The sequence below is a fragment of the Mobula hypostoma genome, chromosome 26, assembly GCF_963921235.1.
Source record: "Mobula hypostoma chromosome 26, sMobHyp1.1, whole genome shotgun sequence".
Taxonomy (NCBI): Eukaryota; Metazoa; Chordata; class Chondrichthyes; order Myliobatiformes; family Myliobatidae; genus Mobula; species Mobula hypostoma.
In genome coordinates this window covers 34,772,769-34,894,923 of record NC_086122.1, presented here as the reverse complement: position 1 = coordinate 34,894,923, position 122,155 = coordinate 34,772,769, and the positions used below count along the sequence as shown (strand labels likewise).

The window sequence follows — 122,155 nt, the reverse complement described above, 5'->3', positions numbered from 1 at the left end:
TAAATTGTCCTGTGATTAGGTTAGGATTAATTCAGGGGTAGCTGGGTTGCGCAGCTCGAAGGGCCTATTTTGCGCTGTGTCTCTAAATAAAACAATAAATAAATAAAACTGCAAGTCAAAAGAACCACATTAACATCACTTGGGGTTTCAAGTTAATGGGAATCATGTTCCTTTATATCATAAGCACTCACAGGTAGAGAAAAAAATAATATAGCAACAAGAAACAGACAAAACACTATCCATTTTTAATTCAATTTCCATTTCAAGTCATGAAGCACTTCTTGAAAATGTGTTTGTTACATTCGGAATTGTTCCCTGGCACTCAGTGGCCGTCACACAGCCACCCTGTATATCAACTATAACAGCAGTTATAATCCACAGGGGGGCTGCATCGCTTTGGTTATTAGCAGTAAATAATGCTACATTCTCCCGTCATTTCTTCCTGTACAATCTCAATTACATCCTTTGGTATATCCATCAATCTGTAAACAGTGTCTTTAAAAATGTGTTTCTTCAAAAAAAAAGGTAAACACAACATATAAATATCACATTTTTTAGGAGATTAAGTAACAAATTCTAATCTAGACTACTATACTGTTAACATACAAGACAAGCACAGTAAAAAATGTGTTCACATCTGTCTTATTCACAGGAGCAACTAGAAAGAGACTGGGGGAACCCCGCGGAAATTGCATATTCCTTGTGCAAGTTCCACTCTTTAGTCACGGTAATGTAAACTATCCTGAGGTAGTTCTGTATAGTTATTTAAATTGAAGTGTACACACACTGTGTATACACATTCGACTTCACTACATAACTGGCATGAACCATCCACTTTCTGAAGCACAGCCTGTGACTTGGGAAGACAAAAGAACACTAAATGAGTTCAAATGATTCATGCCTTTCTATCAAATCTATTCTAAAATGATTCTACCTGTTGCATAATATTGCAGTGTTTACATTCTCGCAATGGACACTGTAGACAATCACATAAAGGGGAGTGCAACAGTGATCGGACTAGTCAATATTCATCAAAAACAAAACAGTGATGATCTTTTTGTGCCAGGCACCTACAGTGCGTTCCACTGACGGCTCAGCAGTACAGATTGCCTTCATCAGGACAAGCTGACCTGAAGCAGTAATTCTGTTTTTTATTCCACGGATTCTGCCTGGCCTGCTCATAATTTCCAGCGTAATTCTTTTTTGGACACTTCAGATTTCCAGTATTTGCAATTTTTCCACCTTTTGTGGATCGTAGATTAGGGTCTACCACATAATCTCAGCCTCTTCCTAATCCTCTATATCAAGTGGCTACAAGTGTCTCAGGATTGTTAGCTGTATCTTGTGCTTACTTAGAAAAGAAAAGCTTGGACCACAACTCTTGAGAAACTGATCAGTTCTACATCCTACTTTCTAACTGATTTCTTATTCCACAGGCCTTAGCTTTTATCTGATACATCACGGTAAATTCTACCTTCTGTAGCTAGATTCCCAACAGGATTTGAACCTATCTGTGTGTTACCTCCTCCAAGAGGACCACAACCTTGTCGTAGGGTTTGGAGGTTGGTGTGTCTCAATGACCCAGAGAGCTACATTGGCTTTATGCTTTGGTTCTTGGTAGGGTCACCCACGCCAAACAGGTCAACGGGTAGAAGCCAGACTAAAAGTGGTCCACCAGTCCTCCAGGTCAGAGGCTCAGCTCGGGGCTAACAAACTCTGTCTGGTCAAACAAACCCATTATGGAAACAGCAATGAAGAACCCTTCTACATCTGAGTGTGCCAGTAATTCTGAGTCTCCACCCGGGGATTTGCATGACTGACGGGAGTGAAAACCGAGAGGAAGTTACTGACGTGATGAAGAAAGTCCTGAACACCACCAGCGTAATGGGCAGTAGGTGTGTGTTACCTAGATCCTATTTGGCCTTCTACGTCCACTCATGCTCATGGCCAATAATGCAAGCTGCCCAAAGTTATTTCACCTCGAATCTTTAAAAGCAATAAAAACCCTATCAAACCATCTTAGCCACATTCAACCCATCATATGTTGAAATAAGAGGGAATACATTTGTAGGGGGTTCTACTATGAATGGATACTTAGAGACTGCTTTGCCTGGTAGAATATTAGAAGGGGAAAATATTAGTCCACTGCGAATTCAACATTGAGGTTCCTTCCCTTACAGCAGTAGTTCCCATACTTTTTTTAGGCCATGATCCAATATCACTGTGGACTCCAGGGTAGGAACCCCTGACTTAGAGCAATGTCACCATCTACAACTCTCTGCCTGAGCACTATGGATCATTGAGGCCAGCCAGGTCAGATCAGATCTATGAAGTTTCTGTTCACTTAGATAATCTATGAATAAGGGGAAATGGAATTGAGGTAAAGGCTCAGCAATTGGCTTGATCAGTAGGCCACAGTCACCCAACAAGCCAAATATCAAACAAAGAATCATGGGATTGTACAGTGGGATCCTCAACGCTTTGACTCTTTAAGGAGCAACAGAATTGAATATTTCAAATCTAAAATATATGCAGAAGCTATTATTTCCTCCTAATAGGCAACAATTGAGAAGATTAAGGAATTTTAAACATGAGGCAATCAACTAATGAAATACAGTCCCAACTTGATTTTATACTCTTATTGCTTTTCAAATTTGGTATTTAGCTAAACTTTCACTTGAAACTTAAAATCAGTCAGCTTGCAGGAGACTGGAAATCTGATGAATTGTGTTTGATACAGAAGTTGGGGGGTGGGGATTGACTATAAATCATTTCCCATTTACTCCCCATTCATTAACATCGGACATCCCAAGCTGTTGCACTCCCTGTAAAAGCCACTGGACACAGTGAGATCAACATTATTATTAAACATGGTCATTAATCACTTCTTATAAATCACCAGACAGGCATAGAAAAATGTCTGGTCTGAAAGACTATCAAAAAACTACCATCATACAAAAAAAATACTGAGAGGTAGATCAAAGGTAATATCAGAATTGTACCATTGCAGTTTGATTATGCATCAAAACACTACACTACCAAAATGAAATAGCTTCATACAGTCCCTGAGTAGAGCTTTTCATCCTGAGTTAGTTGATTGCAGTTATACATTACAATATATAAAAATACAGAAATAATATATTAAAACACAGCCTGCAAGCACTGTATGAGAACATACTGTTATCTGCATTCAGACCTTACACATTACTTAAAAAAAGAAATCAATTTCAGCAGAGCTAGTTAATTTGGATCAAAGAAATTTTCCAGTTATCACAGTGTTGGCTCCATACTCCCCAGCCTTTCTCAGCCTCAACTAACCGGCCTGTCCGTGATAGTCTGCAGAATTTCAGATGCTGAGAATCAGGGTCTTCGATTATGAGTTTGTGCTGTTCCATGTTTTCTTTTGCCTTGCTTAGCACTGATGTTGTCAGCAGTTTGGAAAGTAGGAGAGGTAATGCAGCATTCTCAGACCCTCATTCCTTCCCTGGTATCAAACCATAAATCGGAGAAAGGAATCAGCAGGTTTTGACTTCATTACTGATTTTAACAGTTCTGAAGTTTCCATTTGATAGTGTGGCACGGGGTTCCACGGGCACAAAAAAAATCACTGATCTTTCGTATTGTGTTCTATTGCCGCTGGCATTGTATTGTGGAAACATCACCCACTGATATCACATTCCATCGGTACAGTATTGCTATCGTCTTTCATTGGCCAGAGTTCAATAGGGACGCTGGTAAAGCTGGCCACTCCTTCGGTAAGGAGCCTCTTGCTGCTTGAGGTAGCCACGAGGTTGAGATGGTCTGGGTGAGATGGACATTTTATTGGGTTTGGGTAGAATTAATCGAGTGGAAAGGAAGGGTGAGAGTTTGTCACGCTGGGCACTGGCCAGAAATCATTGTTGAGTGTGTCATGATGCACTTTCTGTCCAGCGTGGATCTACATTCATTCTTCTCAACAAATCCCACCTTTAAACTGAAGAGCTCTATACTGTATAGGCAAGATAGAGGGGTGGGGGGGGGGGGAAAGAGTCCATTCATAATTTTGCATTAGGAATCAAGGGAGATTTGAGCAACAAAATGATATGCTGGTTGTGATTCCACTATTCTGTCCAAGTTTAAAGTAGAACTTAACACAGACTGATGATTGGAGTCCTTCATTCATGACTGTTTCCAACCGTCTGTACTTTGTAAACTTTTCTTTGCCAGTGTTACTGAATACTTCCCAGTGATATGCTAAATCTCTTTACTCACAATCGTTTACTTGAAAAAAAATACAAATATCGACCCGGTTCAAAATATCTTGCAACTGAACAACGCTTCCACAGTGCAGATTTCACTCGCAGAAGGGCGTACCTCCGAGTGTCAACACTCCGATGAGCTGTCAGTTGTCTCAGGTGCAGATCGAGCAAGACGTTCTTGAGATTAGACAAACCCGAAAGATGGGTGAAAGCTTCTCAGAGATGGTGTGCAAAGGAATGAGATGCAGACACTATGAGCGATAAAATACTTTTAAGATCAGGAAAAATACCTTGCATCCTCCCAAACATGTCAATGAGCTACTGACCCCTTATCTCTGGAAATGGTACCCTCAGTGTTGCTCTCGTAAGGCCATTTCAAATCTAGTCATTTGCTCAGTGATTGCTAAAAATACCTGAGATCAACATTTCTTTAGTAAAAGTGAGGCAGCATGAAGCTGATTTAAATTGCCCTCCAAATCATAGATGTAGAGATAAAGTTCGAGCGCCTCATTGAAACTTACTCAGAAGAGAGCAAGTAGAATCACAGTGTCAAGGGGAGCTCTCGTGAGATTTAGAAATGGAAATCGCCAAAACTGGGAACAAGATCTGTGGTGTTATCCATGTCTCTAAGAGTATCAGTAAGGTACAGCAATGAATCAAAGGCTGGATGAATCTCTGGCTTGCTGTCAGTCTCTCCTGGATACTCTCCAAAATCAGCAGCTTCCAATGATGGAATCTGTAGGACCATTGGTATCAAAGGAGATGGAAATGTGAGTGGGCAAGAACCTCCCTACTCCAGCAGTTTCTGCAGTCTGATACAGAGCTTGGTGTGTGTTCTGGACCACAAGAAAGCCCAAGTGGCAGAAAAATGAGGTAGAGGGTTGAGCAGGGAAACAGAATTCCACATGATGACTGAGGTCCAAACCGAGAGGAAAGGAATCTCTGAGTAGTGGGACCTAGACTCATCTCCCTTGATATCCCAATGATGTAGAAGCACCTTTGGGACCTCCAATCCTTTGGGACAGAAGCAGACTGGAAACTAACCCCAAAATGCCTTGCATGCTCTAATCTCTATAAACCAATGACCCCACAATCCCCCAAAGGGTCAACAAAGAAGGGTACAACCTCAAGCTGGTTCCTGGAATCTGCAGAGTATTTCTCTTCTTGCGCTATGTTTAAGTAATGATGGGGATCTCACTATCTTGCAAAACTCCAAGAAGCAGAAATCTCCCAAAGAACTAATTCTGTCTGGAATTAAGTGATAGTAGGAATTTCCCCTTCATCATTCAGGCCATCGATTAGTTGAGGCACCAATTATGCTTCGGGCAAGCTGTCCGATCAAATCCCAGTATGAGATTTTGATTTCAATCAAACTTTTTTTTTAAAGCTGCTATTGGAAAAGTGGCCTTGAAGTTGTTGGATTGTCATTTTAAAAAGCAAGGTGGTTCACTAATGTCCATCTCGATGATGGGAAACCACCCATCATCGTACAGTTTTGACCCTGACAACACCCATCATCTTGCCCAATTCAACCACCCTCCGAAACTGCCCCAGATGGTCACCGCCAGGGGAGCTGGAGATAGACGAGAGACGTCAGCCTCGACAGCACTGAGTGAATGGGATAAATAACTAAATGTGAGACATCCGCAATCCTGTCAATTGATGGTTGGAAGTGATCAGCACAGGGTGGGGATTTATTTTACAACTTATGGAGCCATAATATTAAGCACGCTGATTAAATTCATCGTTTGGTCAAAACAATCTGTCATTCACTGCTGGAACCAACAGTAAAAAAAGGAATTCAGTTATTAAAAAAGATACAATAAACAAAACTGAAATAACGCTGCAGTATGGAGAACTGGGCAGTCTTCTCCTGGGTCTGCATGAAAATTCTCTCTCTGCCACTAAACACTCCTAGTAAAAGCCCTGTAACAACACCATCACACATCTCACTGCGTGATAGGAATCAAAGTTTGGGAATATGGAAAAATTGCTTTCTTGTTGCTTACTGGCCAATCAACTGACGACGAGTGAAATTTCAGCCCACACTGCACCACTGACCAACCCAGCAGTGAGCAGCAGGTAAGCGTATCCCTGCTTGCTCTGTAACAGGCCATTCACCAGAGCCCCCTCTGCACTGATCTTCTCATCTCACATAGCCTTGCTTGCTTATGGGGAGCACGAGGAGAGAAGGAGTGAAGTTGAATGCATGCGTGGTGGGGAGGAGAAGAGGAGAGAGAAAGAAAAATGCACAAGGGAGCTCAGTTCATAGCTCAGCCAGTTCAAGGGAGGTTCGATGGGCAAATAGCTTCAAAGTGACATGGGGCAAATACTTCAAAAAGCATTATGCTACTGGTTACAATTACTCGAAAGAATCTCACAGCCTCATCCCCGGCTTTGAGATGTTCTGTATTCCCGTGTAAAGGTAACCCAGCACTGAACGCAGTTGCAGATCCACGGACTCAGAAAACCTGAGAAACATGGATGAGAAATTATCCAAATCCATCATGGTCTGGTCTATAAGCACTGGTATTTCATTACCATCTTCTGGGGGCTTCGCTTTATGTTGTTACCCTGTTCACCTGCCAGTGGTTTAAAGTGAGATCTTCTAGATGTGGAGCACATCATAACTTGCCCACCTAAGAAGAAGGGAAAACTTCCATTTAAATCAAAAATTCACCACTCCAGGCAATGAGGACTGAGAGTCATCTGGGTGTACGTCCTTGTGTATTCAAAGTCCTTACAGGCAGATCAGTTATCTTCATGGTGATTATGTGTTTGGTGAAGCAAAGTCTGATGCTGTGTCGTGGGAGAATGGTTATAGGGCTGGGGTGAAGGAACCATTGCTGGATTGTCAATAGTCAGAATCCTATGCCTGCTGGCCTCAAAAGGGTGAATAAAATGGTCAGCTAGTCTGACCATTATTGATAAAACTTAAGAGAGTGAAAAACTGTAAAATGGATGAAGAAAAAAGAAAATGAGCCTCTCACTCTTGAAAAATGGACATAAAATAAGATCTCAACATAAAGTGAATCTCCAGAAATACCTGTGGTGTGGGATAGCATGAGAGTGGAATTGGTGAGGGGAAGGCGTGGGATGGAATAGGGACTACTGAGGAATGATGTCTAAAAAGGTTTCATTTAGGAGAATATCTATCCAAATCCTATCCATGGTCACAATGAGTAGAAGTTGGATTCATGATCAAGTCTTTAGATTGTTTTGGAGATCTGCTGGGTTTAGGACTCAGCAGAGGAGGTGAACCTGAGGTAGTTTTAAGATCCTGAAGTGGTTCCCAGCACTGACGATATGTCAGGTCTTTTTCCTTTTCTGTAAACATGAGCCTTGCCTGCTCGGCTCCTCGGCAGATTCCTGCAGGGCACTCTCTGCACATTCAGGAAGTAGCTTCTCCAAGTGCTCGCCCGTCTCCTCCAGAAGCAGGGCGGTGCTGTACTCCCCTCCCGTCTCCTGTGGGGTGGGAGGCGAGGGGGAGGATGTTAACGGCCCTGTCATTGGTTTGTTTTCCTGCCTTCCCTGAGAACTGACGGATTGTTGTTGCTGTGCTGCTTTCACTGTGCAATTGGCCACCATGTGGCCAATACTTTGGCAATAATGGCATTTCTTGGGCTGGGGAGCAAGTTTACATTCCTTTGCATGGTGATCCAAACCTCCACAATTGTAGCATCTAAAGAAAATCAAAAAGCACAAGAATTAATAAACTTCATCCAGGGATCACCATTGTTCTACACCACTACACCTCAACACAATTTGTCCAAGATTACCCAAGCAATCAAAGAATTTCAAATTATAACCTTTGTCACCCAAGTTTACATGATCTTTCGTGCAAGTTTACAAACCATGGTGGAGCTCTGCATAAAACCAACCATGTCTCCACCAAACTGGGATTCTTTTTATTGTCCTAGGCAGCAGAACTTAAGAGTAGGCTCTTAAAACTAAACCACAATACTCCTTTTCACCAAGATATACTATAACTAATAAATCAGCTTGTATTGTTTTAGAAGCCAGACTTCTTGCACAGAACTTCTCCTTTCACTTGTGTACAGGAAATGACATTAAACAACTTTGAAGCTTCTTGAGTGAAACCGATTGAGAATCTTTACATAAGTGAGAAGCAAAATTTGAATTGTACCAATCAAACTATATAGTTTTAAATGCCCTGAGGAATATTCTCAAAGCAATTTGTCCATCACGGATAAGCCCTCCCCTCCACTGAGCACATCTACATGTAACACCGTCACAGAAAAATATCCATCCTCAGGGACCGCCAACTCCCAGGGCATGTTCTCTTCTCGCTGCTGCCATCAGCAAAAAGGCACAGGAGCCTCAGGACTCACGCCACCAGGTTCAGGAACAGTTACTACCCCTCAAACATCAGGCCCTTGAACCAAAGAGGATAACTTCACTCAGCATCACTTGACCCATTATTGAAATGTTCCCACAATCAATAATAGACACACTTTCAAGAACTCATCATACCCTGTTCTTAATATTTTTTTTAATTTGCTCGGTTTGTTGTTTTTTACACGCTAGTTGAACGCCCAAGTTGGGCTGTCTTTCATTGATTCTGTTATGGTTATTACTCTATAGAGCTATTGAGTATGCCCACAACAAAATTAATCTCAGGGTTGCATATTGTGACAGATATGTATTTTGATAATAGATTTACTTTGAACTTTAGGATGTGTTGCTGCTTTATGGCAGATTTTCCTATTCTTGGTAATAACGGACATGGTGGGAATGCAGAAGCATCTTGACCTGAGAAGGTAAGTGAGCTTCTGGTTTAACGACAAACAAGAGAAAGTCTGCAGAGGCAGGGAATCAAAGCAACACACACACACACACACAAAATGCTGGAGGAATTCAGCAGGCCAGGCAGCATTAGTGGAAAAGAGTTAAACAGTCGATGTTTCAAGGCTGAGACCTTTCATCAGGACTCTCGGCTTAATATCCCTCTCCAACAGAGCTCACCATCGGCACTGTCCCTTTGCTTAGAATTCCAGCGAGCACAGCCCCATCTGCCTGTTCAGCACCCTCTCAGTAAAGCTGATAGTACAATGACCACAGGTCCCTGGTGCAGGGGCATGATGTTAATGGCCATATCACTGCTTTGTTTTCCTGTCTTCCCCGAGAACTGTCAGGTGACTATTACAGCCACCAGTTTCTAATGAGTTTCCAACAATACTCTCAGTCCTTCATTTAAAACTCTAATTTTTAAAATAAAAGATACTTTACAGCAGGGGTGGACAGCCTTTTGCATTCCATGCATCAATTTTTTCACGCACGAGTTTTATATTAACATAATTTTACAAGAACTGAATGGGGGTACAGGAGTTGTATGGTGCATCTGAACTCGTGAGTGAAAAAATTGATGCATGGAATGTAAAAGGTTGGCCACCCCTGCTTTACTGACATATAAATCTAATTACAAACAAGACATGTTAATTCAGCTGGTGGTGAACGCAGCAGGCCAGGCAGCATCTGTAGGAAGAGGTGCAGTCGACGTTTCAGGCCGAGACCCTTTGTCAGGACTAACTGAAGGAGGAGTGAGTAAGGGATTTGAAAGTTGGAGGGGGAGGGGGAGATCCAAAATGATAGGAGAAGACAGGAGGGGGAGGGATGGAGCCAAGAGCTGGACAGGGGATAGGCAAAAGGGGATACGAGGGGATCATGGGACAGGAGGTCCGGGAAGAAAGACAAGGGGGGGGGGACCCAGAGGATGGGCAAGAGGTATATTCAGAGGGACAGAGGGAGAAAAAGGAGAGTGAGAGAAAGAATGTGTGCATAAAAATAAGTAACAGATGGGGTACGAGGGGGAGGTGGGGCCTTAGCGGAAGTTAGAGAAGTCGATGTTCATGCCATCAGGTTGGAGGCTACCCAGACAGAATATAAGGTGTTGTTCCTCCAACCTGAGTGTGCCTTCATCTTTACAGTAGAGGAGGCCGTGGATAGACATGTCAGAATGGGAATGGGATGTGGAATTAAAATGTGTGGCCACTGGGAGATCCTGCTTTCTCTGGCGGACAGAACGTTGATGTCCTGCAAAGCGGTCTCCCAGTCTGCGTCGGGTCTCGCCAATATATACAAGGCCACATCGGGAGCACCGGACGCAGTATATCACCCCAGCCGACTCACAGGTGAAGTGATGCCTCACCTGGAAGGACTGTCTGGGGCCCTGAATGGTGGTAAGGGAGGAAGTGTAAGGGCATGTGTAGCACTTGTTCCGCTTACACGTATAAGTGCCAGGAGGGAGATCAGTGGCGAGGGATGGGGGGGACGAATGGACAAGGGAGTGATCCCTGCGGAATGCAGAGAGGGGGGAGAGGGAAAGATGTGCTTAGTGGTGGGATCCCGTTGGAGGTGGCGGAAGTTACGGAGAATAATATGTTGGACCCGGAGGCTGGTGGGGTGGTAGGTGAGGACCAGGGGAACCCTATTCCTAGTGGAGTGGCGGGAGGATGGAGTGAGAGCAGATGTACGTGAAATGGGGGAGATGCGTTTAAGAGCAGAGTTGATAGTGGAGGAAGGGAAGCCCCTTTCTTTAAAAAAGGAAGACATCTCCCTTGTCCTAGAATGAAAAGCCTCATCCTGAGAGCAGATGTGGCGGAGACAGAGGAATTGCGAGAAGGGGATGGCGTTTTTGCAAGAGACAGGGTGAGAAGAGGAATAGTCCAGATAGCTGTGAGAGTCAGTAGGCTTATAGTAGACATCAGTGGATAAGCTGTCTCCAGAGACAGAGACAGAAAGATCTAGAAAGGGGAGGGAGGTGTCGGAAATGGACCAGGTAAACTTGAGGGCAGGGTGAAAGTTGGAGGCAAAGTTAATAAAGTCAACGAGTTCTGCATGCGTGCAGGAAGCAGCGCCAATGCAGTCGTCGATGTAGCGAAGGAAAAGTGGGGGACAGATACCAGAATAGGCACGGAACATAGATTGTTCCACAAACCCAACAAAAAGGCAGGCATAGCTAGGACCCATACGGGTGCCCATAGCTACACCTTTAGTTTGGAGGAAGTGGGAGGAGCCAAAGGAGAAATTATTAAGAGTAAGGACTAATTCCTCTAGACGGAGCAGAGTGGTGGTATAGGGGAACTGATTAGGTCTGGAATCCAAAAAGAAGCGTAGAGCTTTGAGACCTTCCTGATGGGGAATGGAAGTATATAAGGACTGGACATCCATGGTGAAAATAAAGCGGTGGGGGCCAGGGAACTTAAAATCATCGAAAAGTTTAAGAGCGTGAGAAGCGTCACGAACATAGGTCGGAAGGGATTGAACAAGGGGTGATAAAACCGTGTCGAGGTATGCAGAAACGAGTTCGGTGGGGCAGGAGCAAGCTGAGACAATAGGTCGGCCAGGACAGGCAGGTTTGTGGATCTTGGGTAGGAGGTAGAAACGGGAAGTGCGGGGTGTGGGAACTATAAGGTTGGTAGCAGTGGATGGGAGATCCCCTGAGCGGATAAAGTCGGTGATAGTGTGGGAGACAATGGCCTGGTGCTCCTTAGTGGGGTCACGATCGAGGGGTAAATAAGAGGAGGTATCCGCGAGTTGTCGCTGTGTTTCGGCAAGGTAGCGGTCAGTACGCCAGACTACAACAGCACCCCCCCTTATCGGCGGGTTTAATAATAAGGTTAGGATTAGTGCGGAGGGAGTGGAGAGCAGAGCGTTCTGAAGGAGTGAGGTTGGAATGGGGACAAGGTGCGGTGAAGTCGAGCATGAATTTCTGCAGATGCTTGAATTTCCAGCATCTGCAGAATTCCTGTTGTTTTAATTCAGCTGGTATTTACGCCAGCTTCTTTGGATACAAACAGTAGGGGGCAGTGTCACACCATTAAAACAGCAGGGCACCATCATGCCATAAAATAGTAAGGTGTTCAAGTTAACATTTGCCCAAAAACCTATCTCATGCATCTACTTGGTCTTAGTACCAATATCTGTGGCTACTTCTCCCACTGACAAGAGTGTTGTAAATAATTTATAACATAAGATTCAAGATTGTTTGTTATTTCCTGTACGTAAGTGTAAGAGTGAAATAATTGTTACTCCGCAAACAACAGGAAGTCTGCAGATGCTGGAAATTCAAGCAACACACATCAAAGTTGCTGGTGAACACAGCAGGCCAGGCAGCATCTCTAGGAAGAGGTACAGTCAACATTTCAGGCCAAGACCCTTCGTCAGGACTAACTGAAGGAAGAGTGAGTAGGGGATTTGAAAGTGGCGGGGGAGAGATCCAAAATGATAGGAGAAGACAGGAGGGGGAGGGATGGAGCCAAGAGCTGGACAGGTGATAGGCAAAAGGGATATGAGAGGATCATGGGACAGGAGGTCCGGGAAGAAAGACAAGGGCGGGGGGAACCCAGAGGATGGGATGAAACACAAAAGATAAAGTAAATTGTCCCGTGATTAGGCGAGGATTGAATCGGGGGGTTGCTGGGTGTCACAGCTCGAAGGGTTGGGAGGACCTATTCTGCCCTGTATCACAATAAATTATTAAACTAATTTCTTATCACTTTACTCCTAGACAAACTAGTCTGTTCTGAAACTGTGTGCCCTAGTCCTAAATTCCTTCCCTGCATCCACCTTGTTGTGCGTGTTTCGGTGGGATCTAGCACCAGGCTACTCAGTACATCAACCCACCATCTCTCACCTAGTAAACTTTTGCTGGCAAGCCTCTGTAGTTGCATCTTGCCTAAGCAGCCTAGAACTTTACTTCGCACCAAGGCCCAATGTGCTCAAGACAGACTTCCTGACACCTGATTTCAAACTGTTTCTTAATAAAGGTTAACACAAAATTTGCCCTCATCACAGGCCCTCAGCAACATCTTGGCCTTGAAGCACACCTCGATAAGTTCGAACATCAACACTATCTAGCAAATACTCCACACCTCGGTTATGTGCACCAAGGTGAATGACTGCATGTTTTTCCATTCCCCATTCTCTTCTTCTCAGCTGCCTATCATCTCCCTCCTCCTTCCCTTTCTCCCATGGTCCACTCTCCTCTCCTATCAGATTCCTTCTTCTTCAGTCCTTTACCTTTTCATCAAGCATCTGACGCACAAAACAAGGGCAAATCGCGCAAACAGCAAAAGCAAACAAATAATACACAGAATATTAAACATCGAACTGCGGAGTCACCGATACAGTCCAGGAGTGACAGCCGTTCAGTCGGTTCAGTTTGTGCTGTGTAGGCCTCAGCCACAGAGACTGTTCCACTCTGAAGCGCCTTGATTGACTTGCACAAATGGCAGAAAAAGAGTAACATGGAACATGAATCACAGAGTCCTCCAAAAAAAAAACCGAGTCCACAAGGAATTCCAGCAGATTCAAACTTATTAATTTATCTGGCATGATTTTTTGACAAACATTTAGTTCTTCAGTTTCTCATTCTCTCTGGACGCTTGATTCTTTAATATGCTCCACAAGTTTTCGATTTGTTTCAATGAAGATGGATCCAACATTTTCATCTATTTTCTCTATAATTTCCTTATTCCAAATCCTGTCAGATCTTGCGTTGTTATCAGAGCACTTTTATCCTCACTAGTCTTTTTCCTTTTAGGTACCTACAAAGGTTCTTAGTCCATTTTTATGTCTTATTGTCATTTTCTATCCTGCCTTTATCAGTTTCTTGTTCCTCCTTTGCCAAGTTCTAATATTGTCCTAGTCTTCATGGCTACTGGAGGCAAGTGCACAGATGGGGCAGGTATAGGTTTATCTACTCTCACAAATCAGAGTCTGTTTCCACATCATGAGATTTGGCTGAGGCATCGTAAATGCAGGTTAATACAGAGGAACAGAAGGCCATTCGTCCCATTGAGCCTGTTCTTCCATTCAAATAGATTACAAGACCATAAGACATAGGAGCAGAATTAGGCCATTTGGCCCATTAAGTCTGCACTGCCATTTCATCATGGCTGATCCATTTTACCCTCTCGGCCCCAATCTCCTGCCTTCTCCCCGTATTGTTTCATGCCCTGTCTAATCAAGAATCTATCAACCTCCTCAATACCCATATACATATCTAATGACTTAGCCTCCACACCCACCTGTGGCAATGAATTCTAGAGATTCACCAAACTCTGGCAAAATAAATCCTTCTTCATCTCTGTTCTAAATGGATGCCCCTCTATTCTGAGGCTGTGTCCTCTAGTCTTAGACTCTTCCACCATAGGAAGCATCCTCTCACATCCACTCTTATCAAGGCCTTTCAACATTCGATCGGTTTCAAAGAGGTCAGCCCTCATCCTTCTGAATTCCAGTGAGTAGAGGCCCAGAGCCAAACACTCCTCATACGATAACCTTTTCAGTCCGGTATCATTTTCGTGAACCTCCTTTGAACCCTCCCCAATGTCAGAACATAAATTTCATTTCATACTTCATTTACCTACCTTTTTTTTTTGCTTATCCCTTAATCCTGTATGCAAAATAAAATCTCATAAACTTATTCTTAACAGATCCCATTGAAACCCAGGATCTACCGTTTTGGAGAGAAATTTCCAGTTTTCCATCTTATAGAAAATTGCTTTCAGATTTCACCTTGAATGGTTTGGTTCTAATTGAGATGATATCTGATCGACCTTTACTTCTCCAATGTAGCTTCTCCATTCTCAACCAAACCTTGGTCATATAAGTATCTCCTTCAGCTCGCCCTTCAAACCTGAGCATAATTTCAAGCCTGGCATTTTGATATTGGGGAGTGCTTCCTAATTTCACCTAAGAACTAACTATAAGGTAAGTTTGCAGGGGATTTAGCAGCACATGATAAAATAGGCCAAAATCAGCATGGTTTCCTTGAGGGGAAATCTAGCCTGATAAGTCTGTTGGAATTCTTTGAGCAAATAATAGGCGAGATGGATGAAGAAAAGACAGTAGAAGTTATTTATTTGGAATTTCAGAAGGCGTTTGACAAGGTGCTGCACGTGAGGCTGCTGAACGAGATAGTGGCCATGGTATTACAGGAAAGATACTAGCATGGACAGAGCATTGGCTGATTGACCAGTGGCAAAGATTGGGAATAAAAGGGCATTTTCTGGTTGGCTGCTGGTGTCTAGTGATGTTACACAGGTTCCACAACTTTGCACGATATATGCTAATGATCTGAATGATAGAATTGATGGCTTTGTAGCCAAGTTTGCAGGTGATGCATAGATAAGTGGAGGGGCAGGTAGTATTGAGAAAGCATAGTGTCTACACATGGACTTGGACAGATTAGGAGGATGAGCAAAGTGTCAAATGGAATATAGTGTCGGGAATTGCATGGTCATGCACTTTGGTAGAAGGAATAATGGTAAAGACTATTTTCTAAATACGAGGTAAATTCAAAGCTGCAATGGGACTTGGGAGTCCTCGTGCAAGATTCCATAAAGCTTAACTTGCAGCTTGAGTCAGTGGTGAGGAAGGTAAATGCAATGTTAGCATTCATTTTGAGAGGACTAGAATATAGAAACAAGAATGCAATGTGAATGTTTTATAGGGCATTGGTTAGACCACATTTGAAACATCGTGAGCAGTTCTGGGCCCCATATTTGAGGAAGGATGTGCTGGTGTTGGAGAGGATCCAGGTGGAGTTTTGAGATTTATCCCAGAATGGAAGGGTTAATGTATGAGGAGCATTTGATAGCTCTGGGCCTGGGCGGGGTTCTCATTGAAAATTACCGAATAGAGTAGATGTGGAGAGGATGTTTCCGTTTGTGGGAGAGTAGGAGAGAATAGGACATCCCTTTAGGACAAAGATTAAGATCTCTTTTAGCCAGAGGGTTGAGAGTTTATACAACTCATTGCAACAGACACAAGTCATTTAAAATGGAGATTGATGGGTTCTTTATTAGTAAGCGCGTCAAAATTTATGAAGAGTAGACAAGAAGAATGGGGTTGAGAGGGAAAATAAATCAGCCGTGATCATACAGCGGAGCAAACTTGATGGGCTAGTTCTACTACTATGTCTTATGGTCTTATGACAACCCATTATTGTTTGTCCAAAGGATCCCAGTGATGACAAATTAACCTGGGCAACGCTACAAGCAAATCAGAATAAGTCATTGGGGCATTTTGATAGTAAAAAATCTTTGGGATATTTCCTATTGCTATTCCAGCCCAGCTTTAAAAAAAGCATCAAGGCAATTATGTTCCCAGTGTGGAGTATTGACCATCAACATACACATTTTGATAAAATTAAATGTAGGACTGAGTAAACTTCTGCAAATCGCTGCTGCCCAACAATGCCTTGGGAATACCCTCACCAAGAAGGACTGCAGAGATTCAAGCAGTCAGCTCACCCTGAGAGCCATTTGCAATAGACAGTCCACCCAGGATGTTCCCTCTTCTCATTGCTATTGTCAGGGAGGAGGTACAGGAGCCTGAAGGCATACACTCAGCGATTCAGAACAGCTCCTTCCCCTCTGCCATCTGATTTCTAAATACACACCAAACCCAAAGCACTTCCCTTCCTCTAATACCCTGATCGTGAACCTCAGTATGATTTGTTTTAAATCTCCAATGTATTACCAAGGAAATGCATCATACTTAGAGATCCATCTGTCAAGCCCCATTCAACTTAGAAGATGGATGTCAAACACATCTGCACTATTTCAGAAAAGATCAGAATCAGGATCAGGTTTAATATCGCTGGCATATGTTGTGAAATTCACTGCCTTTGTGGCAGCAGTACAATGTAATACATAATAATAACTGTAAATTACAGCAAGTATATGTAGAAGTTAAATCAGTAGTGCATAAAAAGAGAAAAAAAAAGTGAGGTTGTGTTCACGGGTTCGTTGTCCATTCAGAAATCTGACGGCAGAGGGGAAGAAGCTGTTTCTGAGTCACTGAGTGAGTGCCTTCAGGCTCCTGGTGGCAGCAATGAGCAGGGGGCATGTCCTGAGTGATGGGGGTCTTCATTGATGGATGCCGCCTTTTTGAGGCATCGCTCCTTGAGTGTCCTGGATGCTGGGGAGGCTGGTGCCCAGGACGGAGAGTTCAAACTTTCTGCAGCTACTTTGATCCTTTGTAGAGCCACCACCCCACTCCCCCACCCCCACCACCCCCATAACAGCCAGTCATGCAGTCGGCCCGAACGCTCTCCACAGCAATGACCCGCTCTCGCCCAAAGTTGATCCGCTAACGAACGTCAGCAGATTATGTGATCATCCTCAGATTATAACTGGCTGCTACGTTTCCTGCTTTACAACAGTGAGTACACTTCAAAGAACCACTCTGGCACTAAAGTGCTTTAGGGTGCCTTGAAATTCCCTTCGCATTTCCACGATGATCGACAGGTCAAGGAGTGTATGCCCTGAGGCAGGGGAGGGCAACTGGAGTGGGAGGTCTCAGTACAGAGTCTCTAATGATGGCTGTTGGTACATCAAGGCCGGAACACCAGGAATTAGCAACTTTCCTGGAAGTGATCGGAAATCAGGCAGGAAAATTTCCTTCTCCATTAAGTTCAGCGATGGCATCACTTCAGTTGCATAAAACTCAGGGAAAATTGGAAATTAGAACGAAGCTCAGAGCAGACCGCAAGGTATTGGAGAGCTGACATCCCCAAATGGGCATCCTACTTTAATCATCGCCTCTTGACCTTTGAAGGCAAATAAATAAGAGATGCAAAATAAATAATTCATGAGATTCAATTGGTAAATAAACACAAAGGAGACTGGGGGCTCAATTAATCAATGACATCAGTCTCAGTCGCCATGGAAATATTAAATGAAAATCAATCACACTGATAAGGGGGGGGATTAAGGTCACGAGGGCACTTCCCAAACAAACTACATACCCTCAGGGAGTTAACCATCCTCACCAGTCCCTACCCTATTTTTCATCCTCTCAAACAATTGAAAGTCCTCCAACTCCAACTGTATGAGTATTACATGGAGTTCTGGTGTCCCCACTATACGATGGATGTTGAGGCTTTGGAGAGGGTGCAGAAGATGTTTACCAGGATGCTGCCTGGTTTAGAGAGTATGTGCTATCACGAGAGGCTGGACAAACTTGGGTTGTTTCCTCTGGAGAGTCAGAAGCTGAGGGGAGATCTGATAGAGGTTTACAAGATTATCAGAGGCATAGATAGAGTAAACAGGGAGTATCTGTTTCCCAGGGTCGAGATATCTAATACCAGAGGGAATGCATTGAAGGTGAGAGGGGGTGGGTTCAAGGGGAACGTGAGGGGTTAAGTTTTTTACTTCAGAGAGTCGTGGATGCCTGGAATGCTCTGCCTGGTGTGGTGGTAGAGGCAAATACATTAAAGGCTTTTAAGAGACATTTGGATAGGCACATGGGTATAAGGAAGATGGAGGGATATGGACATGGTGTAGGTAGGAGGGATTAGTGTTTGGGTGTTTTTGATTTGTTTTTTAGCTGGTTCAGCACAACATTGTGGGCTGAATGGCCTGTTCCTGTGCTATACAGCTCTAGGTTCCATGTTCTATGTTCCGACTAGGCGCCAGAGTAGCGTTGCAGTTAGCGTGACACTATTCCGCCTCGGTGCGGAGTTTCCAGTTCAATTCTGACGTCATCTGCAAGGAGGTCAGTACAAGCTCCCCTTGGAATGCATGGGTTTTCTCCGGGTGTGCCGGTTTCCTCTCACAGTCCAAAGACATACGGGTTGGTAGGTTAATTGGTCATTGTAAGTTACTCCATGATTAGGCTGTGGTTAAATCAGGGGTTGCTGGATGACGCAGCTCAAAGGGCCGCAAGGGCCTATTCTGTGCTGTATCTCAATAAATAAATAAATGACAAACTTTCCCATCACACTCTCTATATCATTTCCCTCTTACTCTCCCTCCTTTTAATCCCCTACCTCTGTCCCATTCTGTACTTCTGTGCCTCATTGTCAAAAGTCATTAGCAGTATGACACCCAGCGCATGAAAACAGGGCTTTTTGAAATCAAAAAATATTTGACTCCAAACTACCAAAAATGATAATAGGCATATTATTGAGGACAGTGGTTTTAAAGTGCATCCTAGAGGTTAAAAGGGAGGTAGAGGGGCATAGGAGGTAAACACTGCTCCTGATGGTGAAACAATTAAACTGGAGACGCACAGGAGGCCTGCATGTAATGCAGGGCTGCAGGGTCGAGAGCGCGTTACACTGGTAGAAATGAATGAGATTTTCTTTTTATTTTAAATTGATGCTCTGTTAAATCAGGGAGCACAGTGGTCAGGGGAGAATGGGATGATGCAAGTTAAGATTCAGGCAACAAAGTAGTTTAATAGTAAAAGATTGGAGACTTACCATTAGTGTGAGGTTACAGCAGTGGTAACAAAAGCAGAGCATAAAGTTTTCTGTAGCAGACGAGCTGGGCCAGGGGACAAGCCCATAAAGGCACTAAGTGGAAATAATCATGGTGAGAATGTGCCAGGGTGCAGGTGATGGCTGGGGATTTTTCTTCAGACAGCAATTACAGAAATTGGATTTAGATTTTCCTATTTTAGAAACATACACAATACAGGCTCCTTCAGCCCACAAAGTTGTGCCAAACATGTCCCTACCTTAGAAGTTACTAGGCTTACCCACAGCCCTCTGTTTTTCTAAGCTCCATATACCTATCCAAAAGTCTCTTAAAAGACCCTGTCGTATCCGCCTCCACCACCGTTGCTGGCAGCCCATTCCACGCACTCACCACCCTGTGCATAAAAAACTTACCCCTGACATCTCCTCTGTACCTACTCCCCAGCACCCTAAACCTGTGTCCTCTTGTGGCAGCCATTTCAGCCCTGGGGAAAAAGCCTCTGACTATCCACACGACCAACGCCTCTCATCATCTTATGCACCTCTATCAGGTCACCTCTTATCCTCCGTCGCTCCAAGGAAAAAAGGCTGAGTTCACTCAACCTATTCTCATAAGGCATGCTCCCCAATCCAGGCAACATCCTCGTAAATCTCCTCTGCACCCTTTCTATGGTTTGCACATCCTTCCTGTAGTAGGGCAACCAGAACTGAGCACAGTACTCCAAGTGGGGTCTGACCAGGGTCCTATATAGCTGCAACATTACCTCTCAGCTCCTAAGTTCAATTCCAAGATTGATGAGGGCCAATACACCGTTTGCCTTCTTAACCACAGCGTCAACCTGCGCAGCTGCTTTGAGCGTCCTGTGGACTCGGACCCCAAAATCCCACCCTTCCTCCACACTGCCAAGAGCCTTACCATTAATACTATATTCTGCCATCATATTTGACCTACCAAAATGAACCACTTCACACTTATCTGGGTTGAACTCCATCTGCCACTTCGCAGCCCAGTTTTGCATCCTATCAATGTCCCGCTGTAACCTCTGACCGCCCTCCACACTATCCACAACACCTCCAACCTCCATGTCTGCCCATTTTTTTTTCTCTCTCTCTCTCTACTGCTATCTCTGTCCCTTTCTGCCTCCGTTGCTGGTTTTCTTCTCTAGTCGTTCCAATTCGCATTTGCCTATCCAGACATTTCTATATAAAGAAGGTGAACATCTGGTTTCACTGCTGAAACAATGGCTGGATCATTGCTGTCAAGCCTGTTCTTCACACTCGCACTCCTCTGCCTCGGCTAGACCCCAAAACCGCACTAACGTCTGGTAACCCCTTAGCGCAGGAGTTCCCAACCTGGGGTCTTCAGACCACTTGCTTAATGTTCTTGGTCCATGATATAAAAAAGGCTGGGACCCCCTGATTTATAGGCTTCCTTCAGCTTGGGCCTCAATCCTATCCCCCGATTTCAGGCAGCAGAACCCCAAAATGCTCAAAAGGTCTCATAAATTAACTCATAAAAATAGTTTTTAAAAAAACTTTTATATATCTTTTCTTACACTTACCTCTCTGACAAGCTCAGCGACCCATGAGATGGAGCAGAAGCAAGTACACCAGTCACGTCCGACGTGAGGGACACGGGCCGGGCAGGCGGCAGATATAAAATGCGACATGTCCCCCCAGCTCAGCTGCTAAGCAGGAGCCCAGACAAAGTGCAGTACAGCAGGGGACAGGCTCCTTGTCCCACAGTGCTGTGCCAGACTAATTAAACTAGTAATTAAATGCCTCGCTACACTCTTCCCTTCTGCCTACCCAGGTTCAGCTCCATTCTCTGCATTCACATGCCCAAGGACCTCTTGGAGGGAAGGAGGATGAGAGGAGACGTGATAGAAGTGTACAAGATAATAAGAGGAATAGATAGAGTGGATAGCCAGCGGCTCTTCCCCAGGGCACCACTGCTCAATACGAGGGGACATGGCTTTAAGGTAAGGGGTGGGAAGTTCAAGGGGGATATTAGAGGAAGGTTTTTTTACTGAGAGAGTGGTTGGTGCGTGGAATACTGAGTCAGTGGTGGAGGCAGATACACTAGTGAGGTTTAAGAGACTACCAGACAGGTATATGGAGGAATTTAAGGTGGGGGATTATATGGGAGGCAGGGTTTGAAGGTCAGCACAACAATGTGGGCCGAAGAGCCTGTACTGTGCTGTACTATTCTATATTCTATGTTTTTAACTACATCTATCGTGCCTGCCTCCACTACCACTTCGCATTCTAGATGGCCACCATCTTGTGAAAAGGACCCACGGGCTGCCCCCAGCACATCCCTAGGTGTGTTGGTTGTTCATGTAAAAGATATACTTTAGCTGCAAGTTTCGATGTAAGAAATTGCAATCTAAACCTGCGCCACACATTTCTTTTCAACTTGCCGCCTCTCATCTTAAATTAGACTCTTTCCTGGGTTAAAGAAACCAGCTGTGAACCAAACCTCTTATAAACTTTTACCAGGTCTCCCCTCAAACTCTGTTGCTCTAGAGAAAACAAGCCAAGTTTGTCCTACTTCTCCTTATAGGTCATACCCTCTAATCCAGGCAGCATGCTGGTAAGCCCCTTCCACGCCCTCTCCAATGGCTCCACTTCCTTCCTATAATGGAGCAACCAGAGCTGAATAAAACACTCCAGAGGTGGTCTAACAACAGTTTTAATAAGCTACAACATACCTTCCTGACTCTAGAACACAATGCCTCAACCAGTAATAACAACCATGCCCCCAAGTGACATTTAGGCGTGTTCTGTACGTCTTGTTTTCCGGTGCGGGCCACGAACCTGCTCGGCACCTCACCAGTGGTTCTCCTCAGGCCGCCAATGAAAGGTTAAGTACATTTCAGCTCATTAACTGCTGCTTCATGAAAGCTCACTGACTCAAACCTGACTAACTGCTTGACATCATTACAGCTCCCCAGTGTCTTAATCGCAAACCTGCCCAATGCTCTGCGTCTAACTCAGTAACACCCTCCCACCCATTTCATTCTGAGTGCAATAGGAACCAAACCTTAGAATACTGTGCTTCTGAACCATTGTTCTCACTTCAGGTGGATTTATTTATTTACTGAGATACAGGGCCTTCCGAGCCCTTTGAGCCACACTGCCTAACAATCCCCTGATTTAACCCTAGCCTAATCACAGTAAAATTTACAATGACCAAATAACCTACCAACCGGTACATCTTTGGACTGTGGCAGGAACCCGGAGGAAACCCACACGATCATGGGGAGAACGTACAAACTCCTGACAGGCAGCAGCGGGAAATGCACCGCGAAGCGTTGCGCTAGCCACTACGCCACCTTGCAGAAGCTTGAAACCACATCACCTCAGGTGAAGCTGGATGACTCCAGCATCCTTGGGAGGTAGAATTTTGCCGTACCGCAGTGATGACAAATTTATCTTCACTTCGCACCTCATCTCCCCTCTCCCTGTTTCCTCCCATTCTGTATTTCGGGATGCAACGATGCACAAGCCGCTGGCTCTGACACAAGGCTTTTCGAGGACTGGGATCGCACGCTGCTCGGACAGCTCTGCCCACCAACCCCCTCACCACCTCACCTGTCCCCCTTGGGTCTTCGCTTTTGCATATTCTTCCCTTTAGGCCTCCTTTCACTCCCGATGCAGGAGGTGCCGCCTGGACCTGTTACCCGTATCGATTCCAAACCCTTGGACGATTTCTTGAATGTAAACTCCACTGGCTCTCCTTCTTTCAGACTGCGGAAGCCTTCCATGTGCAGCTTGCTCTGAAATAAAACAGCACTCAGTGGTAAGGGAATTGATACTGCTGAGAATTGACTCAAAATGTAATAAGTCTTTCCAAAAGAATTTCCCAAATCACCTCGAACGAACGAAATAAGGAAAGCAATTCAGGTCAAAGTGTAACATAGCCATCACGAGCCCAGTGTCACTTGGTCACTAGAATTCAAAGTTTCACCAAAGACTCTAGCAAACTTCCACAGCTGTACTATGGAGAGCTAAGTTCAAAGCTAAATTATCAAAATATTTATATGGCACCATAATCATTCTGTTGCAGGCATTTACAGGAAAGCAGAACATAGAACACAAAATAGTACAGCACATTACAGGCCCTTCGGCCCACAAAGTTGTGCCGACCCTCAAACCCTGCCTCTCATATAAGCCCCCACCTTAAATTTCTCCATATACCTGTCTAGTAGTCTCTTAAACTTCACTAGTGTATCTGCCTCCACCACTGACTCAGGCAGTGTATTCCACGCACCAACCACTCTCTGAGTAAAAAACCTTCCTCTAATATCCCCCTTGAACTTCCCACCCCTTACCTTAAAGCCATGTCCTCTTGTATTGATCAGTGGTGCCCTGGGGAAGAGGCACTGGCTATCCACTCTATCTATTCCTCTTAATATCTTGTACACCTCTATCATGTCTCCTCTCATCCTCCTTCTCTCCAAAGAGTAAAGCCCTAGCTCCCTTAATCTCTGATCATAATGCATACTCTCTAAACCAGGCAGCACCTGGTAAATCTCCTCTGTACCCTTTCCAATGCTTCCACATCCTTCCTATAGTGAGGTGACCAGAACTGGACATGGTACTCAAAATGCAGCCTAACCAGAGTTTTATAGATCTCCCCCTCCCCCTCCCACTTTTAAATCTCTCACTAGCTCTTTCTTCAGTTAGTCTTGACGAAGGGTCTCGGCCTGAAACGTCGACTGTACCTCTTCCTAGAGATGCTGCCTGGGCCTGCTGCGTTCACCAGCAACTTTGATGTGTGTTGCTTGAATTTCCAGCATCTGCAGAATTCCTCGTGTTTGCGTTTTGTAGAGCTGCATCATTACATTGCAACTCTTAAACTCTATCCCTCGACTTATGAAAGCTAACACCCCATAAGCTTTCTTAACTACCCTATGTACCTGTGAGGCAACTTTCAGGGATCTGTGGACATGTACCCCCAGATCCCTCTGCTCCTCCACACTACCAAGTATCCTGCCATTTACTTTGCACTCTGCCTGGAGTTTGTCCTTCCAAAGTGTACCAGCTCACACTTCTCCGGGTTGAACTCCATTTGCCACTTCTCAGCCCACTTCTGCATCCTATCAATGACTCTCTGCAATCTTTGACAATCCTCTACACCATCTACAACACCACTAACCTTTGTGTCGTCTGCAAACTTGCCAACCCACCCTTCTACCCCCACATCCAGGTCGTTAATAAAAATCACGAAATAAAGAAATAAAATATGAAAAACCATGCATAATATTAACAAACACTGTGCAAAAGACAAATAAGCAAACAATAAATATAATTTACTATTACAATGGGATAAGCGTCCTTTGTCTAAGATTAAACAGGATTGGGAAAAGGAACTTAATTTGACTTTTATGACAGAGGATTGGATGCGGATATTGAAGTTGGTTAACTCTTCTTCAATTTGTGCTAGCCATTCATTGATTCAATTTAAAATTGTACATCGTTATCATTTGACAAAGGAGAGACTTTCTAAAATCTTTCCTTATGTTGATAGTCATTGTGATAGATGTAAAACTGAGATAGCTACACTGACACATATGTTTTGGTCTTGTTCTATATTGGAACAGTTCTGGAAGTCGGTTTTCTCAACAATTTCTAAAGCACTTAAAATTAATTTACAACCTAATAAATTAACTGTGCTTTTTGGAATAGTTCCTCAAAATATTCATGGTATTTCTGTGCCTGACCAACATGTTATTGCATTTGTTACATTAATAGCTAGGAGGGCCATTTTGTTGAAGTGGAAGGATACATCAGCTCCCACTTTGTCACAATGGTTCTCTCAAGTGATGCTACGTCTTAGTTTGGAGAAAATTAGAAGTCGAACCTTTGAACCTTTATTTGATTTTGAGAAAAGATGGGGCTCATTTGCTCGATATTATCGTTTGAGTTAATTGATATAATTTTTCCACGATCTAATTGTAAATTCTTTTAGTATATTTTCTTTTCTTGCTGACGGTTTGATGTTTATTTTTAGAAGCTTTTTATATGACGCCTGTCTCCTTGGTTGTACACCTAATGGGTTCTCTTTTTTTTTCTCACTTTTTTGCTCAGTAGGTTTTTTTTGTTATCACAAAATTTTGTTTTCAATCTTTAAGATGATGGGGTTTTTTTTGAGGCATTGTAAGTGTTGTTACTTCGATGTAATCATGTTATTTTTCCTATATATACAACAAAAAGATTTGAAAAGAAAAAAAAGAAAGAATGTCAGAGCAGACTTGATGGGCCAAATGGCCTAATTCTGCTCCTATGATTTATGGTCTAAGTCATCTCTCATCTTTCTCCACTCCAAAGAGAAAAGCCCTAGCTCACTCAACCTTTCCTGATAAGACACGCTCTCTAATCCAGGCAGCATCCTGGTAAATCTCCTCTGCACCCTCTCTAAAGCATCCACATTCTTCCTATTAATGAGTTGACCAGAACTGAACTCCAAGTAAATGGAGCATTTACTGGCTTTATGTACAATTTTAAAACTTATTAATTTATTTATCGAGATACAGAGCGGAATAGGCCCTTCCTGCCCTTTGAGCCACGCCGCCCAGCAATCCCCCGATTTAATCCTAGGGCAATTTACAATGACCAATTAACCTACCCACCGGCGTGTCTTTAGATTGAGAGAGGAAACCGGAGCACCCAGAGGAAACCCACGTGGGGAGAACGGACAAATTCCTTACAGGCAGCGGCGGGAATTGAACCTGGGTCACCTGTGCTGTGAAGCGCTGTGCTAACCTAGTCCTTGTGCATCAGTACAGAAGAGGCTGGAATTCAACCGTCACAACTTTGTCAGGTTAGCCATCATGTACTCAGACTGATACTGAACAATGGAAGGTCAGATAACCTGCTCAGCCAGGCACACCTATGCAGCTAGCATCTGTCCTAGCTACCGAATAACCAAACAGGTCAGCCTAATCACTCTGAAGTGTTCGCCTTTTTCGCAGACCTGCCAAAATACAGGTTTGTTGAAAGGAATTTATCACAACTTTCCCTGCTGGGCATCAGACCCGAGGGATTCCCAGCACAAATTGACTGCTTTAATGTTACGCTTCACCCGAGCTATCGTCCCAACCCCCCACACTCTCTGCCAACGCAGGCAAATCTGGGACATTCCAGAGCCACTGATACTGCAGGAGGTGAGTTAGTGCTGTAAATAATAGGCTGGTAATGATGGTGGGGCCCACTTTGAAAAGTCAGAAGAGGCCAGTGTGTCCGATCCTCTAATCACAGGAGCCTGTTGAAGTGAGGGGCATGCTGGGAAATACAGGACATCCTACCCATACACATTGCACAAGGCCTTCTCGAGCTCCCTACAGGCCTGTCCACTATATTTACCTCTCTCTCTCTCTCTCTCTCTCTTCAAAACAATAAATTAAAAGCAAAGCAATGGTATTCCAAAAGACTGATGAATTTTACAGCAAAAATGCTCTTATCTTGTGTCAAGTGTAAATTGCTCTTCTCTAATCCACCCTGTCTCAGCCTACAACAATCAGCAATCACCGCAGAAGAAAGAATAAACAAAAAAACAAAGGGGCAGCCTCGCGGAGCCACCAGAAGCTGCAACTTCTCAACGTCTTAACCCCTGGGGACATGTCTATTATACAGTGCCTTGAAAAAGTATTCAGCCCCCAACCCTTTGTTCGCATAGGTAAGTATAACAACTGGGGACTTCCATCAATTTAACTGTAAATTTCCATTCGGGAATCGCATGTCCCCAGAGTACAGCCCAAAAAGACAATGAAAATTGAAAAGCCTAGAAAACTAAAAATTCAGAAACTGGAATGCTAGCAGTTTGGAGTATCCAGCCCCCTTCGTTCAGTACTTAGTTGAACCACCTCTCGCAGCTAGTAGCCTTTTTGGATAAGTCTCTATTAGCTCTGCACAATCTGATGGAGCAAGATTTGCCAATTTCTTCTTAGGTATGTTCATTGCCTTTGAGATGGTCTAGTATATTTCCCCAGATATTTGCTTCTCTATAATCATTTCCCTGACTTATCTTGAATGCTTTTTTCGTCTTCATTTGGTTTGGTCTGTTGAAAATCTACCATACTGTTCGACCTTAAAGAGAGGGGGTAATTATTGAAAACAGGTGATCCTCTAATTTTCTACATCCAAAAACTGGGCGAGTTGGTAAAGTAATATACAGTATTGCACCTGAGGAAAGATAGCATAGTATTTACAAAGGCCTATTCAGCCTCACAATTTTGTTTTTTTAAATTTTTAGTAAACTTAACAAATTTAGAATTTTTCTTTTGATTTGACGAGGCACAATATTTTCTAGATTAGCTCAAAAATCCTACTTCAATCCATTTTAAATTTAGAAAATGAGACAGTAAAATGTGAAAATAGTTGTGAGTGCTGAATACTTTTTCAAGGCACTGTATACATATCACATGTCCACACATAGCTCTCCGCCTGCCTACTGCCCACAACAAACCCCACCCTACAAATTCAGGAATTTTTCTGACTTTAACAAAAAAATTGCCAATTCTGTGGGCAATCAGGGTGAGATTCAAAGTATATTTATTACCAAAGAATGTAGGTAATTATACAACCTTGAGATTTGTTTGCTTACAGGCAGCTGCAAAGCAAGGAACCCAAAAAAACATAATTTTAAAAAAATAAGACCAACCCCCAATACGCACAGAGAAAGAGAAGGGAAAAAAAACATGCAAAGAATAGAAGCGAGCAACAACAACAGCGTTCCAAGCCAAATTGAATCTTTAGATCCAAATCCCTGGAACAGCCCGGAATAGGCCTCAAGCCTCGGTATTCAGTCTATATCAGCAGGGCAAATCGCCACAAAGCTCACAGACACGGAGCACAGCAGCCAGGGGCAGTCACACAGCCTTACAGTCGCAGAAAATGGGAGCTCCAGTCTATGTAGGCTAGTGTTTAAATTGTCCGAACAGAGGATCACAACTCACACTAGGACCTGGATTTTGCTGCCAAAGGAGCCATTCTCGACCTCTCCAGATCAGCTTGGCACTTAAGAGTGACCCACTCTCATACCCGGGCCTGCTGGACAGGCACCAAAAAAGCAGCAATCAGGTAACGACTATTGTGGAATAAATATTGCCCTGTACTCCATGATAAAGATTCTGGTCTTGTCCAGTATAAATGTGATTGATCCCACTGCCCCCTCCCAGGGCCATGTGCAGATGTGAGTTCCCTTGTCAGAAGTGACTGACCCTGTGACTTCACCCAGATGTGATTGGCTCCAATGCTGAACACAGATAAGTGACCCTCAGACTCCGTTCAGCTATGATAGAGTCCAGGTCTGATAGGAATGATCACAGGTCTTCATCGTTCACAATCCACACTTAGGAGGGAGGATGATGTGAAAGGGCAGGGGAGGAGTAGATGCAAGAGTAACACACACAAAATGCTGTAGGGACTCAGCAGGACGGGCAGCATCTATGGACGTGAACAAACAGTCGATGTTTCGGGCCGAGAGCCTTCGTCGGGACTGGAAAGGAAGGCGAAAGATGCCAGAATAAAAAGGTGGAGGGAGGGGAGAGGAGGGCAAACCAGAAGGGAAGTCGAGTGGGTGGGATTGGAAAAGGGCTGGAGAAGAAGGAATCTGATAGGATTAGGATGTAATTATGTGGGCTGTGGGAAAATTATCCCTCTTGTGTTTCTTGATCTCGTTACTGGAGATTCAGGGTTGCTCGACCTTGCCAATTTTATCTGCTCCATGCAGACAGAAATTAAATCGGGGGATTGCTGTTTTTTGAAGGGCCAGAAGAGCCTGTTCCTCACTGTATCTTAATGAAATAAACTGGATTCACACAAGGAAACTGAAATTTAGTCATTTCATATCAGCAAGGTTGGCAGCATTAACATTAGCTTACTTCTTATTTAAATAGTTTCAGCACAGCAGCATAGCAGTTCGGACAATGCTACGTTTACAGCACCAAAGGGTCAGCAGTGTCAAGGACCTGTGAGTCAATATCTCTGAGGATCTAACCTGGTCCCAACATATCAATGCAGCTACAAAGGCAGCACGACAGCGGCTATGTTTCATTAGCTTGAGGAGATTTGGTTTGTCACCAAAAACACTCCTAAATTTATGCAGATATCCTGTAGAGAGCATTCTAACTGGCTGCATCACCGTCTGGTGGGTGGGGGGGAGGCAGGCTACCACACAGGATCGAAATAAGCTTCAGAGAGTTGTAAACTCAGTCAGCTCCATCATGGGCACCAGCCTTCATAGTATCCAGGACATCTTCATGGAGCAATGCCTTAAAAAGGTGGTGTGTGCGCATGTGTGTATACATGCACACATATATACACAGACAGTGTATATTTCTATATACAGTGTGTATATAAATACTTAATATAATTCACATTCTTTTCTTCTCATTATATATTGCATTGTACTGCTGCTGCAAACACAACAAATTTCACGACATATGCCGGTGATAATTAAACCTGATTCTGATCTGTAAGGGCTTTGTACGTTCTCCCCGTGACCGCATGGGTTTCCTCGACGTGCTCTAGTTTCCTGCCGCATTCCAAAGACGTGCGGGTTAAGGTTGCGGGCAGTCTCCGTTGATACCAGCATCATGGTGATTTGATTTGACGCACGTGACACATTTCACTGTATGTTTCGATGTACGTGTGACAACTAAAGCTAATCTTTTCTTTAAAAAGCTAGTTTGCTAAGCCATTTGGGGGGTTGGGGGGCGGGGGGGGTTGTTGGCAGTTAAGCCACACCGCTGGATCCAATGTCACATACAGGACAGACTGGGTAATAATGTTCGATTTCCTTCCTGAAGGAAATGGTGGAGCACTAAACCTTTACAATCAGCACTTATGATTACTTCCAATGATACTAGCTTTTTATTCCAGATAAATTACTTGAATTTAAATTTTGTGGCTTAATAAAGACAATATAGTCAGTTTTGGACTACACACCAATTTTAATCATAAAATAGAAACGTGTTGCTCAGCCCACCGCATCCATAAAATCATAAGATAGCAGCGCTGGATCGTTCGGCCCATCGATTGCTCCACCATTCCATCATGGCTGATTTATTTTCCCTCTCAACCCCATTCTCTTGCCTTCTCCCTGTAACCTTTGACACCATTACTAATCAAGAACCTATCAATCTCTGCTTTAAAAATACCCAATGACTTGGCCTCCACAGCCGCCTGTGGCAATGAATTCCTCTAGCTAAAGAGATTTCTCTTCATCCCTATCCTAAAAGGATGTCCTTCTATTCTGAGGCGGTGCCCTCTGGTCCTAGACTCCCCTATTATAGAAAACATCGGCTTCATGTCCACTCTATCCAGGCTTTTCAATATTTGGTAGTTTTAATGAGATTCCCCCCTCATTCTTCTAAACTCCAGTGAGTAAAGGCCCAGTGCCATCAAATAGTCCTCATACATTAACACTTTCATTCCTGGATCATTCTTGTAAACCTCCTCTGGACCCTCTCCAATGCCAGCACATCCTTCCTTAGATAAGGGGCCCAAAACTGCTCGCAACGCTCCAAGCGAGGCCTCATCAGTGCTTTATAAAGCTTCAGCATCACATCTTTGCTTTTATATTCCAGTCCTCTCACTATGAATGCTAACATTGCATCTGCCTTTCTCAGTACCAACTCAACTTGCAAGCTGACCTTTTGGTAATCCTGCACTTCAAATACAAGAGCAACACACACAAAATGCTGGAGGAACTCAGCAGGTCAGGCAGCATTTATGAAAATGAATAAATAGTCGAGGTTTCGTACCAAGATTCTTTTTCAAGGCGGGACTCCCAATTCCCTTTGCACCTCTGATTTCTGAATTCGGTCCTCATTTAGAAGACAGTCAGCACCTTCATTTCTTCTAACGAAGTGCAGGACCATACACTTTCCTGCACCCTTTTCCATCTGCTACCTCATTCCTTATTCTCCCAATGGAAGTCCTTCTGTGGACTCCCAGCTTCCTCAATATTACTGCCCCTCCAGCTATCTTTGTATTATCCACAAGCTTTGCCACAAAGCCATCAATGAACCTATCCAGTAGACATTTCGGACTGTGTGAAGAAACCGGAGGACCCGGAAAAAAACCCACGCATTTCATGGGGAGGACGTACAGGGTCTCCTTACAGAAAGGCATAGGATTTGAACTCCAAACTCTGGAACGCCCTGAGCTGTAAAAGCATTGCGGTAACCACTAGCCTAGCGTTAAAATACTCAGATCTTGCCAGCCATAGTTTTGTAGCCCATAACTGGATTGACAAGCATTGTCATTATAATGTACAGAGGAACCAATTAAATTGTTTAATCAAGTTAACAAAAACTAGAATTGATGACATTAAATAGTAAAGTTTAAAGGGATCAAGGGATCAAGTTTAAAGGATCACAAAGGGATCAAGTAGGAATAGACATAACATTTTTTACAGAGCAGAGCAATCAACATCACATCGGCTTTGTAATATTAAAAACATAATGTATAGGAGCATTGACATACCCACCTTTATAGTGAACCACAGCAAAGAAGTATGAATTTATTATGATATCACCTTGCGCTAGTTTTATACAAAAACAATAAGGGATAGGAGCAGAATTGGGCCATTTGGCCCATCGAATCTGCTCCACCATTTCATCATGGATGATCTACTTCCCCACAGCCCCAGTGTCCTACCTTCTCCCTTCATGCCCTAACTAATCAAAAACCCATCAACCTCTGCCTTAAATATGACTTGGCCTCTACAGCTGCCTGTGGCAATGAATTCCACAGATTCACCACTCTCTGGCTAAAGAAATTCCTCCTAATCTCCTTTCTAAATGGATGCCTCTCTATTCTGAGGCTGTGCCCTCTGGTCCTAGACTCCCCCACCATAGTAAATATCTTCTCCACAACCATTCTATTGAGGGCTTTCAACATTGGATGGGCTCAATAAGATCCACCCTCATTCTTCTGAATTCCAGTGAGTACAGGCCCAGAGCCCTCAACCAGTCTTCATATGGTAACCCTTTCATTCCCGGAACAATTCTTGAGAACCTCCTCCGAACTCTCACACTTCTTTTTCTTCTTTTCTATGCTTTTATATAATGTACAACTTGTCAACATATTTACCATTACACTCACATCGACAGCCCAGTTTTATTGTAAACTGGAAGAACAACACATCACAGGTCCGTAATGTACAGAAGGATCAATATATTCAACCGAGCAACCGGCAGAAGCCTACAAGGGTGCAGGGAGAATGTGCAAACTCCTTGCAGACAGTGGCAGGAATTGAACCCAGGTCTCTGGTGTTGTAATAGCAATACGCTAACATGCTGCCAAATACCAGCCTTAAATTGTACTGGCAATCAACACGCAGTAAGGCTGATCAACACCTCCACCCCTACAACTCACACCACCACCCTCACTACCCTTACTTTATCATGAGTCACCTTATGTACAGATATCCCTGCACCAAGCATCACTTTATGCACAGACTATAGAAGCCAATCATGTATTTGTGGATATTGCTTCTTTAATTGTGTTTTTCACAAGAACATAGGAAATAGGCGCAGGAGTCAGCTATCTGGCCCGTCGAGCCTGCTCCACCATTCAATAAGATCATGGCTGATCTGGCCATGGACTCATCTCTACCTACCTGTCTTTTCCCCATAACCCGTAATTCCCTGTCTATGCAATTAGTAGAGCTACTAGGACTTGATGTTTCAATCCCTATGGTAAGTTGGCACTCTCGATGTTGGCAGTGGGTTTGGGGTGGTGACAAGGAGGGAGGGTAGATACATCATCGGGGTCATCAGGTGGGCACCCTCCTTCTTTGACGTTTCGTTGATAAGCCCACGACGTCTCCAGAGGGCTCAACGGTGCTACCTGGCGTCCTAGATACACCCCCCTCAGTTCCATACCCTCCTGTCTTCATCTAATATTTTCCAGAGTAACAATCATTTTGTTCTCCTTTACACTCGTGTACTGACATGATAATACACAATCTTGCATACAAGAAGGTGAACGTACACCATCTGAAGGGTGGATTAAGTACCAGCTTTGCACTGGGCTAGCCCACACTGACAGCTAGTCAGCAGTCCCATATATAACAAATGCTTAGGAGTTCAGTGGCAGTTACTATTGTAAGGAGCTGAGGGCCAGATGCAATTTAGATCAGGACCTGCAACTTTGCACCAGCTATGGTTTCCACGTAAATAGCGACCTGTTTGAATGAGCTCACTGACCTTCATCACAAACACAAGGGAGGATTTTGGTGTTTCCCTCCCTTAATTTATGAGAATGTAGAACAGTAAAGCATAGGAACAGGTCCATCAGACCATGATGTTTTGGTGACTAAACTAACGCCAAAGTAAACGAATCCTTTCTACCAAAACAATAGCTCTCCATCCTCCACCCATTCCTGTGCCTCTTTAACAGACTCTTAAATGCCTCTATTGTTTTTGCCTCCACCACCACTCCTGGCAGTGGATCCCACGTACCCATCGCTCCCTGTGTGAAAAAGAGTGCCCCCTCTCCTTTGAATTTACCCCTCATCTTAAATGCATGCCCTCTAATATTAAACATTTCAACCCTGGGAAAAGGGTACTGGCTGTCTGAGCCTCTCATAATCCGATAAAGTTCTAACAGGTCAACTTCAACCACTGCAGCTCCTGAGAAGACAACCCAAGTTTGTCCAACTTCTGCTTGTAACACATGAAATCCAGATAACATCCAAGTAAACCTCTTTTGAACCACTCCAAGCCTACACATATATTAACATTCTTTGTTAATATTATTTTATATATATTGGAGGGGGGGAACTGGGCATGAAAAGTTCAAAAGTAAATTTTGTTATCACAGTACACACTGTATGTCACCATATACAACCCGAAGAATCATTTTCTTGTGGGCATATTCAATTAATCTATGGAATAGTAACCAAATCAATGAAAGACCACACAACCTGGATGTTCCACCAGAGTGCAGAAGACAACAAGCTGTGCAAATACAAAAGAAATAATAATAATAAATAAATATTGGGAACATGAGATGGAGTCCGTCGGTTGTAGGAACATTTCAATGATGGGGCAAGTGAAGTCAAGTGAAGTTATCCCTTTGGCTCAAGAGCATGATAGTTGAGGGGTAGTAACTGCCTCTGAACCTGGTGGTGTGAGTCCTGAGGCTCTTCTACCTTCTACCTGATGGAGACAGTGAGAAGAGAGCATGTCCTGGGTAGCAGGGGCCCCTGATAATGGATACTGTCTACCTGCAAGTGGAAAGACAAAGATTTATTATCCATTCTTAATCCACCTGAGATGGTGATGAGTTGCCCCTTGAAATGCACACATTTCTTGGTGAAGATACCAGTGGTGCTGTTCATTAGGAGGTGAATTAGATTCAGCACTCACGGAAAAAACTGTGATATACTTCCAAGTACAGGTGATGTGAGACAAAAAACGGAACCTGCAGATGTTTGGGCCCTTGAATCCCTTGTCTCCTTTAGTGCCATGGTTACTACAGATGGGAAGTTCTCAGGGCTGGTAGACTCTGCTGTTTCTAGTGGTCGCAGTCATTTCTTGTTGTCACAGGAAATGAATTGGCTTCTCTTATTTTCTTTTTGGCCTTTTCTTCAGTTCATGTGCTGGGACCCATCGAGGATGGTAATTCTCTTGAAGCTTCCTCCTCCCATTATGTCAGGGGCTCCCAGCCTGGGTTCTACAAGCTCCTTGCTTGATGGTGTTGTTCCGTGGCTGGAAAAAGGTTGGGATCTCCTGTATTAGGTAATTATTATTCACCATTATTCACAACTGGGTGTGATATGACTTCAGAGCTCCGATCTTGTCCTTTGACTACGAGATAACCTAGTTCCGTCTGTTGCTACCTGACAAATGAAGCTGCGTTGCAGTTTTGTAGGAATGCCAATGCTCCTCTTGACAGAATTAGAATCCGGTCTATAGCCATTGACAGAAGTTGTGGAATTTGTTCTGTTGAGGCAGTAGTATGGTGCAAATCATAAAAATTACTGCAAGTTACAAACATACATGGTGCAAAAGACGAATAATGAGATAGTGTTCATGGAAGATTCAAAAATCTGCTGAAAGAGAGGAAGAGGCTTCCCTTAAAACATTGAATCTGGATCTTTAGACTCCTGAACCCTTTCCGCATTAAGTAAACATGAAGAGGGGGATGTCCTCGATGGTGAGGGTCTTTAGTGAGGGATGTGCCTTCTTGAGGCACTACCTTTTAAAGATGTCCTTGATGGTGCGGAGGGTTGCACACATGACGGAACTGACTCTGCAGCCTTTCAATCTTGCACATTGTAGGCTCCATGTCAGACTGCGATGCAACCAGTTAGGATGCTTTCCACTGTACGCCTGTAGATATTTGCAAAAGTCTTTGGTGACAGACCGAATCACCTCAAATTCACAACAAAGTAGTTGCCTTGCCTTCATGTTGAATGCATCATTGTGTTAGGCTCAGGATAGATTCTCTGAGATGCTGACGCCCCTGGTAAACTTGAAGTTGCTTGCCTTTTCCACAGCTGACCCCTCAATAAGGACTGGAATATGCCTTCCTTCCTAAAATCTACAATGAATTCCTTGGTCTCGCTGACAGTTGAGTGGAAGAATGTCGTTGCAACCAACCGATCTATCTCACTTCTGCCCGCTTCTTCATTGCCACCTGAGATTCTACCAGCAACAGTGTTGTCATTGGGAAGTTTATAGATGGTGTTTAAGCTATGCCTAACCACACTGTTGTGCATGTAGAGTACAGCAATGACCTAAGCCTGCATCCTTGAGGTGTACCTGTGATTAGGGTTGCCAACTTTCTCACTCCCAAATAAGGGACAAAAGTAGCAGTTAAATACAGGACACTTGTGTTTACCCCGAGAAAGACTATCATGACCATGAAGCCTTGCGCGGGCACCTGTGTGCGCATACATGTACGTGCCAATTTTTTTTCTACAAATCGGTTTTGGCTTAATCTTCCCTATTCTGAAACACTGTACATACATTATTTCTACTTTATATAGCCTGTGTATTTATCATATCATTCCTGCTTTCACTATATGTTAGTGTTATTTTAGGTTTTATGCGTTATTGGTATGATTTGGTAGGTTATTTTTTGGGTCTGGGACGTTCAAAAATTTTTCCCATATAAATTAATGGTAATTGCTTCTGCACTTTACGACATTCCGGCTTACCAAATGTCTCATAGGAACGCTCTATCTTATCGGGGGAAATACGGGACAAGGGCGGTCCCATATGGGACAAACCAATTTAGCCCAATATATGGGCTGTCCCGGCTAATACGGGACAGTTGGCAACCCTACCTGTGATGACTGTCAGCGAAGAGCAGATGTTAAGAGGCATCTGCACAGCCAGTTGTCTCCCATGTGGAAGATGAGAATCCAGTTGCAGAGGCTCTGGCTTTGAAGCTTTTTGATTAATAGTGTGACAAAATAGTTAAAAACTAAGCTGCAGTTGACAAACAGCAAGCTGATGTATGTTCTGCTGTTGTCTAGGTGCTCCAAAGCCACCTAAAGAGCTAGTGAGATTGCATCTGCTCTATACCTGTTGTGGCGGTAGACGAATTGTAGCACGTCAAAGTCCTTGCTCTTCTTAAGCCCGTCACCCCTACTGGGTCGCCAAAAGCAGCTCGTCAGAGGCCTCTGTCCTGGGCCAGTCTTTCAAGTTGTCCCCAGGTGTAGCCCATCTTCGAATATCCTGCTTCTTCCAGGGATGAGGTCTTTGGAGCTTCTGGTGCCAGTTCAGTAGCACCAGGGTTTTATGGGACGGGTGGGGTTGCCAGCTACAGTCCCAAACCTCCTCCTTTCACAGCCAGGTTTGGGACGTCCATGGCAGAGTTAAGTAGCTGGAGTTAATTCATTCTGCACTCTTCATTGAGCAATGGTTGACAGCCTGACCAAATAGAGGAGCAGGCTGGATGGGCTGAATGCCTCAATTCTGCTCCCTTCTTTAATGGTTTTACATGTTTCTTGTGCTTCTTATTTCTTAGATGCAAATTAGTCAGGTTTGGTGTTTATTTTTACAATCCATTAAATATTCTTTGACAAAATAAAGACACTGTAAGCAAAAACAGTCCACTTATTTATTGGTGATTAGAGCACAAACCACTCGGTATTAATTTTACACTGAAACATAACAACTAATACTTTTACATAGGAGGCATCTCTGTAAGAGGCAAAAATACTGAAGAGCATCATGGGTAATACTAGGTAAGGCTTATCAGAAAAACATATGAAGAAATGCAACATTGGAAGCCACCCTTTCAGTTGAAAGAAACAGAACCCTTTCTTGCAAAGACTTTGAATTACAGGCCAGGCATGGCACAGCCGGAAAAGGGTAGTGACGTCACCGCAGCGTGCCGCAATGGCCAGCCAGCCTGACGCTCACCCAATCAGTACAGCTGTTGGCGGAAATGAAAACTACAGAATTAGAATCTCAGGTGCTAAATGAAGTGAAAGCTCTGGTAAGGGAAGAACGACACATATGAACTTGGTTACATAAAGGAGAGCTGTGACTATATTAGATTGAGCAAACAGACCCCTTCATGGGATGACTGGCAATGTTGTGGCAGCAGCAAGAGCTCTGTCACACGTGCATCGGCCTTATTGCAGGTATCGGGCGGGGGGATTACAACACTTTGCAAAGATGGTGAGCCACAAAAAGCAGCATCACCTTTGATGGCATCTCTGAGATTCACCATGATCAGACCATAAGGATCCTATTTCCTTTCCACAGAATGATAAGAGGAACATTATCACCAAGTTGAAAACAGAGCGACGTTGTGATCTCTCTCTGTGCCAGATTTGCTCAGGCATGTTTAGCACATCGACATACAGAATCTAAAACAGGACTAAAGTTGTGGAACACACACGAAGTGCTGGAGGAACTCAGCAGGCCAGGCAGCATTTATGGAAAAGAGTACAGTCGACATTTCGGGCTGAGACCCTTCCTCAGAATAGGTCCTCCCAGTGGCACCACACAGCAACCCCCGATATAACCCCAGCTTAATCACGGGACAATTTACAACGACCAATTAATCTACCAACTGGTACGTCTTTGGACTATGAAAGGAAACTGGAGCACCCGGAGGAAACACACTTCGGTCATGGAGAGAATGTCCAAACTCCTTACAGACAGCGTTGGGGATTGAACCTGAGTTACCGGCGTTGTACTAATGCTACCACGCTGTCCCATTTTAATTTTAATTTTGCTGTGCATGTTGACAATGTACCTTATTGACTGAAATTTTCATTCTGTAATAATAAATAACCCAGGTTTGTCAAACACTAAAATCTATGTTCGAAACATGCCCAAAAATGAAACAAAAAAACTTAAATATATATCCCTATGACGAATACAACCTTGAGATTTGTCTCCTAACAGGCAGCCATAAAACAAAGAAATCCAAACGAACCCATTAAGACCATCAAACACCCCAATGTGCAGAAAAATAAACAATTACAAGGCAATAGCATTCTGAACTGAAGTCCACGAAGTGTTTGTCCATGGACACTTAGTTCAGTGCAGATTGGAGCAGCATGCTGAACTGGCCCAACTCGAAACCCTGAGCTTTTCAATCCCGCTCGGCGCCTAAATCATTGTCCAAACGTCAGGTTCCATCTATTGGAACCCTCTGGGGCTTGGGCCCTGCTGCCACGATTCAGCTTGTACACAACCTTTCCAATTCAGCAATGTACTTAAATCGATTGAACCTTGGTTCTGCGACATCGAATTGTCTCCAAGAGCAAAGGGAAATTACAGACTATTGTTTGCAATGATCATTTACCAGAAAAGAGTGATTAGCAAAAAATTTAGTTGTTTTCCTTCCTTGTTTCATCGGCCACCAGCGCCATCTTAAACCGAAAAATGTATCATGTACAGGAGATTGGATGGGAACTAAATTTACAGAACACAGGAAAATTGATTTGCATCACATTTATAATTTATAGGAACGTCCATGAAATAACTCTGCGATGAACATAACCACTCCCCCACAGCAGCTCTGTAAACTGCTCTACTAAGCTCATCCATTAGTTTTATAATGCCCAGGTATGTAAACACACATCAGCAATCTAATGTCAAATGTTGCAGCGCACTGAGATTTCACTGAAGTATTCCAAAAACTCATATTCATATGAGCATACTTAGTCTCCAATTTTATAATTAAGGCTATCGATAATAAACCCAATGATCCTCATGTACAGGGATATATGCATCACTGGCCAGCCAGTGTTTACTGAACATCTCTCATTTCCCCTCGTTCTGGGTGACTCACTGATGCATTACATTGTATACATCGTTAACCACCCCGTTAGGTCTGTAGTTACATACAGGCCAGATTTCTTTTGTCAAAAGGATATTAGTGAACCAAATGAACCAATACAACATAAACAAGATGCTGCCTGGCCTGCTGAGTGCCTCCAGCACTTTGAGAGTGTAACTTGAACCAATCCAACAGGTCACTTCTTCTGATAAAACTCTTTTATTCAAGCTTCATTTACCCTTACTTGAATCTACACTGCTCAGCTCTCTCGTGAAACTCAAACTGTTATTTATTTATTGAGATACAGTGCAGAATAGGCCCTTCCCGTGCCCAGCAGCCCCTGATTTAAAGGTTCAAATGTTCAGTTTATTGTCAAAGTATGCACGCCCAATTCAACTCTGATATTTATCTTATCCAGATAGCCATGAAATACAGAAAGACCACGGAAGTTGTTGGGAAAAAAAACATCAACCAACTCCCCTCCTACTTCCTATTACAGGAAGATTGAGAAATAGATTTTCATGTCATCAGTTTGGAGGCTGCCCAGACGAAATATGAGGTGTTGTTCCTCTAACCTGAGTGTGGCCTCATTGCGACAGTAGAGGAGGCCATGGACTGACATGTCGGAATGGGTTTGGGAGGTGAATTAAAATAGGTGACCTATGGGAGATCCCGCTTTATCTGGCAGACAGAGTGTAGGTGCTCGGAGAAGCAGTCTCCCAATGTGCGAAGGGTCTCACCAATATACAGGAAGGGTCATCTACTGTATCCGGCGCTCCCAGTGTGACCTCCAGTAGTGCCCCCCCCCCCACTTTCACCATTCCCATTTCCCTCTCTCACCTCATCTCCTTATCTGCCCATCACCTCCCTCTGGTGCCTAACCCTAATCCTTTTCTTTCTTCCATGGCCTTATGTCCTCTCCTGTCAGTTTCCCTTCTCCAGGCATGTATCTCTTTCACCAATCAACTTCCCAGCACTTCACTTCACCTCCCGGTCTCACCCATCACCCGATGGTTCTTCTTTTCCTCCCCCCACCTTCTGAGTCCTCAATGATTCCTCATCTTTTTTCCCGGTCCTGATTAAGGGTCTCAGCCCGAAACATCAACTATACTCTACTCCACAGATGCTGCCTGGCCTGCTGAGTTTCTCCAGCATTTTGTGTGTTGCTTGGATTTCCAGCATCTGCAGATTTTCGCTTGCTTGTGATTCGATTCTTTAGTAAACCACTAGCAAAACAAACAATCTAGAAGTGACAAAACTAATGAAACTAAAACTAGCAATATTAAATGTAACTCAGCAAAATTAAGTGGAATTAAGCATACTTAAGGATGTAATTTTGAGGCTTTATAAAACACTGGTGAGGCCTCACTTGGGAGTATCGTGAACAGATTTGGGCCCTCATCTTAGAAAGGTTGTGCTGACACTGGAGAGGATTCAAGGGAGGTTCACGAAAATGATTCCAGGATTGAAAGGCTTGTCATATGAAGAGTGTTTGATGTCTCTGGGCCTCTACTCACTGGAATTCAGAAGACTGAGAGGGTTCTCATTGAAATCTATTGAATGTTGAAAGGGCTCAATAAAATGGATATGGAGAGGATGTTTCCTATGGTGAGGGACTCTAGGACCAGGGGACACAGCTTCAGAATAGAGGGGCATCCATTTAGAATGGAGATGAAGAGGAATTTCTTTAGGCACAGTGGTCAATCTGTGGATTTCATTACCACAGATGGCAGTGGAGGCCAAGTCATTGGGTATATTTAAGGTTGCACCAGATGAAAGTCAGCGTAGTAATTACAAATGCAAATGCTTTTTCCAGCTTACAATTTTGGGTTTTAACTTTCAGTAAATTGTTGACAGGTTTTGGAATTCTTCTCATGATTTGACATGATGCACAATGTTTTGAATATTAGCTCAAAGAATCCTACTTCAATATATTTTAAATTTATAAAATGAGGTCGTAAATGTGAAAATAGTTGTGAGGTTGAATATTTTTTCAAGGCATTTTACAACAGCTGATTCTGATACATTACTGAGTATAGGAATAGATCAGATGAAGTTGAGGGAAAGGGCTTGTTTCGGGAGCAGGTAGTTCCTGTACAAGCAGGACAGGTTGCACCTGGACTAGAATGGGTCTAATATCCTTGCTGAGAGATTTGTTTGTGCTATTGGAGAGGTTTTCAACTAACTGAGCATGGATGGGACATAGAGGAAGTGAGATTGGGGTGAGTTTCAGTACAGAAGAAGGTACAGGAGCCTCAGGACCCACACCTCCAAGTTCAGGAACAGTTATTATCCCTCAAATATCAAGCTCTTAAAGCAAAAAGGTTGATTTCACTCAACTTCGCTTAGCCCATCATTAAAATGTTCCCACATCCTAAGGACTCACTTTCAAAGACTCTTCCTCTCATATTTTTGATATTTATTGCTTATTAATTTATTATTATTACTTCTTTTTTTCTCTTTGTTAGTATTTGCAGGTTGTTATCTTTTGACCATAGGTTGTCTGTCTGTTCTGTTGGGTGCAGTCTTTCCTTGATTCTATTGTGTTTCTTGTATTTACTGTAAATGCCTGCAAGAAAATGAATCTCAGGATTGTATACGGTGACATATATGGTCGTTGATAATAAACTTAATTTGAAATTTGAGAGAGAGAAAATAAATTAAGTCAGTCTAGTAGGAAGTACTGATGTGGTCATGACAAGGCACTTGGGAGAAGTACAAGGCTAAAAATGAGTGTGTTTTCATGCAAATAGCCTGACTGCTAAGGCAGATGAACTCGAAGTACTGAACAACACATGGCATTGTCATATTGTTGCAATCACCAAGAGATGGAGGAAAGGAGGGCCATACTGGCCTTCAGACATGATAGGGTGGAATGTAAAAGAGGAAGGGACATTGCATCATTAATCAAATCAAGGGTAGTAATGAGGGAAAAGTATCTCAGAAAGCTCTTCAAATGAGGCTGAGCATGTAATAAATCGGGGCAATCGCATTGTTGAGAGGCTTTCCAATAAATAGCCAAAGACAGAAAAGCAGATTGGTGCTTGAGGAATAAAGTTAAACGAGTCGGACATTTCCATTTCCAGTGATGAGGGAAGTTTAAGGCTACAGAATATTAATTAAATGATAAATGGTGGAGGAATTTAATCCTGATTAAGTGCAAGGGGACATATTTTTGTTTTTGGGCGCAGCCCATATCAGATATATACCATGAGAGACGGGGCCCTCTGAGGAACAAAGCGAACTTGTTCCTGAGCTCCTGAAGGTAAACAGCACAGGTTGACAGAACGGAGGGAAAAGGATTGCCTTCATTAACTGGGAACAGAGCAGCAAAATCTTGGCACAATTTCATGACACCGCCTAGGCCACAGCTGGAATACTGAGTGCATTTCCAATCACCACACTTCAGGAAGGACATCATTGCACTGACGTCATTGAGGATTTATCAGGATATTGCCCTGAGTGGAACATTTCAGTTATGGGGTCATTGTTTCTTGGAGAGAGGCTAAGGAGGGTCCCGTATGAGGTGTATAAAATTACGAGAGGCATAGGTAGAGTAAGTTTATCCATGGCACAGGTGTTCGAAATCAGAGGGAACAGGGTCTAGGGAGAGGAAGGAGAGATTAAGAAAGGAACATTGAATTTTATCACCCAGAGAGTGATCTTCAGTGTGGGCGCAGATACGTCTCTACCGAAGGAGCTGTAAGGTGCTCCTTCCCTCCGCTAGCCTGCAGGTCACCCTTGGGTAACATGTAGCACCTGTTTAGCACCCCTGATCAGGGTCATGAGGAGCAGTGGAAACAGGACGGGGATGGTCGTATGAGCAGCTGGTGCATATCACAAGCCCTGGTTACGCCAGGCAGACAATCTCTGAAGAGTATTGATAATGGCTGGGGTCACCAGTCACTGCCCAGAAGAAGGCAGCAGCAAACCACTTCCGCAGAAAAATTTGCCAAGAAGAATCCTGGTCGTGAAAAGACCATGATCACCCACGTCATACGACATGGCACATCACGATGATGAAGAGAGTGGTCCCTATCTGAAATTCACTTCCTGGGAAGGTGGTGGAGGCAGGTACACAGGAGCAACATGACAAGCATTTCAAGCACCAAGGATTAGTCGGTCAAGGGCAAATAAATAGGATCAGAATTGGTCAGCATCTGTATGACCTGGGCCAAAGCACCTGTTTCTATGTTGCATGACTATGACTCTAGATAAAATGTCTCACATGGGATACAGTTTGATCCCCACACACAAATTCCACAATGTTTAAGGTCACTTTATAACACACAGACACAGACTCCCATCATACAGGTGACTCTGGAGATATTTGCATTCCAATACCAAGTCTCACAAGTGGTAATGACCATAACACCATAGGATATAGGTGCACAGTTAGGCCATTTGGCCCATCGAGTCTGCTCCGCCATTTCATCATGACTGATCCAGGTTCCCTCTCAGTCTCCTGCCTTCACCCCCTGACCAATCAGGTGTAAGAGATGAACTTGAGCCTTCTCCACATCAACGACCAGTTTCTATCACGTACTTCATTATTGTTTATTGCTTATTGAGAGGCCTGCATCGGCCATTTTCGTGCCTTACAAGGTCCAGATTGGAAGTCTGTGTGGGGCGCCACTCCTTGCACAGACACTAGAGCAATGTATGGTTAAGTGCCTTGCTCAAGGACACAAATGCTGCCACAGCCGAGGCTCGAACTAGCGACCTTCAGATCACTAGACGAACGCCTTAACCACTTGGCCACAATGGTCTGAGTCGACGTTCCCTTGAGATACAGCGCAGAGTAGGCCCTTCTGGCCCTGCAGGCTGTGTCGCCCAGCAACCCCCAATTTAACCCTGGCCTAACCACTGGACAGTTTACCCAACCAGCTGGTACACCTTTGGGAGGAAACTGGAACACCCAGAGGAAACCCACGCATTCCACGTACACAGATGACGTTGGGAGCTGAACTCCTAACTCCGTCGCGGGCTGTAATTGAGTGGCGCTAACCACCACACTACCATGGCACCCACTTGAAGTAGCACTATCCCACGGTGCTTGAGAGGAATGTTGTCAAAGGAAAAGCCAATTCTTCACCATACAAAACTTGGACAAACAGGGTTTAAGCAGCACCCTAACAGAGGATTAAGCAGTACAGAAGTGAAGGGGTAGTGGGAGGGACTCCAGAGAAAGCAAATTTTCCAAATGAGCCACAGTAGCATAGTGGTTAGTGTGACACTGTCACAGCTTTGGGTGTCAAGAGTTCAGAGTTCAATTCTGGTGTCCTTTCCAAGACATTTGTACATCCCTCCCGTGAGTGTGTGCATGAGTATGTACACTTTATTCATTTCCTTACAGGCAGCCACAAAACAAAGAGTAAATAAATCGTGTCACAATTAATTCAATGAAGCCAGAATTGAAGGAGTACAGACATTTGTCCATCAGTAACTACGAAGCGAAAGAGGACCTGTTCAACCCATCCATTTCCCAGCTCTTGCTGTATAACACAGGCTACACCGTGCATTGGATTCTGACCCAGACATATCTTAAATTTGCTGAGGGTCTCTACCTCCGCTGCCCTGATACGACGGTTAACTTCAGCCTCCCATCAATCCCGACGCTGCCGTAAGGAGTTTGCATGTTCTCCCCATGACTGCGCGGGTTCCTCCGGGTGCTCCCACAATCCAAAGATGTACCAGTTCGTAGGCTAATTGATCATTGTAACTTGTCCTGTTACAAGGTTCCAATTAAATCGGGGGGGGGGGGTTGCTAGGCAGCCAGAAGGGCCTATTCCGTGCTGTGTCTCAATAAATAAATAATGTGGTGGAAAGTATACTCGACCCTCTTGTAACCCTTCCGCATTTTGTTTTAAATCCGTGGCCTGGCTATTGGCCTCTCTGCGCAGGAAAATAGCCACTTATCCAAACTTCTCAATTTTATGAACAGTTAATCTCCCCTCAACCTCCAGTGTTACAAAGTAAATGAACCCTGCCTAGCTGATCTTACCTCATAATTAAACCTCTCCTATCCTAGCAACGTCCTCGTAAATTTTCCTTGTACTCTCGCTGGTGTCACCACATCCTTCCTGTAATGTGGTGACCCCCGAACAGTATGCAGTCCTTTCGCTATGGCTTAAGTAGTATTTGACACAGTTGTAGTGTGACCTTTCTGTACCTCAGTCAATAAAAGCAAGCATCTGTTATTCTTTCCTAATCTACCTGCTCCTGCCACCTTCTGCAGTCTGTGCACATCAAATCAATTTGCTCGTGCTTTTTCAGGTCTCCTTTTCTCTTAATCTACACATGCTTCATTGGATCATCATCCGAGTACCATCTACAATATTTTGCCCATCTGGCCAGATGGCTGATATAGTTAGTAGGTCAACTGGTCATTGAAGATTGTCCCATGATTAGCTGAGGGGTAAATTGGGGGATCACTGGGAGGCACGACTCAAAGGGCTGGAAGTGCTTATTCCACACGGTATCTCTAAATAATAAATAAATAAATGAACAAACAGACAAACAACTGGGCCAGAGGGCACAGCCTCAGAATAGAAGAATATCTCTCTAGAACAGAGATAAGGTGGAATTTCTTTAGCCAGAGTTCAAAGTAAATTTATATCAAAATACATACAAGTCACAATATACAACCCTGGGAACATACATCAAAGTTGCTGGTGAACGCAGCAGGCCAAGCAGCATCTATAGGAAGAGGTACAGTCGACGTTTCAGGCCGAGACCCTTCGTCAGGACTAACTGAAGGAAGAGTGAGTAAGGGATTTGAAAGCTGGAGGGGGAGGGGGAGATGCAAAATGATAGGAGAAGACAGGAGGGGGAGGGATGGAGCCGAGAGCTGGACAGGTGATAGGCAGAAGGGGATACGAGAGGATCATGGGACAGGAGGTCCGGGAAGAAAGACGGGGGGGGGTGACCCAGAGGATGGGCAAGAGGTACCCCATCTGTTACTCTTTTTAATGCACACATTCTTTCTCTCGCTCTCCTTTTTCTCCCTCTGTCCCTCTGAATATACCTCTTGCCCATCCTCTGGGTCACCCCCCCCCGTCTTTCTTCCCGGACCTCCTGTCCCATGATCCTCTCGTATCCCCTTCTGCCTATCACCTGTCCAGCTCTCGGCTCCATCCCTCCCCCTCCTGTCTTCTCCTATCATTTTGCATCTCCCCCTCCCCCTCCAGCTTTCAAATCCCTTACTCACTCTTCCTTCAGTTAGTCCTGACGAAGGGTCTCGGCCTGAAACGTCGACTGTACCTCTTCCTATAGATGCTGCTTGGCCTGCTGCGTTCACCAGCAACTTTGATGTATGTTGCTTGAATTTCCAGCATCTGCAGAATTCCTGTTGTTTGCGTTTAAATGCAACCCTGGGGTTCATTTTCTTGTGGGCATACTCAATAAATCCATAATCAAATAGTAACCGCAGTAGAATCAATGGAAGACTGTACCAACGTGGGCATTCAACCAGTGTGTAAACGACAACAAACGGTGCAAATACAAAAAGAAAAGAATGTAGTAATAAACAAGTAGGCAATAAATGTCTAGAATATGAGATAAGGTATCCTTGAAAGCCAATCCATAGATTGTAGGAGCATTTCAATGACGGGGCAAGTGAAGTTCAGTGAAGTTATCTTCTTTGGTTCAAGAGCCTGACGGCTGAGGTGTAGTAAAGCCTGATTTATACTTGTGCATCAACTTGACGCCGTAATCTACGCAAGTCGCCTATGCGCGTTGTGAGCATTTATACTTGTGCGTCGGTGTGTCTGCGTCGCTCTGCAATTCGGGCACGTTGCACGTGCACACACACCTGCCCATGCAAGGCTTCATGGTCATGGTAGTCTTTCTCGGGGTAAACAAGTTTAAAGTGAACGTCTTTTTTTCGTAAAAGTGAAATGTGTCCTCCATAATTTCGGAGGTCTGTAAAGCTTTATGGAAAGCATTGCAGCCAGAGTTCCTTCCCTGCCCTTCAGTCGCCCAATGGGAAGCTATTGCAGCGTAGGAGGAAATGCGATGCTACCAGGCGGACCAATCACAGTTGTTGCGGTCTGCGTTGCTGTGACGCATAGTTACATTTTGGGAGAGGTGCGCATCAGGCTCTGGCGTAGGGATCCGCATCGGCTCTGTGTAGGGTTTGCGGCGACGCAGTACTTACGGCGTCAAGTTGACGCAGAAGTATAAATCAGGCTTAACTCTTCCTGACCCTGGTGGGAATGAGTCTGTGGACCAAGTCATTGGTACATTTAAAGTGGAAGTTGACAGGTTCTTGATTAGGAAAAGTGTTAAAGGTTACAGGGAAAAGGCAGGAGAATGTGGTTGAGAAGGAAAATAATTCAGCCATAATTCAATTGAGGAGCAGGCTCGATGGGCCAAATGGCCTAATTCTGCTCCTTAGATAATAGTTTTTAAATAGTCGCCACATTTAAAACTTTGTTAAAAGACCGTGACAGCCAGCAGCTAGCTGTGGAGGATTAGTCCTATCTTTCCTTCTGTCTCAAGATCAAGTGTCTATTGTAAAGCCTGCACGTGGAGCTCTGCGATTATGCACCTTGTGTGTTGGAAAGCTTTTCATATGTTGCGGATGTTAAACAAAATCAAATTCCCTCCAGCAAGTCTGTCTTTGAGTCAATGACATTATGCCAGCCAGCATTATCCAGTCACTAAAGGGCCACACAAAATGGCTGAGAGAGAATTGATGAAGTGCTGTGGGAAGTCCATCATGTAGTCATGCAACATGAAATTGAGCCCTCCGGCTCATGTCAGGCACTTCAGTACGAAGCAACATCAGTATTCCAATCTCTCTCCACCCTGCCCACATTCAGATGGTAATATCTGATTGGAGGATAAACACTGAACATACCACACTCAGGGGAATCGGCAATATGTTGTAAAATTTGTTAAGCTGGTTTCAAAGTTCTCATTTAGTAATTACGAGTCCGACAGGATGAGCCCTTTGGAAAGTGGTGATGCTGGGCACTGGAGGTCCACAATATGGCAACCTCTGCTGTTTAGTGTCTTGCCCACCACCATCCACTCCCCATCTCATTCTCCATGAATCAATCCCTCTCCCTCTCCCCTGCTCACAAGAATTCTGCCGCCATCTGTTCGTACATTCTCCCCGTGATCGTCGCCTGGGTTTCCTCTGGGTGCTCCAGTTTCCTCTCAAGGTTCAAAAATGTACCGGTTGGTAGGTTAATTGTAAATTGCCCCGGGTTAGGCTGGGGTTAAATCAGGGAATTGCAGGGCAGCACGGTGCTCGAAGGGCCGAAAGGCCAATTCGGCACTATATCTCAATAAATAAATAATAAAAATAAGCAGCTGAGACTTTCAGACTGCCCAATTCAATATCAAGGATCCCTTTGCACTGGGTTTCACTGATGAAGCTGGCTTCTGATGGTGGCAGTAGACCAAAATTCATCCACCGGTTTTTGTATTTTGGTTATGGCGTGAAAACTGGGAAATAATTCACCCTTGCACATCTTTGTGCTACTGCACTGCAAGCTGATTGCAACCTTCCCTCTAACTTGTAATGACCAGTGTGCGCAAAAATCTTGTGCCGTGCAATTTTTTGCCCAGCGTGCACATTATTTTTTTTTTAAGTGGAAGTAAACGTGAAGCCATTCTCAGGATAATAAACTACCAGGTCCGGTTTGTTTAAAAGAAATAAAATAATGCGCCTGAATGAGTCTTATCTCTCATACACGGTACAACAGCACGTCATAATATCAAAAGGAAATGTGATTGTGTAGGATCATGAAATATACCTAACATGCCAATGAGTTAGAGGGTGACAATGCTTTGTGCGCTAGTAGCAAAAGATGTGTCCCCACGCACACCTCAGAGGGAATGCTGCTGCCCTCTATGACCGGCGACACTGTACAACTGGTAAAACGATCCACGCAGAGCCTTCCAGCCGATTGGAAAGTCGTAAACTCACCCGGCTCCACCGTGAGCTCCAGCCTCTCCAGCATCCAGGACACCTTCATAAGACAATGCCTCAGAAAAGGGAGCATCCATCATTGAGGAATCCCCCCCCCACCCCCATCACCACTAAATCACCCAGGATATGCCCTCTTCTCATTGCTACTATTAAGGCAGGAGGTACAGGAGTCTGAAGGCACACACTCAATCTTTCAGTAACAGCATCTTAGTCACAGTCATACTTTATTCATCCCAGGGGAAACTGGTTTTTGTTACAGTTGCACCATAAATAATAAATATAATAAAATCATAAATAGCTAAATAGTAATATGTAAATTATGCCAGGAAATAAGTCCAGGACCAGCCTATTGGCTCAGGGCGTCTGACCCTCCAAGGGAGGAGTTGTAAAGTTTGATGGCCACAGGCAGGAATGACTTCCTATGACGCTCTGTGTTGCATCTCGGTGGAATGAGTCTCTGGCTGAATGTACTCCTGTGCCCACCCAGTACATTATGTAGTGGATGGGAGACATTGTCCAAGATGGCATGCAACTTGGACAGCATCCTCTTTTCAGACACCACCGTCAGAGAGTCCAGTTCCATCCCCACAACATCACTGGCCTTATGAATGAGTTTGTTGATTCTGTTGGTGTCTGCTACCCTCAGCCTGCTGCCCCAGCACACAACAGCAAACATGATCGCACTGGCCACCACAGACTCGTAGAACATCCTCAGCATTGTCCGGCAGATGTTAAAGGACCTCAGTCTCCTCAGGAAATAGAGATGGCTCTGATCCTTCTTGTAGACAGCCTCAGTGTTCTTTGACCAGCCCAGTTTATTGTCAATTCATATCCCCAGGTATTTGTAATCTTTCCCTCTGCCATCAGATTTCTGAATGGACAATGAACCCACAAACTCTTCCTCAGTAGTGTAACCCTCTCTTGTTTAATTTAATTGTTTATATATACTTCTAATTGTAATTTACAGTTTTTATTGTGTATTGTGATGTACTGCTGTTGCAAAACAGCAAATTTCACAACATATGTCAGTGATATTAAACCTGATTCTGAGTTTCATCAACAACCCTCCCACACACAAATCTGCCTATATCGTTCCAATTTAAGTTTTCCCTTTGCAGCAAAATTATTTCTCACATGTCACTATTCTGCACGGAAAATTTCCCTTCTGCTTCAAAAAGAGTCACCGCTCAACATTTGAGAGTGGTGACAGGGGGTGCTGGATAACAGAATAAAAACACACACTCACAAAAGGCAGCAACAATCCCAACCCAATTAACAAGCTTTAAGCAATCTCACATCTAATTACCAATCATTGAAAAATCCTGCCTCAGGTTGCAACATGTTTTTAAAATTGTGGGCGGGGATTTGAACACTCTGAGCCCAAGTTAAGTGTCAGTGAATGGAAGACAGCCAGAGTGATCAGCCTAACTATTATCAATGGGGGCCTCCCATCACCGGGAGTGAAACCCACTGAACACTGCACCTCCCCCAACACGAACCCGCCTTCCCCCACCATTCTCATCCCATTCAAAGTCTGCAAATGCGTTTCCCAGGCCGAGGATGTTCCCCTTTGGATAAATAGGGGTATCCAGTGACCAAGGTGATGGGTGGTCTGGCAGAGGCCACCCTCAGTCAGCTCTGTGTTTGGGCACACAAGATAAGAACAAAGTGGTGGTCAGTCCCTGCTGGTCACTGCTGCCACATTCTTGAAGTGCCTGCACCATCAGGTCAGATTAGAAGTGGGCGATCAGGGAGCCTGGGAACGGAAGACTGAGATAATTAAACTGATGCAAGCTTCCCCAACACTCATTGTATTTTTGTTTTGGGGCCTGGGCCGTTCAAAAGCCTGTGATTTCTAAATACTTGGATGTGGGAAGTGAAAAATCAAAAAAATAAAAATAAATTTTTTTTAAATAAACCTCAATGAAATAAATGAAGAAAATGGGATTCCAGAGACAGGAGGCCAGTAACTAAAGGCCACAGGCTTAAGGTAATCACAAGGCACCGGAAAGTACATAAGGAACTGTTTCTTAACAAGGTGAATTATACACTCAGGAATGTATTGCCTGAAAGGGTGATGAAAACAGACGCAGCACTAACTTGAATAGATAAATAACCAGAGGAAAAAAATGCAGCGTTATGCAAAAAAAAAGGAATTGAAAGTAAACCAGCAATTTTGTTAAAAAGTACCAACCAGGACATTAAAGGCTAAATTATATTCCTGTGAAATTTAATGTACCAGGTTTAATCCTGACTCAACAACATCTGTCCACGTATGACAGTCTGACAGGGCTCCACATGGAGAAATTTCACTCAGTTGCCTTGCTGGCTAAAATCCATCTCAGTTCACCTGTTCCCCCTCCTCGAAGTACACTTCTGACCCCGTAACAACCAAGAGTATTGCACCTCTTCCCCACGTTACACCTCAGGGAGTATATGGTGCAGAAAATCAAACGCACCAGAATAACTAAATCAATATAGGTAACGCTGAAATAGCCAGTAGATCAGGCAGTATCTGTGAAGGAGGAGAGATGGTTAACGTTTCAGTTTGCTAACCAATCATCAGACTCAATAGGCCGGAATGTTTTAATTTGCAGGGAAGGGGGGGGGGAAGAGTAGGTTAGAAAGCAAACATGAACTAATTTTCAGGGAATAGTGAGAGGGGGGATGTGAAGAAAATCAAACGGAACACATTAGAGTAAGTTCCAAGAGAAGCTGAATGACGGTGGTGCCGGTCGAGAGATGATGCTGAAGGTTTGGTAGCTGAACTGTCTGAAGTTAAATGAAACGGGGGCGGGGGGGGTGGAGGGAACAAATAGATATGATTCTGAGGTAGAAAACAATGCAGTTGATAGAAATCTAAAATAAGACAGTGCTGGGAATGTTCTGCAAGTCAGGCAGTAGAGGATGTTTCTAGAAATGAAAGGGTTAACATATGAGGTTTCTTTGATGGCTCTAGGCCTGTACTCGCTGGAGTTTAGAAGAATGGGGGGGGGGGAGAATCTCACTGAAAATGATCAAATATTGAAAGGCACAGAGGAGGTGTGGAGAGGATGTTTCCTATAGTCTAGGACCAGAGGGCACAACCTCAGAATAGAGTGACGCCCATTTAGAACAGAGTTGAGGAAGGGTTTCTTTAGCCAGAGGGTGATGAATCTGTGGAATTCACTGCCACAGACGGCGGTAGAGGTCAAGTCACTGGATATATTTAAAGCGGAGGTTGATAGGTTCTTGATTAGTCAGGGTTTCAAAGCTTACAGGGAAAAGACAGGAGAATGAGGTTGAGATGAATAACAAATCAGCTATGATAGAATAGTGGAGCAGACTCAAAGGGTTGAGTGGCCTAATCCTACTCCTACTCCTAAAATGTCTGGTTTTATGGCAAAAAAGGTGAATGTTGCAGAACGGTGGCGTTTCATTGGAACACGATGCGTACTGGAAAGGCTGAGACTTCAGTGTTAAAGTTCTATGGTCAACATCTTGTTGGAAGATCATCTGAACATGATCCAGTATAAAGCCCAAGAATACAAAGTCAATATTGGGGTGGGAAGGTGATTTACAGTGACAGGCAACTGGAAGCTCAAGGTCACCCTTACAGACTGGACAGAAGTGTTCCCCAGTGTTGAGGAGACCCACACTGTGCGTACAGAACGCAGCAAATCAAACTGCCAAAGCCAGCTTTCAAATAGCCCCTCAGTTTGTTGGGGTCAGCCATGGGGTTAGCTGGGGGCCAGTACGAAAGCCTGGGCAGGACACTATGGAGAGCAGGCTGTTGCCCCTGCAGCAGGCTCCCCCCCCCCCGCAGAGTTGATGAATCCAGAGGGACGGCAGAGACTGTGACAGCTTGGCGCCAGTCAGAGTTGAACACAATACGGGACTGCCTTCGGGACAGGACGAAGGTGAGGGACAGTTGCAGTGTGGCATGCATGGACTGAATTGAGGTGGCCAGGCCCTGGCCTGAGGATGGGAAATGAGCCAATGTCCGGCCATTCCTAGAAGGGTCTTGGAGGTGATTCTAAACGACAGAACCTGGGCAAGGCAAAGTCAAGGCGGCAAGTCCAAGCCCAAGAGCAAGGAACAACCCACTTTTTGGTTGATTTAACTGCTGGGCCAGATCGTTAAGGTCGAGTATGGGCCGAATCAAAGCGGCAGGTCCCAGTGGTTAAAGTGTATCAAAGTGATAGGGCACAGGTCCGAAAACGAGCAACAACCCACTTTTTGGCTGATCTAAGCACTGGGCCAGATTGAAAATGTCAGGGTGTTTGCATGATGTTTTTTATTATGTGCATTGGGTGTTTGACAGTCTTTTTTTTAAATGGGTTTTGTTGTTTTGTGGCTGTCTGTAAGGAGACGAATTTCAAAATTGTATATAGTATACATACTTCAATTACAAATGTACTTTGAACTTGACTACGGCTCCAGATTTTTCCTTGGGGTTTACTCCCGAAGCCTTCCCCATGAGTCGGTACAGCCACAAGGCAGCAGAGGTTTGAAATCAGAGTTTTTCTTCTCCTAGATGAGCTGCCAACCATGGCTAACGAGCCCCATCTGCCCGAAGTGACTGATTTTTAGGAGCCAGTAACCCATCTTTGCCTCTTCTGTCAGTAGAAGCAGATCAGCCAGGCTTAGTAGCTAAGCCACACATGAAGGCCAGGAGCTGGACTTGGTTGTCAGAGGCTATTGGGAGTATTTAATAGATAGTAGGAGCTTATCACCTCTACCACCACCGGCTATGAAAACTTTAAGGGACTTTGTCCCAAGTTGTACCAGAACTGAGACCAAGCAGGCTGATGCAATATCATCAACCTTTTTTTTAATTCTTCTCTACAAACTGTGCCTGGCAAACGGAGTATTTGCAGCGAACACTTTTAATTTCAGACTTGTAGCAACTGCAGAATTTTATCTGCCACATTTCTGGCATTCTTCTTGCACTCATTCACAATTCATAGTTGCCTCAGTTACAGACAGATTGGCTCCAATTCAGAGGCCAGAGTCATTTAGTCTCTCTTGCCCTCCACATTATCAAAGACATTTGATGTTATCTCCACCCTTCTCCTTCACTTCCAAAACACTTTTCCCAGTTCCAAGATGTTGACTTTCTTCCTCCACAGATGCCTGACCCGTTGAGTTCATTTTCTCTTTGGTGGGATAATTCCCTAAGTGGGTACACTTAGGGGAAAAAAAAATTCCTGCAGGTCTTGAATATTTAAAGGTGATCTAACTGATAAAGTGGGTGGAACAAAATGAGTGTGTCATGAGGAAGTTGTTAGAGATCTTCTGAATGAGGAGTTAAACCAGGATCCTATGTGGAATACCAAAAACCTAAACCCCATGAACCTTAAGAAACAGCTTCCAAGAACAGTAAAGCCCAGTGCCTCATGAAAGAAGATTTACTATCAGTAATCTCACGACAGTTTGTGGGGCCATATTATATAGTAATTAATGTCTTCCCAGAAATATGACAGTGATAATAGTTTACTCAAACAATCAGATTATATGTAACCAAGTGACTGTTGAATATCCTTTTTTATGTCACTTGTGTATTCACCCTGGTAATGCTAAGATAGCTGCCTGTGCCTTTTGAGAGAAAACAGCGGCATCATTATGCACGTGTGGAGTAGAGAGAAGAGTTACAAGGTTTGCTAGTCGTATGGTGAAGAAATGGGAATAATATTTGATAAAATATCCATGTGAATTTGCTCACACTTGTTTGTAAATCTAGAATTTGCATGTGGAGGCTTTAGATTTTCGCAAGTGAGATATCAGCGCTGGATAGTGTGGTTTGCGCGAAGTTCCTCATTGGCCCAGTAGGTTAGTCTTTTTTTAGTAATTTAAACTCCAAGGCAATATATTGTCAAAGTTTATATTTGTCTTTCTTTATTGTTTCATGACCGAATCTGAATGTAATGGAATAATATGAATGTATTAATCTCTGTTTACGTAGCGTGAGCAAGGAGAACTCGTTTCAAGGTCTAGCCCATATGTGTTTGGACGTTAAGCACGTGTGTGCCAAAGTGAGTATATCTCCTAGTTAAGATGAGATGTATTTAGTCATATTGTTGATGCTGTGTACAGGGTAGAGGGTTGGTGGGGTTCTAATGTTGTTTGTATTTTTTTTACACTTCATTTTGTCATTTTTATTTTGATACCCTCTTTCTGCATTAAAACAGCTGAAGAAGATAAAGGAATTACAGACCTGAAAAAGTATTTGTTGTCCTGCTTGTGTGTTTTTCCCCAGGCTACAAAATACAAGTAGCACAAGTATGAAATAGACACAATACAAATAAACTCAAGCACGAAAAAGTCTGCAGATACTGAAAATCCAAGGAAACACACACACACACACAAAATGCTGGAGGAACTCAGCAAGTCAGGCAGCATCCACGGAAGTGAACAAGGAGTCGGCATTTCAGGCCAAGACACTTCTTTCAGGGCGGGAAAGGAAGGGGGAAGATGCCAGGGGGGAAGGGGAAGGAGGATAGCTGGAAGGTGATAGGGGAAGTCAGGTGGGTGGGAAAGGTAAAGGGCTGGAGAGGAAGGAATCTGATGAGAGGAGAGTGGATCATAGGGGAAAGAGAAGGAGGAGGGGAGCTAGGAGAGGAATTGGGCAGGTGAGAAAAGGTAATATGCCAGGGCAGTAGAAGAAGAGGGCCGGGGGGAGGGGGGAATTTTCTTTTACCGGAAGAGATCGATATTCCTGTCACCAGGTTGGAGGCTTCACAACTGGACTACAAGGTGTTACTTCTTCACCCTGAGGGTTGCCTCATCTTGGCACAATGGACTGACATGTCCAAACAGGAACAGAAACTGGATTTAAAATGTTTGGCCACCGGGAAGTTCCATTTTTGGCAAATGATCAGAGGTGCCCGACAAAGCGGTTTCCCAGTTTACAATGGGTCTCACCGTTGTAGAGGAGGTCACATCGGGAGCTCTGGGCTCAACAGATGACCCCAGTAGACTCACAGGTTGCCTCACCTGGAAGGACTGTGAGGGGCCCGGAATGGGGGTGAGAGAAGAGCTGTAGAACTTTGACCGCTTGCAAGGTTAAGCACTGGGAGGGAGATCAGTGGGGATATGTGAACCCACCTGTTGCAACAGAAAGGAGTATGGTGGTATGCCCTGGAATCACTGAAACATGAAACTAATTCATGCATTAGTCTTACCATTTGCATTATAATGTACTTTAACAGAACTCCTCAATGGGCATGTACGTAAGCAAACCCCAAAAGCAACGTCCAGTTGAATATGGAAGCAACTAGATCAGATTTTTCAGACCAATTGTACGCTGGCTACCACTTTGCTGAACAGTCAGTAAAAACAAAGCAACATGCACAAGGGTTGGGGGGGGTGGGGGCAGCATGTTTAGCCTATGTATCAATATTGACTACACCCTTAACTATAACCCGACAATTTCCTGTACAAGAATTTCTACATCTTATTTTATATAGAAATACAGCCCAGCCACCCACCAATTTAACCCAAAGGTAAGCACAGGACCATTTACAATGACTAATTAACCTACTAACCACCACATCTTTGGACCGAGTGAGGAAACCAGAGCACCCAGAGCAAACCCACACAGTCACAAAGGACACCAGAACTGAACTCAGTTGCTCTGAGCTGTAATAGTGTCACACTAACTGTTACGCTATCGAGGACACCTATGTAATAGGCTGTACTTCATTTACCATGTGTGACATTCTAAATTGTGTAAAATATAATCATAAATAATATAATTACCCTATAATCTCATTTAAGTTGTACAATTATATAATCTATCAATACATAAAGTATTGCTATCTGTATATTGTATATTCAATATTATCCATAAATATACAATACTTATATTTCCTATATCGAACCAAAACACTTGATTCTACTCAGAGGATTTCAGTGAACAGGCTAAGTAAGTTTTCATTCCTAATACCAGTCTCCCGAAGAGAACACTAGATTTCCAACATGGCAAGGGATTCCCAGGCGGACAGAGGAAATGATGCAGGTTAGAGAACGTCCCTTTCCTCGAGAAAGCACATTTAACATGCCATCAGTTTGTGAGGTTCGCTGGCCCATGAACACTCAAAACGGGGGAGAAGGTACATTCAGCCTGGCTTTGGGAACTACTCATTGGGAGCAGAAAGAATCAGGGTCTGGTTTAATATCGCTGGCGTACGTCATGAAATTTGTTGATCTGCAGCAGCAGTACATCGCAATACATTTTAATAGCAAACTAATTTACAGTAAAGATATACACATTTTAAAAGTTAAAATTAAATAATTAGTGCAAAAAGAGAGAGAAAAAATGCAGTGAGGTGGTGTTCATGGATTCAATGTCCATTTAGAAACCCGATGGCAGAGGGGAAGAAGGAAGCTATTCCTGAATTGTTGAGTGTGTGCCTTTAGGCTCCTGTACCTCCTCCCTAATGGTAGCAATGAGAAGAGGGCATGCCCTAGATGATGGGGGTCGTTAATGAAGGATGCCACCTTTTTGAGGCATCGCTCCTTGAAGATGTCCCGGATGCTGGCAAGTCTAGTGCTCAAGATGGAGTTCACAACTTTCTGCAGCTTATTACGATCCTGCCCCCACCCCCAGTGCCAGACAGAGAAGCCGTCACTTAGAATGCTCTCCACCGTACATCTGTACAATCCTGCATGTGCTTGGTGACATACGAAATCTCCACAAACTCCTCATGAAATATAGCTGCTGTCATGCTCTCTCTGTAACTGCATCGATATGTTGGGGCCAGGACCGATCCTCAGAGAGATTGACACCCGGGAACTTGGAATTGCTCACTGTTTCCACTACTGATCCCATAAATGATCATCCTAAGTGACAGAAGGAATTCAAACCACCAACCCATCTGCCCCATCATACACATCCTGTCCCACCAACCACCTAAGAACTCAAAAAAAAACTGGAATTGAAGCAACTCATTTCAAATCTCAAAGTACTGTCTTGAAAATACACTTTACACAAAAGTGTATTATGTGTATTAAATTTATTATGTTCGATGACTTATTATGTCCATAACTCAGATTAGTTTAGGATTGGAACTGAAGGGCCAGACTATTCCCATCAGTACTGTGTGCTTGTCCTCTGGGTGTACACAGTGACATCAAACTGATTCAGTGCTTGGAGTTATTATCACACGTGTATGCTGTTCCTACTGATCAGATCCTTACACAGTGCATTGAGGCATAACGACTATCTTAGAAGTAACAAGTAGATCTGCAGGGAGCCACACTCCACCATCATCAGATGCCAACATCTGACATCAAATGCAAAATGTCTACCATGCATAGAACACTCCAGCAGATCTTAACTGGACTTCTGAGGTCTGCTCGAGCTAGAGATTCCAAAAGTGTCTATTTTTGTCCATCAATGCCTATCACTTGTCTTTGCCCTTCCTACAACTGTCACCAATCATCTGCCCAACTTGGCCACCATTATTCACCCAAAAGCTAGCTCTCAAAATCTGCAAACTTCACTCAACATTTCACTCAATCTGATTTCACAAAATCCACAAATCTCCAACACCTTCCCTGCACATTCTCTATAACGGCAGGACGCCGCAGATGAAAGACCCGTTCTACCACCAGACATCATCTTAAACTTTTTCATCTTCTTCAACCCCATCAGTAGGCCCAAAGCAAGGGATGCCACAGGTTAAGGCTTGGGGGTCCTTGCAGTACACACAGTATACCATATTCCATGTATAACTTTGAATATCAAGAGTCAAGATTGTTTTTTGTCATTTCCTATACACAAGTGTAAGGCAAACAAAACAATTGTTACTTTATCATTTGTTATTTAATGTTACACACAATAATACTTAATTATAAATGTAGATTGTTTGTATGCCCATAAAGTGACACCAGGCTATACATAAGATGACTACTGGGAACTAATGAAGTAGTGATGGAGTTAGTGGATGGAGGTGTTGATCGACCTTACTGCTTGGGGAAATTGTTTTTCAGTCTGGTGGCCGTGGTGTCGACGCTATGTAGCCTCCCTCATGATGGGAGTGGGATGAACAGTCCTTGAGCAGGGTGGATGGGATCCTCAATGATCGTTCTCCAGCATGTCTCTGTATACATGTCCGTGATGGCAGGTAGGCTGGTGCCAGTGATGCGTTGGCCAGTTTTGCCAATATAATCAATAAACCGTTTGAACTATTTGTTACATTGTATCCAGTTCAAAGAGCTAGAGCATCTGATCTGGACTTTCACAGACAAGTTGGTTCAGCACTCCACAACAGAAATCCTCCTTAACTTTTCATTCCCTCTCCTTTCACTTATTTCCCTCAAGTCTCTTCTTTTTTGAGTCTTCCCCGATAACAGATTGAAATATTTCCCCACACCTTTGAGGGCACAAAGATATTTAACTTTTTTCTAATTATATACTTACATTTATATTTACATCTAACTTTCTTTTCTCATCACTAATAAGCACTGCGTGCTTGACAGTCAGCTTGTCTTTGTGGATCCAAGGTACTGTTCCCCACTCTTTCATTCTACAGGTCTAAGATGCTACAACTTTCCAATGCAATGCCAGCTGCACGTATCAGGAAACTGGACTCGGGCAGCTGCTTTCATAGAGTCAGTCCAAAAGATAATCTGTGTAATTCAGGCTAATCAAAGTCATGTCTATATGCAGACTTCCGGCTCAGATCCATGTGGTCACTATTTGTGTTCATTCTCATACGTCTATCTGTTAAAGAAATGTTATATAACTTCAGTCACCCCAACACAGAATTGATTCCACAACCTATGGATTTACTTTTAAGGACTCTACAGCTCATGTTCTTGATATTTATTGCTTATTATTCTTTTCTTATTGTATTTGCACAGTTTCTTGTCTTTTGCAAATTGGTCACTGTCAATCTCTGTTGTGTGCAGTCTTTCATTGATTCTACTTTGTTTCTTTCTACTTACTGTGAATGCCCGCTAGAAAATGAATCTCAGGGTGACATATATGTTCTTGATAATGAACTTGTTTTGAATGTCGAACTTTTTGAAGCTGTTAATGTAAAGTTCTCTGACAGCGGCTGCAGGTAACAATATACATGCAAGCTCCAACCATCTGTTGAGAAGTGGGGATAGTTCCTCTCCTAATTTTGTTGCCATCTTATAAAAGAGGATCTAAATTCCCATGAATGAAGGGGTTAATGTATGAGGAGCATTTGACTGCCTTGGGGCTATACTTACTAGAGTTTAGAAGAATGAGGAGGGGATCCAAATATTAAAAGGCCGAGAGTGGGTGAGTCTAGGGCCAGAGGACACAGCCTCGGAATAAAGGGACTTCAATTTAGAACAGAGATGAGAAGGAATTTCTTTAATCAGAATCTGTGGAATTCATTGCCACAAAGGCTGTGGAGGCCAAGTCATTGGGTATATTTAAAGCAGGGGTTGATAAGATTTTAATTAGTAAAGGTGCCAAAGGTTACGGGGAGAAAGCAGGAGAATGGGGTTGAGAGGGATAATAAATCAGCCATAATGGAATGGGGGAGCAGACTCAATGGGCCAAATTGTCTAATTTTGCTCCTACTTTATGGTCTAAATTAATCAATCAAATCAGAAGTTCATGAGTTCATGTCCCACTCCGAAGTCGGGAATATAAACTATACACTGATACGAATAGTAAAGCATGAGAGGGGTACCGTACCAACTACTGTCATTGCTTTCCAAATGAGACATCAGAGGAAAGCTCAATCTGCTATTTCAGTTGGGTATGATCGGTGTTTCATAGACGAACTCCTGCTGGCCGAACCAATATTGATCCAACAAACATTACTGAATTAGATTAGCTTGCAATTTATTACGTGGAGGTTGCTGTTAATTGCCTGAAAGCACCCTACATTTATCTCTGAGAGTATAGTTGCTGGCCGAGAGTATCTACGTCCTGTTTGGCAAGAACCCTATATGGCACGAGGTCCAAAATAAATCCTGTCCACAAAACAAATGAGAAAACCCACAGCTGCCTTCAAATCCACACCTCAAGCTTGGCCAACTGATAAGACTATCAATTCAAAAACCATTATCAATTTTTAAAAAATTATTATAAATATTTGAACTAATTTGAAAGATTGATTCTTTCAATCGTCTCTCAAAGCTCTAAAAAGAGTGGTCTTACAAATCTATCCCTGGACTAATCTGGTGCACCATCAGCAGGAAGGTCCAACAAGTCAGTGGTCCACCACTGAAATCCAGCCAGCAAGGTTAACACGTCTAGGCTCATATGGGAGTGAAATTAATCGTAAGACTATAAGATATAGGAGCAGGACCCCATGTAAGTTACTTGCTTACACTTACACTGATTTAAAAAAACATTTTTGAGATACATGACAGTAACAGATCTTTCTGGCCCAATTATACCCATGAGACCCATTAAGCTACAATCCCATAACACCATTGGAATGTGGGAGGGAACCAGAGCATCTGGAGGAAACCCACATGTCATGGGGAGAATTGAAAAATTCCTTGCAGAGTGCAGCAGAATTGAATCCAGGTCACTGGGACTGTAATAGGGTAACGTTCACCACCACGCTACTATGCTACCCATAATTCCAACACAATTGTACTCTCCATGACATTGCATGCATTTCTCAGCTAATTCTGCCCCATTATCCACCCACTATTACACTTACCTTTGTAGAGTTTTGTTTTGTCTGAGCTGGTTGCTATGTTTGCAATGCTACAACAGTTCAAAAGGATGTTATTGACTGAAGAATAATTTAGAATGCCTGGAGGCCCTAAAAGCCATTCAATAAAACAACACTTTTTCCAGCCGTTCACTGAAAGATTGTCAGCCCTTATGTCTGTACATTATCCAACATACTCCAATAATATAGAATTATAGGTTTTTATAGTACAGGTTTCATTGCATCCACATAAATGTAGACAATTAGATTTTTCCTATTCCTATCATAGTCTTAAAGCTCTTTAAGTGATCATCCCAGTTCTTTTGAAATAAGGAGGGGATTTACATCCATGGCCATTTCATCAGTGAATTCCAGACCCCCAATATACTTTAGATGAAAAGTAATTTGCTGAACTCCCCTTGAATCCTACGACCAATTGAAGTCCACACCCTCTGTAACACCATTTAATCATCCATTGGTTTCTTATGTCCGGAAGAAACTAAGCTGAGGAGTCGGTCTCCTCTCTCTATATTGAAAATTAGTCATATCTCCCCAGAGAAACACCTTCATCGAGTAACCGTCAGCTTGTATGGTCATACAGATGAGAGATTCCACAAATGTCACATTTTGCACAGGATGATCAGTACTGATGACCAAGTTATCCATTTTATAGTATCAGTCAACCCAGTGACAAAGGAACATTACTACAAGGAAATTGATCTTGAAAGGCTCAAGGGCGCTGCAGAGACACCTCAGCACCCCAATGCTCATAGACAATCTTCTGACTCCTTACCATACCCAAAGGTCAAGGATGCCCTGATGTTCAAAATTAGCACCTGTGGAAGAGACTTATTGGTTTGTCTGCCAGGAAGAACCGGGACCATCTTGATGAGATGGACCAGGATATCAAGGATTCATTAAGTACTCACACTAAGATGCTCCTTGATTGGAGTCTCAACTATGACTCAAAGGGTGTAGAAACTGCTCTACTGAGAACTGAAGGCAAAGCTCCAACAGAAAATCCCCAAGACATAAGGCAAGACATGAAAAATTAAGAACTGACTGATAACAATGATGTGCTTGAGTTCTTCTGCCATGGTCATCTACAGCTCAAGCACCAAGAGGCTCCAACATCCTGATGCCAAAAATGGAAATAAACTGTTGCTATTTCATGTAGTACCGTGATCGTAAGTAATGGGTCTACAGTGTGTCCAACCTCAGAGCAAACTAGCATCACGTATGCCAGTGGCATTGCCTTAACAACACTGCACCAATAAACTGGACTGAAACTTTTCCAAGTTTTTAATGGGAAAGAATTCAAACTACTCCCTCTCCAATCGAGAACCAGCCTCAACAGTCGAACAGCATTTAATGGCATTTCCTATACACAGTATAAGCAACTAAATAATTGTTACTCTGGATCTGATGCAGCACAAAATAACAAAGGATAAAGAATACAATGATAATAAAAAAAACCACACACTAAGTATAAATGCACAATACATCTTATATACAGAGATTGATTTTCTGTCCATAAAATGACACTAGTACATAACCTTCTCCTTGATGTTGATACTTATGTACGTCCAAGCTCCAAGTCATTGTCCAATCATCGATTACTGAATAGGGAGAATGGCCTGCAAATCAACCACAATCTTGTTATGGTTAGGAGTCTTGAATGCTTCAATGATCCAGAGAGTTATGTTGACTAAGAGTCAGGGCCTTCTGCTTTGGCTCTTGGTAGGGTCATTCATACCAAACAGGTCAAAGGGTAGAGGCCAGATGAAGAGGGGTCCACCGGTCCTCCAGGTTCAGGGGTTCAGCTCAAGGCAAACAACTCTGACTGGTTTTTAAAAATTGTTACAGAAACAGCAATGATAAATCCTCCTATGTGTGTGTGACAGTACGGACAGACAAAGATGGAGTACCTTCATTGCTGCCCTTAACACCAGTGGTGTAACGGGCAGTAAGTGAAGACAGGCTCAACAGTAAGCATCTGGAACACAGAGGTCGTCTAACAACCCCTCCCACCTCCAAAGCTGTACGACATCACCTCCCTGGCAACAAAGGTCCTCAATGAAACACTGGAAAAGTTGAACCTTTTTCATTATCTCAGCTTTCTTAGACGATATCACGGATGATACCTTCAGTGCACCAACACAGTCTTTGGTCATCAGGGGAAGAGGCTTTGAAGATCAAGACCTCAAAATCACCACGAAGCACATGGACTGGTGGGCAGCAGTGATCCCTAACCTCTGAGTTAAGAACGTCGAAACAATGAAGTAACCACCAAGTTTGTCTCCTCGAAATCCATAAACAATGCTGTTAATTGTGCTTAGTCAGGTCTGATGGGCAGAGCACATTACTCACATATCTGGTATCAGATTCTCTCTCAGGCTCAGTTACAGCTGGATGATTACAGAAGTAAAAATCCAAAAGATGTTCTCAAAGCCTTCTTGAAACTGTAACATTTCTACTGTCTCCTGGAAATCTAGTCATTGCTGATTCATTCCCTGAAGTATACGAGAGATTTGGCCTTTTGCTAAAGGTCTGACATTCCTCCAACATCACCCTTTACCAATAAAGAATGGTGGCAGGACCCCATGGAACATGAACCACTCAGGATACCACTCAGTATCTCAGCAGCTAGCTCCCTATCACTCAAAATTAGACAGGGAGTATTCCAGATGGCACCAAGAACCTGGATTCCATTTGTTGGGACTACAGGAACCCAGAAGCTTGAAAGCTACCCATTGGCAGGATCCACCAAGCTTTCGCTTGAACGAGGAAAGAGTCCATGCTCCATATTGGCTTCATTAGCCTCCTCAGAACCCACCAAAATAGAGTAGAAGAAAATCGCAAATTTGTCCAAGAAGGTCTCAAGACTAAATTTTTTTTCTCTTTCTATCTGGTAACCTTTTTACAGGACAGATTGCCTTTTTGGAGTACCATGTGTTCAGCTTGCAAACATGACCTACCAATTGGTTCCCACTAGGAGAGGACTTTGAGCCACAATGCTAGCTACTGGCACATTGAGTGAAATAAATTTCAACCTCAATACCTCCCTTTGGGTGAAAGGTAGCTCCTGAGATATGAGAAGTGGTTCATATTCCAGGGGGTCCTGCCACCATACTTTATTGGTAAACAATGGTGTTGGAGAAGATGGTGGAGGTACGTCATTTTTCAGATCTTTTCTGAAAGGCCAATTCTCTTACATACTTTGGTGAATGAGTTAACAATGTCTAGGAGATGGTCCTCAGAACATATGGGTAAGCAAGCATTAACAGCAGATTACATCTTGATTGAAACAAATTACATTCTGTGAGAGAGACGATCCTAATTTAAACAGTTTCTCATTCATTAGTTCCACTCTAGTAGGAAGTTTTTGGAGAAAAAGTGTAGAAATAAAAGAACATAAGATATAGGAGCAGAATTAGGCCCTTTGGCCCATCGAGTCTACTCCACCATTTCATCATGGCTGATCCATTTTCCCTCTCAGCCCCAGTCTCCTGCCTTTTCCCCGTATCACTTCATGTCCTGACTAATCAAGAATCTTATCAACCTCTGTCTTAAATATGCCCAGTGACCTGGTCTCCACAGTCGCCTGTGGCAATGAATTCCACTCTCTGGCTGAAGAAATTCTTCCTCATCTCCATTTGAAATGGTCATCCCTCTAGTTTGAAGCTGTGCTCCCTGGTCTTAGACAATCCACCACAGGAAACATAAGACCTGGGAAATGTGATAGGGGTTAGGACTACCATGCTTGACACCAATTTGCACTGGGATTGGGTGCCTTTTGCCGCTACTTATCATGGTACAGAGTTTAAACATCTCTATCATTGCTGCTGCATGCAACCCAAATGATAATTAATTGCCCAAAAAATGGAACCTTGTGAATCTCCACTACTATAGCCCCCCAATCACTAAAACACTATCTGAAAACTTCCCTTCACTTTTTTTCCTGGTGAGTCATTTTATTTTTGACATCCAACTTGTCTCTGCTCTTGAATCCCATGTTCTTCATTTTGTCTTCCTTTTGTCAATTTCTTCATTTTGTCTATTGCAGCTTTGTCAATTACCTTGCTAAAACTGACGTAGATGCATTGATCCTCCTTGTCACCTTCTCACATGATTCAATTCAGCTAGAGTCATACAGTCGAAGAGTATTAGAACACAGAAGCAGATCCTTCAGCCCACCCATGCTGAACTGTTGTTCTGCCTAGTCCCATTAATCGGCACCTGGATTACAGCCCTCCATATACAGTCAGCCCTCCTTATCCACGGGGGATTGGTTCCGGGACCCCCACGGATACCAAAAAACGTGGATGCTCAAGTCCCTTATTTAACCGGTCCAGTGTGGTGGTCTTTAGGACCCAGCAGCACCCCGGACCATATTTAACCTGTCTCAATGCGGTGGACGTTAGGACCCGGTGCAGCTCTGAATCCACAGTGTTTCTGTTCACGAAAATAATCACGATCACGATTGAAAATAAAGTGGAAGCAATAAAGTGATCGGAAAGAGGTGAAACGCCATTGGTCATTGGAAAAGCGTTAGGCTATAGTCAGTCAACGATCGGAACAATTTTAATGGAGCATGTGAAAGGCCGATGAAAGTTACAATTATTACTAAGCAATGCAGTGGTTTAATTATTGAAATACTGAAGCACCTTCAATTACTCCAAAAGACTGAGGTTTGGTAAAATACTGAAAGGCTTTTATTCGCTGTACAATACGACCTCCACAGTGAGTGTCTGCCCCCGGACTGAGGGGGGAGGGGCAAGGCGAACACCTTTATACAGGACTCTGTGGGAGGAGCCACAGGGGCAGTCAGCAGAGGGGTGTGTCCAGACAGGTAACCGAGTTACAACATATATACATGGTTTACCACAAATACATACGTTCCTTAAATGTTTTATACGCATAGAAAGGTAAATACTAAGACAAACGTTTGACTAACTGACGTTAAATAATACCAGATGTACCTGTTCCAACTTCAAATCCGACTTAAAGACAGACTCAGGAACAGAACTCGTTCATAACCCGGGGAATGCCCTTACTTTTAAACCACCTCTAGATTACTTATAATACCTAATACAATGTAAATAGTTGTTATACTGAATTGTTTAGGGAATAATGACAAGAAAAAATAATCTGTACATGCTCAAACAACGAGTGCTGGAGAGAAAACTTCCGGGTTTTCCCGATCCACAGTTGGTTGAATCCGCGCATGTGGAACCCGCGGATAAGGAGGGCCGACTGTATGTATACAAATTTCTCTTAAGTGTGGACATCGAACCTCATCCTGCACTTTGGTTGGCAGTTCATTCGACACTCGCACCATACTGAGTGAAGAAATTCCTCAAGTTCCCCTTAAATATTTCAAAGATTCAAAGCATCAAAGCACATTTGTTATCAACCCTGTTGTATACAACCCTGAGATTCGTCTTCCCACAAACAACCATGAAACAGAAGAAAACCACTGAACCAGTTTAAAGAAAAACATCAAAACCCAACAAGCAAAGAACACAAAATACCAAACATCAAATCGCAAAGAAATAGTAAGAGACCAGGAATATTCAGCTCAGCTCAGCTCAGTTCAGTCCAGAGCCACTCACTCACTATCTGCAGGTCACAGCGTTAGTCCACCCCAATCAAAATCACACAAAACAGCAACAAAAAGAGAAGCAAGCCAGAAACTGGAAACACATAACGTGAACTATAGAGTCTAATCTACAAATTGCGTCGATTAAACCTTGGCCAAAACTCATGGGCTCTGGCACAGAATAACCACCTGCCTTCCACTCTCATCATTATTTATTTCAATTTCCCTCGATGCTTTAATCAATGGGACTAGTGAGAAATGGAGCTGATCAGGAGCTCATGACCTCTCTCCAGGCTTCTTGGCCTCCAGCCCTAAGCTTCGATCGAAACCTCGCTGAATTCCCTCAAAGATAGCAAAGCGCCGGGTCATTCAATATGCCCGAAGGCGCACCACCAAAATGTAAATCACAGACTCCAACCACAGCAGAACCACATGTGGAAAAAAAAAGTTTAAATAAATGAAATGAAAGAAGTTGTTTCGTGAACCTCCTGGAGGACGTCGCCCTTGATTGTATATTGTATCCATCCCTTGAATGAATGAAACTCCTTCATGTCTTGTGTCTCAGTTCATCATCTTTATCTCCAAGACTCCTTGTATTAGCAACTGAGCAATGCCAAACTGCACAGCTTCCTTTCTCCCCATTCTTCACTGCCTCACCCTTCCATACTCATCTTCACAGTAGTGTAGTGGTTTGCATAAGGCTAATAGTCTGCCAGCGACCCAGTTTCAAATCCCGCCACCGTCTGTAAGTTTGTACATTCACCCGCATTATCGCATCTGTTTCTTCTGGGTGCTCTGGTTCCCCCCCTCCAGATTCCAAAGGTGTTGAGGTTAGTAGGTTAATTGGTCACGTAGGAGTAACTGGACAGCACAGCCTTGTTGGGCAGAAGGGTCCACACTCAGCTCTCACTTGTGCCTCCAAGCAACTGTTGGCATGCGACTGTGGTCACACCCCGGTACACTGCTTCATCAGGCAGGCTAAACCAGGTCAGTGTTGCCAGTGGGCCTCATACCCCAGTGAGAGAGGAACACACCTGTCCTAGCTTGTGAAAGCAGCTCCAGTGGACTGGGCAGTTGACAGCAATGCGAGATCCAACGGCCAGGAAGGCAGTTCTGCAACGCTTTGTAGGGAGCAAAGGGCATGAAAAGGCACAGAAATAGTTGTGGGCCTCCACGACAACCAAGGAAGACCCCAGTTGCAATGACTACTCGTACCACTGGACTCGAACTTCGGAGGTCAAGAGTGGAAATGCCCCTGTGCAACGGTTTTTCCACTTTAAGAACTCTCCCCGCACAGGTCCTTTTGTGCTGTTCATATCATCTACTGTTGTTGTCAGATACGATGGACAACCTAGTCATCAAATCATCTCTAAGTAAAAATTGATACAATCCCTTCTTCCAATTTTGTCTCATTCCTTTGAGAAGGAAGGCCCTCAAGTTGGGGGAACCTGAATAAGTGAGGCAGCAGATGGTAACATCGAAACAGCAAGCTGTTGGTCTTTCCCCTCATTTGTTGCAAGAGAGAGAGACAGAGACAGAGACAGAGAGAGACAGAGAGAGAGACAGAGAGAGAGAGAGAGAGAGAGAGAGAGAGAGAGAAAGAGAAAGAGAGAGGCTGTCTGAGATGTCAAAGTGTTGGATAGACAGTAGTTTTTGATAGACCCTACTACATGGTCTCTGGGGGCTTTGCTACTGCTTGCATGGAGGGTGGTGGTGGTGGGGGGTCAATGCTTTTTCCTGGACTAAGTGGGTGAAGGGGAGGGGGAGGGTTGATACTTCTGTGCTTATGGCTTTAGGGTTCTATTGCTTTCTGTCAGTTTATTCTTTCAGGTTTTTTTCTTGTTTCGTGGATGTCTGTGAAGGGTAAGGATTTCAGGTTGCATTCTGATATTAAACTGAACTACTGAACCACTGAATTCAGATCCCATCCCCTTGCCAAATCTCCCCCCAGTGGCACAAGCAAACCTTACCTGAAAGGAATCATGCAAGTTACTGAATCTACAATGCACAATTAAAGTAGAGGAACTAGACCAAAGTTTGTTTACACTTAAAGAGCAACTTCATATAAAATATTACAAAGCACTTCTCGATGGTATTCTGAAAGAAACCTTCCGGTCTGATCATCCAGCTTGGGTAGGCCATTACTATTCCAGGTCCTGGCGTTCATTTCTGTCACAATAATGCAATATAATGTTCTGATTTATGATTCTGATTCCCTTCAGCTGCACTCTGAGTCTACAGACCTATGAAATTATATATCAACAAATCTCACTAGTGGATTAAAGCCTGTGGTCATAGCCAATTAAACCCAGGAGCCTGAAACTAGGTTTTTTCACGCTCACAGTCTGTAAGCCAGGGACTGACACCCAAAAACTACTGTTATAGAATGTGCCTGCTAATTCACTTGCCTGCAATAAAATCCACTCTTTGAAACACCCTATTTTAAAATCCATTATTATCGGTTCTCAGTTATAAAATCTGCACCGTACTGAAACCATTCCTCATGGAACAAAACCATGAAGCTTCTCAACCCTCTTGAAATTAAATAAAATCCCTTAAAGACTACCTAGAAAGCTACCTAGGGGCTGCTAAAATATAGGAGCTGTTGCCTATTCAAACCACAGGTGAAACCAACTTGGAGGTTGAACGCCGGGGGGAATTTGAACCAATCAGATTAACAAATTCAAGAAAAAGGGTGTGTGTGTGTGTGTGTGTGTGTGTGTGTGTGTGTGTGTGTGTGTGTGTAAGGGCCTTCATGCATGCACTGATGCTCTGGTACGGCTCCACCTATATGGAGATAATCCCCCTCCCCTTCCTCAAGACAAAGGCTTAAAAGTGGCGGTGAGAGCATGGGAGAGGATGGGGGAGGGATGTTGTAGTGCAGGTTCCCAGGTGAAGTTGATGCCTGATTAAACTGGAAGACTGGGGTCAGGATTCAGTCCGGCTCCGCTCGGGCTGCTGGTTGGGAGGTCAATCTTAATGTAGCTTCATCACGTGACACGTTGTGTCAGGCAAACATAATGAACTCTCTCTCACAGAATATTAGACCAGGCAACCCTAACCCTGCTATTTACAGAGTTCATTAATTATAAAAGTAGTCCCACACCAGAAACACTTCTTTAAAATGCCATCCCATTTACGACATGATTTCTACTGAATCCATGCCTTATAAAACATATTATGTATCTACCTATTATGACCCATTTGTCAATACAGAAACTGCTCCTTAAAAGAACATGCCAATTAAAGTTCCCAGATGTTGGAGAAGTTAATGGATTTAAGATGGGATGAAGTTGTTGCCCATGTGTTTAAAGCATTTCAAAGTAATTTATCTTAATAACTTGATATAAAATTACACACTCAAACAGAAACCAATTGATATATTCACTCACAGATCCGTACATTGATATACATAGACACTGACACACACTAAAACAGACGACTGACTAGAGCCACAAGAGCCCATACAGTGAAAAGGAACATAATTTCCTAGAAATAGTCAGAATCCCCTATACTCTAAAATACAGCTCAAATCAAGACACTGACAGATAGACTCAGATTAAAACACACTCACATAGCCACGCTAACACAATCTGATGTACCCTCACTCTTAACAAGCACTCAAACTGATGAATACATTCACACTCACTCACGTACACAGGAACTCTTCCAAGAATACACAAAGATACAGCTCTTTCCTGTAGCATGGCAGGGTCAGAGGTTAAAGACGGGAATTCGATGTGGGGCAGTGCAACATTCTTTCAAAGGAAAGGTCGCAGAAATCACTAAGAAAGCTTTCCGCTCCTGTTCCTCCTCGCGCTACAACTCAGCTTCAGGCTATTGTGAGCAGCTCTGGGGCAGCATTGATGCCAGTGGATCGGCTATCCTGGTTATTTACTCTAATCTGTTCTTAAAGTGACACCACACCCTCTGGGAGTGTGATGAACCAGCAAATTTTTAAAACCTGTTCTGACCAACTGGACTTAACTCCTACCACTCTCCAGAGAACTGAGTCTCGTAATCTAAACAGACTCCCCCAAGGCAGCTAATGAGGACATGTTCTACCAGTGAGCCAGTGTTTACCACCTCCTCGTAACATAAACGAGTGTGTGAAACCGTATGAAAGAAAAGCAGGAGCATTCGCTTAATAAGGGTAACATGGGACCATGGGGGGGTGGGGGGTGATAGCAAGGTAGCATAATGGTTAGCACAACCCTTTACAATGCCAGCGACTCAGGTTCCATTCCCGCCAACGCCTGTTAGGAGCTGGACCGGTTCTCCCCCGTGACCGCGTGTGGTTTTCTCCAAGTGCTCTGGTTTCCTCCCACATGCTCAACACTTAGGGGTTCGGGTCAGCTGTGGGCGTGATATGCTGCCACCAGAAAGCTGGTGACGCTTGCGGGCTGCTCTTGGACTGTGCTGATCGTTGACTCAAATGAAGAATTTCACTGTACGTTTTGATGTATATGAAGCTAATCTGTAATCTCTACCTCTTAAACCAGGGGTTCTCCAATCTGGTTTTGGGCCATGGCAGGACCCCTGCCTTAAGCCAACATCACCTAAAGATAATTCTATCGTCGTCATGTTGTTTGTGGAACATTCATGGCTCAAAATCTACCTTTCCATTCCTTATGTTACAGCAAGACTTTTTTTTAGTTATCAAGTATTTTGTTACATCTCATGGTTGTGGAAATGATTGAATGCATATCATTCCTATTCATATTTTCAAGCTCACTCCAATCTATCATTCACTTAAGTCGTATGGCTCAGGATTCTTTCTAGCACACGTGCCACAAGACTCCTCAATACAGCCCAACATAAGACCATAGGACGTAGGATCAGAATTATGACATTTGGCCCATCCCGTTCTCCTGCTTTCTCCCCATAACCTTTGACACTCTCACTAAGCAAAAAACTATTGATTTTCACTTTAAATATACCCAAAGACTCGGCCTCCATGGCCGTTTGTGCCAATGAATTCCACAGATTCAGCATCCTCTGGCTTAAAAAAAATCCTCCACATCCCCAAAATGAAGGAACGTCCTGCTATACTAAGGCTTTGCGCTCTGGTCCAAGACTATAGGAAACATCCTCTCCACATCCACCCTATCTTTCAATAAAATCCCCTTCATTCTTTAAGTTCCAGCAAGTGCAAGCCCAGAGCCATTCAACTCTCCTCGTACATTAACCATTTCATTCCTGGAATCTTTCTCGTGAACCTCCTCTGGACCCTCTCCAATACCAGCACATCCTTTCTCAGATAAGGCCCACCCCCCTCTCAACCCTCGTGACTTCCACCCTTCACCCACTGAAACTCTTATCCCCCTAATTAATTAATACATTCAGACAAATTGTGAAATGCTGCTGTTCTAAATGTGTGTCAGCCACACAGAGGCAACAGCTAACAAGAAATAGAAGTGGGGGATGGAGTAATCCCAGCTCTTCTACAGGATGACTGCTATCACTTCAAGCATTTACATAAACTAATTGTATCAGAGGGAAGTCTCTGATGAGTTTACAACAGGAACAGTTCTGAACGGGCTGAAAGCAGGGGAAGTAGGCAATCATTCTGCTCCCATTCAGTACGGGATTCTCGGCAGATTGCTAAAATAAGCATGCCCTACTTGTGAAGGAGGTTCCAGCACTGTGGCCACAAGCCATTCTGAAAACAACAGCAATATATAGGCACCAAACAGCACAACAAAAAGTTATCCGGCTCCATTTCACAGTCAACCCCACTGGAAGATATGGGGCAGGTGATTAAAGGGGCGAGTTGTAAAGAGAGCTGTGAGAGGGAGAGAGATAGAGAGCAGCAGTTTTGTTCGGGGAGGAAGATTTTACTGCCTAAGCAGCTGAAGGCACAGTTTTATGTATTATTTTGTTTCTTTGAAACAGCCATCTTCTCATTGCTACCATGAACAATGTGGTACAAGGGAGCCTGAAGACTCACACTCGATGTTTCAGCAACCGCTTCTTCCCCCCTGCCATCAGCTTTCGGAATGGACAATGAACCCACGAACACTACCTCACTGCTTTATCCCCCTCTCATTTTGCACTCTTTAATTTATTTTTAATATACTGCATACTTCGTATTGTAACTTAGCGTTTTTATTATGTATCACATGTACTTCTGCTGCAAAACATATGCCAGAGATACTAAACTTGATTCAGATTCAATTAGTCCCACTCCCTGGTAATTTTCCCCATAGCTGCAACATTTTCCTTGTAAGTGTAAGAGTTTTTTCAATTCCCTTTAGAAAGCTACTATCAATTTGTACCTCTCCAAGTAATACAACTAACATCACAATTCATTCCATTTTTTTTAATCCCAATTGCCTGCTCTTCCCCTGCCCATGACTTTCCATCGGTAATTCTCAAATCTGTCTCGCGTAGTCACCAATGCCTCCTCGCTGAAAATACTTCACAAAAACCCTCAAGAATTTGAACACATTTTGTTCAGCTACTATCTTCAGCTGTGCTCATCTCCTCACTACAAGAATCACCAGGCCTGATCGCCCGCAGAAGAATTACATTTATTACAGTTGGTTAGCATTGCCTCAAGGTAACAGTGTGCGACCATGTGCTGTTTTGTAACACACACTGAATACAATAAATTCGTAACCATCCCGACAGCTACTTTTCACCTCTTTGAAAACAGGATAACGTTTGCCTGTGAAGGGTCCATTCCTGAGGGATATTAATAAAGCCATACCGAATGCGGACAACACCCAAAAAAATTGCCCCAAACCGCCCCCCCCGGATAAATTATCCACCACTTGGTTCCACTGAACCCATTCAAAAATTAAACATAAGTTTTCACAAGCAAGGCAAATAAACTCTGCTTGTTTAAATACAAGATTTGTTTTAGTTTCTCCTACGACAAGAAAATAGATTTACACATTTTAAAAGTAATTTACTTAAGGTGTAGGATTGATACTGCAATTCAGGATGATTGGTTTATTTCAGATAACTTTTTTAATAGGATTGGTCAAACTTTGCCCAGTAACTACTTAAATATATCAAGGAAAACTGATGTATTTAAAGAACAGAATCAGTTCAGACTTTGTATTTGACTGTGTGAAAAGAAGTTTGAGCAGAACCTTGGGAGAAAATCTCATCAAAACCTCACTTTAGATCAGCGGTCCCCAACCACCGGGCCGCAAAGCATGTGCTACCGGGCCGTGAGGAAACAATATGAGTCAGCTGCATCTTTCCTCATTCCCTGTCATGTACTGTTGAACTTGAACATAGGGTTGCCATCTGTCCCGTATTTGCCCGGACATCCCGTATATTGGACTAAACTGGTTTGTCCCATACAGGACCGCCCTTGTCCCGTATTTCCCCCGCTAAGATAGAGCGTTCCTATGAAACATTTCGTACGCCGAAATGGGGTAAAGCAAAGAAGCAATTACCATTGATTTATATGGGAAAAATTTTGAGCATTCCCAGACCCAAAAAATAACCTACCAAATCATACGAAATAACACATAGAACCTAAAATAACACTAACATATAGTAAAAGCAGGAATGATATGATAAATACACAGCCTATGTAAAGTAGAAATAATGTATGTACAGCGTAGTCGGGAAGATTAAGCCAAAATCGATTTGTGGGGGAAAAAAATCGGCACATACATGCATGTGCACACAGGTGCCCGCACAAGGCTTCATGGTCATGGTAGTCCTTCTCGGGGTAAACACAAGTGTCCCGTCAACACACACAAAAATTGCTGGTGAACGCAGCAGGCCAGGCAGCATCTATAGGAAGAGGTACAGTCGATGTTTTGGGCCAGGACCCTTCGTCAGGATTTGACTGCTACTTTTGTCCCTTATTTGGGAGTGAGGAAGTTGGCAACCCTAACTGTAAAAGACATGCTGAGGTGAGTTTAACCCTACTTGAACACCCCCCCACCACCTCCGGTCAGCTGGTCCGCAAGAATATTGTCAATATAAACCGGTCCGCGGTGCAAAAAAGGTTGGGAACCCCACTTTAGATCATTCCTGTCTGAATCATTAAATGCGGTGGATCAGTTAATACCAGATAAATTCAGTGTGCAATTCAGGAGAAATATCTTCATTCAGCAAATAATGGAATATCACTAAATGAATTAGCACCCAGAACCCTGTACTGATGATGTCTCCTTGTCCACAAAACGTAGGCAAATTCTTTACCAAGATCAGAGAACAACTCAATCCAACCACTGTTGGTCCAGTGAAATGATTTTGAGAAAATTCAGCAGATGTGCAAACTTAAATTAAAGCAACAACAAGACCATAGCTGAATTAGGCCATTTGGCCCATTGAGTCAGCTCCACCATTCCATCATGGCTGATTTATTATCCCTCTTAATTCCATTCACCTGCCTTTGACGTCCAGACTATTCAAGAAACTATCAACCTCCGCTTTAAATATACCCAGTCTCTTGGTCTCAACAGCCATCTGTGGCAACGAATTCCACAGATTCACCACTGTCTGGCTAAAGACATTCCCCCTAATCTCTGCAGTAAATGGATGTCCTTCAATGCTGAATGAGCAATGGTAACCACAAAATTACAAGCTGTTGTCAAAAACCCAATGGTTTCATCAATAATTTTTCAGGAAGGAAATCTGCCTTCCTATCTGGTCTGTCATATTTGTATCTCCAGACCCACTACAGCCAGCCAGCAAGCTGCTCAGTCCAGGTAGCAATTCGGAATGGACGATGAATGTGGGCATTGCCAGCATGTCCGTGTCCTGTGAAGGACAAACTTTAAAAAAACATGGAGCTTGCTTCCACAAGCAGCATATCACTCAGATGCATGTAAGGGGAAGCTCGATAGGAAAGAAGTCAGGAAGAAGTTACAACAGCCTTAGGACAGGAGCCACACCAACTTCGGGAACAGGTACTACCCCTCAATCATCAGCTCTTGAACTCAACTTCACTCACCCCATCACTGAACAGTTCCCACAACCTATGGACTCACTCTCAAGGACTCTTCATCTCGTATTCTCAATATTTATTGTTTATTTATTATTATTTTATTTTTTCTCTTACTTTTTGTATTTGCAGTGTGTTGTCTTTTGCACTTTGGTCATATCTCAATCCTGTTGGGGGTGATCTTTGATCGATTCTATTGTGTTTCTTGTACTTACTGTGAATGCCCACAAGAAAGTGAATCTCAGGGTTACATGGGGCGGCACGGTAGCGTAGTGATTAGCATAGTGCTTTACAGTACCAGTGACTCAGGTTCAATTCCCGCCACTGCCTGTAAGAGAACGTTTATACATTCTCCCCACGACCACGTGGGTTTCCTCCGGGTGCTCCAGTTTCCTCCCACGTTCCAAAGAATTAGTAGGTTAGTAGGTTAATTGGTCATTGTAAATTGTCCTGGGAATAGGTTAGGATTAAATCAGTGGGGTGGGGTGGGGGGGGGGGAGTTGAGTTACTGGGCAGCACAGCTCGAAGGGCCTTTTCTGCGCTGTATCTCAATAAATAAAAAAGCAAATCTGATGATAAAAATGTACTTTGATAATAAATTACTTTGAACTTCGAGCATGATAAAGTTAAATGGAGAAGACACGTGTGGAACATTAACGCCAGCACGGATCACTTGAAACAACTGTAAACACAGTGTGCTTCCCAGGTCACAGTGCTCCTTTATATCAATTACAGCCATTCCCGCTTCCTGCTCCCAAGATACTGGGTGTGAACCCCACTCCCGAGAACCATGCTCGGGAGTTCCCGTCTGGCGCCTAACGGGCACTTCTCCATCACAATTTGAAGTGTGCGAGCCCATAAAACGCTTCAGCTGCATCAGGCAACCTCTTCCACCACCACCGATCATGACGCAGTAGCATGTCAGACTATTAATCAGCCTGTGAATCTGTTCGACGCTTCACACCATACTCCAAAGGGGAAGAGTGTGAAGGTATGAAAACAACTCTAATCTTTCAGGTTAATGAAGGAGCCTGGGGAAAAAAAAAGCTTTAAATTTTTAATATCCACAGTTCTCATTCCTCTTTAGTGTGTTGAACACATCCCAGGTGAAATGTGCTGTGAGGATCGTTTGCCCAGTTCGGTGGTGGAGACCTCACTGTCTGATAACAAATCCTTCTCTAGGGTCTCTATTAGTTCCCCTCCCCCAGTGCAAACTGAGCAGGAATTGGGGGAAGGGAATCAAACATGCAATCCTTTCCTTCCCTTATCTTTCTGCAATGTGCCCCTATCCTTTTGTTCAGCTTTTGATCACATTCCATTCTGCATGCTCCTTTCTCTCCCGTTACTCTCACAAACACTGCGTCCCTCGCAGTTATCTTTTTTTTCCATTCTTCCTTCCCAATTAGCTTCTAATTGTTCACTCATTTCCTGCTATCCCCACAACCTGAGCTAAAGTTACAGCAGGAAGCGACGCGGCCCTCTACCCCTTTACTGGGCGCTCACTGCCCAGCAGATTTCTTTCTTTGCTCCAGTCACACCTTGCTGCTTTTTAAAATTGGCTCTCGTGCCTCCTCGGACTCTGCCGCCGCACTCAAGCTGGAGTTGTGCCTGCAGAGAAGAGAGCCCAAGGAAGCTGGCTGACTTCTCTTCGTTGCATCCTCAAACGCTGCCCAGGGATCATAGAAGCAAAGACTGTTTGTGTGTCTCAACTCTCTGAACTAAACTCATCTGCAAGGAGCCCATATTCTGTCCAGCATCAATAACACCTAATTTCATTTTGTTTGTTTATTTATTTATTTGTTTATTGAGATACAGCATGCAATAGGCCCTTCCGGCCCTTCGAGTCGAGCCACACCACCCAGAAACCCCCGATTTAACCATTAAGGCTGATTTATACTTGTGCGTCAAATGTACACCGTAAGTATGGCATAGCTACGCACCCTACACCGTACTCTACGCAAACCCTACGCCGTAGCCTAACGCACACCTCTCCCAAAATGTAACTACACGTCGCGGCGACGCAGACCGCAACAACTGTGATTGGTAGCATCACATTTCCTCCTACGCTGCAATAGTTTCCATTTGGGTGACTGAAGGGCAGGGAAGGAAGGAACGGCTGTAATGCTTTCCATAAAGCTTTACAGACCTCCGAAATTATGGAGGACCCTGTGCTTGACGCCAGTTTGTAGCTAGCTGCTGCAGCCTGTTGACTTCCACCTGAAGCTAAAACTCGAATGGTGATTGCCAGTCTCTGAGTATACTGTGCGTACACTGATGCGATATTAATGGTTGGAGACAATGAACCAAATCGTCAAATCTACCCCCCGACATCTGAAAATTTTTGAAATGCATTTCCTCGTCCATGTCTCTCAGTGGCCGGACAAGCACAGAAAATTCACCCTCCTTCAGTTTCAGTCGCCACTGTTTGAAGTTTGAGTTTCTTCGTGTTGAGTTACAGCGCAAGCTAGTACACACAAGTATAAATCAGCCTTCAGCCTAATCACGGGACACTTTACAATGACCAATTAATCTACCAAGGAGGAAGAAACCGGAGCACCCAGAGGAAACTCATGCATGCGGTCACGGGGACAATATACAAACTCCTTACAGACCGTGATGGGAATTGAACCTGGGCTGCTGGTACGGAAAAGCATTGTGCTAACCATTACGCTACCAATACATGGATGATCATTTGTCCTTTCCCTGCTTTAGAAACCTTCACCCTTGCCTTTGTTACCTCTAAATTCAATTATCCCACTGCTTTGACCTCCTGTCCGTTACCAACCTGATCTGAGCTAAAAACCTGGCACTCGTATCACAGTCCACACATTTCATTTGTACTCATGTACATGTCATGCAGCAGCTTGGCACTACCCCCATGTTACAATTCACTTCCTTATATTTAAATCCTTTTATAGATCATCGTTTCCACTTGCCGGGATCTCCAGTGTTACAGCTCTCCTAGATCTAGATCAAGGATTCCCAACCTGGGGTGCATGGACCCCTTGCATAATGACATTAAAAAGGTTGGGAGCCCCCTTTATTGATTCTAGATCCTCTCTAGGCCTATTGGCAGCTGTGCTTTCAATTTCTACATGTCTCTCACTAAATATCTCTATATCAAAGCACATGGCCCGTTTATCGAATTAACATACTGAGGTAAACAGGAACACAAGCACTGGTCCCTCTAAGCAGCGCGGGTGCGCTGCCTCGCAGTAACTGAAATCCTCCCGCGCACATAGCCATCGTTGCTGCGCAGCTGGAGTTTTCTTTTATACAATTCTAATGTTAACACTTAAAGTGCCACGCAGTTTACAGGCTGTGTAAAATTTGATTGGTCCGCAGCTGGAAACAAAATTGGATGGAACGTTGAACAGGGAGTTATGTGATTGTAACCATGATCTTATTGAATGGCAGAACCTTGTGGTTCACTTCTGCTCCTAACATCTATAATTTTCTTTTGAATGCTAAACTATTGAAAAACAAATTATTGTTAAATGTTTGATTTAAAAGACTCCATCCACAGATCCTCCCCTGAACTCCAGAATTTGCTAACGATATTCCTCAATTTCTCAGCCTTAAATTAAATTTAACAAAGCGACGCTTCAAAATGAATGAAAAGATACACAACTACGCATATTGCTCGGTAGCTTTTTCCCTCAGCAGGAGTAGAGCCTGCCTGACGTTCTGATAAAATAAGAGATTTCTGCTGAGGGTTTCAGCATTAAAGGGCAAGCACTAAGGGAATTGTTCCATGGAAGAGTCAGTTCTGATGCAGTGCTAGTTGGCCAATACTAAAAAACAAGCTGCAATGTCAGAAGAGCCGTCATTCGGATGTGACATTAAAATCAAAGCTCCATGTGCTCTCTAAACCACTTGTAACAGGCTAAGTGGTCTCTATTTGAGTACAACACTAGGCTCACGATGACGGGTCTCGGCCTGAAGAGTCAACTGTATACTCCCCCCCATAGATGCTGCTTGACCTGCTGAGATCCTCCAGCAATTTTTGCGTAGTGGATCCCCTCACCCACGATATCCTGGCATATATTTCACAACACCGTTAACTAAGTCATCTGTGCATATTCATGGCTGTATCTGGCAGCTTGCTGTACACTGATTGGCTGTCACATTTGATATTAAACAACAGAGATTACATTAAGGACCAGAATCAGGTTTGGCACATGTCATGAAATTTGTGTCGCCTTTCCGGCAGCAGTACAGTGCAATAATCTAAGAAAATAAACTCTGAGTTACACTTAGTAAATGAGTAGTGCTGAAAAGAGAAATAAAGAAGTGGCGGGGTAGTGCTCTTGGGTTCAATGTCCATTAAGAAATTGGATGGCAGAGGGGAAGAAGCTGTTCCTGAGAGAGTGTGAGTGTGAGTGTGTGTGTGAGTGTGTATGCACGAGTGTGCGCCTTCAGGATCCTGTACCTCCTTCCTGATGGTAGCAATGAGAACAAGGCATGACTTGGGTGATGGGGATCCTTAATGACGGAAGCCAACTTTCTGAGGCACTGCTCCATGAAGATGTCCCGGATACTATGGAGGCTGGTGCCCATGATGGAGCTGGCTGAGTTTACAATTCTCTGCAGCTTATTTCGATCCTGTTCCGGGGACACCGCCCCCCCCCCCCCATACCAAACACTGACGCAGCCAGTTAGAATGCTCTCTATGGTACATCTGTACAAAATTGTGAGTGTTTTTGGTGACATACCAAATCCCCTCAAACTCCTAATGAAAATATAGCTGCTGTTATGTTGTAACAGGCAAATTTTAGAAGGTATTAAAAACACTTTTGGACCCCCCCGATACAAAAACAGGCCCTTGGCTCTGTATTCTTCTGCAGCAAGAGTCGGTGGAGGGGCGGTGGGAGAAGATAGGACAGAAGAATGGAACAAGATTGACAAGGGGAAACACTCAGGGCAGATCCAACTTTAGCAAACATCTTCAAAGCTAAACAAATGGGAGCTGGCATGTTAGTGTTGCCGTTTGATGTTATAGACCAGAGCATTTGGAACAATAAATAAACCATTTGGGGCCTTCCTGGGAGAAACATTTGCAATGAAACTGACACCAAATGGTATGTTTAGCAGTGAACAAGACCATGCTGTTAACAAGATGATGACTTTTGTAGAAAAGCTGTTTGTAATTGCTTGAATTCCCCTGATCACCTTTTGATGTTAATGTGTAAAATTGCCAAATCCAGGGCAACATATTCCTGAAAAGTTTGTTGCACGAACATATAAAACACGTTTACTCTGCTTTCATTGCACCCATTCTGCTCTGCCTCCTCTTGCCCACACACACCTCCAACTTTCTTAGAAGCTAAGAAACCGAAGTATTCACAGAAAATGATGAAAACATTCTAATGATTTTTCAGAGAGTTCTCAATTCTTGGAAATGCTGGGGATCCCTAGGATTTGGCATCCTTATTGGAGGGACAACGCACAGAAATTGTGGAACAAGAAGGCATGACAGCAGCTATATTTCATTAGGAGTTTTTGAGATTTGGTACGTAGTGTGGTGAGCATTCTAACTGGCTGCATCACCGTCTGGTATGGGAGGGGGGTGGGGGGGCTACGGCACAGGATCAAAATAAGCTGCGAGTTATAAACTTATCCAGCTCCATCATGGGCACTAGCCCCCGTAGTATCCAGGACATCTTCAAGGAGTGATGCCTCAAAAAGGTGGCATCCATCATTAAGTACCCCCATCACCCAGTCACGCCTCGTTCTCATTGCTACCATCAGGAAGGAGCTACAGGAGCCCGAAGGCACACTCTCGACAATTTAGGAACAACTTCTTTCCCTCCACCATGAGACTTCTGAATGGATATCGAACCCATGAACACTACCTTACTACTTTTTTATTTCTATTTTTGCACTACTTATTTAACTATTTTATATATATATATATGTTTATATTTACTGTAATTTGCAGGTTTTCTTTCTATTATCATGTTTTGCAATGCACTGCTGCCACAAAGACAACAAGTTGCACGACGTAGGCTGATGATATTAAACCCAATTCTGATTTATTGCCACAAACGGTTGTGGAGGCCAAGTTATTGCAAATATTTAAAGCTGAGCGTGATAGGTTCTTGATTAATAAGGGTGTCATGGAGACGGCAGGAGAATGGGGTTGAGAGGGTTAACAGTTCAGCCACGATGGAATGGCAGAGCAGACTCGAGGGCCAAGTGGCCTAATTCTGTTTATATGTCTTATGGTTTTGTAGTCACTGAGACAACATTCCTGTGTTGGAAATACACAGTTCATTGAGGTCCTAACTTCAACTCTGATAGTGAGGCTAGCACATCCTCTGGAGCAGGGATACCCAGCCTATTTTTATGCCATGGACTCCTTTGGCAGTCTGGTGAAGCCCATGGACCCTTCTCCGAATAATATATTTAAATATATAAAATAAAATACATAGGATTACAAAATAAACCAACTATATTGAAATATACTTATCAAAATATGTGATATGTGCTTCTTTATTAATGCATTAAATAACAAGACTACACATTTAAAGTATAGGCAAGTTAAAATTAAATTTTTTTTTAAAGCAATCAGTGTGAAACTGTTGTTGCTTAGCTTGAATAAGAACGTCAAACTGTGGGGTAGTCTTTGATAAGTCAATGCACATCATGTTGGACATTTAAACGATTTAGGTTTTTTGTTTTGGTGTTTACAAGCGTTGACGATCCTGACTCGCTAAGACATGTTGTTGAAAGTGGAATCAGGTGCTTCTAATACTACTGTAGTTTGTTGCCTACATTCATAATTGAAGAAAATACTGTATTTCAGTTAGAGGTTCATGAAAAGAAAGATGCAAATTATTTCCCATCCAAGCTCACGGATCCCCTGGAACCTAGAGACATGCCCATGGTTAAGAACCACTGCTCGAGTATATTCTGTAACTCCAGTATGCTACCGAAGGAAAGAGAGGATACTTAAACTGGTAGATGGAACATTGATCAGGTAGATGGCTTTATCCCGAATGGTGTCAAAACTCCTAAATAGAGTAATGATTCCTGAGGGCTGCTCCATCCAAGTAAAACGGGAGAGCATTCGTCACAGTCTGGGTTTGTAGCTTCAAGGGAAGCCACTCACATCACAAGCCAAACCCAACACATCCACAACCACATGGAACTGGGACACCATGGTAGCGCAGTGGTTAGCGTGATGCTATTACAGCTCGAGGCATTGGGAGTTCAATCCCGGTGTCCTCCCTGTGGAATGTGTGAGTTTTCTCCAGGTGCTCTGGTTTCCTCCCACAATCCAAAGACCCACTGGATAGGTTAATTGGTCATTGTAAACTGTCCTGTGATTGAGTTAGGGTTAAATTGGAGTTTTTGTTGGTTGCTGGACAGTGTGGCTCAAAGGGCTAGAAGGGCCCATTCTGTGCTGTGTCTCTAAATATATAAATATCGTCATCTGCAAGTTCTCTTCCAAGATGTAAACATCCTACTCAACAAAATATCATTGCTTCCTCTCTGTAAGAGCAACAGCCCACATTTCTACTTTGCCACCCCAATTACAGCAGAGGTCCTGCCATTATCTTCTCAAGGACAAATATGAAACAACTTCAGCTTGCATACGCAACATTCATAACAAACCGCAAAAGTCAAGAGCAAACAGCAACTTGCTGTACAATCTCTTCAACAAAGTGCCAGCAAGAGTCTTTACAATAATTGAAAGCCATCCTTTGGCAGATGAAAGAAAATCTATTCAGTTTGATTGCACAGTGTCAGTTGTCCCCAAGAGTTCTCCCATAACCAGTCCGATGGTCAGCTCAATTCAGTTCCTCCTTCAAAAACTTCAAATGTTCCAGGCTGACATTCGGACAGCATTAACACAGATTAGAAAAGTGTCAACACTCAGAATAGTACCACATTAGCTGGGAAGTCCTCTGGGACATCTTGAGGATACCAAATAAATGCAGGTCTTTCAGTAAAAACACACAGAATGCTGGAGGGACTCAGGAGGTCAGTCAGGCAGCATCTATGAAGGGGAAAAAAAAAGAGTCAACATTTCAGACCAAGACTTCGTCAATACTTATGAAGGTCTCAGACTGAAACATCAGCTGTTATTTCCCTCCAAGGACTCTGCCTGACCTGCTCAGTTCCTCCAGCATTTTGTACATTGCTTAAGATTTCCAGCATCTGCAGAATCATTTGTGTCTTGAAAACCTTTCAGTGTTGGACAATGCCTTTTTTTTAAAAAAGATAATTCCTGTTTGCCCTCCCAGTTGCATATCAAAGATCTCACAGTATTAAATCTGGTGACCCTCCCTACTGTGGTGGTCAATGTGATGCTTTGGGGGCTTCTGACATCACGGGGAACATGCTTAAAATGTCGTCCTAATGCACATTTGGTCTCTTTTCACAGGTACAGGCTGAACTGATGTTTAAAGTATTTCTGCTTTTTTAAAAATATATATGCTCTCAGCCCCCCTCCAACCTCAAACATGAATGTCATGCATTCTCTATAAAACTCAGTTTCAACTCCTCATCTGGAGCAAGTGCTCTTGTCATGCCTTCCTAATCACTGCACAGTCTTGCTACTGGTTTCAGAATTGTACATCTTTTTGTAAAACATTAAACCAAACTCTGCAAAGTTCAAAGTAAATTTATTATACCATATATCACCATATACAACCCTGAGATTTAGTTTCCTTGCGGGCATTCACAGTACATGCAAGAAACACCATGGAATCAGTGAATGACGGCAGCCAACAAGACAAACAACCATTGTGCAAAAGACAAACTGTTGCAAATACAAAAAGAAAAAAAATGAAACAACAGTAATAAATAAATAAGCAATAAATATCGAGAACATGAGATGAAGAGTCCTTGAAAGTGAGTCCATAGGTTGTGGAAACAGTTCAGTGATGGGGTGAGTGAAGTTGTCCCCATGGGTTCAAGAGCATTAGGTCTCAGTTTTGGAAGTTTCGGTTCCTTCCTCAGCACGAGCAATTGCTTTGGTAGAGTTCGAAACTTCCGTGATCCTTTGTCTAAATGCGTTTCCTGGCATCGCCCCCCGCCCCCTTGCAATAACTTACCAAGTCATCAGCGCTGAACCTTCCACTAAACATCTCCACCTACAACCCCAACCGGAACCAACGTGAAAAAATTGCACCGACAATGTATAACAAAAAGACCAACTCTTAAATGGTGATTGTTACCATCAAAGTAGATTAAAAATTGCAAATTTATAAAAATCTCATTGGAACGCTTTTTTTTCCCCAACTGACTTAACGAAGTGGGGTTTCTGGTTATCAATCGAATTACAAAATATTGCTTCCTTTTTGCAGGAACTAACACGGGAGTGCGTCAATGAAACATTCACGATGGCATCAGCACAAGAAAAGGTCCATTTTTCAAAGCGTTCCAAACCCAGTGTTTAAAGGCGGAAAACAAGTAAACTGAGAATTTCTTAACAAGTAATCATTCACTTTATTCCAGTTGACTTATTTCTGGAATCTCGCTTTACAGAGTCAGGAGATTTTTATGAATTGAGCTGTGACGTCACTGCGCTATTAACACCAGCGGAAGAACCGAAAAGTTTCTTTTAATACTTCCCACTAGACCCCCATCAATCTGTGCGATCCCTGCCTCGAGTTTGGGACTCCTACCTCTCCTTCTCATACATATATAAAAAAAACCCCACAAGCAGCAAACACACCGAGCATCCCCCGATCTCCTCCCGAACCTCCAGCGGAACAAGGGTCAAACAGCTGGAAAACAGGCTCCGGGGAAGAATCAGAGAGCGCGCGACAGAGAGAGAGAGAGAGAGAGAGCAAGAAAGAGAACGAGAGTGAGAGAGCGGGAGAGAGAGAAGGAAAGAGTGGGGGGGGGAGAGAGAGAGGGAGAGAAAGAGCTTACACAGAAACTCTTTCAATGTACTCTATTAGATGCGACGCTCAAATTCCTAGAAAAGGAAACTGATATCGATTTGGGGACATTCCCAGCCTGTGTCGCTGATTTAATTCTGAATTAACCCCCTGATAAAAAACGTAGCAATGATCTGGAAAAAAAACCTGAATTGCTCCCACTCGCAAACCCTATCATGAGAGGAGCTACATTCTTCCCATTAAACCAACGTGTGTCCAAGTTATCCTGCTAAATAACGCGAACAACTCCGACAATTAGGTTCTTCCTCTACCCACGACCCAAGCCATGGTAATTCCAAAACCATCGCTCATTAATTAAAATTTACCCAGCCTTGTTTTATTTACTCCGATCTCCCGATAACACCAGGAAATACATATATATTTTTTTAAGAACGAGTCCAAATATACCAGATACAGCGAGGCCAGGTGGTTAGAGATCAGATACAAGCAGAACAGGTACAAGGAGGGCAGGTACAGGCAGAGAAGATACAACATAATCAGGCAAAAAGAAAGATCAGGTACAGTGAAACCAAATCTGTGGAAACCGGGAATTAGGAGACGACGGAATAAGATTCAGAGAGTTCATCAACCACAACAGACTGCTCAAAGTGAGTAGGCGCGAATCTAAAGATCTGCTATTAGATGTACCTGGTGGACAAAGACATCGATGGGAGATTCCAGTGGGGTTCCGTCCCGGCCGGTCATGGAAAGGAAGCCAAATCCCATCCGAACGTTGAACCATTTACACTGACCAGTCCCGAATGAGACCGCCGCTTTGGGAGAGTCGCCGAGCTCCTGGTCACCGCCTCGCCCGGAACCTGCAAGAGAACGCGAAATAAAGGATAAAAACCTAATCTTCTGATATACATACATACACACACACACACACATATACACGATCGTTCACAGCCACAATTCTTCACTCGAACACCTTAACGCACACGGCGGCACAATCTCACACACACAGACCCATTTACAAGCATTTGAACAAATTATAAAGGTTGTTTTTTGAAAATCAATACAGAACCTCCAAACTGCTGGTTAGAAACGGATCCCATTCCGGTGCCGGGGCCACCACCTCCGCTCCTTGCAAATGGGCTGATTTCTTAATCCCTCCTGCCTCCCTCACTTTTTCCTAGCTCTCCCCCCCCCCCCAACCCAACCGCTCGCCTGCTCTCTCCAACAGATCTCCCGTTTTCAGTTGTAAACCATCAGCAAGACAAAACGTGGAACTTGCGGCAGGTCCCAGGAGCTGCTTAAAGCGAAAGGAAAGGAGATGAGCTGGATGGGCGCTTTACAAAACATGGTCCTTTTCAATGAAGGTGGGCGGTGCGTGAGGCTGAAGAATAGGAACCGATAAACAATGGGCAGTGAGTCCGAGCTCCCTCCCCCTCACCACACACACACACACACACACACACACACACACACACACACACACACACACATCCATAAAGGCAACCATTCGAAAGAGGGCAACAAAATGACCACCCCCTCCCAAAAAAAAATAAACCTTCGGCCATTTTGGCAACGGTGTTAATCCCGGGATAACTCCGGTGTGTCCCGTTTGGAAGTGGCTGGCAGCTGACCAGATTCGAGGAAAAGGCGAATTGTAGATACACCCCCTCCCGCCTTTGGGAAGTTTCACACAGAAATCAGTCACTTGCAGGTAACCAGTCTCCCCCCCCCACCACCACCCCCGTTGCTCAGTCCACCTTGTGCCTTTTTGACTCCATTCCATGTGCAAAGAATTCCAAATTAAAACCTTCCCCGGATCGATCACAAATCACCCACTTCGATCCATCCATGTTCTCAAGCAGTAAATATAAAATGTACCGTTGATATATTCGGAACTCGCACCGAACATGTTTACAGAGAATCGGGGGTTGCATTGTAACTAATCTTAAGACTACTTCTGTTTAGTTTTCTCCAGAGGCCAACAGCAAAGTTCTTGATATTCTAAACTGCGAGAAGTTGTAAAAAGCTTGGGGGAAAATCCGCGGAGCCTTCACTAATCGGTCATTTAACCCCGCTACACAACCAGCTCACGGGTTAGATATAACCAGGGAAAATTACCTCGCCTGTCTCGGGTTACAGGCGCACACACATTCCCCCTCACAGACAACAACACGCGTGCACACTTGTACTCAAAACACCCGAGTCACAGACAACTGGCATAAACAAAACTCACAGCCACACACACAAATTCTCAGGGACACAAGTTATTCCTATTGCCACGATCACATTGTTACACGCGCACAAAACAGACGCACTAAGTCACATGCACTCTCATATGCATACATATATATTTTAAAAAATCAAAATCGGGTTTGATATCGCCGACATTTGCTGCGAAATTTGTTCTGCGACAGTAGTGCAGTGCAGTCCGTAGAAATAAAAACTGTAAATTACAGTAAGATCTTAAATTAAATAAGTGCAAGAGGAGCGGGGAAATTATGAGGTAGTGTACATGGCCCATACAACACCCAGATAAAACACACACTCCGCTCTCACATCACACAAACACACCCCAGCAAACATCATCGATTGAACTTTTCACTGATAATCTGTGAATCGTGGATACACTGAGTATCATTGCCCATTGATCACTGTCCCCTAAGTTAACTCGGTGCTTTGATGATATTAAGATCTTGAACTAACATTGAATGGATGGGGGTGGGGAGACAGAGAAAGGTTTAGCATAGCTGTTGTTGACAATGCCTTGAGACCAGATCTCCGCCGATAACCCACACGCCAACCCCAGCCTAACCCAGAGTTTCGTCTCTTTCAAGATGGCGGCGCGTCCAGCTCGGACGGCCGCTCCGGCTCCAACTCCAACTAATGAACTTGTCAGCCGCCGGCTGCCAGAAACAGCCCGTCATGAAAAACACATGAAGCTGAAGGGTGGGCGGGCAGGGAGATTTTCAAAGCAAATCACACAAAAATGCTGGAGGAACTCAGCAGGCCAGGCAAATCTATGCAAAGGAATAAACAGTCGACGTTTCGGGCCGAGAACCTACGCTTGCAAGGTGGTGAACTGAATGGTTTGCTCAGGCCTAGGTCATTTGCAATTATGACCCCTTCGCGGCACATTCCTTTTACTTTTTAGGACCTCCCAAGCGCCGAAATAATGCCTCAGACTCTGAAATTCCAGATCTACTTCAAATGCATCATGGACAAAATTAAAATCCGCGGGTGGGGGGGGGAGGGAGACCTACAAAACGTAGAAATGTTGTTTGTCAGTCAGTGCAATTCGCATGACCTGGAAGTCTTTGTATGGCCGTGTGGTGTTGCGTGTGCAGAGAGTTTGTGTAACCGAGAGCGCCAAGGAAGATAGCACAGTGCAGAAACGGGCCACTCGGCCCACCAGGGCGCCAAATTTAAATCGCACATCTGCCCGCACATGGCCGGCCCGTTGCACGTGTCTAAATGCCTTTCAAACGCGAGAGCGTGTGTGTGTGTGTTAGCGAACGCATGGCTCAGTGTGTGCAAACGCGCGTGGCAGTTTTTGTTCGGAAATGCGCGTGGAAGTGTGTGTGCGCGCGCGCTGGGGAGGTGCGGGTGCGGGATGATGGGGGTGGTGGTGGTGGTGGTGTTGAGAAGGCTGTGTAACAGTTTACTTACCTTAACAATGGAAATAAAGGTCTCTTGAGAGAGAGGGGGAAAAAAGATTAGGTAGAATTGTAAAATCGTGATCCAACTTCAGAGAGACAATGACTTCATTACTTTAAAGATCCGGTGAAAGGAATTGCGAAGGTTAGAGAGGGATAGTTTCAAAAATCTTTTCCTCTGTGGTGTTACAATCTAAATTGTCAGTTTCCTTTTGGGGGAGGGATCTTTTGATGGAATTAGTTATAGTTTCCCTGTCCACAATGCTTTTAAGACGGCTTAATGCTGTTTGGGGGACACAAGCGGGTGGCGTTTACTGGACAGTGGGGTTTCTGTGAGCACCCTGCCCAGTTTCGGACTATGAACTCAGGGCCTTAAACTCGTGTCTCAACTCGGGGTCACTTAGTGAAATGTGTAAAAGGGTTGAATATCTCGTGTGTATAACATATTTAAAAATAAATATATCCCGGAACAAATCGTCAGAGGAAGCATTTTCAAAAGAAAAAAGAGAAACATTTTAAAATAAATGATGTGTATTTAAATAACTACAGATTGCATTCTGACCCCTAGTGACTCTGGAGATATTGTAATGTTAATATCACCGAGCGGGAGTCAGAGCAGGTTAAGTGAGTTTAAAATTAGAAGTTAAACTGGTCCATTGGCGCCGAGATATTTCGCTGATGAATTCGATCCTCTGAATAAAATAAATAGTTTTAATATATCTCTAAAATAAAAACATGAGTTTTTCTTTCTTGATTACAAAATTCCTCCTGGGCACTGATCCGCGAAGGGCCCTGAGGTCGGTCAATTTAAGAGTGTTGTCAGATTATCCAGGCTCTGTCCCTACCCTATCTGACGAACTCAACCAATGGAAACGGGATTTAATATCTCTCATTATAAAAATTGATTTGTTTTCAAATCAATGCACAAAACGATCGAAATAATGACAATCCACGATCGCAATCGATCCGCGTCCCTCTCCCCACATCGATTGTTCGTGTTGCCTCATCCCCAGGAGCCCGAGGGCGCGGGATATTTAAAGGTTCCGACCAAAGACCGATCTCTGCAGGTCAAATCTTATCGGCTCGTTCATTTCCTGTGGGTCGGAGGGTTGGACAATGGCAGGAATTCGGGTTGTGCGGTTACTGGACGGACACTGAGACCCACTGTACACAGGCTGCGGCAAGCAGCAAACAAGCAGCGTATTCACAGCTGCTTAATAACAAACAGACCATGGGCAGCCGGAGAGCTGACCACAACACCCCCACCCACCGAAACACTGACCACAACACCCCCACCCACCGAAACACTGACCATCACACCCTCACCCACCGAAACACTGACCACAACACCCCCACCCACCGAAACACTGACCATCACACCCTCACCCACCGAAACACTGACCACAACACCCCCACCCACCGAAACACTGACTACCGCACCCCCACCAGAACACTGACCACCACACCCCCACCCATCGAAACACTGACCACCACACCCCCACCCACTGAAACACTGACCACCACACCCTCACCCAAACACTGACCACCACACCCCCACCCACCGAAACACTGACCACCACACCCCCCCACCGAAACACTGACCATCACACCCTCACCCACCGAAACACTGACCACCACACCCCCACCCACCGAAACACTAACCACAACACCCCCACCCACCGAAGCACTGACCACACACCCTCACCCACTGAAACACTGACCACCACACCCCCACCCACCGAAACACTGACCACCACACCCTCACCCACTGAAATACTGACCACCACACCCCCACCAGAACACTGACCACCACACCCCCACCCACCGAAACACTGACCACCACACCCCCACCCACTGAAACACTGACCACCACACCCTCACCCAAACACTGACCACCACACCCCCACCCACCGAAACACTGACCACCACACCCCCCCACCGAAACACTGACCATCACACCCTCACCCACCGAAACACTGACCACCACACCCCCACCCACCGAAACACTGACCACAACACCCCCACCCACCGAAGCACTGACCACACACCCTCACCCACTGAAACACTGACCACCACACCCCCACCCACCGAAACACTGACCACCACACCCTCACCCACTGAAATACTGACCACCACACCCCCACCAGAACACTGACCACCACACCCCCACCCACCGAAACACTGACCATCACACCCTCACCCACCGAAACACTGACCACCACACCCCCACCCACCGAAACACTGACCACAACACCCCCACCCACCGAAACACTGACCACACACCCTCACCCACCGAAACACTGACCACCACACCCTCACCCACCGAAACACTGACCACCACACCCCCACCCACCGAAACACTGACCACCACACCCTCACCCACTGAAACACTGACCACCACACCCCCACCCATCGAAACACTGACCACCACACCCCCACCCACCGAAACACTGACCACCACACCCTCACCCACTGAAACACTGACCACCACACCCCCACCAGAACACTGACCACCACACCCCCACCCACCGAAACACTGACCATCACACCCTCACCCACCGAAACACTGACCACCACACCCTCACCCACCGAAACACTGACCACAACACCCCCACCCACCGAAACACTGACCACACACCCTCACCCATCGAAACACTGACCACCACACCCTCACCCACCGAAACACTGACCACCACACCCTCACCCACTGAAACACTGACCACCACACCCCCACCAGAACACTGACCACCACACCCCCACCCACCGCAACACTGACCACGACACCCCCCACTACCGAAACATTGACCACGACACCCCCACCCACCGAAACACTGACCATCACACCCTCACCCACCGAAACACTGACCACCACACCCTCACCCACCGAAACACTGACCACAACACCCCCACCCACCGAAACACTGACCACACACCCTCACCCACCGAAACACTGACCACCACACCCTCACCCACCGAAACACTGACCACCACACCCCCACCCACCGAAACACTGACCACCACACCCTCACCCACCGAAACACTGACCACCACACCCCCACCCACCGAAACACTGACCACCACACCCTCACCCACTGAAACACTGACCACCACACCCCCACCCATCGAAACACTGACCACCACACCCCCACCCACCGAAACACTGACCACCACACCCTCACCCACTGAAATACTGACCACCACACCCCCACCAGAACACTGACCACCACACCCCCACCCACCGAAACACTGACCATCACACCCTCACCCACCGAAACACTGACCACCACACCCTCACCCACCGAAACACTGACCACAACACCCCCACCCACCGAAACACTGACCACACACCCTCACCCATCGAAACACTGACCACCACACCCTCACCCACCGAAACACTGACCACCACACCCTCACCCACTGAAACACTGACCACCACACCCCCACCAGAACACTGACCACCACACCCCCACCCACCGCAACACTGACCACGACACCCCCCACTACCGAAACACTGACCACCACACCCTCACCCACCGAATCACTGACCACGATAACCCCCCATCCGCCGACACACTGACCCCGACAACCCTCACCCACCGAAACACTGACCACCACACCCCCACCCACCGAAACACTGACCACAACAACCCCCCCACCAGAACACTGACCACTACACCCCCACCCACCGAAACACTGACCACGACAACCCCCCCACCTGAACACTGACCACCACACCTCCACCCACTGAAACACTGACCACCACACCCCCACCCACCGAAACACTGACCATAACACCCCCCCACCAGAACACTGACCACCACACCCCCACCCACCGAAACACTGACCACCATACCTCCACCCACTGAAACACTGACCACCACACCCCCACCCACCAAAACATTGACCATAACACCCCCCCATCCACTGAAACACTGACCACCAGTTCCTGTTCAAACAAAGTCCACATATGATCATGTGCAACATTCATACCCAAAGCCAGGAATATCAACAACAGCCACAACACCCACCACCTGGAGCACCGACCACAGGTCCATTGTCCTCAGAAACATTGACCATAACCATCTCTGAAGAGTAGAGCATGATTCCCTTTCAGACATATGGACAACTACCACCAGAACACTAACCACTTCCCCCAACGTCCTCAAACGCAGTAATGTCCTGTACAATAACCACTGGCAGCATCCAAACAAAGTGCCCTCGATGAGTACAGACCAGAACTCGCCAACCGAAACAAAGACCACAACCACTTACAGACACACTTATGACAACCCTCCAATCTCTGACTAAAGGTTACTACAAACCCCCCCCCCCAAGAAAGATAACTCAAACCATAAACTGCACACCAGTGGTATTCAACAAAATCCCATGGGAGAAAGGCACATACAATTCCCAGCTAAAACAAATCCTATACCCTGGAAACACTGTTCACCACACCACACAGACACCACCATTCCACCAGTACACACATTTCACTCACACTGACCACAATGCCACAGAACTACTGATCATAATACCCCCTAGAACCCTCAGAAGCCTGACCACAACTTTCCACTCCATAAGCAATCTTACCAAACTTTTGCAGACATTGATCACAAAGTCCACACTGACTGCAGTCAATGCAACGCATACCCATCGTCTCCCCAGAAGAAACAGTCCAGAAATCTGCAATCAGAAAACAATGACCACACCCAATTTAACACAGACAACAACTTATCTGAGACACATTGGCCATAAACAAATGAGGAACATTGACCACAACAACCCCTGCAATTATTGAACACAACCCTACCAGAAATTGACCTCAACATTCTTCAGACACACAAACCTGAACAGATTAGATATACAAAGTTATTTCCCATGGTAGGGGAGTCTAGGACAAGAGTTAGGATTGAAGGATGTCCATTTAGAACAGAGATGCGGAGAAATTACTTTAGTCAGGGGGTGGTAAATCTGTGGAATTAGTTGCCACAAGTGGCTGTGGAGGCCAAGTCATTGGGTGTATTTAAGGCAGAGATAGATAGGTTCCTGATTAGCCAGGGCATCTAAAGGTATGGGAGAAGGCAGGGGAGTGGGGATGACTGGAAGAATTGGATCGACCCATGATTGAATGGCAGAGCAGACTCAATGGGTCAAATGGCCTACTTCTGCTCTTATAGCTTATGGTCTAAATCACACTTTGGAAACACTGACCACAACACCACTATCACAAGCGTCCAGTAATCACATCACAACAAAAATAGTGACCATCCAAATACCGTACAAGTAAAAGAAAACTTAGAATAACCTCCTGCTACAAATACCAAACACAACACCATAGTAACCATAATCTATCCCATCTCTCACCCTGGAAACATTAAACACAAGACCCCCAACACTGTTTGCAGAGCCTTCATCCAAGGACATTGACTGGAAAATAACTGACTGAAGTACTGACCAAAAGCTCTCACACCAGATGAACAAGCCAAGAGTTCCATAATTTATTCATTTGTTAGAGATACAGTGTAGAACAGACCCTTCCACCCAGTAACTCCTGACAAACGCAATTAAGAGCCAGGACATGCTGTCATCTTGCTGCTGTCAGGAAGAAGGTACAAGAGCCTCAGGACTCACACACAAGGGTCAGGAACAGCTATTACCCCTCAACCATCAGGCTCTTGAACCAAAAGGGAGAACTTCACTCAACTTCACTTGTCCCATCATTAAACTGATCCCACAACCAATGGATTCACTTTCAAGGAAGACCTGTTCATCTCATGTCCTTGATATTTATTGCTTAATGATTTATTATTAGTTCTTCTTTTTGCATTTTCACATGTTGTTGTCTTCTGCACTCTGTTGAATGCCCTAGTTGGGCAGTCTTTCATTGATTAGTTATGGTTATTAGTCTAGCAATTTATGGAATATGCCGTATTGGCTGCTGCGCTACCGTGGTGCCCAGAAGAATCACTCACCACAATACCCAGCACGAACAACCCAACTCAACTCCAGAAATACGGGCTACAAACCCCATGGCCATAAACAATGACCATGATCAGCTCGATGGCCTCTTGAACAAAGACAGCAATCAAATCATCTCAAACGTCATTAGCCACAAAACCCAGAAGAAGTATTGACCACTAAGCTTCATCACCAATGACTGAGTACAATCACAACTCACACCCCAAAGCCACTGCTGTTAACAATAATCATAAACCCATCCCCAGCAGGAATCAATGTCGACATCGCCACAAAAAGCACAGAAGCATAACCCCCATCTAACAATCTGACCGAGACAGGCCACCAATGCAGAAATGCTGACCACAAGATCTGCCAGAAGTTCAAATCACAACCTCCCCTCCTCTCAATAATCCTGACCACAGGAACACATCACTGAAAGAATTCAGGGGGTGATGTGGCATCAGTGGAGACAAACGCAACATTTCTGGATAAAACTCTGTGTCCGGACTGAGAGGGAAGAGGAAAGTTTGCTCGTAACTAACAGTATGTATATCGTCGGTTGGTATTCTGACTGGTAGGTGGTGCGGAAGCAGACAGAGAGACTGAACCAGGTGGAGGAAGGGAGGAATTAACAAAAGAAGAAAACTAGATGTGCAGATGAGTCACCTGACACTGGAATATGAAATAGGAGGAATTTCTTTTGACAATGGGTGGTGAATCCGTGGAATTCATTGCCACAGGAGGCCAAGTCATTGGGTGTATTTAAAGCAAAGGTTGGTAGATTTTTGACAAGTCAGGGCGTGAAAGGTTACGGGGGAGAAGGTAGGAGAATGGGGTTGAGAGGGAAATTGATCAGCTATGATCAAATGGTGGAGCAGACACAATGGGCTGAATGGCCTAATTCTGCTCCAATATCTAATGGAATGTTTATAGAACTGAGTTGTAAGCTAATGAAGTGGAATGTGAGATGTTCTTCAGCCTCAGTAAAAGAGCTCCTGAGATCACCAGGTTGGTAAGGAGAGAGATGATGCAAGGGAACTGTCACACCTCCTATAAGCTGCGAGGCAATGTGCCAAACAACATGGGGATTCGGGTGGCTGGAGAGTGAGGAGGAGTAAGCGTGGAGATTGAGGAGCATTGCACTGGAGTAGGTGGAAATGTTAACTGAGAAAACCAGCAGGTTCCAAAGATCGTAGCCCCACAAAAATCAGCAAGACATTTAAGAGATTCGTAGACAGGGACATTAAATTAAAGATTAAAGTCTGTCACTTTTAGTCCGTCAGGCCAGTGCTTATGCCGGTTCCCGTGACGTGAAGCGACTGAGAGTATGACACGCCCCCACCCCCCGCAGATAGGACGCCGGTCTATCACAAGGTTAACCCCCAGCATTTTTGCCAGTACCCATTCTCAGCTGGATAGACTGGAGCATTGTGTGGTTAAGTGCCTTGCTCAAAGACACAAATGCCGCCTCGGCCGAGTCTCAAACCCACGACCTTCAGATCAATAGTCCAACGCCCTAGCCACTTGGCCACGTGCTACAGGTAGGGACATGGATTTTTTTTCCCCGTGACAGTATTATATATTGCTTTGTAATGCTGCTACAAAATTAACACATTTCATGAGATATGCCAGTGATATTAAACCTGATTCTGACTGTGATGTTGGGGAGGGATGGTTAGATCTATCTTAGAATAGTTTAAAAGGTTGGCACAACACCAACCTTGGCGGGGAGGGGGGAAGAACAGAGCCAAGAATGTTTGACAGGTGGTGGGATTGGCCTGGAGCAAGTGGAGATGGTGAAGTAAGAAGTGTTGGATGAAAAGGCAGGTAGGATCAAGTTGAAACAGCCATGTGTGAAGCACAGATTAGATTAAATAAAGGTCAGTTTTATTTTCTCAGCTATGTTAAAACATCAGAAATTACAGTGAGATGTTTCAGGCTGAGACCCATCTTCAGTCCAGAAGAAGTGTCTCGGCCAAACATCAGCTGTTTACTCTTTTCCATAAACGCTGCCTAACCTGCTGAGTTCCTCCAGCATTGTGCGAGATGTTTAATTTGCATCAACAACCAACACAATCTGAAGATGTGTTTGGGAGGTGGGGGGGGCAGCTCGCAAGAGTCGCCATGCTTTTCAACATAGCATGACCACAAATCACTCACCCTAAGCCATACGTCTGGGAACGTGAGAGAAAACCAGAGCAGTTGGAGAGAGCCCAGGTGGTCACCGGGAGAACGTACACACTCCGTACAGACACTGGCAGGAATCCTGGTGCTGTAAAGCGTTCACGCTAACTACTACAGTACCATGCTGCTAATCACTACCAAGCTCACCGCCAGAAACAAGGAAATGCCACCATCACCCTCTTACGCCTCATCCACCCAAGCATCATCCGCTACAGTCCCCACCATAAACTTGATTACAACTACCACCCACCGGAAACACTAACCATAAATCCCAGAAACTAACAGTGACCGGATCATCTACCTCCTGCCAAAGCTCCTCCTGCAAGAATCACCAACTTCAACCCCCAGCAGAGAAGCTGACCACAAATCTAGTACAGAAACACTAAGTGCCAAAAGACCAAAAGAAGCCCCACCCCACTGACCTCACATCTCACAACAAACCTCTCACCAGCATACCTAGTGACCAAGAAACTACTTCTAACCACACGTGCTACCAACCAAGATGGCGACAGACGCCACCATAAAAAAAACTATCACAAACCACTCATTAGATCAGGGGTCTGTGGACCCCCTGCTTAACGGTATTGGTCCATGGCATAAAAAAGGTTGGGAAACCCTTCACTAGAACAATTGAGTATTCCAATCCAAACCTCCAATGACAATGATGACAAATTCCCATTCTAGAAGCAATGATTACTAAACCACGGCATAAAACACTGACCAGAAACTCTCTGCCACTAAAGATGATCAAACATGAGCTTAAACTGCCCCAACAAGAATTGTTGACATAGACAGAGAATAGTACAGCAGAGTATAGGCCCTTCAGCCCAGAATGTTGTGCCGACCCTCAAACCCTGCCTCCCATATAGCCCCCCACCTTAAATTCCTCCATATACCTGTCTAGTAGTCTCTTAAATTTCACCAGTGTATTGGCCTCCACCACTGACTCAGGCAGTGCATTCCACGCACCAACCACTCTCTGAGCAAAAAAACCTTCCTCTGATATCCCCCTTGAACTTCCCACCCCTTACCTTAAAGCCATGTCCTCTTGTATTGAGCAGTGGTGCCCTGGGGAAGAGGCGCTGGCTAGCAACTCTATCTATTTCTCTTAATATTTTGTATACCTCTATCATGTCTCCTCTCATCCTCCTTCTCTCCAAAGAGTAAAGCCCTAGCTCCCTTAATCTCTGATCATAATGCATACTCTAAACTAGGCAGCATCCTGGTAAATCTCCTCTGTACTATTTCCAATGCTTCCACATCCTTCTTGCAGTGAGGTGACCAGAACTGGACACAGTACTCCAAGTGTGGCCTAACCAGAGTTTTATAGAGCTGTATCACTACCTCGTGACTCTTAAACTCTATCCCTCGACTTATGAAAGCTAACACCCCATAAACTTTCTTAACTACCCTATCTACCTGTGAGGCAACTTTCAGGGATCTGTGGACATGTACCCCAGATCCCTCTGCTCCTCCACACTACCAAGTATCCTGCCATTTACTTTGTACTCTGCCTTGGAGTTTGTTCTTCCAAAGTGTACCACCTCACACTTCTCCAGGTTGAACGCCATCTGCAATTTCTCAGACCACTTCTGCATCCTATCAATGTCTCTCTGCAATCTTCGACAATTCTCTACCGTATCTACAACACCACCAACCTTTGTGTTGTCTGCAAACTTGCCAAGCCACCCATCTACCCCCACATCCAGGTCGTTAATATAAATCACAAAAAGTAGAGGTCCCAGAACCGATCCTTGTGGAACACCACTAGTCACAACCCTCCAATCCGAATGTACTCCCTCCACCACGACCCTTTGACTTCTGCAGGCAAGCCAATTCTGAATCTACCTGGCCAAACTTCCCTGAATCCCATACCTTCTGACTTTCTGAATGTGGAACCTTGACAAATGCCTTAGAATTTTTCCAACAGCTTTCCCACCACAGACGCAAGGCTCACTGGTCTATAATTACTCAGACTATCCCTACTACCTTTTTTGAACAAGGGGACAACATTCGTCTCCCTCCAATCCTCTGGTACCATTCCCGTGGACAATAAGGATATAAAGATCCTAACCAGAAGCTCAGCAATCTCTTCCCTCACCTCGTGGAGCAGCCTGGGGAATATCCCATCAGGCCCCGAAGACTTATCCGTCCTAATGTATTTTAACAACTCCAACATCTCCTCTTCCTTAATATCAACATGCTCCAGAACATCAACCTCACTCATATTGTCCTCACTGTCATCAAGTTCCCTCTCATTGGTGAATACCGAAGAGAAGTATTCATTGAGGACCTCGCTCACTTCCACAGCCTCCAGGCACATCTTCCCACCTTTATCTCTAATCGGTCCTACCTTCACTCCTGTCATCCTTTATTTCTTCACATAATTGAAGAATGCCTTGGGGTTTTCCTTTACCCTACTCACCAAGGTCTTCTCATGCCCCCTTCTTGCTCTTCTCAGCCCTTTCTTAAGCTCCTTTCTTGCTACCCTATATCCCTCAATAGACCCATCTGATCCTTGCTTCCTAAACCTCATGTATGCTGCCTTCTTCCACCTGACTAGATTTTCCACCTCACTTGTCACCCATGGTTCCTTCACCCTACCATTCTTTATCTTCTTCACCGGGACAAATTTATCCCTAACATCCCGCAAGAGATCTCTAAACATTGACCACATGTCCATAGTACATTTCCCTGCAAAAACATCATCCCAATTCACAGCCGTAAGTTCTAGCCTTATAGCCTCATAACTTGCCTTTCCCCAATTAAAAATTTTCCTGTCCTCTCTGATTCTATCCTTTTCCATGATAATGGTAAAGGCCATGGAGTGGTGGTCACTGTCCCCCAGATGCTCACCCACTGAGAGATCTGTGACCTGACCCGGTTCGTTACCTAATATAGATGTAGTATGGCCTGTCAACATACTGTGACAGGAATCCGTCCTGGACACACTTAACAAACTCTGCCCCATCCAAACCCTTGGAACTAATCAGGAGCCAATCAATATTAGGGAAGTTAAAGTCACCCATGATAACAACCCTGTTATTTTTGCACCTTTCCAAAATCTGCCTTCCAATCTGCTCCTCTGTATCTCTGCTGCTACCAAGGGGCCTATAGAATACCCCCAGCAGAGTAACTGCTCGCTTCCTGTTCCTGACTTCCACCCATACTGACTCAAAAGAGGATCCTGCTACATTACCCACCCTTTCTGTAGCTGTAATAGTATCCTTGACCTGTAATGCCACCCCTCCTCCCTTTCTCCCCCCTCTCTATCCCTTTTAAAGTACTGAAATCCAGGAATATTGAAAATCCATTCCTGCCCTGGTGCCAGCCAAGTCTCTGTAATGGCCACTACATCATAATTCCATGTATGTATCCAAGCTCTCAGTTCATCACCTTTGTTCCTGATGCTTCTTGCATTGAAGTACACACACTTCAGCCCTTCTACCTTACTGTCTTTACACCCTTTATTCTGCTTCTCTTTCCTCAAAGCCTCTCTATACGTTAGATCTGGCTTTACTCCATGCACTTCTTACACTGCTCTATCGCTCCGGGTCCCATCCCCCTTGCAAATTAGTTTAAACCCTCCCGAACCATGCTAGCAAACCTACCTGCAAGGATGTTGCTCCCCCTCGAGTTCAGGTGCAACCAATCCAATCTGTACAGGTCCCACTTTCCCCAGAAGAGATCCCAATGATCCAAAAATCTAAAACCCTGCCCCCTGCACCAACTCCTCAGCCATGCATTCAACTGCCATTTCCTCCAATTCTTACCATCACTGTCACGTAGCACTGGCAGCGATCCTGAGAATGCCACCCTTGAGGTCCTGTTCTTCAGCCTTCTGCCTAGTTCCCGAAACTCACACTTCAGGACCTCATCCCTCTGATTATAATCTCTGTCATATACTATCGACCAGTAACACTGACCACAATTCCAGTCCATAAAAATACAAATCACAGACCTTCAGACAAAACTAGAGACCAGAACTCCCAACCCCAAGGTCACAGTTCACTTGTGCAAAAGTTTGATCACAAATCACCACTCGGTATCGCTGAACAACAAATCCTCAACCCCAGCAGTACTAACCAGAGACTTTGACCATGAAATAATCCCCGCAGAAACACCGATCACAACCTCACCACAAGAGAAAATGAACTAACGTCCCATCGAAGAATTACTGCCTTTAAGCCACTCATAGAAATACACAACATAAAACCTTTTTGGCAACTACGATCACCAAATGCATCACAGAATCACCAGCTAGAAACTATCCAAACAGAAATACTGGCCAGCCACCACACCTAAACTCGAAAGAAAACACTGACCACTGTCAGAAACACAGATCCATCAGAGTACCGAATATAATCCCCAAAACCAATCACACATCTCTTCTTGAACTAATGATTCTCATAAACACTGAAGAAAAACCTGCACCCCAGCAACAATAACCAAAACCACCCGCCCCCACCAAGACAAAGACCTACCACAAAACCTATCCAGAAATACTGACCACTAAGCCCCACCACCTAAACACTAATAAAACCCTCAACCAGAAGCATAGATCAAAGAACTCTAGCCCAAAACACGGAGAACACTTTCAAGCACCTGTTGGAAATATTGAAAACTTCACTCATCCATCACTGAGTTGTTCCCACTGAACGGGGCACACTTTTAAGGACTAAGCATCTCATGTTCTCAATATTTATTGCTTATTGTTATTGTTTATTTATGTATTTGCGCAGTTTATAGGTTTTTTTTGCATTTTGGTTTTCATCCGTCCTATTTAGTGTGGACTTTCGTTGATTCTATTGTGTTTCTTGTATTTACTGTGAATGCCCACAAGAAAATGAATCTTAGGGTTGTATACGGTGACATATCTGTAATTTGATAATAGATTTACTATGAACTTTGACCATAGATCTCTCAATAGAAACATTCAGGACAAATCCCACCCCAGAAGATTGATCACAAAACTTCACATTGGAAATACATCTCACAAATCCCCACCCATGGAAAAAGGGGCACAGTCCCTCAGCTCATACACATCTTCACATTAGAAAAACTAACTACAAAACCCCACTCCAGATGCACTGACCACAAGGTCCCACCTGGAAACAATGACCACAAACATTAGAAACAAGGGTAGCAACCCCTAACCCAGCAGCACAGATTACACACCTGCCTCCAGCAGAAACTACGAACACGAACCACCCACCCCCTGAGATGCTGACCACAAATCTTTCACCTGGAAATACTCGATACAAATCCCCATTCCAGAACAATGACCACAAACCCTCCCTTAACCACCTCGACTGCAACACTCTTCTCTGGAATATGCAGAAATCCCCTTGACAGAAGCACAGATCACAAACCATCTACCAGAAGTAATAGTGACCCCAAAGCCCGTGAACCAGAGGTGATGCTTCAGAAAGGTGGCATCCATCATTACGGACCCCCAGAATTCAGGACATGCCCCCTTTTCATTGCTACCAGCAAGAAGAAGACACACACTTAACATTTTAAGGAACAGCTTTTTCCCTCCATTTCTGAATGGACAATATACCCATGAACACTACCTCTCTTTTGCACTACTTAATTAAATTTTTAATTATTTTAGATAGTATTGCATTGTACTGCAACAAATTCCATGACATATGTCAGTGGTATTAAAACTGATTCTCATCCTGATTCTATCCACATTCCACAAACATTGAGCAGGATAGATGTGGGCCATTTAGACAGATAGATAGATAGATATACTTTATTGATCCCGAGGGAAATTGGGTTTCGTTACAGCTGCACCAACCAAGAATAGAGTATAAGTATAGCAATATAAAAACATAAATAATTAAATAACAATATGTAAATTATGCCAGATGGAAATAAGTCCAGGACCAGCCTATTGGCTCAGGGTGTCTGACCCTCCAAGGGAGGAGTTGTAAAGTTTGATGGCCACAGGCAGGAATGACTTCCTATGACACTCAGTGTTGCATCTCGGTGGAATGAGTCTCTGGCTGAATGCACTCCTGCACCCAACCAGTACATTATGTAGTGGATGGGAGACATTGTCCAAGATGGCATGCAACTTGGACAGCATCCTCTTTTCAGACACCACCGTCAGAGAGTCCAGTTCCATCCCCACAACATCACTGGCCTTACGAATGAGTTTGTTGGTGTCTGCTACCCTCAGTCTGCTGCCCCAGCACACAACAGCAAACATGATAGCACTGGCCACCACAGACTCGTAGAACATCCTCATCATTGTCCGGCAGATGTTAAAGGACCTCAGTCTCCTCAGGAAATAGAGACGGCTCTGACCCTTCTTGTAGACCTATTTCTGCCTATGGCCAGTGCTCCGAGTGTGGATATGTGGTCTTTTGGGTGTGGGCTCCACACTTTGACTCTGATGTTGTGCATTATGGTCAGTGTTATCAGTGCTTTTGAAGTCACTATTGTTAGATACATGGTTAAGCAGTTAAAGACCTTGGTTTAAAGACGGTGTCACCTGGGGTGGGATAGGGGTCGAGACTGGTCAGTGCACTATCCACGGAGTTGAGACCCGCCGTGGACAGTCCCAAGCCCGGCTGCAAAGGCACGGGGTTCGGGCATGAGGTGAGCAACACCATCCCATCAAAACCCAGAAATGCCAACAGAAGCTCCAAAGACCTCATCTCTGTGAGAGGAAGGATCTTCAATGAGCTACGCCTTGAAGGACTGTAAGACTGGCTCAGGACAGCGCACTCTGGTGAGCTGCTGTTGGTGGTCTGTGCCCCAGCAGGGGTGATGGGCTTGAGTAGAAGGTGTTATGGTCAGGCTTTGCAAGATCCTCAAAAAAAAAATGGTGCCAGTCTTGCTGAGCGGAGCAAAATGAAATCTATTCCCCCAATTGGTCCCGAATCTTTGGAATTCTGCAAGAGTTAAGATGCTCAAGTCATTGAGGATGTTGGAGAGAAGCCAGGGATGCAGAATTTATGCAAGACATAATGCCTCCACACCAGAGATACTGACCGCAGATCCCCACACCGGAAGCACTGAGCTCAAAAGGCCATCCTATAAACACACTGACCACTACATCTGCACCAGAAATCAATTCATAGCTACATCAGTGAAAACTCCAGATACACTGACCAACCCTTATACTGCACCTTCCCAGGACACTACCCTCAGACTGTCCACTGGAGGTATTAATTACGTACCTCGGAACACTGACTACAACCCCTCACCCAAACTCCCAACAAAACACTGACCATAGCACACAGCATCAGAATGAGAGGCCAGAACCTCACCACACACATACTGACCATAACACACAGTGTCAGAATGAGAGGCCAGAAACCCCTGCCCTGTCCTGCACACACACTGGCCATTTGAGAAGTTTTGTCCAATAGCCCTGGCTCTAAAGCATTGATCACAGTTACTGAAACACAGACCGCACACACCTCCCCACCCTGGAACAGTGACCAGCACACATACCCCTACCTCTAACACCAACTTTTGACACCCCCTCCACAAAACACTGCCTGCAGATGTTACCCTGTAAAATACGGCCACGCATACACATAAACACACCCGCCCACAAATATGGGCCAGAGGCTCACCCTCCACCAACATAACGCTGGCCAGAGGCTCTTGCCCCCACATGACACCGGCCAGGGATACTTCCCCCCCCCCCCACGTCACACCGGTCAGAGACACTCCCCCTGCTACACAAAACACCAGCTCTGGACAAAAGCCCAGCTGTGGACCCCCCCACACACAAAACATCAGTACTCCCCCACCCCTACCCGCCTCTGACATTCCCCAACCCTACCAGTCACCAACACCCCCCCACCCCTATTGGTCACCGACACCCCCCAGCCCCTACCGGTCACCGACTCCCTCACCCCTACCGGTCTCTGACATCCCTCACCCCTACTGGTCTGACACCCCACCCCCACCGGTCACAAACTACCCTCACCCCCACCGGTCACTGACACCCCTCACCCCTACCGGTCACCGACACCCCCACCCCTACCAGTCACTGAATCCCTCACCCCTACCAGTCTGACACCCCTCACCCCTACCGGTCACCGACACCCCTCACCCCCTACCAGCCTGACACCCCTCACCCCTACCGGTCACCGACACCCCCAACCCTACCAGACACTGATGCCCTCACCTCAGAGAAGTCATCCTACAACCCCATCCTTCAAAACCCATTTAGTGCAATTCCTCCTTTTGAGAGAGTGAAAACGCTCCCTCTCCTCCACAAGTCCGAACATCAGTATCTTTGACTGTGACTCCACCCCCGAAAATAGGCAGAATAATGTCTGTACTTTTCTCTCTGGCCGGTTGTTTCTCCCTCCCCGCTGCTTTACCAATGACCAATCTCCATAGCGACATCAGTTTCACAGATCCATTCCCTCCCCATCTTAAAACCCCCCTTTCTCCCAGTTCCCAAAGTCTCCAAACTGAAACGTTAACAGTGATTCTCCCTCCACAGATGCTACCTGACCTACTGGGTGATTCACCATTATAAACACAGATGTTGGAAACCTAAAGCAACACTCACAGACACACACAAAATGCTGGAGGATCTCAGCAGGTCAGGCAGCATCTGTAGAAAAGAGTAAACAGTCGACGTTTCGGGCTTCAGGACCGAGAAGAACCATCATCTGTCTTCATTTCAGATCACCAGAAGTTTGAGTTTAAATATCACTTAATGATGACGAACACACCCTGTTAGAATCTGACTATAACCCCCATTAAAAAAAAGTCTCCTCTCCCAGAAAATAACGTGAACTTACTCCGCCCTCGGGAAAAGTGATACCAAAACTCTCTCCCTTTAAAGTAATCACCCCAACTCTCTTCTCCGGGAAAAGTGCCCATTTTCTCTCAGTTGCAGACCGGAGAACTGGCGGGTGTGAAGTTGTTGACAGAGGTAAAGTAATACTGAAAATAACTGCAGATCCGTTAGGGAGGGTGGGGTAACGCGAGCAGAGACTGGTGTTACTAAGTAGATACCTTTCCAGTTAATTAGACAATTCGAAAGAATTTATTTTTTTCCCTAAATATGCCTGTTTCTTCCGTTAGTTTATTAATTTTGTTTCTTTATGGGGGTGAGGATTATTATTAAAATAACCCTTTCTGAGCAAGGATGATCAGCTGATGCTAACACGCAAGGGACTCGGAATGCACAACAGTTGTAAACCTCGGGAGTGTAGGGAGGGTTGTGAGCTCCGCCTGGCGAGTCATTTCATATTGCATGACAATATGGACTTGTTGGTTGTTTCACGCCAGCGGTACTCTTCCCTCAGATCGGCATGTGTTTTGCAACGCGGTTACATTTTCTTCATCTTTGGGGGTCTTAAGCACTGGATGGCTAGTATGTATTTATATACCCACGAGGGGACGTCATTTTAAGGTGTCTGGAGGAAAGTAAAGGACAGGATGTCAGAGGTAATTCTTTTTTACGCGGAGTAGGACACGCTGCCAGTACGTAGATATACATTGGCATGTATGGAACTCCTGAAAGAAAACTGCAGGGCTGTGGGAGAGGGGTAGATTGACATCGTGGGCCGAAGAGCCTGTATGTTATATATAGTGATGTGAGAGTGTCTGCAATTAAAATACAGATAACCTAATCATCGCTTTCTTATTGAACAGATATGCACACGCTACAAAAAGGCAATTGTTACACAGGCAAGTTTTGCTTTAATAATGTTCTGTTGCTAATATTAGCCAGTGGAATGCATCGGATTTTGGACGGGAGACCCCGCGTGTTTAAAGTTCAAACACGGCCACCATCTAAAGCCCAAGCTTGGAGCTGCTACCTCCTGCCCAATTTGCTGTTTCATTATTGCTCGCCGCTTTGCCCTGGCGTGAGGGCCACTGGTGCTCACGGGACGTGCGGGAGTCTCTGTGTCCACACGCGCTTCTCCAGCGGAAACAGCCAGTGTACAGACCCATCTCCTAACACCTCTTGCACTTTTTCATCAAAGAAAGAGTGCGTGTTAAACACTGGTAGAAAGTTCAAAGAATCACAGAAAGGCCATTAGAGCAATCGAGCAGATCCGCCGACAAGAGTCTGTAGCACAGAGACTAAAGATTTAAAGACGAGCTTTATTTGTCACGCGTACATCAAAACATACAGTGAAATACGTCGTTAGCATCAACCACCAACCTAGACTGAGGATATGCTGGGGGGAGGGGGGCGCAAGTGTCGGTTCCAACATAGCATGCCCACAATTTACTGACTGTAACCCGTGCACGTGGAATGTGGGAGGAAACCAGAGCACACAGAGGAAATCTACGCAGGGAGAACATACAGACAGAGCAACAGGATTGAACCCCGCACACTGGCACTGTAAGCGATTACACTACCCCTGAACAACTGTGCCACCCCTTTTGGGTCATTTGGCCCATTACCTTCATTCTAACCTTCTTGCCTATTTACACCAATCCCATCTGCCCTCATTATTTGTCCTTTCATCAGTTCCTTTTCCTCATTATGAGTTTGTGATTCCATTCCCCTTTGAAACCTTCAGTTTAATCTTCCTTCATCACTCTCCCCATCCCTTGCTGGCAATGTACTCCTCATCATACCAACTCAACATGCTAAAACAAAATCACCCTAGGATTTTATTTTTGCTAATGTAGACCCTCAGGTTAATGATCTTTCTATTAATCAACTACAACCCTACTGCCACAATAACCACCCACCCCACAATCAAATCCCTTTATAAAGTGCCCAGCTCCCTCTGCACCATCCCAGCAGGTACTGTTATGGGTCAGGAAATGTAGAGGACATTTAACTCAGTGGAGACAATTGTAGCAGTAAGCAATATTTTACTAATAAACTGCAAAATAACAAGCCACAAGGGGTCACAAAACAAGAGAGAACAGATACTTAACATGACAAAGAACAACTGGTGAGGCTGGCTGGTTTGATGGGTGAACAAAGGATTGTGGGCTAGAGCTGGGTTTAAATAGGCTGCAGGTGAGGAGTTGGAAATGAGTGGCAAGTGACTCTCCTGAGCTGGGTAGAGACTGGGAGGTGCCTGCCTCTGCAGACCTGACAGTTGTGCAGGAACAATACTGTAGATACAGAGGAAAAACTCCTTAATAAAGACTGAACATGCCAGAAATGCTCAGCATGTCAGAAAGCAGGTGTAGAAGGAGAAACTGATTAACTGAGAGAGTGAGAAATCAAATTAGTTTTCAGTTGCAGAGAAGATGGGGATGGCTGGGTAGAGCAAAGGGAATATCACTGATAGGGTGAGACCACATGGGGAGGTTGGTGTAGCACAAAGGAAATATCACTGACAGGGTGAGACCACATGAATCAAATTGTCCGACAAAGAGTTTTGGAATTCCTGAACATCACTGACTCACCTGCGAGCTGATCATTTCGAGGAACAGGCCTCTGAAGTGACTCAGGTCTCTGAAGTGACTCAGGTGTGACAGGAACATAGCACTTAGTGCAACAATATTACAGCTCGGGGCGTCAGAGTTTGGAGTTCAATCCCAACGTCATCTGTAAGGAATTTGTATGACCTCCCCATGGAATGCATGGATTTTCTCAGGGTGCTCCAGTTTTGTTCCATAGTCCAAACACATACTCTATGTTAGTAGGTTCAAAAACGCAGTTAGTCCTGACATAGCTCTTCTTTCAGTTAGTCCTGACGAAGGGTTTCGGCCCGAAACGTCGACTGTACCTCTTCCTAGAGATGCTGCCTGGCCTGCTGCGTTCACCAGCAACTTTTATGTGTGTTGCCGGTTAGTAGAATAGTTGGTGATTTTAAGTTGTCATGTGATTAGTTTAGGGTTAATCGGAGGGTTGTCAGGGGTGGTTGTATGGCATGCCTCGAAGGGCTGGAGCGGCCTGTTCTGCACTATATCTCTCAATTATGTTGGGCCAACCTTAAAAACTAAAAAGTGGAAAAACAAAAAAAATTTAAAAATCTGACTGAAAGCCAAAGATCAACCACTGAGCAAATCCACCTCAAAGGGAACAATTCAGAACGAAACTGAAAGTTGCAGAAAATCCAGCGCCAGAGAATGTTGCACAACAAGATCAAGCGCTTCGACATGGAACTGCACCCTCAGTTCAGATCAAACTCATTCACAATCACTTTAGCTCCTAAGCCAACAATGCCGTTGTTATAACATTGTGTCCATACCTGTTGAAACTTTCATCAGCTTTACAATCCACTGAAATCTCAGTGCCTCCCCAGTAGGGCTTCAAGCTAGTTCCCATTCTCATTAACACAATATTGACACAATACCTTCTGTTGCCTAAAATTCCAGTATCACCTAACTGTCTCTCTGTTCCAAAATGTATCTCCTTAAAGCCTTTGCCTTCACCAATTATTTGGATACCCTTTCTAAAATGTCTTCATGGGGTTCAATATCAACTTTGTTCAACAATCCATCAAACACTCCTGGACAATTTACAGAGTTAAAGGCAAGACATTATTGTTACAGTTCTGTCATACAATCTGCAATTATTGCTTGGTCAATTAGCATACAGGGCTGATTTCAAGAGCCAAGAAGCAATTCCGGGAGAGGTTAGAGGCAATATCGGATACACGTCAACTCTGGCGGGGTTTGCAGGCCATTACTTCCTCCAGAGCAAAACCCAACATTATGAATGACATCTAGACGAGCTCAACGCCTTTTATGCTCGCTTTGAAGGGGAGAATAAAACCACGGTTATGAGGATCCCTGCAGCATCCGATGACCCTGTGATCTCTGTCCAGGAGGTCGAAGTCAGGCTGTCTTTCAAGAGGGTGAACTCTCACAGGGCAGCAGGACCCAATGAAGTACCTTGTAAAGCTCTGAAAACCTCTGCCAACCAACTGGAAGGTGTATTCAAAGACATTTTCAATCTCTCGTTGCTACAATCATAAGTTCCCACCTGCTTCAAAAGGGCAACAATTATACCAGTGCCCTAGAAGAGCAGCGTGAGCTGCCTCAACGAGTATTGTCCAGCAGCGCTCACATCTATGGCGATGAAATGCTTCGAGAGGTTGGTCATGGCTAGAATCAACATCTGCCTCAGGAAGTATCTGGACCCACTGCAATTTGCCTGTCGCCATAATAGGTCTACAGCAGACGCAATCTCAATGGCTCTCCACGCAGCCTTAGATCACCTGAACAATGCAAATACCTATGTCAGGATGCTGCTTATTGACGATAGCTTAGCATTTAGCATCATCATTCCTAATGTCCTGATCGAAAAGCTACAGAACCTGGGCCTCTGTACCTCCCTCTGGATCCTCAACTTCCTAACCAGACCACAATCTGCGCGGATTGGAAGTAACACCTCCACCTCACTGGCAATTAACTCTGGTACTCCACAGGGATGTGTGTTTAGCTCACTGCTCTACTCTCTCTACACCCACAACTGTGTGGCTAGGTACAGCTCAAATGCCATCTACAAATTTGCTGGTGATACAACCATTGTTGGCAGAATTTCAGATGGTGACTAAAGGGCGTACAGGAGGTGAGATATACCAGTTAGTGGAGTGGTGTCGCAGGAACAACATTGCACTCAACGTCAGCAAGGCCAAAGAGCTGATTGTGGTCGTCAGGGAGGGTAAGACAAGGGAACACAAATCAATCCTCATAAAGGGATCAGAAATGGAGAGAGTGAGAAAGTTCCTGGGTATCAGTCCCTCTGAGGACCTAACCTAGATGCAACTTATTGAGGCAGCAAAAAAGAAGCCAAGACAGCAGCTATATTTCATTCGGAGTTTGAGGAGATTTGGCTTGTCACCAAAAACACTCGGAAACTTCTACAACTGTACTGTGGAGAGCATTCTGAAAGGCGGCATCACTATCTGGTATGGGGCGGGGGGGCTACTACACAAGATTGAAGTAAGTTGCAGAAACTTACAAAATTAGTCAGCTCCATCATGGGTACCAGCCTCCATAGTACCCAAGACATCTTCAAAGAGCAGTGCTTTAGGAGGGCGGCATCCCCCATTAAGGACCCCCACCACCTAGGACATGTCCTCTTCACACTCTTACCGTCGGGAAGGAGGTACAGGAGCCTGAAGGCACACACTCAGCAATTCAGGAACAGCTTCTTCCCCTCCGCCATCCGATTTCTAAATGGACTTTGAACCCATGAACACTACCTCACTACCCTTTCTATTTCTGTTATTTTACACTATTTATTTTAACTGAACTATTTAATAGACATATATATACACTTCATGTGACTCAGTTTTTTCTTTATTTATTTATCATGTGTTTCATTATACTGCTGCTGTAAAGCTAACAAATTTCACGACATATGCTGGTGATATTCTGATTCTGATCGGGTTTAAATATTTCATTGTGTTTACTTCCTTGTCTCTGCCTCATCTCTATAATTTCCTCCCAGCCGGCAAACTTTTCAATCCTCTTTTGTAATCCTCAGCCTCCTCTCAAGTCTCTTTCGCATTCCTCAACCTGCCCACTCCATCATGGCAGCCTCGACTACAGCTCTCTCAGCCTCTCGTTGGGAATTTTTCTTCCTGTTATTCCTATGCAGCGCCATTGAAACCACGTTCAGTAAGGTCTGTTTTAAAACCCACCTCTTTGACCAAAGCCATGGTCAACCTTTCCCTGCAGACTGCTCATCTGTTTGTTTTCACTGACGTGAAGCCCGCCCCCCTGGATGTAGCTTATAGTTACGAGTTGTTGTCGCAGTGATTTATGAGAAATCCAAGCCAACCTAGAAAAGTGCACAACAAGGTTAGAACCAAGAGAAACAAGAAATGCTTCACTTATATAGCACCAACATATATATTGCCGATTGATCTTGAGCTATGTCGACCCTGAACAAAACAAGAGTTGGAGGCCACAGTAACTCCCATTACAGTGGGACAGAAAGTGGCTAACACAGAGCTGATCACCTACCTTCCAGTTCTCTCAGATTATTTTTGTAATGCGCATCATGATGTCCTGAAGTTGTGAGAACTACTGTATAAATGATTCGTTCAGTTCTTTTATACATGCTTCCTAGTTCCTGAAACTGCCTGGTATCTACTAGATGGAGGATGTGATCCTTCAGTGGATAGAAACAAGTTATTAAGAATTTTGGATTCCTATTTTTCCTCCAGGAGGACCACAACCTTGTCGTGGTTTGGAGGCTTGCATGCCTCAGTGACCTGGAGAGCTACGTTGGCTGGAGTCAGGGCTTTATGCGTTGGCTGTTGGTCGGGTCACCTGTGCCGAACAGGTCAAAGAGTAGAGGTCAGACTAAGAGTGGTCCTCCAGTTCTCCAGGTTCAGGGGTTCCGCTCAGGGCTAACAACCACGACTGGTCAAGCAAAGCAGTGATGGAAGAATCTTTCTACATCTGTGCGCGACCATATTCCTGAGTCTCCACCGGGACCTGGATATCTGACGGTAGTGAAAACCGAGAGGATGCTACTGGCACAATGAACGAAGTCCTAAACACGGTTAAGACCAGGAGGACAGGCAGAGATGGAGGAACTTCATTGCTGCTCTAAACACCAGTCGGCGTAATGGGAAGTATGTAAGTACATTACGTATGGTTATACATGGGACAGAAGTTCCTGGAGAATCCCTACTGCCTACATTAAAATTGCAACATAGAAGCAGTGTGCCTTTTCATCTAATCTTGAATGCCTCAGAGTCCCACCAGCTGCTCCTGGCATCCGAGCTATCTGTTGATCAAAGACTTGAGGGTCGAGTGGGAATGACTAATTGGGTTATAGTGCTGGTCCCTTGAGGAAATATCCCATGTTCCAATATCAGTCATCAAGCAGCATAAGGTACATTGACAGAACAAAGCAAATGAACAGTTATATTCTGGAGGAGAAATTTGTTGGTGAATATGAAATGCTTTTTCAGAGTACCAATCAAGGTACAGATTATTTTCGATGTAGTGTAATGAGAAAGGATTAATTGATGTTCTGGTCATCAAGCAGCCTTTAGGGAACAGAGATCATAAAATGATTTTATATAATGTATTCAGGGTGCTATAGTTCAATCTGAATGAGACTTGAGAACCTTACACTCAGTGGCCACTTTATTAGGTACACCTGTGCACCTGCTTGTTAATGCAAACATCTAATTAGCCCATTGTGTGGCAGCAACTCAATGCATGAAAGCATGCAGGCATGGACAAGAGGTTCAGTTGTTGAGACTGACATCACAATGGGGAAGAAATGTGACCTGAGTGACTTTTACCGTGAAATGATTGTTGGTGCCTGATGGGGTGGTTTATCTCAGTAAATGTTGATCTCCTGCGTTCCCAACCTTTTTTATGCCAAGGACCCCTACCATTAACCGAGAGGTCTGTGGATCCCAGGTTGGGAACCCCTGCTCTGGATTTTAGAGGGAATGGTGTGAAAAATAAAAAATAAATCCTGTGAGCCGCAGTTCTGTGGGCAAAAACACCTTGTTAATGAGAGAGGTTAGAGGAGAATGGCCAGACTGGCTCGAACTGACAGGAAGATGACAGTAACTCAAATAATCTCAAGTTACAACAGTGGTGTGCCTAAGAGCAACTCTAATCACACTATACGTCAAACCCTGGAGTGGATGTGGTACCAAATAAAGTGGCCATGGAGTGTACGTTAAATGGAGAATGCAATTGGAAAAACTGCAAATACTGGAAATAGGAAGTAAAAGCAGAAAATGCTGAAAATACTCAGCAAGTCAGATGGCATCTATAGAGAGAGAAATAGAGTTAACGGTTCAGCTGAAAGTTTCTTCATCAGAACTGGGAAAGAGAGAAAACTGTTTGAAGTATCAGAGACGATGAACGATAGATGAATAGGATAAAGTATTATCTCTGACAGAGTGAGGCTGCAGTATGTTTTTATTTTGTTTATTTAGTGATACACCCTTCAAGCCATGCTTCTCCAGCGACTCCACAACCCCGATTGACCCTAATCTAATCACGGGGCATTTTTTACAATGACCAATTAAGCTACTCAGTACGACCTTGGACTGTGGGGGAAAACCAGAGTCCAAAGGTTTTGGACGGGGGGAACCCACGTATTCCATGGGGAGGACGTACAGAGACTCCTTACGGAACGATGCCGGAATGAACTCTGAACTGCGGAACACCCCAAGCTGTAATAGCCTCGCGCTAACCGCTACACTCCCATTTCACCCAGGAGTTGAGACAAGTTGTAGAAAACATCCAGTCAATGGGAATAATGGGGGTGGGGCGGTTTGCAGTTTGAGAGAGGAAACATGAGCAGAAGCTAGAAGAGCAAAAGCATAATGAAAATGTACGCAGATAAAAGAAAGTGTCTCTCAAAGTCCAAACCTACATCTCCGGCGCGAGCAGTAGAAACGAACTCCAACCGCACCATCGACTTTGGACATTGGAGACAGAAGGTCATCGTTGGCCTATTCCCCACTGGGAACTAAGGTCCCAAGAAGAAGAAAAGAAAGTGAAAAGATGTGAAATTCAGGGCTCTGATTCACACCCAGCAGGTCAAACCGTGCTGATGAAGGGAGAATTCCTGCACCAATAATGACAATAATATGCACCAATATTTGTATCATAAGTGGATTAAGTAACAGAAGAGGTGTCTTCCAATACAGACAATGGATTAAACTGACTGTAATTCAATATTGCATCCAGAAAGCTGCAACATGACGAGGAACAGTTACACAGGCATCATTATAACAGTATAGGAGGCACATGGGATGATAGTAAAGGAGGACGGATAGTAGTTACAAAATTAATACATTACTTACTTGAAATATATATGCCCTCAAGGCAATGAAATAAAGCAGAGAGAGTGCTCTGGCCAAGATGCTCAAGAGAAATTAAAGGTATTATTAAATAAAAGTGCATATAATATTACCAAAAAAGCAGGAAGACTGAGGTCTGAGAAGATTTCAGAACTCAGTGTATGAGGATCAAGGTATTGTAAAAGAATAATAAATGAGAAATCCTGCAAGAAATATAAAAATCTGACAGCTTTAATAAATATATAAAAACTCATCTCAACTCTGAATCGAATCCAAAAACCAACAGGTTCCTCCTGAACCTGTGTGGGTAGTTTCACTCACCTCAACTCTAAACCATCAGGCCCCCGAACCAGTGTGGGTAACTTCACTCACCTCAACTCTGAACTGATCTCACTGACTACAGACGCACTTTCACGGACTCTACAACTCACATTCTCAGTATTATTTATTTTTTTCTGCACAGTTTGAAGGAGGTACTGGAGCCTGAAGGCACACACTCACGATTCAGGAACAGCTTCATCCCCTCTGCCATCCAATTTCTGAATGGACATTGAACCCATGAACACTATCTCACAACTTTTTATTTCTATTTTTGCACTACTTGTTTAATTTAACTATTTTATACATATATATTCACAACTGTGAATTACAATAAGTATCAAAAATGATAATAATACTAATAATAAGTAGTTTATTGATCCCGAGTGGGAAACTATTTTGTTATAGCAACAACATTTAAAAATGCACTTAGCAATAATAATAAATATAATAATAACTGATAATAAAGTTCTGAATAATAATATACACAATAATTTACCAATGTGCAATACTGTGCAATAATGATGTACAAAATAATAATACAGACTACTGTACTATGATGTGTGTTCCCCTGTCGCACAGAGATGAATTGTTGTGTATGTTTATTGCATTTGGTAGGAAAGATTTTCTGTAACGATCCTGGTGACAGCGGAGCTGAATGAGTCTGTTCAAAAGGGTGCTCCGCTGCTTATTCGGTTGGACATGAAGGGGATGTGCCTGATTGTCCATAATGGATAACAGTGACCTCCATTCCACCACTAACGCAAAGAGTACGGGTTGTAACCAAGGTTGGATCCAGCCTTTTTGGTGGGTTCTATTCAGTCCTTTTGCATCACCAGTGCCGATGCTGCTCCCCCAACATAAAGCCACAAGGAAGACTGCACTTGCTACACCAGACTAGTAAAAGATCTCCAACATCCTGCTGCACACATTGCCTATAAAAAGTATTCAACCTCCACCCCCCCCCCCCAGAAGTTTTCATGTTTTATTGTTTTACGGCATTGAATCAAAGTGGATTTAGTTCGGCATTTTTTAACACTGATCAACAGAAAAAGATTCCCTCATGTCAAACAGATCTCTACAAAGTGATCTAAATTAATTACAAATATAAAATACATAATAATTGTTTGCATAAGTATTCACCCCCTTTAATATGACATACCAAATCATCACTGGTGCAGCCATTTGGTTTTAGAAATCACATAATTAGTTAAATGGACATCACTGTGTTTCATCAGTCAAGGTGTTTCAATTGACTGTAGTAAAAGTACACCTGTATCTGGAAGTTCTAACTGCTGGTGAGTCAGTAGCCTGGCAAAAACTACACCGTGAAGACAAAAGAACACTCCAAGCAACTCTGTGAAAAGGTTATTGAAAAGCGCAGATAAGGAGATGGATACAAGAAAATTTCCAAGTCACTGAATAACCCTCGGAGTACAGTTAAGTCAATCATCATGAAATGGAAAGAATATGGCACAGCTGTTTATTTGCCTAAAGTAGGCCGTCCTCAAAAACTGCGTGACCGTGCAGAAGGGGGCTAGTGAGGGAGGCCACCAAGAGACCTGTGACAACTCTGGAGGAGTTACAAGCTTCAGTGGTTGAGACGAGAGAGACTGTGTATACAACAACTGTTGCCTGGCTGCTTCACCAGTCGCAGCTTTATGTGAGAATGGCAAAGAGAAAGCCACTGTTGAAAAAAAATTGACATGAAATCTCAGCTGGAGTTTGCCAGAAGGCATGTGGGAGACTCTGAAGTCAGCTGGAAGAAGGTTCTATGATCTGATGAAACCAAAAGTGAGCTTTTTGGCCATCAGACTAAACATTATGTTTGGCTGTGCATCACCAGAAACACAACATCCCTACCGTAAAGCGTGGTAGTGGTTGCATCGTGTTCTGGGGATGCTTCACTGCTGCAGGCCCTGGATGGTTTGTGAAGGTGGAGGGTAAAATGAATGCAGCAACATACAGGGAAATCCTGGAGGAAAACCTGATGCAATCTCCAAGAGAACTGCGACTTGGGAGAAGATTTGTGTTCCAACAAGACAATGACCCCAAGCATAAAGCCAAAGCTACACAGGAATGGCTTAAAATCAACAATAATGTCCTGGAGTGACCAAGTCAGAGTCCAGACCGCAATCCAATTGAGAATTTGTGGCTGGACTTAAAAAGGGCTGTTCACTCACAATCTCCATGCAATCTGATAGAGCTCGAGCAGTTTTGGGCAGAAAAATTGCAGTGTCCAGATGTGCAAAGCTGATAGAGACCTATCCACACAGACTCAAGGCTGTAATTGCTGCCAAAGCTGCATCTACTAAATACTGACTTGAAGAGGGTGAGTAATTATGCAATCAATTATTTTGTGTTTAATAATTGTAATAAATTTAGACCAATCTGTAGAAATTTGCTTTCATGTTGACACGAAAGAGTCTTTTCTGTTGATCAGTGTCAAAAAAGCCAAATTAAATGCACTGTGACTCAATGTTGTAAGTCAATTAGACATGAAAACTCCCAAGGGGTGGCAAATACTTTTTATAGGCACTGGATATACTTACTGTAATTCACAGTTATTTTTCTATGATTATGTATTGTAATGTACTGCTACCACAAAGACAACAAACTTCATGACTTATGCCAGCGATATTAAATCTGATTCTGATTCTGAAATGAATCTCAGGGTGATACATGGTGAGATATACATACTTCAACAATAAACTTAACTTGGCTTTGACAATAAACTTACCTTGACTTTGACGTGAAAAAGTAAAAGATTAGCTTAAGTTAATATTAGGTCTTTACAGATTGAGTAATAAAGAATTAATTGTCCCAGTTTGTGGGGGAGTCCAGAAGAGGGAATAACATTACATCTAAACACAGATAGTAGGACAGTCAAAATTTCCAATTTCTTTAGGTCTGTACAACACTGAAGGAGGGCATTTGGTCGGATGGCTGATCACAGAGCTATCCCAACCCCTGTTCCCACACACACACACACACACACGCGCGCGTGCGCGCGCACAGAAATTTGACCTGAAATCTACTTCCCTCACATTCCCATCAAACCACTAGGCTCAAACACCCACCCACACCAGGTAATTTACTGTGGCCACTATCACCCCTCAAAATTACGCAGATTCTGGGGAGTCAATTAGAAAGACTGAGGACATGAGATACTTGTTCAGTAAGGATGGGGGTTAAGTCAGGTAAATAGGATTGAAGTATGGCCCTGGGGCTTTGGTATAAATGAGAGAAGCTGCAGTAGAGGCGATCAGGACCAGTTTTGGCTCTTTGATCTTTGGAAGTGGAGACATCTAACTGTTTTATGCTTGTTCAGACACCAGCCTGCAGCCTATCTGTGGCGTTGGCAGGCTACTCTGTCCCAGACCAACAGAACCCATCTAGAGGTGGCATGGTAGCCAAGCAGTTGGCATGATGCTATCACAGCTCGGGGCATTCTGGAGTTTGGAGTTTGATTCCAGTGTCCTCTGTTTGATAGATAGATATACTTTATTGATCCCGAGGGAAATTGGGTTTCGTTACAGCTGCACCAACCGAGAATAGAGCATAAATATAGCAATACAAAAACCACAAACAATCAAACAACAAAATGCAAACTATGCCAGATTGTATGTTCTCCCTGTGACTGTGTGGATCTCCTTCAGGCGCTCTGATTTCCTCACACTGTCCAAAGAATGTGCCGGCTAATTGGTCATTGTAAATTGTCCTGATGAGGCGAGGGTTAAATAGCTGGGTTACTGGGTGGTGTGGCTCATTGGGCCAGAGGGCTCACTGTGCGTGTCTCTGAATAAACTCCGGGCCTGGCCTGATCTGAGACCCCAGCATTGCAGACTAAAACTTGGATGCCTCCCCTAAAACCGAGAGGTCCCGAGCTCAGCCTCTCCGCCTCATACTGATCCAATTACAAGCTGTTGCAATCCAGCAATTCCATTGCCAGATTTCCTCACCGCAGTGTTTGGGTTGAGAACCACGAGCACCTGTCTTGTTGATTCTGCGGTTACTTTTAAAACAATTTCTGAACCAATAACACTCCCAAAGTAAAACCTTTGTGTCACTGGTTATAAAATTCTGGGGGACTGTAGTTCCTGCTCCTCGTGGATATTAAGAATTTAACAGGATGAGGGGCAGCAATGAACAGATCCTTTCATTTCTGACCAGTTCCGGAGTCGGGAAAACACTCACCTCTCTCCTCCCAGAATCGATACGGGACTACTTCTCAACTGATACCTCGAGCTGCAGAGTATTGACGGTGGGTGAAATGGAAATAGTTAGCGCTCAGCTTGCGAGCAGACACTGTCGATGATGTCTCACCCGGTCCCAGTAAGATCTCTACATGCAGGACTCTGCTTGAAAGGAACATTGCAATGTCCGGCACGTCTCAGAAAGGATGGAAGGAATTCTATTTATAGATGGCAACTAAAGACATAAAATAGCCTTCATAAGGCCGCTATAAAAGTTTAATTAAATAATTGTAACTAGAGATCTCTTTCATTCTCTGTATGAATCATTTGGAGTGTAAGGTCAGAGGGCTGCTCATAAAACAGGTGTCTGCCCATATTTAATAACGATTTCCACATTCTTGTGATACTCAGTGATATTCTGGCGGCATCTGTTCGGGATAGGAGAGAGTAGGGTAATGTTTCCAAGGAGCTGTTAGTGAGATGTGTGGTTTACGAACTCACCTGTTGATCAAGGAAAATAGATCCTGTGTCTGCCTCAGCTCATCCTCTGATTCATCTCTGAGTCAGTAACCCAAGGTGCTGCAGGTTAACACCAAATACCACATCACAGTACGCCCAGAAACCTCTTGAGCATCTGGTGGATAACAACCACATACTCCGGCTGGCCAAGACCAGTGTAATTCTGACTGCTACCGGATTGGTATTGTGTTACTGATCCCTGCTAGATGTACTTGCCTGATATAATTATCTCTGGCCCTTCAATGGATTAACTGGCACGGGTTCAAAGCAAAGTTAATAGGTTTCTGTTTACACTCATATACCGGGAAGCAACTCTCAATGAGGGCAGGCACCCATGATTAATTTCTTGAGTACCCTAGCATGGCTTTCCACCCAGTGAGGAAAAAGGGAGTCAAGACCCCAACTCATGATCCACTGGGCAGCAGTGATCCTGAATGCTTTTGAGATTTTGGACCTCAAAAGCCTGAAGATAGTACACCATCAAAAACACTCAGTGGCCACTTTATTAGGTACAGCTAAAGAACCCAGAGTGGCCTTCAGCTGCCGTCGCACGTCCACTTCAGGGTTCAATGTGTTGTGTGTTCAGAGATGCTCTTCTGAACACCACCATTGTAACACATGGTCATTTGAGTTACTGTTGCCTTCCTGTCTGCTTGAGCCTGTCCGGCCGCTCTCCTCTGATCTCTCTCATTAACAAGGCTTTTTTACCCACAGAAATCGCATTCACTGGATTTTTTTTATTTGTTTTTGTTTTGCACTATTCTCTATAAGCTTTTAGAGACTGTTGTGCATGAAAATCCCAGGAGATCGACAGTTTCTGAGATACTCAAACCACCCCATCTGGCGCCAACAATCATTCCACAGTGGGAGTCACTTAGATCACGTTTCTTCACCATTTTGATGTTTGGTTTGAAC

At 44.3% G+C, this 122,155-nt stretch overlaps 1 protein-coding gene across 1 annotated transcript; it reads right to left on the bottom strand.

The window, feature by feature from the left end:
- Positions 1–7,547: 7,547 nt before the first annotated feature.
- LOC134338079 (protein lin-28 homolog A-like) lies at positions 7,548–109,947 on the bottom strand. Its single transcript, XM_063033615.1, has 6 exons — positions 109,870–109,947; positions 91,403–91,529; positions 87,392–87,561; positions 23,071–23,255; positions 19,269–19,308; positions 7,548–7,922 (listed from the first exon to the last, which is right to left on the bottom strand). Exons 1-6 carry the CDS (start codon positions 109,945–109,947, stop codon positions 7,548–7,550), a joined length of 975 nt encoding a protein of 324 aa, XP_062889685.1.
- Positions 109,948–122,155: the final 12,208 nt, after the last annotated feature.

Bases quoted from the DNA above. Each gene is read 5' to 3' on its own strand.
- LOC134338079 (XM_063033615.1), bottom strand. From the start codon at position 109,947: ATGTTCCTGTCACACCTGAGTCACTTCAGAGACCTGAGTCACTTCAGA. The intron at 23,256-87,391 runs GTACATCTAATA...GTTTTATTTCAG, and splicing joins TCGATGTCTTTGTCCACCAG to AGCAAGCTGCACATGGAAGG. The intron at 7,923-19,268 runs ATTGTTTCACCA...TTGATTTTCTTT, and splicing joins TCCTGTGCGTCTCCAGTTTA to AGATGCTACAATTGTGGAGG.